Source organism: Diabrotica virgifera, chromosome 4 (genome assembly GCF_917563875.1).
Source record: "Diabrotica virgifera virgifera chromosome 4, PGI_DIABVI_V3a".
Taxonomy (NCBI): domain Eukaryota; kingdom Metazoa; phylum Arthropoda; class Insecta; order Coleoptera; family Chrysomelidae; genus Diabrotica; species Diabrotica virgifera.
Window position 1 is genome coordinate 258,558,865 of NC_065446.1, and position 107,361 is coordinate 258,666,225.

Genomic DNA, 107,361 nt, shown 5'->3' on the forward strand with positions numbered 1-107,361 from the left:
AATCGAATTTAACAATAAGGCATATAGCCCAGTCGGGATACCATTTGACCTTGCATTAGGAGCTGCCCCAAATTTTATTTTTCTAATCTTTAGGGAGGGTCAATAGTAGTACAAATTTAAAATCTCGACTAAATTTGACCGTTGCGTTAGCCACCATTTTGATTTTAAACGAGAACCGTTTTTGCTCAATATCTCCGCCATTTTCAACTTTTCGATAAAAAATATACAGACTGAAATTGTTGAAAATGCGGTTTTCTATAATTTCGTTTACTATAATTTTTTTCGCTTGATCCATATTTTCCGAGTTATGGGGGAAAACAGTGACAGTTAAAGCATAATAATTATTGATTTATTGAATTATCTCGTTTATTATTAGATTTGCAACAAATTTTAACCTATACAAAAATGAAGACAATTAAATTTTGTACATTATTAATCTCTTTCATTTTTTTGAAAAAATCAATATTTAAGGTAGTACGTATGCGGTAAAGGCGCGAGCGTAAGACCCGATTGATTTTAAAGCAAGTGTTTTTGTTCAATATCTTCCCCATTTTCAACTTTTCGACAAAAAGTGTAAGGACTGATATTATTGCAATTACGATTTACTACAATTTTTCGAGAGAACCATTGGCGGATCTAAGAGGGGGGGATGGGAAAATTCCCCCCAACGGGGTCCAAAATTTAAAAAAAATTATTGAAATATTAAAATATGTTAGCTGACATGAAACTTAATTATCGACAGACAAATTCAACCAATAAAACCCACCAGTTAATAAAATTAAGTGAACTTAATGCATATATGAGGGGTGTAAAATCAAAGGCGGCAATCTCCACTTTTTCATGTTTTGGGTTAGGGACGCCATTTGTTGCGTTTTTTTATTATCTGTTAGATAAAACTATTTGTAAAAACCAAAAGCGGTCTTAACTGTATACAAATCGCAGTGAAAAATTCATGTTAGGATCAAAAGCGGCAATATCCATAGCTGAGTGCGTACCAAACACGGCAATCTCCGCTGCGGTCCAATAAGAACCACGTTGCGCTCGCACGTGATCAACTGGGAATGTCGTGAACTCTGTCGAAACCTGTGAATATATACCCGAACTTCGGGATATTTTGGTTTACGTGATATGCATTTAAATTGCTTTTACAATATTGTTGAATATTAAAATATATTTTTCTTCACTAAGTAACCGGCACAATGATGTTTAATTAGTTTCAAAACTGGTAATATCCTTATAGATCATTTTTATATCAGTCAATCTACTAGCGTTGCAAACAAAAGCGGCAATCTCCAAACAAAAATATTTAAAAAAAGGAAAATAAATAATTTGTTAAGCTCCTCGTTCTGGACATCCGATCACAAACCAAATTTTATATGATTCTTATCAGTTTTGTTGCGTTAATTTAATTTTGCTAGTTTCTACAGTTTTTCGCGGTTTCCCAAAATTATGAAGATGGGAGATTGCCGACTTTGATTTTACACCCCTCATATAAGTTATTATTTATGTCTTTTATGTACTTAGTTTGGTTGGTGTTTTATTGGAAGTTTCAAAAATTGTATAAAATATAATTATCTTTATTTTTGTTTATGTACAATTATGTCGTAAAGTTAATAATAAATGAGACAATTCAATAATTATGCTTCCCATCCGCTTCCATTATTTTCCTCCTTAACTCGGAGAATATTGATCGCATAAAAAAATTGTGGAAAAGAAATTATAGGAAATTGCGTTTCCAACAATTTTAGTTCCTACCGTTTTGTCGAAAAGTTGAAGATGGCGGAGATGTTAAGCAACAACGGTTCTCCTTTAAAATCAATAAGGCGGCTAATGCAACCGCGGAATTTAGTCGAGATTTTAAATTTACACTACTATTGATTTCCCCTAAAGGATAGAATTATAAAATTTGGGGCAGCTCAGAAAAGATTAAATTCAGTAATTATGCTCCCCCCACCACTTTTTACCATTTTCCCACTTAACTCGGAAAATATCAACCGCATGAAAAAAATTTTTAAATATATATTTTTTAAAGGTATATTTCTTATTTCTGATTGTACCTATTTTAAATTTAACGTAAAATAAATTTTTAGAACACTAATCTCGAGAGTCCCAAAATACAGGTTGTCCCGAAAAGATTGGTCATAAATTATACCACAGATTCTGTGGTCAAAAATAGGTTGATTGAACCTCACTTACCTAATATATACAATAGTGCACACAAAAAAAGTTACAGCCCTTTGAAGTTACAAAATGAAAATCGTTTTATTTTCATATATCGAAAACTCTTAGAGATTTTTTATTGAAAATGGACATGTGGCATTCTTATAGCAGCAGCATCTTGAAAAAAAAATTAAAGTGAAATTTGTGTACCCCATAAACATTTTATGGGGGTTTTGTTCCCTTAAACCCCCCAAACTTTTGTGTACGTTCCAATTAAATTATTATTGTGGCACCATTAGTTAAACACAATGTTTTTAAAACTTTTTTGCCTCCTAGTACTTTTTCGATAAGCCAGTGTTTATCGAGATATTTTGAATATTTGTCGAATCCACCACATATTTGTATATGGTTAAGTACGAATATAGACACCTGTTAATAATCTAAAAATTTATTTATTAATTTATATTTTTAGGTATATTTTGACAAAGAAGCCAAATCTCGATAAAAGGTGAGTTATCAAAAAAAGACTAATAGGCAAAAAACTTTTAAAAACACTGTGTTTAACTAATGGTACCGCAATAATAGTTTAATTGGAACGTACACAAATATTTGGGGGGTTTAAAGGAACAAAACCCCATAAAATTTTTATGTAAACATATTAAAAAAGAAGCCGCATCTCGATAAAAACTGGCTTATTGAAAAAATACTAAGAGGCAAAAAAGTTTTAAAAACGTTGTGTTTAACTAATGGTACCACAATAATGAAGTAATTTGAATGTACGCAAAAGTTTGAGGGGGTTTAAGGGAACAAAACCCCCATAAAATTTTTATGGGGTGGACAAAGTTCACTATAATTTTGTTTTAAGATGTTCCTGCCATAAGAATGATACATGCCCATTTTCAATAAAATATCGCTAATAGTTTTCGATAAATTGAAAAAAAATCGATTTTCATTTTGTAACTTCAAAGGGCTGTAATTTTTTTTATGAGCATATCTGTACTAAGGTAAGTTATGTTGAATCAAACTATTTTTGACCCCAGAATATGTGGTATAATTTATGACCAATCTTTTCAGGACACCCTGTATATTATAGTATTTTTCTTATTCTCATTGTTGCGGAAAAACCGTTCCTTTTTTTTTTATAATGTTATGATTTGATTGGGCGAATGCATCTCTGTTTTACTGTCTCTATAGGTCACTTTTCGTTCCGGTGAAAGAAAACACCTGTTAGAAAATAGTATTTTCTCCTTCATTCAAAATTAAGTAACCTTAAACCTCATAACGGATTATATTTATCTTATCAATGGCAATGAAAGACCAAAATGTGCCGGATTTATACTCAGCTATTGCTACTGCCGCTGCCGTTGACGGAAATATTGCCCGAAATATTATCTCGACACGAGTGAGGTGTTTACATCAGTCTCATTACCGAACGAGTCACAAGAAAGGAATGTGACAACAACATCGTCTTGCTCCCTTACTCACTTGCCGCTCTGCCGGCGGCGAAGCCGCCTTTGACTTCCCTCCTTTGACTTCCGTCACTAGAACCGACTTTTTGGGTATGTAGGTGCAGTGGCAGTAGCATGACGAGTAAAAGCGCGAGTGAGCTATTTACACATTCACGCTGCCCACTTCCCTGTCCAATTCCCTGCCGAACAGGGCTGAGTATAAATCCGGTATTACGTGGGTTTGGGTTTGGATGACTAAGGTCAATGCCGGATTTGGCCAGAAATAGATGATGTAATTTAAGGAAAGGTGTCGGCAGTTGCTTGGGCCTACTTACGTCATTCACAACGTGTTCGCGAATTGCACGGCGTTGTTGCCACATCTATAATATTGAAATCGATTTGCTAATATATAAAAATCTACATAAAACATAAAAACAACCGCTAAATTGGACAAGAACAACTGTTTAAGAGAAATAACACACACCACTTGGAACACAGTATAAAATAATTTCTTGAACGGTTCCAAATTGCACTTAACTAACTAACAATAAGAGACTAAGGGCTGTTTGATTGGTCAACTTTTCTTATGGGGCTGGTGACTTCCAGGTACATCTTTAGCTGTGGAACAGTTTCTATGGCTGTTATGTAAGTAGATACCGTTTACTAAAGAAAATTTGTATTATGTCTTTTGATCGCATACTATTTTACCAGGGCTCCATCGACCCTTGACTAGTTAAGGATTGATGGTAGCATATATATCAAATTATATACCAAGCACTTTTCATCAGATTGGTCGCTCCCAATGATATAATGTCTCATTTTACATGATATGGACTGTTGAGTTCAATACTAAACAGTTGCTTGGCTTTATTGTATGTGATTGAAACCAAGACAAAGTTGTTTTTCATGTTTTATATATATGTGTACATGTCTCTCGTTTTGTGTTTTTTAGCTTGTAGTTTGTATAGAGAAGACTTTTTGTACTGGGCCTGATGATGAGTCATATATTGTAAGACTCGAAACCGGTTGCCCCATGATTACATAACAACTAATAAAAAATACAAACTATAGATTGCCAGTATTGACTCAATTACCATATCCAATTGTATAATGGACTCGCATTGGCAACCCTTTCATCATTTGCTAATTTCCATTAATAGAAATATTAAAAAATATGACCCCCTCTGTGGCTCAGTGGTAAGAGAGCCTACCTTTGGATTCAGAGGTTGTGAGTTCGAATCTTTTCTACCAGAGGTAGAAAATTTTTCATCTATTGAAAATTAATGAGTGAAAATAGTTTCTGTCCTTGTGGATCGGATACAATTATTGTGAACAATATGACATTGTTCCTCCATATTTGACATCCAAATGAAGTGGTATTATACCGGCATTTATAATTTGTTTAATTTGTTTTGTCCTTTGTCCAGTGTGTGTTAAATGTTATTTTGTTAAATTTGTCATCACTCCAATCAAACAAATGTCACATTCTAATATAATAGCTTCCTGATTTGACGAAACGTCCCTGATGATGCTCTAGGAGCGAAAGTATACTTGGGCAAGATTTCATACACTAGGTGCTCGATATCCGTCTTTTATTTCAATAAATCTCATCTATTCGAGCATTCAACCTTCTCCTATCTAAAGATGATTACTGGAAACGATTTTAAAAGGAAATAGCTCGGTGTTTAGGATCTACAAAAGAAAATATGGCATTTTCATAAATGATACGTGTACCTATTAAAATCTAAACAACCATGTACTAAGGGAAAAGAAATTATGGTATATCGAATGACTTGCTGAGATATTGTGAACCAACAATGACGAAACAATTAACAGCATGACTTTTCACAGTAATATAGATAAAAGATGGAAGTTATTTCGTGAACTTTATCAGATGTTCATAGATTTTAAACAGGCATTTGATAGAGTATGCAGGATTAGACTGTGGACACCGATGCAGGAACTTGGCTTTCCATAAACACGCTTTTCATTCACAGACATTTGTTTCTAGCTTCTGTCATGTGTCATATAATATTAATATATCTACGTCATACGTTATTGGTATATATCAATGATACAAACAGATATATGTAAAGAAAATAGATCTGGCTAGGGATATGCCACTCAATGCATCGGGGTGTAACGCCGATATCAAGTACGGTGGTCTAGCTATCTTTGTCTGCCGTGCGAGTGTGAGCGTATCTACCAAGAGGTGGAAGTAATGGAACGACAGTTACACAGAGGCGGCAGCCATCATATGCCAGTGGAAGAAAGTTAAGCGCCGGTAGAGAGAGATAGATAGACCACCGACCTGAACTGCTCCGCGTTACGCTATTTTTCCGAGTTGGCCAAATATATGTGTATAAGATCTTTGGATACAAACCAAAGACGTATGACGTAGATATATTAATATTATGTGACACATGACAAAAGCTCGAAACAAATGACAATCGATAAAAAGCCCTATTTGATACGGATGTGTATGAAACGATTACGATGTAAGGTAACGCTAAAACACACACATCGATTTTGGACGGTCGATTTTTATCGCCCGATATTTGACTGGTATAGCAGGTGCTTGCAGATACATCGATATTTTTTACCGTTGAAACAATCGGTTGCTTGGTTGTCGTGATACGAGGTTAATGAATAAATTAATCCCAAGCGAGTTGTTGCTGTGTGTTTATTGTATCGCCGTATTAAATCGCAAGACTAGGTGCGTAGGATTAAATGCAAATGGTGGATTTATCCTATCAATCAAAACGAAAAAATGGGGAATGGGGACATTCTATGTTAGATTCCTATCCTTAAATATACCTATCCAAAGTTTTGTCCCACAAAACAGGTCTTGTTACATTGTCCTCACTAACGAAATAAGGACATCATTGTCAAGAAAATCAGTAAAATCACTAATTTTAATAATTTAAATTATATTCAAGCACTATCAAAGCTAAAATTACAACGTATACCTACAATTTCACCGATCTGTTGAACGGAATTTGCCGATAAAAATCGATGTGTGTGTAATGCTGTATTGAGTCATACGCCACTAGGGCCGGCGAATCCCGTGGCAGTGGCCAGCTGCTGAACGATATTTATCGTCACCGATAAGCGGTCGGTGTGTGTGAAATGTTCCGTTCTCGCATGTGGTTCACTATCGGAATTTGGACGGGCGATAAAAATCGCCCGGTAAAAATCGATGTGTGTCCATTTAGCATAAGAGTTGGACAACATACTCGAAGACGTTTGAAATAAACAATGGAGTAAAACATGAAGATGGACTTTCACCGCAACTCTTCAACATAACTCTGGAACATATAAGGCCGCACCTACATTGGATCCGTTTTTCTCCGATCCGAGCAGATCAGATCAGATCCGATCCGATCCGATAGGAGGCACCTACATTGGATCCGTATTTCTCCGATCAGATCAGATCCGATATAGACCGATTTTCCGGCGAGGGTGCCTACATTGGTTCCGTTAACTTCCGACCACCGACCACCGACAATGATGAAGATGTTTTAATGTGTTGGCTGTTGTTGGAAAACAACGTTCTTAAAAGACGTAGAAAAAAACGTAGATGGATGCATAAATGTAATAAAGACAGATCTTCAGAAGAATTTAGTATAAACAAAAATCTACGTAACTATCCTGATAAATTTAAGATTCTATTTCCTATTTTTTCGCCACAATAATGTAAAATAATTCATGAGAAATAAAAAAACACATTGATTTATTACAAACTATTTATGTATGTAGCCTTGTGTTGGCACGTATTAAAAAATATTCTGATATAAAAAGATATAGTAATACATAATAGGTAGTATAATAATTATACTTCCGGTTTTATCTAAGATTATTTCCGGCAATTTCAAAGACACATTATAGTACCCGTTCAATTTTATAACCAAAGTGAAATTGACCATCCCAATAACACTATTTACCTAGAGACACAGAATATGTTTCCTATTATGTGCTAGAGGTATTAAATTTTCTACCTGTGTAAATAAGAGATTTTGTAACCATTATATTCAAGACAACATTATAAAATATCTACCTTGTAGAGTAATACATATTACAAAATTAAATATTAAGATTTGGATGCTTTTTATTGTTGATTTATTTCATGAAATAGTTAAAACAAAAAATTCAATTACTTTATATGAAAAAACCATAATGAAACCAAACACTTCTCGATGAGAATAGGAGAAGCTACTCCCGACGTCGGCCGATATCGGATTTGACCTGATCTGATCAGATCGGAGAAAAACGGATCCAATGTAGGTACCCCCATTTAATACTATGGGTTTATTTTTTATTCCGACGTCGACCGACGTCGGATGTGATCTGATCGGAGGAAAACGGATCCAATGTAGGTGCGGCCTAGTAAGAAGTGCAAGGACTAAACTTACTGTTGGCATTTGCAGACGTTATCAGTCTAATATAGGAAACACCAGATTAAGGTGAAGGGGAATTTCCTCATGTTCGAGAAGGAAACAGAGAAGAATGCTGCTCCTAATCAATGAAAACAAAACTGAATATAAAAATATATGTATATGAGGTGTAATACCTGAAACATAGCTAGAATCGGACAACAGAATAGTAAGGCTGGTAGTTATGGAAAGAAGTCCCAACTAAAAGAAGACCACTGGTACAACCTCGACTCTGATGGCGAGATAATATAGCAGGAGACCTGAAAGCTATGGGCGGGGAGAATCGGATAGAGATTGCTCAAGACGAAGAAGAGTCGAGATATGTTGTCAATCCGGCTAAAACCCACGAAGGGTTGTAGAGTAACTAAGGTGTAAGTCTAATAATAGCGCATAATTAAGAACAAGGACCAAGATTGTGAGGGATATGTATGAGGGAGTAACGACTAGTGTTAGGACAGGCGTGGGAGAGTCTGATAAATTTCATGTGAAATTAGGATTGCACCAAGGCTCTTTGCTTAGTCCGTATTTATTCTCATTAGTTTTGGACCAGATAACAGCGAAACTACAGGGTAACATTCCATGGTGCTTAATGTATGCTGATGATGTCGTGTTAGTAGGAAATCGTGAAAGAGACTTAGAACAAAAACTGGAACAGTGGAGGCAAGCTCTGGAGGAAAAAGGTTTAAAACTTAGTAGGACAAAAACAGAGTATTTGGAATGTTCATTTAAAGATGGAGTTACTACAAATAAAATGGTATCTTTGGATGGTGAACTGATTGTAAAAAGCAATAGTTTCAAGTACCTGGGATCGGTATTACAGAGTAATGGAGAAATAGATGGAGATGCATGCAGTAGAATTAGGGCTGGATGGATGAAGTGGAAAGAAGCGAGTGTGTGTTGTGTGACAGAAAAATTCCAATGAAGATTAAGGGGAAATTCTATAAAACAGCCATAAGACCGGCTATGATGTACGGGACTGAATGTTGGGCAGTTAAGAAGAAAGAGGAACAACGAATGCATGTGGCGGAAATGAGAATGCTTAGATGGATGAGTGGAGTGACAAAGAAGGATAAAATTAGAAATGAGTATATTAGGGGAAGTCTAGGTGTGGCACCAATTGATGCCAAAATGAGAGAGCATAGGTTAAGATGGTTTGGCCATGTTCAACGTCGAGACGTTAATCACCCAATACGAAGATTAGCTGAAGTGCAGATTCCTGGAAGGAGTAGGAGAGGAAGACCAAAGAAGACCTGGGGGAGACGATAAGGCAGGACATGTTGGTAAAGGGGATTGACGTTGATATGACCCAAGATAGAATTGTGTGGAGAAATGCAATTAGGGAAGCCGACCCCGCATAGGGATAAGGCAAAGAGAATGATGATGAATCAAGAACAAGGAGCGACACAACTATTGGAAACGGCAGAGATGAGAATACTGAAAGAAAAGTACAAGAAATATGCTAAGACTCTGAGACCTAAATAAGACGTCAGAAAAAAATGTATCGCACGTGGTACAAACAAGTATCTACAGGTACTAAAGAGAAAAAGAATGGAATAATCTTGTAAATAGAGTGGAGGAAACAAAAAATGTGTCACAAAAAAGAAAAAATTGAGTGATTCTTGCAAAAAAATACATTCAAAACGTTTTTCTATTCCCAGATATTCATAGAATAAATCTGGCAACATAGTCAGCACGCGGTGTAGGTTAGTTTTTAGCCTTCGTGTTGCAAAAGTATTAAGTATTCATTTCATAATTTCGCTTTCAAACGGTCATAATGTACTAAAAAAGCAATTTAAAACCGTACAAAATGCTCACTATATTATCTTTAGATCAATGCATCTTACTTATTTATAACTTAGTTACGTATAATAATTCTTATACAAACAATATTTGTTGATCAAGTTGGGGGAAATAATTCGCAAAAAATTTATCAACACGCGGCAAAAGTGACGATTATTGAAGAGTGAAATTTTTAATTGAAGTAAATTGATCTGGTGTGTTTGGATTCGCAGACAATTGACTGGCAGACAATTATTTATTGTATTTATTGATTAATTTATTTATTGTACATTTCTGCACTGCCAAATACTACGTTTCTTGCAAGAGGTTGTACGTCTTGGTGATGAAAATGGAAGAATTAGTTAAATTCATCGGTAAGTACTTCACTATATTAATTTGTATAATGCTACATTATTAAGCTTATTTGAACAGCAGATGTTGACTTCAAGAGTGATAACAACCACCCATTGTATTTTATTGATACGATTGTTCAAAGATTGTAAAGATCTCTTTCATAAATTGAGAACTTACCTCAACATTTTACCTAGTTTTTGCCGATAACGATTAACGATTGTTTTATAAATAGAGTTAGAGTAGTAGATTTGTTACGTAGAATGTTAAGGTTGCATCATTCTTGAATCAACTCTGCTGATAATGAAAAGATACCATATGTTATCGTTTTAGTTCATTCAAACTACGCATATTAATGTTAATATACCTACAAGATGAAGACAAAGATTTAGTTAGATCATAAATTAATTATTAACATAAGATAGTATTATTTTACTTCAGTTATCTTATACTCCGTTTGAAAATTATTGATAGTATAGTCTTGTCGTCAGATATTTGACCTCTGAAAATGAGAAAAATTGAAAAACGAGCTGAATTTTTCAGAGAATGTTAATTATGTTTAAACTCCAAAAAAGTTGCAAAAAAGGTTGTCATTCGATTCCTAACTCCGGGCTTTACCCTAACCCCACCCCCTAGAGGGAGAAGGGAACGGAAGTCGGAAAATATTGATTTACCATGCAAGAATTTGGATGCAGCACGCAGTAGAAAAAAATGTTTCAAACAAGAAATGTAGCTGAGATAATTTTGATTTTGAACAAAAATGTTTATTAGCACTTTTTGTGTAGAATGAACCGTTCGCTCAGAAACAATACTTGAAGGTACTGGCGATTTTTTTGAATGTCAGTTGCGCGTGACCATAATCAATTAAAAAAAAAAAAAGAATGTGTGTGTACTTTGTACGCACGTAAAAAGTTATACTTCTATTATATGATTCCAACGAAATTAATATGTACTTTAAACAGTTTATTTATATTTTATTTAAATATTAAACTAATTTTAATACTTACTATTTTCCAAAAATTTTTATTAAAACAATACCAAAAATTAAAAAAATTAAAGAATAAAACACACACAAACACATTGAAAAATGCCACAAAGAAATTATTTCTGAACAATAATTGTTGGCAAAAATTTTAACTAAATACGCATTTTCTAAAAAAAAATTATATAACAATATACTTACAATCATAAAATGTATAAAAAAATTTAAAAAATAAAAACTTGCATTGGGATTCGAACCCGCGTTTATTCCGGTGCATAGGATTTGAATTCGAAGCTTCTACTCATTTAACCACTTACACGTACCTACCTGTCATGTGCGAAGATAGGCCAACTGAACGTTTTACTGTTTGACAGTTCTAAATTTAATCAAATTAGTTTGATTTTTGTGGAATTAAAATATTAAGATACAACAAAACATAGAGTAAGAAAACAATATATTAGATGACGATTGGTAAAAATTTTGTTGGTATTCAATTTATGTAAATCAAAGCATTACCACAGAATAAATAACCATACAGAAGCGAAACTCCTGCCGAAAACGGTAACATAATTTTCATGCTCATGTGTCAACGTAACTGGTGCAACCTCACTTTTGCGACTGACGTGACAGTTGTTTATAGTTAAATTTTATATTTTATGTTTTATTTTATATTTTATTTATATTTTATAGTTAAATTTTATATTTCATATTTAATTAATAACAACTTGTCAAAAATATTACCTAATTTGGAATGGTATATTCCTTAGGCCTTAGAACATCAAGTACTATTCTGTAACTGGTGCACAAGGTCAAATATTTCGGTCCCAACAAAATCAATGGAAACGACAGTCAGATTCGCTTCTGTGTGGTTATATATTCTGTGGCATTACCTACTAGATAGGTACATATACATTTTCGAAATAGGTAAGTACCTATGTAATTTTTTATTACAATACTGAAACATTTACAATAATTACGTACCTGTTGCTTTTAAAAACTATTTAAAAAGTCACTACAACTATAAACTTGCTTTTTTCTCTGTCCTCACAACAATAAAAACTAATATACACAACATTTGTTTACCCATAACCGACATATTGAACAATTGTTGACAGGTCATTGTAATTACCCAATTAGAGCCCGTATGCTGCGCTCATAGGTCTGGATCCCGCGTATGAAACAAAAGTTGATTAATAACAAGCTGAAAATTTGTTAACAGCTTAAGGGTGTCTAGTCGGACAAACTTTGATATATGGGAACACTGTAACAGAGGAAGTTTTAATTGTGGAACAGGTTAAAAATTTGGAACGGTCAGACCACGAAAACGGCACATGTATCTTGTCCGATAGAACAGACTTAAACTCTCCGAACAGAGATTAAACTCTCATGCAAAAATCAGACTGCTATTTACCACCAAATGGGCGTTTTAATGAGTGGAACATATAGAATATGTCAAATGACAGGAATTATGACAGGTGATAAATAGCAGTCTGATTTTTGCATGAGAGTTTAATCTCTGTTCGGAGAGTTTAAGTCTGTTCTGTCGGACAAAATAAATGTGCCGTTTTCGTGGTCTGACAGTTCCAAATTTTTAACCTCTTTCACATTTAAAACGTCCCCTGTTCCAGTGTTCCCATATCTCAAAGTTTGTTCAACTAGACACCCTTAAGCTATTAACAAATTTTCAACTTGCTATTAATCAACTTTTTTTTCATACGCGGGATCCATACCTATCAGGACCAGGACGCATTGGTATGCGGTCTACCGCCGCGGTTCTTCTGCTATAGCTTACGTTACGGTCTACCTGTGCGGCTAAACAACATCATATTCTTTTCTCAGAAGGGTTTGCACACAATAATGAAATGTATATAGCAAACCCTTTGTAGGCAAAATGGTTATTGCTAAAAACATTTTCAGGAATATACAATAAACTTATTTCTTTACTATTATAAAAATAAAAATAAAACCATAATCTTCTTGGTTAGGGTGCTGCATGACTTTTTTGGGCTAGAATCATTGACTGCCTTTCTCTCTTAAATTAAGGTGCATGAATTTTTTCTTCAATAATAATTATTAGGCTGTAGCGTTTTGTAAATAATTAGCTAACACAGCGGTTCTCAATCTTTTTGTGTCATGTACCACCAAATACTTTTTATTATTTTTGGTACCACCTAACTGAAATACATATCTAACTAGGTGATCTAAATAACTATAATAGTGGTGCTCATTTTGGCTGTTTTTGCGTTTTGTGTACCACCTCAAAACATGAAATGTACCACCAGTGGTACATGTACCACAGATTGAGAACCGCTGAGCTAACATATTAGTACAGGAACCGAAGATTTTCACCTCGCAATTTTTACATAATGGATCGATTTGCTTGAAAATTTGAGAATAAGTAGTGGATAGTCCAAGGATCAAAATCTATAGTATTTTTACTACAAAAGCGATATTACGTAGGTCAAAATTTTTGACGTAAGAGAACTGTCAAAACATTAGAATGTGACTTTTCATTATTGCCATGTTTATAAAGCCGGACTCAAACGACTCGTGTACTTGGCGAATAATCGTCACTTGCGTATACTGGCAATGCTGTGTGAGTGGGTTACTAGTACAATTATTGTACTATTTGTCAAACACTAATAATAATAATGTTAATACTACTATTAATTGACAAAGAATTGTTCTAGTAACCCTCCCAAAAGACATAGTAGGTAACGCAAGTAACGATTATTCGCCAAGTACACGAGTCGTTTGAGCCCGGCTTTATAAACATGGCAATAATGAAAAGTCACATTCTAATGTTTTGACAGTTCTCTTACGTCAAAAATTTTGACCTACGTAACATAGAAAAAAGTGTTGTGTGATTTGGTAGAATGCGATCTTACCCTTCAAAAAATATGTCACGTATTTCAGCACCTGGAAAATTGGAAGGATACTACAAATCTGGCCTCCACATAAGTGGTCTGTAGCTTCGACATGATAGGTGTGAAATTTTAAACGTTCTTGCTGTTGATTGGATAGGAAGGGTAGCGTTATCTAGCCTCCACGCTAGGTATACCATAGCCTCCATACGGTACTCCCAATATTTAATATGATTTTATTCAAGTGGTCAATAAAGGTAAAACACAAACAACTTTTGTTTCTTAATTATTTATTTATACAATAATGTGACATTTTACATAGAAATATGAGTATTTAATTTCGATTAAATATATGTTTACTTGTTGAATTTATCGGCTGCACACAACAGCTGATCGGCCATTAGACCCAACAACAAAACGCGAAATAAAATGTGTATTTTAAAACTGTTGGATAAACAGAACCTACAATCAGAAAAACTTACCTTTAAAAAGGTACTCGATTATGAAATAACGTGTGTGTGTGTTTATGTTTTATTGGCACTGGTTTAAGCAACCAACTGGCCAGTCAATATTATGAAATAACAAAAATATCAAAAAACACGACTGAATATCAGCTTTTTATGGTGACATAAACTAAACACAAACACCAAACACATCACATAACCGACCATATAAAATAAGTGAACGACAACGAACGAACGAACACGAACACAGATTACAGATTCACAGATAGCGCAGGATTTGTCAAAAGTCATGTTCCACCAATCACAATGCCGACATCAGCGCCTCTGACTAAACGGAAGGAAAATAAATACGATTACATGTTTTTTATTAGAGTTAGCGGGGCATGCTACGTAATATCGCTTTTGTAGTAAAAATACTATATATGATGCCGAAAGGCGCTTTTACCATGGGGGTGGTTGCCACCCCATCTTGGGTGTGGACATTTTTTATTATATTTTGACCGCAAAAGTTGATAAAAACATTCATTTTAATCAAAAAATGTTTTATACATTTTTTGCTAAAATTAATAGTTTTCGGTTTATTCGCTGTCGAAAGTGTTACGTTTTATATCGAAAAAATCAATGTTTTTCGATATTAGGACTCATTTACGATTCAATAAATTTTTGCCGTAGAAAAAATTTTTTCAAACCAAGTTCTTGGGAATTAAATAACCTACAATTTCATATTTAAACATTTTTTCGTATCTCTGATGGTAATCTTTCTATTGTGAAGAAAATGGCATTTTTTACCAGACTACAAAAATTCGTTATTCGCTTTTGACTCCAGTTTTTTTAAAACTAATCATTCTAAGCCAGTCAAACTTCTAGAATCTATTAATAATACATAAATAAAAAAGAATGAATAAGACTAATGACTAAAAACCCCGATAACATACATTATTATGCTTCCAATTAGATTTCTCCTTTTTTTTAATATATTGATTATTTAACCGTAACTTTTCTACTTTTAGCTTAGAGCTTAAGTTTGGCAAAAAGAATTTTGTAGGTTTTTACAAGATCTATATAAGGCTATTAATATTAAATCCTTTTAAAATCCCCAATCGCAAATAGAGGTGACTTTAGGTAAAGTTGGTAAAGGTGGTTTTTGCATGTTATTACAAGTTTTAACTGTCAATAGCTCACTCAATTTTTGCCGTAGAAAAAATTTTTGCAAATCAACTTCTTGAGAATTAAATAAGCTACAATTCCATATTTAAATATTTTTTCCTATCTCTGATGCTAATTTTTTTATTCTGAAGAAAAGAGCATTTTTTAACAAACTACAAAAATTCGTTATTCGCTTTTAACTCCATTTTTTTAAAAACAAATCATTCTAAGCCGGTCAAACTTCTAGAACCTATTAATAATACATAAATAAAGAAGACCAAATAAGGTCAATGACTAATTTAAATTAGGGTGGTGATTAGGGGGTTATGTCGGATCACTTTTTCGCTGAAAAAAAAATAGGGACTGACATTATTTTCATTATAAGTGACTTAAATTTTGAGTTAGAGACTTTTTTTTATTTTTGGAAATAGATATTTTTAAATACTTTAAATTAGTTTGAATAAGTTATCCTCGAGAAATGCATAGTTTTCCCATCTTTTGGCTTTGAAACTACAATATTTAGCATTTGACGAAGAAGAGCTACCATATAATAAAGTATAGGTCGATTAATATTGGTCTTAAAGAAAATTAGAAAAAACGGTTTTGATTATTTTTTCAAAAGGTAAGTACATTTTTGTTAAGCAAAGTTGTTTTGATAAAACGAAAACTTTTTGAGTTATTAGCAGAAAACTGATTAAAAACATTGATTTTTCGATATAAAACTAACATTTTCGATAGCGAATAAATCTAAAACTATTAATTTTATCAAAAAAATGTATTGAAGGTGTTTTGCTTAGAATGAATGTTTTTACCAACTTTTGCGGTCAAAATATAATAAAAAAATTCCACCCGCGAGATGGGGTGGCAACCACCCCCATGGTAAAAGCGCCTTTCGGCATGATATAGATTTTGATCCTTGGACTATCCACTACTTATTCTCAAATTTTCAAGCAAATCTATCCATTATGTAAAAATTGCAAGCTTTTGTCCTATTTTAAGCTTCATTACTTGGAGTATATTTTTTTTTGTAAATACATAGTTGGTGTGTCTTTTCTTTGTAAATTATATTATTAGTCCCCTTTTATTTTACATTTATTTTCCTCCAAATATTTATTACTTTTGAATAAATATTTTTTGCTACAAGAGTTTTCTTGCATTCTATTATTTTCGGTACACCGCACACTATAATAGAGCTTACTATGCACAGGTAGACCGCTTCTATTCCTCGCGTTAAACCGCATACTATAGTAACACCAATCTTTGTATCAACTCGACGGTAAAAATCTTTTTATTAGATCGTCCTATGGACAAAAATTAAAATGGGTTTTAAAGAGTAACTTCTTTAGTATGCATTTTTTGTATTTTGCCGCAAATTAGGTCAGTCTCCACAGAGCGGATAAATAAATAAATCTCATTAAATAAATAAATGTTTAAATATTGTTCCGAAGCTATTTCCTTGTGGTATAATTATGTAATGTACTGTTTTATTTGGGAATACAGCCACAATTTTAGTTTGAAATTCATTTATTGACGTTTCGACTTCCACTTCGGAAGTCGTTATCGAAATGCAAAATATTAATGAGTTGTATTTCGATAACGACTTCCGAAATGGAAGTCGAAAGGTCAATAAATTAATTTCAAACAAAAATTGTGGCTTTATTCCCAAATAAAACAGTGAATGTTTAAATCGCTCATTAAACCGTCTTGAGATTAATAAAATTTATCACTTCCGTTGACCGGTCGTTGTGGAATATCCATTGTTAGAGCCTAGTCTTCAAAATCGATAACATTAAATTTCGATTTTGAGTTTTGACAATGATTATGAGCCATTTGAAATATGCCTAAAAGACGCCGAAAAAGTGTCAAAAATCGCGCAACGTTTATTTATTTAACAACTTTATAGAAACTGACTTTATTGTAGCAAAATACCAAAATTGCATATGAAAGCAGCACTTTTCACCTTTAAACGTATTTTGATTTTTGTCGATAGGACACTCCGATCAAAAGATCTTTGCCGTCGAGTTGATACAAATTTTATTAATAAAATTGATTTCACGCGCGTAACTGACATTCAAAATCATCTGTCGCTTCAAGCGTTGTTTCTGAGAGAACGGTTCATTCTACATAAAAAGTGCTAAGAAACATTTTTGTTCAAAATTATCTCAGCTACATTTTTTATTTGAAACATTTTTTTCTGCGACGTACAGATTCTTGGTAAATCGATGTTTTTCGCCCCCACGCCCTACGAGAGTTTGTTTTCTGAGGAAACCCGGAAGCATATTTACAGAAGCTCCTATACTACGGCACCAGGGTGCTGAAATCTGTTAGCCTTTGATATACACTATACGCTACAAACCCTCATTGATTTCGGTACGTATTAAATTATAAGACATCTATTTAATTATGGTGTCTAAGTTTTTATTGCAACTAATCTTTTCTTTTCTAAAAATTGTCTTTGGCAGAGAGCCAATGAACTAGACTTGTTTGTGATTGATTGCAGACCCATAGTCATAAATTTCTTATTTCATAAGTACTACAATATTATTTTTATAAATACATAGGTACATGTTGTTGCTTTACTTTTTTTTATAGAAATTTAATGTCGAAATTTTTAATAGAAATGCAATAAACCTAGCATACTTAAGAATGTGTTTTTTGACCCTAACCCGAGAAACAAATAAAACAAAAATTATAAAAAACGCCATCGAATAAAAAAGAAATAAATATGTTTTATATACCTACAGATATAATCACTCGTATACAGTGCGTCTATAAAGTATCGCATAAATTCATTATTATATAAATAAACAGCATTATTAGAAATTACCGAAAATTTATGATTTTTTGGGATATATATCACACTAGTGAAGTCATCCGTCTGGACATGATGACGTAATCGATTTTAAAAGAGAATAGGGGTCGTGTCCTAGCTCATTTAAAAGGCAATTCAATTCTCTATTTAATAATATAAACATTAACATAATTATTTATACAGGGTGTCCAAAAATTTTTTGTATTAAATTAATTGACACAAAAAGACGAATGTGCGTAATTTATTTAATTCAAAATACATTTTACTGCTGTCATAAAACAGAAATAAAATTTTTATTTGACAAATAAACATTGCTTTTCGCTTAAATTAAATGTTAAAACTGTCAAGAGGCAGGTGGGTGACAGCAAACATTGAATTTAAGCAAAAAGTAATGTTTATATTTGAAATCAACATTTTATTTGTGTTTTATGACAGCAGTAAAATGTATTTTGGATTAAATAAACTACGCAAAGTCTTCTGTTGTGTCAATTAATTTAATTAAAAAATTGTTTTTGGACACTCTTTATAAATAATTATGTTAATGTTTATACTACTAAAGAGAGAATGTAATTGACTTTCAAATGAGCTATCACACGACCCCTATTCTTTTTGAAAAAAATCATCGATTACGTCATCACGTCCAGGCGGATGACGTCACTAGTATGATATATATGCCAAAAAAACCATAAATTAAAGTCAAAAATCGACATGTTTCAGTAATTTATAATAATGTTGTTTATTTAGCTAATAATGAATTTAGGCGTTACTTTATAGACGCACTGTATACGAGTAATTATACAGGGTGTCCCGAAAAGATTGGTCATAAATTATACCACACATTCTGGGGTCAAAAATAGTTCGATTGAACCTAACTACCTTAGTACAAATGTGCTCGTAAAAAAAGTTACAGCCCTTTGAAGTTACAAAATGAAAATCGATTTTTTTCAAGACATCGAAAACTATTAGAGATTTTTTATTGAGAATAGACATGTATCATTCTTATGGCAGAAACATCTTAAAACAAAATTATAGTGAAATTTGTCCACCCCATAAAAAAATTATGGAGATTTTGTTCCCTTAAACCCCCCCCCCCCCAAACTTTTGTGTACGTTCCAATTAATTCATTATTGTGGTACCATTAGTTAAACACAACGCTGCCTCTTAGTATTTTTTCGCTAAGGCAGTTTTTATCGATATGTGGCTTCTTTTTCAGTATATTTACGTAAAAATTTTATGGGGGTTTTGTTCCTTTAAACCCCCCAAATGTTTGTGTACGTTCCAATTAAACTATTATTGTGGCACCATTAGTTAAACACATTATTTTTAAAACTTTTGCCTCTTAGTCTTTTTTTCATAACTCACCTATTATCGAGATGTAGCTTCTTTTTCAAAATATACCTAAAAATGTAAATTATAAATAAATTTTCAGATTATTAACAGGTGACTATAATCGTACTTAACCATATACAAATATGTGGTGGATTTGACAAATATTCAAAATATCTCGATAAACACTGACTTATCGAAAAAGTACTAAGAGGCAAAAAAGTTTTAAAAACATTGTGTTTAACTAATGGTGCAACAATAATAATTTAATTTGAACGTACACAAAAGTTTGGGGGGGGGGTTTAAGGGAACAAAACCCCCATAAAACTTTTATGGGCTGCACAAATGCCACTTTAATTTTTTTTTAAGATTCTGCTGCCATAAAAATGCCACATGTTTATTTTCAATAAAAAATCTCTGGAAGTTTTCGATATATGAAAAAAAATCGATTTTCATTTTGTAACTTCAAAGGACTGTAACTTTTTTTGTGTGCACTATTGTATATAGGTAAGTGAGGTTCAATCAACCTATTTTTGACCCCAGAATCTGTGGTATAATTTATGACCAATCTTTTCGGGACACCCTGTATAATAAGTACTTATAGATAAATGAAAATAAAAAATATTTAGGTATTCGTTTTTTATTCATTGTCGCTTTTTTTAATTTTTGTTTTATTTGTTTCTCGGGTTAGGGTCAAAAAACACATTCTTAAGTATGCTAGGTTTATTGCAGTTTCGATATTTCTATTTGAATACAATAAATTGAAATACACAATATGTACTTACAATAATATCAATGGCAATAAAAATTTAGGCACCAAAATTTAATAGATATCTTATAATTTAATAGGTGCCTAAATCAATTATAGTCCAGGCGCATCTGTTTTGAGATGAACGTTGAGAGGTAACTCAAAATTTTGAAATTGCTTGAAAATAATTCAAATAATAATATTTGAGTTATCCTCCCACTCAAAATGGTCCGGAACATTGTTCAAATAATCAAAATGTCAAAATATGAAGGAAAAATTCGATTTTTTTTTCGTTTTTTGATTATAACTTTAAAAGTATTCATTTTCGAGAAAAGTTGTACTGACATAAAAGTTGCGTAATTAAATTTCCTATAAGATAGAATTGGTTAAAAATTTAAAAAATACCTTGTTGCAAAATAGCAATAATTGCGAAAAAAACTATACAAAAACAAGTATTCGCATTTTACCTTTTTCAACCATTTATGCTACACTTAGGACCTTCATATTTTACCCAGAAAAACTTTATGATATAGTAAAACAACGCTGTAAATTTCATTAAGACCGATTTAATAGATTTTGCAAAATAAATTTTTCAATTCAGCTTTCGCAAAAAAATTAATTTTTTTAAATATTGCAAGACTGAAAATAAAGCAGATAGCAAGTTGAATTATTTTTATTTATAGAAGTGTACTGTACCTTTCATTTGCAATTTGCAAAATTAAAATAGATCAATTACCACGGCGTCAGGAAATTTTTTAAATAAACATTAATTTTTGGTGCTACGCGCAGGACGCGGTGTTCGATTCACACAAGTTGATTTCCACCAAAATTTCTGCCAATCTTTATCTAATATATTATTTTCTTACTCTATATTTTGTTGTATTTTAATATTTTAATTCCACAAAAATCAAACTAATTTTATTATTGTTTGTGAAATATTGTTTAAACAATTGCATATGTTTAAAAATAATAAACTTTTATTCTCTAAGTTAAAATATATGAACAAAGAAAGGTTTTGCTAAAAAAGTGTTATTTCAAAGGATAGAGTATGTGTTTTTATTTTGCAATAAACAAATTTATTTATTTATATCGAAATGTAATAAAAATTAAAATGTATCAATCATCATCAAGGGTCATTGGAATGCCCAATCAGAGCAAACTATCCGCTGTCCTGCGCTTAGCACCAATAATTAATGTTTATTTAAAAAAATTCCTGACGCCGTGGTAGTTAATCGATTTTAATTTTGCAAATTGCAAATGAAAGGTACAGTATACTTCTATACGCAAAAAAATTTAACTTGCTATCTGCTTTATTTTCAGTCCTGTAACATTTTGAAAAAATGAATTTTTTTGCGAAAGCTGGATTGCAAAATTTATTTTGCAAAATCTATTTAACCGATCTTAATGAAATTTACAGTATTGTTTTACTGTATCATAAAGTTTTTCTGGGTGAAATATGAAGGTTCTAAGTGTAACATAAATGATTGAAAATGCTATTTTTGCTATTTTGCAACAAGGGTGACTATTTTTTAAATTTTTAACCAATTCTATATTGTGGGAAATTTAATTACGAAACTTTTATGTCAGTACAACTTTTCTCGGAAATGAACATTTCCGGCTAACCGATTTCAGCACTCTGGTGCCGTAGTATAGGAGCATCTGTAAATATGCAACCCGAAGGTAAGAGTGACAAACTTTTTGCCACATTTTTTATGGTCCCAAGATTCACATTCTCAGCAAAATTCAGCTTGTCCACATGATTTTTAGAGGTTCAGTGGCATTTTAGTTTCTGACGACTGGACTAAGTATCTTATAATAGGTTTGTCTACTGCAGCGGTTTTCAATCTGTGGTAAAATACATGTATGTACCTCATTATTTCCGATAGTACACAAAACGCAAAAACAGCCAAAATCAGCACCACTATTATAGTTAATTAGATTACCTAGCTAGATAAATAAGTATTTCGGTTAGGTGGTACCAAAATTAATAAAAAGTATTTTGTGGTACACGACTCAAAAAGATTGAATACCACTGGTCTACTGGATTAAAATTTCCAACTGGTAGATTATCGTCATTTGATTATCTCTCATATTCATATTGGAAGTTGGAAGTGGTAAAGGATTTGTTGGTAAAATAACTACGAACTACGCAACTCTACGAAATACTACCATGAAGAAATCATGTTTTTGAAGATTATTTTGGTCAAATATCGTAGTTTTCATATTATTTTTCTAAATTTTTGTACAAAACTGCGACAAGAGGTTGCCAATATTTATCATTTTTCTGTTTTGAAAAGTCCTGTTATTATCTTGTCATACAATTGCGCGTTATTCAAAACACTTTTTGACCTATAAAAAATTAGACTAACCTACGTTATATATCGAAATATGTTTAATATCGAAATATGTGATAACTCAATTAAAACAAAATAAGATCAAAATACATGTTTATGAAAATAACTTTTTAAATCTAGACCTGGGTTAACACTTAAAATATTACAAAAATTTTAGAGCTACCGAGCCGATCTTTTGCAAATGATTTATGATTCAAATATTATCGGGAGTGAAATGTCAAAGGGGCCAGAGGAAACTCAATGGGAAATTCTAAACTGTTGCATTTCTTCTTCTTTAATTATTTTACGTCAAGAGCCATGAGAAACTATTTGTGCTAAATAAAAAAAAGTGACTAAAATTGGCATTAAAAACAAAAAATGTTAAAAATGTTCTACGGATTATTATATGGAAATGTTCTACATATTCTACAAAATCAATAGAATAGAAAAATATACTGCTGACTTAGTACTTAAATAAAAATAGCGGAGCAACACTACAAGAATCTATGGATAACAGTTATCTAAAAGGGTCCGTTGTCCTAGGTGAGCGACGGAAAACGACGCGACGCGATGCGTTGCGATGCGATGCGACCAGTAATTCACGCGACGTGTGGCTTATGTAGCGTCGCATCGCGTCGCTTTCCATTACTCAAACCAGGACAAACGTGACGATGTCAATTATTCATTCCTATTCTTAAGTGTGGGGAAGTATACGGCAGTGTTACTAGAAAATTCATATTTTAAATACTTAGCTAAAAAATTCCATAAACGGAAAAGAAAGACAACAAATGTCATATATTTAGAACGAGTAAATTTGGAGAGTTTAATCATTTATATCCGAAATTAATGAAATAATCCACGTTGGTTTAAAGAGTATTGTGGCTTATTCACTTTCGATTATATCATTGCAACTGTTAAACTCAGTATTAATAACTGAGCTATCAATAACTGTCAATAAGTAATTTTCAAAAACCAAATTCTATTGAGAGGGGCTGTTACTGACTTTAAGGTATGTTAATGAAAAAACACTGGTACTATATAGTTATTATTCGTTTTTATTTATTTAATAAACTATTGCGTAGCATAATTTGAATTGAAAAAAGCAATGGGGCGTCACACTGTGTCGTGTCTCGTCGCGAACAAATCAAGTTCGCACTTCGTCGCGTCTTGTCGTAGACTGATTAACCCGAAAACGTAGGCCATACACAAATACAACCATTACTTGATATTTTCGCGTCGCGTCGTGTCGCGTTGTCGCGTTTGTCGTTCACCTAGGACAACGGGTTATGTAGTGTCGCATCGCGTCGCTTTCCATCACTCAAACCAGGACAAACGTGACGAGGTCAATTATTCATTCCTATTCTTAAGTGTGGGGAAGTATACGGCAGTGTTACTAGAAAATTCATATTTTAAATACTTAGCTAAAAAATTCCATAAACGAAAAAGAAAGACAACAAATGTCATATATTTAGAACGAGCAAATTTGGAGAGTTTAATCATTTATATCCAAAATTAATGAAATAATCTACGTTGGTTTAAAGAGTTTTGTGGCTTATTCACTTTCGATTATATCATTGCAGCTGTTAAACTCAGTATTAATAACTGAGCTATCAATAACTATCAATAAGTAATTTTCAAAAACCAAATTCTATTGAGGAGAGGCTGTTACTGACTTTAAGGTATGTTAATGAAAAAACACTGGTACTATATAGTTATTATTAGTTTTTATTTATTTAATAAACTATTGCGTAGCATAATTTGAATTGAAAAAAGCAATGGGGCGTCACACTGTGTCGTGTCTCGTCGCGAACAAATGAAGTTCGCACTTCGTCGCGTCTTGTCGTAGACTGATTAACCCGAAAACGTAGGCCATACACAAATACAACCATTACTTGATATTTTCGCGTCGCGTCGTGTCGCGTTGTCGCGTTTGTCGTTCACCTAGGACAACGGGTTAGAAGAAGAACTTGATCAAGAAGAAAAAAAACAATGCACAAAAAATTTGAAATAACATAAAAACGGAATGGCTGACTATAAACACTAGGTACATTACATACCGAAAGATAGAAGTGTAGAACTGAAGGTGTTTAAAAGATGGAGCGAAAGCCTGGAATGAAGAAAAATGAAAAGAAAATAATTACTATAAAATAATACTATATAATACTTCTTCTTCTTTTGGCATCATAACCCTGGATGGGTTTTTGCCTGTCTGACTATGTCTTTCCATTCTGATCTCTCTTGTGCCCTTCTTCTCCATTGTCTTATGTTCGTGGTTTTCAGGTCGTCTTCCGCGTCATCCAACCATCTCGTTCTGGGCCTTATACTTTTCTCAGTATTTTTCTCTCGAATGTCCTGACTTCATCTTTTTTGGTCATTACCCAGGTTCACAACCACAAGTTACTACGGGTCTAATCAATGTTCTGTAGATAGTCATTTTGGTTCTTTTGTCTAATAATTTCGATCATCAATTTTTATTAGCATAATACATAGTATTGTGACGAATTACCGATCGCAAATAACAAATTCCGTTTCGACAGCCCGTCACGTAAGGAGACATCTGGAACAATGACTCACCGAACGAGTGAGGAAACGATTTCTCGTGAATGTTCGACAGTCAAGGCCACGGATTACTAGTGATGGGCGGTTCCGTTTTTCTGGAACGTTCAAAAAAATGTCTGGTATAAGGAACGAATTTTGTAAATAGAGTTAGTCTGTAAAATAAATTCGTCTGTACGGTTATATAAATAAAGTCGTATAAATATAAATACGAACCGCTAGTTTCATTGTAATTATAAGTTATTACTAGAAATACGTGCATTGATTTCGCTACTTACGGAATTCTTCTGATTGATATCTGGGCCCAGATAAGTGATAAATCATCCACAACACGTTCAATTCGCGATGAAAAACAAAGTATCTGACCACTGGTGGAATAAATTTAAACTACTATAAGTGGTATAAACAAACCAAAAAATTGTTGATTTGAATGGAATTTGGTCACTATTTAGAAATTTTTAGTAATTTTCAGCATTCTGACTACATTAAAATATTTTAAATCAAATCGGTATTGTTCTATTCCTCAATTGAATATTTGTTTATACCATTTATATCGGCCATTTTCCTGCATTCGACCTGCCCTCTTCATTCCGTTTCAATCGCGAATAGTATAGTTGTCTATTGTGATATAATGTTCATTGTCAGGTTTTCTTTTGACGGTCATGTGCTTCGTTTTTGCTTCGTTTATTTTAAGCCCCCCTTTTCCGTGCTTCAGGTTCAATTTTTTTGAACGCTTCCATTAGTCGTGGCTTGTTCCTACTAATGATAGCTACCAGTGGCGGCCGGTCAGGGTCGACAGTGCCGACCCACACATTTATGGACACATTGTAGATTTTCTAAATATTTAATTTAATCAGAGTTGATGATATTTGTTTCTGTAAAATAAAAAAAAATATCTGCGGGATAATACAGACTAAATTTTATTCATTGTTTTTAAAATAATTCGATCAATCCGATACGTTAAGTGATCCCTGTGCGTAAGAAACTTTTCTAATTAATAACCCCAGCCATGCATCTGATTGCGATTGTGTGAATTATTTTTTGTAAGATCCGCTTCGGGAGGGACGGCAAGCCGTCCTTCGACGATTTACTGGTAAGAAGCGCTGTGGAATATTAGCCGATAGGCAACCAATTATACATTTCACTACAATTTTACCCGTATTTGAATGGCAGAGTCCGGCAGATACCAATCTGCCGATCGGTGATGGGCAGACACCAGTGATATTCAATGTTGTTCAAAATCAGGCACTGACATTATTTATTCCAAAAATAGAATAACAAAGCTGGTAAAAAATCTCAGAGGTAGTAATTTTCAATATATACGCAGTGACGTTTTGGATTCGCTTGATATTTCGGAACACCCCCAAAAAAGACAAAAGTATGACACAGATCTCGAAAAACAAGTATATTTTGAAATTTTTGATACTATTATTACTTATGCAAATAGATACTCATTTTTTCAAATTTAAAAGTTACGCCAAAGATATTTCAAAATATCAATTAGACAAGTGTATTAAAATTATCCATCATTCTTTAATCAAATAAAATAAGTAAATGAATTAAAAGTTTTATATGCTGATCCAAATATTTTCGGAAGATGGGATAAGTTACAAAATATGTATAATTTTATATACTGCAGTTCATTGCAACAAACTGTTCCTGAAATTAATAAATTATTATCATGAATTCTCTCATTGCTACCAACTTTTGCCTTAAGGCAGGCCAGGCCGCACATCAAAGAAACATGAAACGTAAATTACGTTTCATGGAAATAAACCACTGCTAAACAAATATATGTCCGGCCATTTATGAAACTCTCCGAAAATAAAAATGTGTCATGAGCATGAATCACACTCGTTTCATTGGTAGGGGGACTTTGAGATTTGTTTAGCAGGGTTTTCTTTTCATGAAACATGTTTTTCGTTTCATGTTTCATGTTTTTCGTTTCATGTTTCTTTGGTGTGCGGCTTGGCTAAATGAACGGGATTTCTCTTGTCTCAAAAGAGTCAAAACGTATTGTCGAAACTCCATGAAACAAAAGAGAATGTCAATAGAAAAAACTATTAAAATCTCTGCAACACACTAATAAATTTTACGATGATGTTATAACCCATTTTGTTACGTCCAAACAACATAGACTAAAGTTAATTTATAAACATGTTTAGGTTCTAAATATATGTAAAAAAACCAAATAAAAACAAAAAAAAAAACAAAAATCTTCTATGATGATTGAAGCCTTTTAATTAGATGGTATAGGTACCTATCTGAAAAGACAAAAACCTTGCCGACCCTGTCCCTAAAGCCACGAGCCGCCACTGATAGCTACATCGTCTGCATATGCAATAATTTGTACTGTTTTGATGTTTATATGGCCGGTTACACTAGTTTTGATGATGACTGCCTCAAGAACTAGGTTGAATAGTATGGTTGATAGAGTGTCTCCCTGTCTCATACCCATGTTGATGTCAAACTGGGGGGTCAGTTCTCCATCTACAACTCTGGCTGCGGATTTTTAACCCTGCAACGTGATATTTATAAGGCTGATTTATTTCCCTCGAACGTACTTTTAAATTAAAAATATAAAACCATAAAAATAGATAACATTATGTAACTGTTCAATTGTACGGTTATAAATTTTATTTTTTATTAAATCAAGTTTGTGGTTTTGCTTTACGAATCTAAATTTTAATAAATAATTAAATCTAGGTTTTTCTTGATAGTAGAAACCTGTCATAACCCGTATTTTCCAACTTACATAAATTGCTACGAGATAAGAGGCGTATTTAAAAATATTTAGTAATTGTACAGTTGAATATAATATCGTAAATGAATGGAAAATATATCGATTAAGAAAATATATCGAGCAATGTCGGTTACTAATTAGTATTATTAGTAAACTGTAATGGGAAACAACAAAAAATAAAATAAGAAAAAATAACAGTCAACACTTTAATATGAAAGAATTGGCAGAATTATATTCAAGAAAGAAACTTATTAACTATATGTAGTCCAGAAAGCCACTGCGCATCCGCTAGAAAAAATATTCTAATTCGGATTTTTTGCACAGTGTTACTCAAAAAGGACTCCTTTTAACAAATTTGCATGTTGCCAGGACCAAAAGGTGGTCAAAACTTTTTTAAACGTTTTTTTTTTGTTTTTTTCCTAAAATTATTTTTTTTGCATGGAAAACAGTTTTTTTAGGTTTTTTGGATCATTCCAAATAGAAAAGGGTTTAGTGACTTTTCTCTAAAAATGATAGTTTTTGACATATAAGCGATTAAAAATTGAAAAATTGCGAAATCAGCCATTTTTAACCCTCAAAAACTATGTGAAAAACTGAAAATTTGAATGTTGCCAAGGTAGGTAGATATTTTTTAAACATCGATTGATGAAATCCCTAAGAGTTTTTTGCAATACAATATTCAAAACTCCTTTGTTTTTTAATTGCTAATCAAGCGTGCGCGACACTATTTTCCACCGACAGTATGGTGCAAATGAAAGGAATAAATTCGTTATTTCATAAACCGGCGACTTTAAGGAAAAATCCCGAAACAGGTCGATTTTTATTTTTAAGTTATGATATTGTGGCATGTATGGTGTACTAGTGACGTCATCCATCTGGACGTGATGACGTAATCGATGATTTTTTTAAATGAGAATAGGGGTCATGTGCTAGCTCATTTGAAAGGTTCTTCAATCCTCTATTCAGTAATATAAACATTTACATAATTATTTGTACAGGGTGTCCAAAAAAATTTTATTAAATTAAATTATTTGACAAAAAAAGAAGTAGAAGGACACCCTGTATAAATAATTATGTAAATGTTTACATTACTGAATAGAGAATTGAAGAACCTTTCAAATGAGCTACCACACGACCCCTATTCTCATTTAAAAAAATCATTGATTACGTCATCACGCCCAGACGGATGACGTCACTAGTATACCATATATGCCACAATATCATAACTTAAAAATAAAAATCGACCTGTTTCGGTATTTTTCCTTAAAGTCGCCGGTTTACGAAATAACAAATTTATTCCTTTCATTTGCACCATACTGTCGGTGGAAAATAGTGTCGCGCACGCTTGATTAGCAATTAAAAAACAAAGGAGTATTGAATATTGTATTGCAAAAAACTCTTCGGGATTTTATCAATCGATGTTTAAAGAATATCTACTTACCTTGGTAACATTCAAATTTTCAGTTTTTCACATAGTTTTTGAGGGTTAAAAATGGCCGATTTCGCAATTTTTCAATTTTTAATCGCTTATATGTCAAAAACTATCATTTTTAGAGAAAAGTCACTAAAGACCTTTTCTGTTTGGAATGATCCAAAAAACCTAAAAAAACTTTTTTCCATGCAAAAAAAAATAATTTTAGGAAGAAAACAAAAAAAAACGTTTAAAAAATTTTTGACCACCTTTTGGTCCTGGCAACATGCAAATTTGTTAAAAGGTGTCCTTTTTGAATAAGATTGTGCAAAAAATCCGAATTAGAATATTTTTCCTAGCGGATGCGCAGTGGCTTTCTGGACTAATGGTAGGGGAGCCCAAGCGGGGATTTTTGAAGTTACTCGAGCGCGTCAGATTATCATATGGGGAGAAACCTGGTGCCCTGTAAATGTACCTCTACCATATATTGTCTCTTAACACAGGGGAGATCGTTAAGGGGGGCCCGAAAAAAAATCTATCCTTAAAAATACTCGAAATTGTCAGATTAAGATAAGGTAAGTCAAGTATATGCAAAAGAGTGTATATTTCAAAAATCTGACGATTTGAACGGGGCGTCAGGAAATGGGTGAGTTAAAAACTTTCACAAAAAAAGCGAATAATTCGCGAAATGAACATTAGATCGGAAAACTAAAAAATACGTGTTCAATAATATTTTTCAAAAATCTATCGAATTATACCAAACATGACCCCCACCGAGAGGGGTGGGAGGTAAATTTAAAATTTTAAATACAAATCCCGCGATATTTCGCAAAATAAACATTAGATCGAAAAACTGCAAAATACACTTAATCAATATTTTTGAAAAATCTATCCAATGGTGTCAAACACAACCCCCCACGGAGGTGGCGGGGGGTTACTTTAAAATCTTAAATAGGAGCCCCAAATTTTTATTCCAGATTTGGATTCTTTACGTAAAAATAAGCAACTTTTATTCGAAACATTTTTTCGAATTATGGATAGATGGCGCTATAATCGGAAAAAACGATTGTTGGAAATGGAAAATTAAATTAAAAAATGGCAAACGCCCACTAAAATGAACTTTACTTAACTTTTTTTGGTTTTAGGGCCTACTCTTCACAACCCAATAGGTCCCCAAAGCGCTCGAGTGACTGCACATTTAGCATACTTTGCTCCCCTACTAATAGTACTTACGGTATGCGGCAAAATAAACATATCGAAATAAAGATAAACGATACTTATATCGTAACATCAACTCGTGGGAATACATACTGAGCAACTGCTTGTAGGCATACAAGAAATTTAAAAAAAATTCAAAAAAATTGGAAGTACATACCTGTACTAACATTAATATTTTTTTATAGCATTGACATATGCATTAGTTTCTCATTTTTTAAACCTCGCGAATTGATTTAATAGCCATTGTTAGACATAAAGAAATAAAGATATGGTAAACAATATTAAAGTTTGATAAAACTCTACACTTTAACAACAGAGTGTTGTTTTGCTAGGCGTGTACTAGAAAAATCACGCGGTTTTCCTAGCTTGTTTAGAATGAGTAATTCGGAGAATACTAATGGCACCGTGGGTACTATAGATGTTCAGAATTCGGAAACAGTGATAAATGATCACAATTCATTATCAGGGGTTAAAAATGCCCCTGCAACTAATGGAGATTCTGTGGCTATCCAAGTAGGTAATGGTGAATCCACAGCTGAATCAGGTACGATTTATATTAGATAAAATTTCGATGACTTAATTGTTTCTTGGTGTAATCAGACAAGAATTTAACTATTTGAAGTCTAGGAGCGATATATTTTGAGGTACATATTATTGGACAATAGTCAATAATGTCTAGTTTACATTTAATACAGAAAAAATTAAGTTTTTATTATTATATTCTGATCTGTCTATCGGAGAGCAAGTACGGAAAGGGATAAGAGCTTGCGGCGCAGTGATACACTCCATAGATCCCTACCGGAAGGGTGTTGATGCCTAAATACTGGTGTGTATATGTGAGCGGTAATATAGCGGTAATACAGCGGTGAGCACGCTAATAACCGGCAAAATAACGCAAAAGACGCAAAACATATTAAGTTGCGAGATAAAAAAGATGAAATTTCTAGAGGTGGGAAATTTAGCGATATAAACCTATAAATTTTCATTATATGTACCTACTTATTGATTGTTTCTCACCTTTAGACGTATCGGACGAGTTTGGCAACTACCATTGTGACAGTGACAGTTTTATATGACATACTCCTCTGATACGTCTAAAGGTGAGAAACAATCAATATAATGTAAATTTATAGGTTTCTATCGCTAAATTTCCCACCTCTCATAGTTTCATCTCTTTTTATCTTACAACTTCATATGTTTTCCATCTTTTGCGTTATTTTGCCGGTTATTCGGCCATCCATCACTGTATATTATTATATTCATATTCAGTAACAGGCATTAAAAAACCAAAGCTTCAATAGTTGTCTTCCATTTTTTAGGTTTTTCCAATCGTGTGCCCTTAACAATTTCAGATCTTCTTTTACCAACTCCATCCATTTTCTTCGGGATGTCCTCTTTTTCTTTTTGTATCAGCCTCTTCCGTCATCAATCTTAAGGTGTCGTGAATTTCTGTGTAGTCATCCACATTTCTGTGTAGGTACATGTACAGCTAGCAACTTCTCAAGTGAAATGTTATAATATGTATACTCAGTATTAAATTATTCTATTTTTAGCAACATTGGCATTTCATAACTGTTAATTCCTGTCCATTGGCATATATTACGCAACCATGACATCTTCTTAATCCCAGTTGTTATCTAGAGTTCATTTAGTGAGGTTTTTCTCCTAGGCAGCAACATAGTTGGGGGGTTCTGCGTTGTCATGATGTAAATCACCCATATAATTTTAGCGGCTCAACCATGTATAATGTATAACTTTTAAGTAGCATTGATGATGAAATTTTCATTCCTAAAACGTTCTGTGGTGTAGACCGAAAGTTCTGTGATTTTTTAATAATTTTTGTGATTTATGGTATCCAGCCAACTACAGAAAATTTATTTCCTTAATAAAAACTATTACTTTTTACAATCATCTCACCATCAAAAGTTATCATGTGATTGTTCCTCAAAAGCTTGTCTCTAATGTTTCTTGTTTTGTTCTAAATTTCTTTAATTATTTCCTGCTAACATTACATTATCATAGCATCTTCTTCTTTCAGTACCCTGTCCGATTATCGAACGTTGGCGATCATATTGGCAATAATAACTTTGTTTACAGCAGCTCTAAAAAGATTAACGGTGGTATTTTGATACTACTCTCGAAGATTTGGAATCCAGGATGTTCTTCTTCGGCCTGGGCCTCTTCTTATCATGGCATACAAACGTAGAACTATTGAATCAATCAATTATTAGTACCCTTTCAGACTAAGACACCGGTGTCCACCACCGGTGTTCAATTGCAGCAAAGCATTGGTGAGCCACTAAAATCAGCCAGACACTCGTCGTTCATTTAAAACAATGCTTTGCTGCAATAGGGAACTTGCATAAAGTTTTAAATTCGGAAAAAATGGTATAAATCACAACAGAACCTGTATCAAAGATAAAAAAGTTTTGTTTGTCTTTCGTTTGGCCCCTAAAGACGACTAAAAATTCAACTTATACCAGCCACCCCAAAACGCGTCGTGACGTCACGGGGTTGTATGTTTACATTCTACACCAATTGTATATTATATAATTTTAAATTAGACATTATAAACGTCAGTAAAAAATACAGTTATGTGACGTTAAAAGTGTTTTTGATCGTTTGAACTATTCATAGAAAATTTGTATTTGTACTTTTACAAAATGATTTTATTTTCAATAGTTAACCTTCTTTCCTTTCCTTCAAAAACTGTATCAAACTCCAATCTCAACAAACTGGTATGTATTATTACAACGAGATACGATAAATGTCATTAGAATATAAATATTTTTCCTTTATTCCCCGACGACGAGCTGGCCATATACCTAAGTAGGTGGAGGCCGGAGGCCAATAAACTAAAGAAGAAGAAGAAGAATATACGTAGATATAACCATAAACGGAACCACATAGTTAAACTCTAGTGACGTCACGGGTTGTTTGAACTATTTTAATATAAAGAAGACTTTAAATTTGTACTTCTAAGTTATTATGAGTTTTTGAAGCGTGAAATTTTGGAAATCTCATTATTATACAAAACTGAACATTATTATGTAATAAAAAAAAATGTGCAAGTTCCCTATTTGGTGGACACCCGTGTCAGACACCAGTGCCTTAGTCTGACAGGGTACTTAAAAGTCGGAAAATTCAAAATAAAAGTATGACAGTTGTATTTGACGTTGTGTTACAAAACTAAATGATAAATGTGAATTTCATCTGATTTCATCAAGCAAATAATTTATGTTATGGAGATATGCATAATTTTCTAAAACGAATATATTTTTAATTCTGTTCGTAAAGTCTTAAATTCAACCACTTTTTACAATGAAGAAAACTTGGACTCACCACGTGATTACACCTGCAGTTTGTAGTACCTGGTGGATCCATACCAAAGAACAACACTTTTTTCAGCTGGAAAGGTATTTTTGGCAGTTCCTCTGAATAGCTTTGGCTACCAAAGAGCAAAATATGTAATTTATATGAAAATTTGGGATAAACTATCCTTTCATCTTCTAAAAAAAATATTCTTTATTTGTTTTAGGTACCTCGGATAGTATGCGGGTCAAATGTCCTACTTGGGAGGAAACTCAGAGGGTGCTCACGAGGAAGAAAGTGATCAAGGGCGATAGCGATTCTAAGCTGGCAAAAGTTTTGACGACGTTCGATCTGACAGCTCTCGGAGTTGGCAGCACACTTGGTGTTGGAGTGTATGTATTAGCTGGGGACGTTGCAAAAAATACTGCCGGTCCTGCTGTGATAATATCGTTCTTTATAGCCGCTGTGACTTCAGTATTAGCAGGTAAATAATAATAATAATAATATCGTATGGTATTTTTACCGGGCAGGTCCTTTCCAACAGTTTCTGGCGCCATTTACATTTTTAACCCTGTTTCAAGTAGCTAGTGTCGATGCACACTAGCCCAGGGGGACCGACGGCTTAATGTGCCGTTCAAAGCACGGCGAACGGCTCGTATCATTTTAGAATTAATATCCATGCATATTTGAGCTGTCACATTAAAAGCAAATAACATCTCTCTGGTTCCTACTCCATTTCTGAACCCAAATTGACTACCATCTATTCCTTCTTCCAGTTTTTTATGTATTATTAATATTGTTCTACATTCACTGCAATCTTTAGCGTTTCGACACCTAAACTCCAAAACCTCTCAACTGAAAATCTACAATTGTACTTTACGGACAAAAAACTATATATAGCAGTAAATTGACGAAGAAAATCTATATCTTTTTTGTTTTATTAATGTCTTAACTTAATGCAGAAGGCATTAAAAAAGGGCGGCAGGAGTTCTGATACATAAAAAAGACCAAAATATGAAAAACGGACAAAAACAGTTGAGAGGTTTTGAGGTTTAGGTATCGGTTTGTACTTTTAGTAATAGCGCAAAAGATGGAGAGTAACCAATTTTTCTGTGTATGTCCTGTTTTGTATATTATGTTAAGAGTCTACTATAATGTCTAAGATTTCGTCATTTATTCACTACAAATTTATTTAATTTAACATACAAAATATAAACTAAACTTTTTACACCGTTTTGAGAGTGAATTTTGTAAATATTTTAAGTATCACTGATACTGATGAAGTATAGATCCCCCCGTTAGGCGCCAATTTGTAGCGACGAGAATGCCATAGATTATTGAAGCATTGTTTTTTAATAATACATATTTTAATTATCTGTGGCAGTCTCATCGTTACAAGTTCTGATAGGACCGAAAACGTTGTCAAAACTTATTAATTTTTTATTTTAGGTCTTTGTTACGCTGAATTTGGAGCAAGGGTACCAAAAGCGGGCTCAGCCTACGTATATAGTTATGTATGCATCGGCGAATTTTTCGCTTTTATTATAGGATGGAATCTCATTTTGGAATATCTTATAGGTAACTATTTTATGCATCATTTTTATCTGACAGAAGCGTAAACTTTCTAGCTAACGGCTACATGTAACCGAATTATCGGATATTTCATTCATCTGGAGACTTAGAACAACTTTTTCAGGGGAGACAAAAATAGATTTTTTATATCTTAAATTCACCTCATAAGTTTTAAACAGTAACTGCTAAAATTTATAAATTAAAAACGAAGAATATGAATAGGTGAATCTTTCTAATTGTGTAAGAAGCAAAACCAAAAACACTATAATATCTGATTTAACAAAAAAAAAGATCAACATTTTGAGTTATGTCACTTTTTTTTAATTATTGGTCGCTTTTAACATTAACGAAAAATACCTAAGACACTTTTCGAAATAAAATGGTTTTCGTGATAAATATAGATACGTTTACGTCGAACGTCAGAGCATAACTGAAAAGTGTCATTGTTTCGGAATAAAAATATTCATTTTACCGTCAAATGAATAATAATACTATTGCCATCGTATGAAGTTGGAAATAATCGTCTATGTGATACTTTTCCTGGTAAAAGTATAGGATTTTTGGAGTGAATTTAACAAGATAACTGGAATTATGCATTTTTTGAATTGTGTCACTCTTCTTCCGGATGAGCGATTTATTATTCTGTAAGTACTAACAATTTGTAAATTGTTTTAGGATCCGCAGCTAGTACCAAAGCAATATTTTTATACATAGATGAGCTGGCGAATAAGACTATGGTGAATTTTTTCACAGAAAACATACCACTAGGTGGAAATCAAATCTCACATTACGCCGATTTATTTTCATTGGGACTGGCTATTGCATTTTCAAGTGAGTATTTTTTAAAATAAAAGAGATTTTAAATAAAAATGAAATATTTTTTGATAATAGAAACTTTCATTGTACTTTTTTTTAGTTGCTCTTGCCTGTGGAGCCAAAGAATCTTCAATGATAAACAATATCTTCACTTTTGTGAATTTGGTGGTTGTACTGGTGGTAATAATCTCAGGATTGTGGAAAGGTGAGTTTACCTTCATTATTTTTATTAGTTGGCGCTACAGCCCTTTGTGAGCAGCCTTGGTCTGCCTCAAAACATTCTCCCATCCTTCTCTGTCGACTGGCTGTCTTCTCCATTCCCTTAAATCTTCCGGCATATCGTCCAGATATGAGTTATGTCGCCCCTTTCTTCTTGTTTTGACCGGCCTATTGAGCTTAGTTATGTAATTTGTTTCTTCTCTAGCGCGCATTAATGGTAGTGGTAGGTTGTTGGTAAGAGTGCGGGCATACAGAGAAGCAATGACGATCCCATTGTTACATCCCCTTCTCTTTATTAGTATTATTCTTTATTAATGGTATTTGAAATTTTTTTAGTTGATTCTACGAATTGGCACAGAACAAAAGCAGAGGCAATGGGAAAAGGCAATGGTGGTTTTAGCCCTTACGGTCTAAAAGGCATCGTAAAGGGTGCAGCACGATGTTTCTATGGATTTATCGGCTTCGACTGTATTGCCACAGCAGGTAAGACTTACAGATTAAATTCTATACAGTCGGAAAGTATTTGGTCACTTTTTACATTCGTTTCTACATGTATAGAGTCACTGATCCGAAGTGTGGATCCATTGATCTGTATCCATCCGATATTTTTAACGATCCAGATCCGTCTAAGTGATTCATCATAGCGGTATTTTAAAAGGTTTTGTATTTCAGGTGAAGAAACCAAGAATCCTCAAAAGTCTATACCGATAGGAGTTGTGGGATCTCTTATGATAGTATTTTGCGCTTATTTTGGCATGTCTACCGTCATGACCATGATTCTACCGTATTATGAACAGGTAAGATGTAAAAATGTTTACAAAGTTGTGATTTTACAACATTTTAAATTCTTTTTTAAGTGGTGATTTAACTTACTTTTTTCTAGGATGAGAACGCGCCATTAGCTTATATTTACACTAGACTGAACTGGACTGTACTTAAATACGTTGTTAGTATAGGAGCAATATGTGCACTGTTTTCTAGGTAAGTGTGACACAATATTTTTCATTATAAACAGTTGGGACTCAAAGAAATGAAGAAATGAACATAAAATAGAAAAATCTTAAATAGAAAATTTTGAATAGACGTTATAGAACACTCATAAATTGTTTTCTTCTTTTAATATTGTTATGGCTCTCCGTTTTCGTTAAGGGGAGGTCTTAGAGAGTTTCTCTCTCTTGGTGTAAGGAAGAACCCCCCGTTCAAATACATGGAAGTATACCGGTGGAAAAATACACCTAGATAAAGCAAAATACGAAGGAATGCACACCTAACATAGTATAAATTATGCATTAAATAAAACAGTATTCTAAAGAAACAACTACTTTTTTTTCTTCTTTCTCGAAACTTCTTATGTCCCTCAGGGGCGTCGGAGGTCAGCTAAATACAAGAATTGAAAAAGAGTTAAGTTATGGAAAAGAAAGAGAAGATTGTCTGGATAATATAAAATGAATACATACAGAAATGAAACATAAGGTAATGAAAGAACTTTTACTAAAAAAAGAGAGCAAGCATGCGGGATAATCAGAGACATGTTAACAATAGACCAGGCTAGTTATATGCCACTCAATGCATCAGGGTGTAACGCCAATATCAAGTACGGTGGTCTAGCTATCTTTGTCTGTCGTGCGAGTGTGAGCGTATCTACCAAGAGGTGGGAGTAATGGAACGACACAAACACAGAGGCGGCGGCCATCATATGCTAGAGAGAGAAAGCTAAGCACCGGTAGAGAGAGATAGATAGACCACCGACCCGAACTGCTCAGCGTTACGCTATTTTTCGGACGTGGCATAATCTACCTGTTATTATATCTATGGGGATAATACGAACATCTAATGAGGAAAAAACAAAACAAACCAAAACCAACTAGGATGATAATAAAGACAAAGAGATCAAAGAAAAAGAAGACTAACCAAAAAAATGAAGAGGTAGAAAAACGAAATTGGGCAAAAAATGGGAAAAAAAAACAATCGAAGAAATGTGACCAAATAGTACAGACCGGAAAAATGATAAAATAGAACCATTAAAATAAATAATCAATCTGAAGCTGACATACCCGACTTAGCATAGCGTTGTTGCCGATATTATATAGTTCCTACCCATCACATGTGAAAAAAGTTACTCAATACCGTGTTAAATAGTACATATTTACTTCTTCGACTTCTGACAGTGTATAATTCAAAGAGGAACGAATTTATCCAACACGGAATATCTCTACTTCCGTTTCTAAATATATATTATTTTTTAGTTTATTGGGAGCCATGTTTCCACTTCCAAGGATCATTTACGCCATGGCTAAAGATGGTCTCATCTTCAAGCCTTTGGGAAAAGTACATTCCCACTTTCACACGCCGCTGATGGGGACTTTGATTGCTGGTGGTCTAACAGGTAAACTCTATCTTACTTTGTTTAAATAAAATAATCAATACAACCAACAAAAGTAAAATAATAGCATTTATAGATCTCGTAACAGCTTTTGACAAGGTTAAAAAATTATGAAAATTCTAAAGGCACTAGAATGAATCACTGTTGCAATATAATATTGGATTTAAAGCTGGAGAGAGATAGAATGAGAGGAAGGGGCAGTAAAAGAAATGAGGAGAGGGGAAAAAGCTAGTGAGAGAGAAGAAAACTAAACTGGGAGGGAGGGGGTGCCGGGAGAGAGATAGAGTGTGTGTGTGTGTGTGAGAGTGGTGGAAGGAAAAAGACAGAGAGAGACAAAGGTAGGAAGAAAGCGTGAAGGCTAGTGGGGGACAGGGTAAAGGGGCAGACAGAGAGCGTGAGGGATAGAAAAATAGATAGAGAGAGAATGAATTGGCTAATGTGACAGAGGTTAGTGGGACAGGGAAGTGTAGAGAATAGTGAACTCGACAGAGGGAGCGAAGGTGTAACTTTACTACTTTGGGCTAATGTTCGTGGGTCAATGACTATGATTTGTTTTTGAATCAATCGCTATAAAAAAATATTGTCCAGAACATCAAGCGACGAGCTATAGTACGTAGTAGTACTGTAGTACGTGAACTTGTTAAAGTGATTTAAACTTGAACAAAAATTAGAAAAGCAAATGACATGTTTTAAATACGTTTTATTTTTATTTAGGTACTTTGGCGTGCTTATTCGACCTGAACAAATTAACCGAAATGATGTCTATAGGAACACTCTTAGCATATTCTATGGTAGCTGCGTGTATTCTGATTCTCAGGTAAGGTCAATTTCTAAAAGTAACGTATTGTGGATGTACTGATACGTGGTAGAGTGGTAAATATTATTTGATTTTTATATATTGTAGGCATTCAAAAGAGGGCGACTCAATCGAGAAAGAAGAAATTACATTGCAGACATTTTTCGCACAAATGTTTAACAGACACACCAAAGAACCCACAAAGCTCTCTTCTACTGTCGTTGCTTGGGAAATTATAGTTTTCTGTAAGTATAAAGTACATTACATTATATTGCTGGGCTAGTATTAAATTTTGGACATTTTACTGGCAACACCGGTTTAGAAACTTCAAATTTGACATCAGTATCGCTAAATTGATTTAGTTTTGTATAATATGCTCAGGCCATTTTATCAGCTAAACTGCGGATTTTGCCCGTCGCCATGAGACTGAGTTCCCAATCAATTGCCGTCTACAGTCACTGTACTCAATTTTTTCTGACCTCCTCCTATTTTATCTTATATGCCTCCATTTTTTTTGACTCACTCTAATTTTCCCTGACTCTCTCTAATTTTTCTTAATCCCTCTAACTTTTCCTGGCTCCCTGTAATTTTTCTCGACTTCTCGCTATTTTATCGTGTCCCCTTAATTTTTCTTTAATACGTCCTATTGTATTTCTTCTCTTTCTAATTTTTCTGGCCCTCCTATTTTCTTCGCAACGTCCCCGCTTAGGTTCTGCTTCCTGAGCTCATTGAGCTTCATTTTACTGAGCTCTAACTCCCCTTCTTCGAGCAGTCCTAGCTTTCTTTCGTTCTTCATCGGTATTATATTTTTTAGGTCTCGCCGTATTTGCAGCTAAAGTTTTAAAATCAAACTTTCAAAATAATTAAAAATTAATTTTTTTGGCAATTTGTCAGTTGTTAGTTCAGACTTCTTTCCTAGGTGACGCTAGGAGTTATCGTCCCTGACAAACTGTGTTTCCGCTTGATGAGTCGTTCTAGCCTTTTATTAGATTAGTTATGTTTATCCGACAAAATTAAATTTTTGCTTGTATTTCATAACATTTATTTAGCACCCTTCATGAAAGACATTTGACAATTGATATTTGTATTTTTTTAGTTGCATTTTCGTTCATTCTCTCTGGTATAATGACCATGTTTGAAGACTCTCTCTACGCTGGAAAAACGTGGATTATTGTTACGGCTGTGATTTTGCTGACCGTTCTGGCTTTCTTGCTGTTGTTGGTGTCTTTCCAGCCTTCCACAGCTGTGGAGAATGGATTTTCGGTAAGTGTTTTAGAGAATACCCTTAGCGGATCACAACACTTCCCCCCACAGCAAAATATATCTAGGGTGCTCGGTAAAAGAAGTATAAGTCAACTGAGTCAACTTCTCAGTCAAATAATTTTATTTATCGCCAACCGTCACTAAAATCATTCATTATTGTACTCATTTGACGCCATTTAAGGCAGTAAAGTAACACTTTATTGTACTGAAAGAAGAATTTTACTTTACCTGCCGCGATTAATCAAAATAAACAGATTGAATGTAAGTGGTCGATGGCAGTAATCGATTATTTATAATTTGTTTACTTTAATTATTAAAAATATTGTACAAAATTTCCGTTATTATTAATTAAATTTATGTCAGAAAGTGAACTTCTGTAGTATTTTGCAATTATATTCATAAAACATAAATCAAAACTTTACAGATTTAGTAATTAGGTACTTAATCAATATTGATAACAACTATCGATTAAACATTAAAATCGGACATCATGCAAAAGCTTTCTGTCACTGTCATCGTCATTACTGTCATACGAAATTTTTATTTCGTCTAAAATTAATAAAATTCTTAAATCTTTTAAGTTTTGTATTAATGCAAATACAAATTGTATATTATGAAATGGTGTTAATTCGATTATATTATAGGACGGTGACAGATATTAATGATAATTTGTTAGAAAATATATTTATTTAGATTTTTTACTATTCATCAAGGGAAAAGAATCTGCGCTGCGAGAGGTTACACTTCATAAACATAACGTAACTATTAACGGTACATATTTTTAATTTTTGGTATTTTATTTTAAGTATTAAAATTGGTTTAATATTTAAATAAAAATACGATTAACTGTTTAAATATATTTATTTCGTTGAAATCATAATAATAGAAGTATAACGTCTTACGTGCGTACCAAGTACACACACTCTTTTTTCATTAGGATGTAATTAAGGCTATGGCTACATAATTCGCAAATATTTTACGGCTATCCCCACGGTTCTTAGACATTACTACGGTTGCCTAAATCGACTAACCAATGAACATTAAGGGTGAGATTACGTCACGAGAGTTTACTGTCATTTGAATCGTAATATGATTTTTTTCGAATCCTGAGAAAACCAAGTATTTTAGAAAAATTTAAACGCAGGATGCAAGATTACATTATTACCGAGGGCGGAAAGCCCCTTAGAATAAACAAGCAGATTCTATTGAATGAAATATTTGAAATTAAATATCACACTTCTCTTTTATTTTCAGCCCTCTAACTTATTAAAATAAACATTATAGAAGTTTTCAGGGACTTTCAGCCCTCGGTAATAATGTGGTCTTTCATTCTGAGTTTAAATTTTTCAAAAATATTTGTTAGTTTTCTCAGGATTCGAAAAAAATGAATACAATTAAAACACATTGAGAATTTTGACATGCGTCAAAATTTTGCATTAACTCAATGTAAAATTCTGAACTGTTGAATTCCAGCTTCCCTAATAATTATTTTACATCAAAAGACATTAGAAACTATTTGAAGAGGATTGAAATCTGTATTGGAAATAACTGTTAAAATTGGTCTACGTAATTAAACATATTCCAAAATTTTGTAAAAATGTAATACATTTTAGTTTTCAGCCCAAACTTAGGCCACACACAATGCAATAATGTTCACATTTTTGAACTGTCAATATTTTTATTTTATCATCTATTGTTTAAAAACAATACAGTTGATAAGATACCCTCAGTTGCGGAGAAAGGATTAATAATAAAGATTTTTTTATTCAGTCAATGGTGTGAGCACTGTCAGTTAAATAGTAACGTGTGGCCTTACTTTTACACGCATACCTATTGTGGCAAATGTATCATATTTTTCAAAATTTTGGAATGCATTTAAATCGTATAACAATTTTAACTTTTGATTTTAATACAGATTTTAATTCTCTACAAGTGTTCTCTCATGACTTTTGATGTAGAATAATTAGGGAGGCAGTAATTCAACAATTCAGAACTTTACATTGAGTTTCCTTTGGCCCTTTTTACGATTCGCCACCCGGTATAAGATAAAATGTGTACTATTTGTCTTATTATTTCATAATAACACAAATAATACACATATATACACAATAACACACATTCAATGATCGAAAATAATTTAAAAATATGGGAATGTAAACTCTTGTGACGTAAAGTCAAAAATATAAGTCTCCCCACCACCGTCGGACAAGACAACCGTAATAAAGTCTAATAACCGTGGGCTATCCCTACTTTTTCTGTCTTTACACGGCAAATTACATGTAGTATTATAAAATTCTCACTGCTATGGAAACTGCAGATGTAAACATTAGGTTGACAGTGACATTGTCATTAGAAAGGTAGAGATGGCTATTTCGGTTTCGTTCAGTTTTTGAATGTTCTTGGATAACCTTTACTTGTATAAATGATAGGATTATTTTTTCACTAATTATGTATTCAGTGGTTACCATTATTTATATACTATACAAATAGTCGAAAAAGAAAAAAAGTTGTAAAGTTATTTTAATAATGTCCTGTTACCATGGAAAGCTTAGATAAGGTTTGAACATGTGAAGAACTGCGTTGTATAAATGTAGTATTACTCAATTAATTTATAAAGACTTTATTTATTTCTTTATTTGCGCAAATTAAAATATGGGACGTTGTTCAAGAAATGTGTTACTAAAAAGCGAAGAAATAGACGGTTAGCTCAATTGAAAGTAAGTACTTTTTTACATAAATCAAATTAATTACTTTTGTATTTTTCAAATTAATTTTAAATTTGTAGTAAAAATATGATCTATAAAATCTATCGGTAAACCAATAATTTTCGCATTAAATTATTAGAATTGTACATGAGTAAAAATGAGTGACTCAGATCCGAAGCGACAAAAGAGCTATCTTGTTATTTGTTAATCTTAAATTTTATTTGATAAAAGAATGGCCCCAAAAATTAAGAATCTTTTTCTTAGTTTGTAAATTTTTCTATGACACACATTCATAAATGCTGCCATATTGTAACAAAAAAATACCTACGCCGAAGACGTCCACCCACCAACTTCACTTAAACTGAAGCAAAATACTACTAAACAAGCACATACTTCAAAAGCGTAGTATATTCTTATATGTAGGCTGGTAAATAGTAGCAAACACTACGGAGAAAATAAAATGCCTTTTAAGTGTAGTGAAATCTTCAAAAATGTAGTACGTACTTGAAGCATTAGCATTTACTACATTTTATGCCACCATGGGCACTTTACTTTATAGCTAAACTCGTACCTATTTACGGTTATCGGAACAAACTCTTATAAAATAATTTTATTTGAACTTTAATGACTTGAAATACTTGGATTTTCCATAAATAATATATGGGTAAACAATAAATAACTTGTTACTAATTGTACGCCTTAAATCAATTATTATTTTTTAAATACACTATCAATACTATTTAATAAACAACTCTTTGATTGATTTTATTATCATCGTAAAAGCGTTAAAAAGCAGTAGCAGAATGAACTGCTATATCAAAATAGCGGGTCGGACAAATCTCTGCTTGTCACTGTCTTGAGTCTTGTCATAACATTATATTCGAATGAGTGCGTTGTATGACAAAGATAGCGAATGTTCGATTTCTACGGACATGGTGTCCATTTTTTTCGAATCCTGAAAAAACTAATAAATATTTTTAAAAAATTTAAACACAAAATGAAAGACTAAATTATAATCGAGGGCCGAAAGTCCCTTAGAATATATAAGAAGTTTCTTTCGAATGAGATATTTGAAATTAAAAATCACACTACATTTTCTCTTAGATTTTCACCTCTGTAACTTATTAAAATAAACATTATAGAAGTTCTCAGGGACTTTCGGCCCTCGCTAATAACGTAATCTTTCATTCTACGTTTAAATTTTTCAAAAATACTTATTAGTTTTCTCAGGATTCGAAAAAAATGAATCCCCATTTGAATAGCATTGCAGCCGAAAATACGTACCGATCCTCTTAAGTAAGTGTTAATGTTTTCTATGATTGGCAATAAAAACTTGTATGCACTACGTCAGTAAAGACTCTTTATTGAACTCGTCTGTTATTCGCCTCGCTCGCTCTGATCATAATATCAGACTCGTTCGATAAAGATTCACTTTACTGACTTGGTACATAAATAACTATTATTTTACATTACCATATTGACTTGTTCTATTGATATCAAAGTAAAGATATAGTTCTTTAGAGTTTTTTGCAGCAAAAATAATATTTTGGCCATTTTTGACTTTCATTTAACCGAGCACCCTAGATATATTTGCTGGATATTTTACTATTGCAGCGACCTCCTTATTAGAATAGCCTTCGTGCTAATCAAAAGTATTCCTATAACAGGGATATTCTAATAACCGATCATTGATGGCTGGTAGAAACGTTTCGTGACTTCAAGTTTCTATTCCTTAAACCAAGATATTCCTATAACCGGTATTCTAATAAGCGGGTTCGACTGTACTATTTTATGTTGTCAGTCCTGATAACCAATGCTATATAGCAAATCCCATGTCGGGTTCTATATAGCAAATTATATTCTGTATCATAAGTTCTTTTCTTTAATTGTAGGTTCCTTTTATTCCGTGGGTTCCTGGAATAAGCATTTTTACGAATATATATCTAATGACGAATATCCAGAAGGATACGTGGATCAAGTATGGATATTGGATGGCTGTAGGTAAGAAAATGTTTCACCAAACAATTTAGCCACCGTTTAGTTACTCTTGTCTCATCATTAATACACCAAAACTTGCATATGAGAAGATATTTGTGACATTTATAAAGGAAACGTAGAAAATTTTTATTTCGCAGAATTTTTATATTAAAATTATCGATTTATTGCACCGTATCATTAGTCTTTTGTCCATTAGATGTTATTTAACTATAACAGATATCTTTATGCGTCCCACCCTTGTTGCTCCCTTCCATCTGAAGTCTTTCTCTGTCCTCTTTGTATTTTCATGATCGTCAATATTAAAATTCTGAATAAATTCGAATATATAACGTAAGGGGAAGCGAATGAGAGGGAGATCACTACAATTCCCATTCCAAACCACTCAATTTCCACAATATGAAACCAACCAAGTAGATGAATGCGTTGTTCAAGTAAAACTGCAGCTTTTCTTTTGAAAATCAGACTTTTGTCACTACTTGTTTCCACTACTTTTCTCCATTTTTCTCTCTCTTTGATTGTCGTTTCTATATTTCTAATTTCCATACTTCCACTTCTCTTCTCTTCTTCAACTTCTTTCCATCTAAGTTTAAGTCGGCCTCTAATTCTTTTACTTGGTGGTATCCATTCCGTTAAATCTCTTAACGGATTTCTCTTCTCTCTTCTCATTATGTGTCCATACCATCTAATTATCTGTGTTTTTATTGCTCTAACTATGTTCTCTTGACTCATCCACTCTTGTATTTTATGTTTCATCCATTGTCTTGCAACCTCGTAGTTTTCCTTCTGATCCCAATATTTTTCTCATAATCTTTCTCTCAAAAACTTTCAGTTGCTCTTCTTCTCTTGCTGAGCTGAAGCATATACCAACCACATTGGTCTTATGGCCATTTTGCAGATTTTCATTTTTGTTTCAGCTAAAAAAAAACACTGAAGTAATCTATGTATATACATTATAATATCTATATATAGTTAATTTCTGTTTTCTTTTAGGTATAATTATCTACTTTGCTTATGGATTGTGGCACAGTACGGAACGTGATAGAAGCAAGGATGACGAACAGTCAAAGGCCATCAACCGTAGTGACAGTTGTTCATCATAGTCGAATACCAAATATAATAAGAAATTCAGTATTTTCTTGTATTAGAACCAATTTATTTATATTTTTTACACTAAACATGTATTGTTTTCATTAAAGTGAGTAAAATCTGCGATTGGGTTAGTTATTTTAGCATCGAAAGCCTACAGATGACCATGAGTGCGATTTCAATTCTTCGTAAACGTTTTTCGCATAGAGGTATATATTAACATAGAGTGGGCCTATCCTCCACGCTTCCGGACGACAAGATCTCTTGACTGGTTTGCGGTATCTCTTTCTAGCACATTGTATCGAGAAATTAAGATGACATTAAGTGCGAGTGTAGGCACGGCATGATACTACGACAACTGGTTGTCGTAGTATCATAAGGCACGGAAGGGGAGGATTACTGTCGCAGCTTTACTATGCGTAAGAGTGAAATAGCACTGAGCCAAATAAAAAAGATGGTGTCGTCACTTCGCACTGAATGACACTCTGTCTATGATAATAGTTGCGTTCGCGGGTACAGTGGACAAATTGTCACCGACAATTTTTAACCTCACTTAATATAAATAATACCGTTAATAGATAAATATACAAGGTATATTTACTTTTAATTAATATTAATAACTAATTATTAAATTATACTAGGTAAATATACCTCGTATATTTATCTATTAACGATATTATTTATATAAATTTAAAGTGCGCATGCGTTTTGCTGCTAATTTGTCGTCGACAGTATGGTGCAATATACAGTATGGTGCAAATGAAAGGAATAAATTCATTATTTCGTAACATGGCGAGTTTAAAGAAAAATCCCAAAATAGGTCGATTTTTATTTTGAAATTCTGCTAATGATGAATGTTTATGTGGAGAGCTATACATTTTATTGAAATATCAAATTTCTATACCAATCCAGTTCAAGTTAATTTACAATTTCCTTTTAATCTTAATACCTTTTACAATCAAACAATCTAGATGTTTATAAAATTTTATACAACCATGTTAATTGTTTAAAATTGAAGCTCTGATAAAAAAAATAATAAAATTAAATAAAAAGTTACTAAGAAGATCTAAACCTCCGAGGTGTTGAATCGGGTTTAGGTCTTAGCGTAGTAAAAAAATATACATAAAAAAAAGAAAAAAATAAAAAAAAAACAAAAACAAAATAAATAAATAAAAAATATAATACAAAAAAAAACAGAGTAAAAAACTTAATAGTAGTAATAGTTTTAAATTTAGATAATAAGCATATATTTTGTAAAAGAGAGAACTGAAAACACATTGACTGGCCAGTTGGTTGCTTAAACCAGTGCCAATAAAACAAACACACACATGATTTTTTGGCATAATATATCATATTAGTGACGTCATCCGTCTGGACGTGATGACGTAATCGATGATTTTTTTAAATGGGACTAGGGGTCGTGTGACAGCTCATTTGAAAGGGTATTATTAAATTTTCTATTCAGCAATATAAACATTGACATAATTATTTATACAGGGTGGCCGAAAAATATTTTTTTGAATTATAATAATTGACAAAAAAAGAAGAATGTATGTAATTTATTTAATTCAAAATACATTTTACTGCTGTCAGAAATCAGAAAAAATATTTATTTCACAAATAAATATTGCTTTTCGCTTAAATTAAATGTTCAAACTTCCAAGAGGTAGGTGGTTGGCTTGGACATTGAATTTAAGCGAAAACCAATGTTTATTGGCGAAATATACATTTACTTCTGTTTTTTGACAACAGTGAAACGTATTTTGTGTTAAATAAATTACATAATACACATTCTTTTTTGTCAATTAATTTAATTAAAAAAAAATTTTTTTGGCCACCCTGAATAAGTATTTATGTCAATATTTATATTACTGAACAGAGAATTTAATAGCCTTTCAAATGAGCTATCACACGACCCCTATTTTCATTTAAGAAATCATCGATGACATCATCATGATAGATAGACGTCACTCATACGGTATATAGGGTAGGTGGGGGCAAAGGTACGCATTTTCTAAATTTTCATCTCTAGTGAATCTCCTAATGCTTGAATTGGGACAGAGTATAGATGAAAAGTGAAATTGATACATTTTGTAATCATATTGCGCAAATGGAAATTCTTCAATATTATTTTTGTAGTATAACTTTTTGAAAAAAGAAATGTAAATGCATGTGCGTACTTTTGCGGATATGAGACATTTTGCAATTGAGACAAAATTAGCTGATAGAATATCAAGCTCAACTTGATATTCACTTAGATTGACTTGAAACATGCATTTGCCAAGTCTACCTCACTGGGAGCAAAGGTACGCACTGCGAACGTTTGCCCCATTTCAACGTTCGCAGTGCGTACCTTTGCCCCATTTGTGTGAGTACTTTTGCCCCATCCGGCAACCAATAATATATCTAACCTCAATATGAAACTATGCACATATGAACTTCAAACTGTCATGTAGAAGAAGATTTCTAACAATAAACTTTCAACATGCCAAACCAATAGTAATCTAAGTTTGAACATTAATAATTAGAATCAATCAATTTTTAAGAAAAATTAGATCAAAAGGTACAAAAATAATTTTTACCTCATTTTTGTTGTTGTGTTCGCCCTGATTACAAACATATGCCACAAGATGTCGCCAACATATGAGAAGTTACTGAAAAATGTAAGTGCGTACCTTTGCCCCGTGCGTACTTTTGCCCCCACCTTCCCTATGCCAATATATCGTGATTTAAAAATAAAAATCGACCTATTTCGGGATTTTTCCTTAACATCGCCGGTTTACGAAATAACGAATTTATTCCTTTCATTTGCACCATACTGTATGGTTTTTCGGACGTTTACTGTTTCTAACCTCAAAATACAGAAACATTTCTAACTTAACAAACATTTTATGATCTGCTATTACATATACATTGCAATAAATGGCCAACTTATAAACAATATTAGATATGCAGACGATACAGTATTGCTGACTGTAAGAACACAACGTAAACCACATAATAACATAAACGCCCAAATTACAATAAGCAATACAACGTCAGAAAGAGTGGAGAAAATATGCTATTTGGGCTAAAAATATAAAGATACTTGGGATCATTGCTACGAAATAAAAACTCGTATTGGAAAAGCCAGAAGCTCTTTTAACGGTCTTAGGCAGATTTTCTGCAATTTTTTTTATCTATCTAATAAGTATCAATATACGTATAAGAATTCTTATATGTTACGTCGTGAGTGTCCTACTCTACGGAGTAGGAAACTGGAGTCTTACAGAAGATGACATAAAACGATTAGAGGCATTTGAAATGTGGTGCTACCGACGACCTTTGTTAAGGATTTCATATATACACAACATAACTACTATTCTCCAGATGCTAAGAAAAGACAAACAAATTATTAACACTGTAAGGAACAGGAAATTGGCTTACTTCCGACACATTATGCGTAATAGTAAATACTGACTATACTTCTACAAGGCAAGATTGAGGGCAAAGGAGGCCCTGACGTAGACGTATATCCTGGCTTGATCAATCTTAGGAAGTGGACTGGTCTAACGTCAACTGTTCGAGCCATTTTAAATATATTAATTGTTGCTTGTTTTGTGTGCACCCTGTATGCAAAACCGTTAGTTTATTGAGAAGCGTTAAAAGCGCTGAGTAGTGAATATTTTTGTAATATGGGCACAGCAACCTCTTCCACTTATCTGTTTGTTTTCAGATACACTGTTTATTTTTCGCCTTTAATATTTTGCAAGCTGTTAACTCTTTTGATTTAAAGCTGATTATAGAAAGTAAAAGTACAAAGTCTTTTATTTAATTTCGAATCTCGGGGGTTTGTTAAGATCGGGTAGATTTTTAGAGGCCCCCACTTCAAATGACGTATATCGAGATGCTGTGAATATATTAAGATGGGTCAATGTGATCGCCAACATCTCTAGAAGATAGGCACCTTTAGAAGATTACGTATACAAGAAAAAGTGTAGTTATAATAGGTATGTTTTCATAATGTTTGCGTTAGATTTTATTTTCCAGACGGAATTATCGTAACGGGTAGGTAAAAAATAAAACGCAGTCAGTTATTTCGAGAACTAACTATTTAGTTAGGATTAACAAACAAAAAACTTGACAAATTACAGTGACTGTAAGGATAGCGCTTGCGCTGACTAAAAATCCGCTCTCTATCCACGATCCAAATGGACCAGTTTCTAATTGATCATCAGCTAGTTAGAAATGCTCCGCGAACATCAAACTTTTTGTCAAAGTCCCGGATTTTTAACACCGCGTACGCTGAAAACGCAACTGCGCATGCGAATCAGTCAGAAACCAGACATGGATTGTCTCCGCTAACAAAGCTAAGAATAACTAAAGCTTATTATAAAGCTTAATACATATTGAAAGTCAAACAACCATTTTATCATCGTCAACATTTATTTTTTATTATCAAATCTGAAGCAACTTGCGTCTCGTTGTTTCGGCGCAGCCCAGTCGGTTATTCGGAAGTTCCCAACGTAAATGTCTTCTTCTTTTGCCGGCAAGTAAGCAAAATAATTATTTCTAAAGGTTCGAAACGGAAACGGATAGTCGTACATTATAGGAAAGTACTCTCTGGCACTGTGGACTCGTAACTGCTTAATTTTTCGGCGGTACTCGAATATTAGCGAAGAAGTCTGCAACAAGAATCAAATATTTGATACAATTGAGTGTTATGGTACTATAGCAACATAAGGCAGTGTGTTGACTGAAAAGGAGAACAAAAAAATGGATTATCTAGTTCTTCTTTCTACATAAATAATATTACCTAAACTAATAAGGATTTTTTCAACGACTTTATGCTTACCATGTCCCTTAGGAGTTCGAAATGGTTCCAGTTGAATTTATTTGCCATATGTGGGCAGATGGGCATTTTCGGTACTTTAATCTTCTGATAACAAATATTTGTGTGCGCCAAATATTTATTGGTCAATTGATTAAACGCTCCTGAAAGAAATAATGAATATTATAGTGGTTCAATTCACCTATGTATATAAAGATGAAAGAAAAAGAAATAAAATGCGTTATACTTTTTTGTCGTTGTGTCCAACTTTTGCCACATCGCATTTGCATCCACAGCCGGAATATTGGTAGTTGATGAGCATCTGGAAGTTTGGCCAAAGGATACCCATCCATCGCTAAACCTTCTAGCAGTTTCTGAAATGTATAAGTAGAAAAATGGGTCTTGTTTCATGTTAGGTGAATTACGTCATGCATGAAACAAATTATACAAAGAAGTTAGGGAACATCCATAAACTACGTCGTAGAAAAGGGGGAGGGGGATTTTGCTTATTACGACGGTATTCGACACGGGGGAGAGGGCCATGAGTGCACATATTTAAATTTGTAGCTGTCTAAATATAATTCTTTTCTAGCAGAGGGCAACATTATTAAAAGTATCAGATATTAGGTAATAGGTAACAAACGCTTCTATACAGAACAACGTCTGGAAGCAATATACTCCAGGGAAATAAGGCAAAAATATACCATGTTCGGGACACTTGAGCAGCCAGGTTGCAAATGGGTTTTTTGGGTACTATATACCTAATACATTATACATACAAAAATGCCAGTCACAGTTCGGACGAGAAATTTAGTTATTAACAAATAGGTGTCAAAAATGGCAGTTTTTTCGTTTAAATCGCTACGGGTAAAAATAGGGTAATTAAATATCTTATTTATACTGTTATTCTCGTAGTAACTGAGCCAAGGTTTAAAATGGAAGTTTTTGAATTTCGTTTCGATCATTTGTTGCTTCAGAAATTGTAAAATAAGACTAAAATTTAAAAAATAAAAAAATTGCTATAACTTTTGTGAAAATGACCTTAAGACTTTCATATTGCACGAAAAGTTGAGACAAACAGTTCATATAATGCACAAAAAATTTTAAGATGATTCGTCAATCAGTTTAAATTTTATTCAATTTGTTTATCCCAATGAGCTTTTTTTCGCAATATTATTGTTCAGAAAATAGTAATGTAATAGCAATTCTGTGAAAACTACATGAAAGAAGAAAAGTCATGATTTCAAAGTATTTAAAAAAAAATCATTAAAAAGTCATTTTTATCATTCCGAAAACATTTTACTAAAGTAGGGTCATTTTTAGTTCATAAACAATTTGAATAACTTTGTTAATATTGACTGTAGATTAAAACTACTTTGGGATTTGAAAAGCTGGTATTTTTATACGAATTTTCAAAAAAACACTTTTTGCCTAGGTTAATTACAGTCAAAGTTAGCCACTTTTTTTATTTAATTGACAGCTACTTTGTTTATAACAATTAAGCAACCCAACTAGCGCCATTTCGAAGTTAAAGGTATATAATTTTTGTGTAAAAGTTTGAGTAAACTTTAAACTTCAACAGAGTTGTTAATAAAGCTTTAAAAATAACGTTCTAACGAAATCGATTTGTGGTTGGTGGAAATGAATTATTAAATTCCGTGCACTCAAAAAATGAAACTTATTCTTCAAAAATATGCTGCGATTAATATCTCCAGAGCTTGTTGACGGATTTTGATCATAATTTTTTTAAATTGTATGTACTCGTAGTCTTCCCCTAAGTTCCCCTTATCACTCAGGGATATGAAAAATAGAATAAAACCGATTCTAAGATCTACCGAATATACGTATATAATTTCATAAAAATCGGTCAAGAGGTCTCGGAGGAGTATGACAACTAACACTGTGACAGGAGAATTTTATAGATGTAAATATATAGATGGGTATTAACAAATAGGGGTTATGGGTATGAAAAATAGATTAAAACCTATTCTCAGTCTCCTAGGATACACTTGTAAAATTTTATAAAAATCGGCCAAGCCGTTTCGGAGTAGTATGGTAACTAACACTGTTACAGGAGAATCTTATGTATATTGAAGTAACTGTGAATTAAATAATAAAAGTGGCTAAATTTGACCGTAATTAACATAGGCGAAAAGTTTTTTTTTGAAAATTTGTGTAAAAATACCAGCTTTTGAAATTCCAAGGTAAATTTACTCTAGTCAATATTAACAAAGCTATTCAAATTGTTTTCAAGCCCAAAATGACTCTACTTTAGTAAAATGTTTTCGTAGTGACAAAAATTACTTTTTAATGATTTTTTTCAATAATTTGAAAACAAGACTATTGTTCTTTCATGTGGTTTTCACAGAATTTCTATATATTTATTATTTTCTGAACAATAACATTACAAAAAAAAGCTCTTTGGGATAAACAAATTGAATAAAATTTAAACTAATTGACGAATCGTCTTATAATTTTTTGTGCAGTATGCGGACTCTTTGACTCAACTTTTTGTGAAAAATAAAAGTCGTAAGGTTACTTTCGCGAAAGTTATAGCAAATTTTGTATTTTCGAAATTTTAGTTTTATTTTGCAATTTTCGAAGCAACAAATCATCGGACCAAAATTAAAAAACTGCCGTTTTAAACATTGGCTCATCTACTAAAAGAAGAATACTACAAATAAGATATTTAATTATCCTATTTTTACCTGTAGCGATTTAAACGAAAAAACTGCCATTTTTGACCCTTATTTGTTAATGACTAAAATTCTCGTCCGAACTGTGACGGGCATTTTTGTATGTATAATGTACACAGTCGAACCCGCTTATTAGAGTACCGGTTATAGGAATATCCCGGTTTATGGAATATAAATTCGAGGTCCCGAAACGTTTCTATTTATTCCTTAATAAATACATCGGTTTATTGGAATATGTTTTCGTACAATAATACCGCTTAATAGCATAATTATTCATGTCACCGACTAAATTTTTACGTACAGTTTCCTAAAAATTTAAATATTGTCTGGTATTACGGTTTTTCGACAAAGGACTCAAAGGCCTGTCGTGCTATTATATTTTTAGGGTTTGTCAAGTAATAAATATTTATTGCTTGAGTACTTTTATGAGTACGAATTCAATGGTTCGCCGACACAAGTCATAAAATAATTTCATTTGTCTACAAATTTCTATACATATTGCCACCAAGTTGCCTGTATAACAGGCTGTTATAATAAATTTTTAGAAACAGTTAATCTGCCATCTTAACCGCTCGTAATGTTATCAGAGGTATTCTGGAGGGTCAATGCAATGGAAATTTTTGTAATTTTTATAATTTAGGGCAACAAAATGATTAGTAGTTTATGTAACAAAAAAAGTACAATTATGGATTATTTTTTCAAGACAAAATGAGTAACTAATTTATATAATATATTTTAATAAGAAAATATTTACATACATTTTATATTAATTCCTGTATGCATCCACATATATTATAATGTACAGTTTTTAATGAAGAAGTAGCTAATAGTTACACTACTGTTATTATGTATGTATTATTGACATAAAAAGACCTAAAACCATATACATACATATACATATTAATATAGTATGGACTATTATTACGCATATCCGGTACACTTATTTCGGCTAGCCACCATGATCGGTTATTAGAATATCCCGGTTATAAGAATATTTTTGCTTGGCACGAAGGCTATTCCAATAAGCGGGTTCGACTGTAGTACCCAAAAAACCCATTTGCAACCTGGCTACTCAAGTGTCCCGACAAAAACCTTATTTCCCTGGAGTAATAAATATTAAACTGTTAGTTCATTTATTTACTGAATACTGTATGTGAAACAATTCTAAAGAACGAAAAAAATATTGTGTTCTATTTAGTTAGTGCATTGTATTGACTATACTTAATAAAAGAAATGGCATCGAAATCAAAACAAAATAAGTATCAAGATGGCAGTTAAGAAAGCATACGAACTCCGATAAAAGTGGTGTCTTTTGTCAAAATAAAAAAGTATTATTGAAATAATTAGTTGCGCAATGAAATTCGTAAATATAGTTTGAGAGTTAACTTTAAAAAATCCAGAAATAACATGAAATTAAAAAAAATCACTTAGGGGGGGTCATGAGTTGCAATTGCGACGTTGACATGGGAGGGGGGTATTAAAAAGTCCAAAATTTTTACGACGTAATTTATGAATGTTCCCTTAGAAGGAACTTTAGGATTTAATTGTGAAATTATTCCTAGAAGCACGAAGTCTAAAGAAGAAACATTGGTGTTACAACTCAAAAGGTGAGCCTCTAATCTTCATCGTCATTTAGCACTACTCATTGACTTTAAATAGTTCCCAGTGTGTCATATCAATTTTCCTAGCATCCTCATTCACACAATGCTTTCCTCCAGATTTTCTCCTAACTTTACATCTTTTTCTGTTAGTCGTTGACATACGGATTCGTCTGGGAGGATAGTTCAGTTGTGGCCAAGTTAATTGTACCCTATTTCTCCAATTAGACCATTACCCATTGCACACAATTTGCATATTAGGCACCATTCTTACGTTTTATTTGATGTTCACCCACCAGAACCATTCCTGAGCCTTTTGTAAAATCTTCTCAATGCCAAAATGTTCATCTGATGCATCGTCATGTAGCTGACATAATATGTGTACCATTTTATCTTGTGCAACTCTAAATAGTGAATGTGAATCAAAACATCCAATATCTTATATTATTCACCCACAATGTCTGCGTTTTGCTAGACCTCTTCTGCTTTCCATTTCCCTTTAATCCCTCTCTTCAGTCTTGACCCCACCCTTGAGAAGTATAGTGGTCGTCGTAATATCTTCATCACCATAGCCTTTGGTATCTGGTTATTTCTATTACATATTGCATAGGTCTGTTACAACTCCTTATGATCTGGTCAGAGTGCCTGATGAACAAAAGAATTATTCTTTAAGATTGCTTTAATTGGATGACGTGTGTTTCATTCAATCTCAACTGGTATTTTTGTGGTGTAGAAAGCTTCTGTGATGAAGAGGATTAATATTTACAAAGGAGGATTAAAGAAAAATGAAAATAGCCAAAATTTATGAATAAACCATAAAAAAAGTGGAATATTCAAGAGCTAAATATAATTAGAATTAAATATAATTATAGACCAGGAAGGATCTGTTTTTAGGTGGATGTGAGAGGTGGCATTCGGATTTTTGAGGATGTAATATCATTAGGACAATCTATATAGAATAATATGTTTTAAGTTAATTTTAAATAACCTTATAAGATATGTATTAGTGAAGTGACATTGAACTCAGGTGAACCCATAAGACGTGTTGTTTTGAGTTAAGAATAAAATATAAAATAGACGACAAAACACGAGAGAAGGAATTATATTATTGTACGTAGAATTGCGAAATGGTTTGGCTGATATAATGTTATTGTTTATAATACACTTCAAAGACTTGTAAATAAAGTATGTTGTAGCAGATGAAGCAGTAATTATTTAAATAAGGACTATAAGGGTTAATTGTAAACCAACCCTTCAACATTCCTTACATGGCGCTCCTGTAAATTAATTGGGAGAATCTTCTGAAAATGGGCGACAAAAATTGGAAACACCGACGGCGGAAAATGGACCAGACCAGGACCCAGGAACCGAACCCAGTGAAAAAAAGACAAAAGTGTTAAAATGTAAGTAGTCTATCTTTTTATATATACATATTATTATTGAACATTGAATATTTATCTTTGCTGATTTTTGAATAATTTATGAAGTATCGATTTTTTTTTAAGAATATTTATGAATTTTGAAACATGAAGTGATTTTTGAATTGAATATTTTTATCGAAGTTTATTATATATGCTATTATTGAATTTTGAATCTTTATTGAATTTATTTGAAAAATCTCTATCCGATTTCGATTTTTAGTACGGTTATTTTTGAATATTTTATGGAATATCGAATTTTTTCCAAAAATTTCTATCGAAGTTTGAGATATAAACTTATTTTGAATATTTTTATCTAACTTTTGCATATGCTACTTTTTTATTGACGAATATGTATACTATTATTGAATTTTTATTAGCCATTTGTTTTTATTATTGATATTTATTGATTCTATAGATACATTTTAATCGATTTTGTGTTAAATTTTGTATGATATGAACCTGAATTAATAATTTTTGTGTGATATATAAATGATTTTTTTTTAATGAATAATGATTAGTGATGACATACGTTAATATAAGAGCTTAAGACAAACATTGCTATAAGCAAGAGATTTATTTTTAACGAACCGACCTGATGCGTCGAAATAAGGAATTTGGAGAAGAACTATATAGATAAGAAGAAGAACTAACAATAGTATAAGCTAAATATTATGAGACAACTTGAGACAATAAGAAACCCACTGCTCTTGTCAAATTGGGAAGGTACTAAGTGATTTATAGAAGCTTGAAAGCTTATTAGAGACCCACTCTGTGTTTTGAAAGTACCTATTTTATTCATGATTATTCGTGAATAAACAACGGCCTCATAACAAGGGATTGAGGTTGTGGAATTTGTAAAAGAATTTGATCTAGCCAACGATGTTATACCCACTTCTATCAAGGTAGATTGTAGAGGTTTCGTGGTTAGTATATTAGTATTGAGTATTATGATTGAGGTTGTGAAATTTGTAGAAGAGTTTGATCTATGCAACGAAAGTATACCCGCTTTTATTTAGGTAAGACGCAGAGGTTTCGTGGCTAGTATATGGAATGATTATTATGATGAAATGATATAGGAAGATGAATTATGTGCACTGTAGAAGTGTTATATGTGGAGAAAAATGAAAAAATATATAGTGCCGGGGAGGCCAGGACCCAACATGACCTGTAGCGTCACAGGAAAGAGAGAGAGAGAGAGAGAGAGAGAGAGAGAGAGAGAGAGAGAGAGAGAGAGAGAGAGGAAGAGAGAGAGAGATAGAGAGAGAGAAATGTGATTAGATTTTAAATGATATTTAAAAAATTTACCTTTAGAATCTCCATCTGCTTGCGTTTATTACAAGGTATTTTCTCAAGTATAACAAATCGTTTGAAATCACCTTCGCCGAATTCCTTTCCGTCTCCACACTGCGTTTCTGTCTCTTTGAATCGCTCATCATCAAAGCAAGTGCATACGTGATTAGGATTTTCGGTACAATTACATGGATCATCAAAGCATGTGCACTTAAATGAAGGGTTTTCCGTACAAAAACAAGGATCATCGAAGCAAGTGCATTTGTGTGAAGGGTCTTCGGTACAAGTACAGTCTTCCTTTTCTTTGACTGTTTCATCAGACTCACATACGCATGGATCCTATAGAGAAAGTACATAACTTTAAGAATACTTATTCAAAATTTCAGATTGTTCGAAGCAAAATTATTGGAGATACATACAACATGTTGAATATCCCTACTTTTAACTAGCTTTGCAGCAACTTTGCGCCAGCGCGTTTTGTGTAGTGAGAAAAATTCAACGACTGTTCCCCTTTTCTTTTGTAAATTACTCCGCCATTCAAAAACATATTCCGGTGTGCATCACTTTACGATTTGACAGACAAATAAGAAATTGAACATAAAAGTTGTCAAAATGTAAAACGCGTTTTTCTCAAAACTGCTTTTTTCAAATTCGTTGGACATTGTAACTCAAACGCTACTTGACCGATCCAACTGAAATTTTTCATAGATTTTCTCTGCACATTTCGTGAGATAATACAGACGAGCGATATTTATTGTTTTATGCTTATTTTTTGTTTAACAATAATAAATATGTTGATTTTCACCTCCTTTTTACAAAAATTTTCGTTATTTTGACTTCTGAGTGATACCAAAAACTCAAAAATCAGTAAACTAAAAAAACTCGAAAGCGTTATCTCGAAAAAATAAATTTTTTTGGAGGTGTCTGTAAAAAATGTGCCACCGTTGGCTTAGTTTTCAATATTTTCCCTGAAATTTATTTTGAAGTTATACTTCTTTACGATCGAGAGTGAAATTTTATAATACCGGGCACATGCGCACACAGACAGTATGTAGTTCGTTGCTAATCTTTCAAAATATGTATGTATCAGCGCTGTCAGCGCAAATAGGTCATTAAAAGGATAATTAGTGTTTTTAGTAAATGTATTATTTAATATAATTTTTGTGTCTTTGATATTTTATAGATAATGTCTAAGATATTTTATAATAATAGTAAGTATATTTAAAGTATTTTTGTATACTTCACTTGGTCTATTAAATTTGTCAGTATGTATGAGAAATCTTGTAACCTGTCAAAGCGAAGGGAATATAGCTCAGTGGGAGAGCGTGTGACCGGAGATCGAGAGGTCCCGGGTTTAAATCCCGGACGATTCATATTCTTTTTTTTTTTAATTTTTGGTATCGTTTTAATAAAAAAAATTTAAAAGTGGCAGGTAAGAAAGTTTTTTTAATTTTTAAATAAAATAAAAATAACCTGTTAAGTATATTTATTTCTTTGAAATTATATAATAGAAGTATAACTTCTTACGTGCGTACAAAGTACACACATTCTTTTTTGAATATTCTTTGGATTGTACTGAATATGTTTATTAAATTTAAAAATAAAATAATTCTACCATACTTTAAAAAAATAAATATGTGCACATTTTATAAAAGCAACAAACTGAGAACCATGGATATGGGAAACATCATTAATTTTAATTCCGAATTGCATATTCTAACCTTTTTTTGATTTTTTTTATTGCCTAGATGAGCCTGCAAACCAACTGTTCAACTGTTCACACGCGTTTTCTTGTCTTAGAACCCTTATCCCTTGCGCAGGGGTGGCAAACACGCGTCATTTTATAAATAGGACGGTGGCCCTGCTAAGCTAATCAGAAGTATAACAGGAATAAAGCGCCTCACGCTAGCCTGTATTTGATTCGGTTAGGGAACCATGTTGAAGTTCTATTACCCAGGACTCCCAGATGAAGAGCATTTGGCCGATAGTGTGCCCAGGGTGCTATAGGGGGGAAAGGGATGGTCTGGAGCATTGGAGCGGGGTGGTGTAATTCCTGTTTTACACACGAATTTATACACCTCGCTCCAATGAATTGTTACATCCGATTGTCACTTTAAGGGGCGAACAAATCTCTCAGGCTGGGTTAAATCAAACTGCTTGGTTAAATCGAAAAGCTGTTTGCGTCCTCAGGAACTAGGACGAATGAAAGTCGAGTAAAACGAATCTTATAATGGGAGATCAATTTTGTTATACAGGTACCCTAAACGATCACTGGGAACGTTTTTCGAAAGAAATGGAACATGATTTTTATGGTCTCCAAAAGGAAATATGGCGCTTTATAAGAGGTCAAAGAATGGAGGTAAAGGAACTAATAGAACCGAAACACATAGAAAAGGATACATGGATTGACTATCTAAAAAAGCTTTATGCAGAGGAAGAACAAATAATGCTAGAACCGGAAACACCAGAAATTACCACAGATGAAGATGTTAATATAAGTGCACAGGAAGTACGAAAAACACTCGAAAAGCTGAAGAACAGAAAAGCTGAAGAACAGAAAAGCTGCAGGTAAGGATGGAATACCAAACGAACTACTGAAATATTGTGGAGCAGCAATGACAGAACAATTAACAACATTAATTAACAAAATCATAAAACACGGTAAAATACCGGAAGAATGGAGAACGAGCGAACTAATCCTACTATTCAAAAAAGGAGATAAAAAGCAGCCAGAGAACTACAGAGGTATCAACTTGTTAAATACTCCCCTAAAACTTACAACTAAAATCTTACAAGACGTAATGAATCAGAGGTTAAGTTTAGCAGATGAACAACAGGGTTTTCGTACTGGAAGATCGTGTACAGATGCAATATTCGTCATAAAGCAAATTACTGAGAAATCACTAGAGTATAATAGACCAGCATTTCTATGTCTGATTGACTTAAAGAAAGCATTTGACAGAGTAAGACTCAGGGATGTAATCCACCTTCTGTATAATAGAGAAATCCCTCTAGATATCATAAAAACTATTGAGAACATCTACCAAAATAACAAGATGGAAGTCAGAATAGATGGACAACTTACAGAACCTGTAGATATAGGCAGCGGAATAAGACAGGGAGACTCATTGAGTCCTCTGCTTTTCAATTTAATCATGGATGAAATCATCAAAAACGTCAACAAAGGAAGAGGATATAGAATGGGAAACAAAGAAGTAAAAATACTCTGCTACGCAGACGACGCAATATTGATAGCCCAAGATGAAGATAGTCTGCAAAGATTAGTCCACAGATTTAACATAAGAGCAAAAGAATTCAATATGACAATTTCATCTCAAAAAACTAAAACTTTAGTAATCAGTAAAGAACCAATCAGATGCAAAATAGAAATTGATGGTATCAGTATTGAACAAGTAATGGAAGTAAAATACCTTGGAATTACATTGTCAAGTTACGGAGACCTAGACAAAGAAGTGAGAAATCAAGTACAAAAAGCAAATAGATTGGCAGGATGCCTTAATAACACTATATGGCGAAACCGACATATTAACACTGAGATGAAGTCAAGAATTTATAAAGCCAGTGTAAGACCAATAATGACATATGCATCAGAAACAAGACCCGATACAGCCACAACACAAAGACTACTGGAAACGGCAGAGATGAGAGTACTGAGAAGAATTACAGGAAATACACTGAGAGATCGAAAGAGGAACGAAGATATTAGAAGACAATGTAACGTACAGTGTATAAACGAATGGACACTAAATAGAAAAAAAGAATGGAACAACCATATAACCAGAATGGGGGAGACACGTGTGGTCAAAATAGCACGAGATAAATCACCAATCGGCAGAAGAAGTATCGGCCGACCGCGCAAAAGATGGAGCGACAACCTTCCATAGAGGTATCAATCCGCCAATGAACAAGCAGAATTGCTTATAAAGAGGAAGAAGAAGAAGAAGGTACCCTAAAACTGATGAAAATGAGTTGGAGCTAGGATATACGAAGGGGAAACCAATATCAAGCCTTAGTGAAAGCCTAGGTAGTCACTCTGCTGCCTTCCAAGCAGCAAATTTATGCTATAGAAATGTGCCTGCAGAAACTAATAAAAAGGAACTGCAGATATAGATCTATAAAAATTTTATCTGATAGTTAGTTGACATTAAATGCACTGGAATTGAATCTGATTCACTCCAAGTTGGTTTGGAGAAGTGTAATCTGGGTTCCTGGACATACTGGTATTAAAGACAACGAAAAAGCGGACCTATCGGACAAAAAATGGGCAAAAGAAACATTCATAGGCCCAGAACCTGTCGTTGGTGTAGCAAAAAGTACAACCAAAAGAATGATATCGGACTGGGTGGAACGAATGAAACGTAACTATTGATGCCAACAAGTGGGTCTCAAACATTCGTAGGCTTTTACACATAAACCTTCGAAGAAGAGATCTAGGTTAGAATAGAATAGAAATATGCTTTATTGTCATGAAAAATTTAACAATTTTATAGACAAAGCTTACAAGAATCATAAATAAAAACAATAACAAATACAATTTACTAAAATTATACAAATCGTCAATATAAATAAAACATAATAAAGTCAAATAAAAATCAGTAACAATCTATTGCAAAATTAAAAAAAAAATTGCAAATTGCGTAATCTACCTGAAGAAATTTAATAAGTAATTTAATAAGTTATGCTGCTGCATATGAGACTCAAATATAGATTAAGATTCTACTTATACATAACAATACTGTAATTTCTTAGTTATTGGTTAAGAAACTCTGCTATTGAATAATATGGTCTTTCAGATAAATAGGCTTTAGTCATTTTACGGAACTTGGGGAAAGATGTTGCAGATTTAAGTTGTAGAGGGAGATGGTTGTATAGTTTTTTTGCAGAATATAATATAGATTTCTTTACTAACTCACTGGACGGGATCGGTAAATAGATGTCAAAAGTAGAATTTCTGGTGGAATAGTCATGTCTAGGTCTTTCTGGAAAAACATGTAGATGTTTACGAATTAATCAAACAGTTTCTAAAATATATAAAGAAGGTAGTGTTAGAATTCTGTGATCTTTGAAGTAGCTTCTGCAATGTGTTGTTCTTCTGAGGCCAAACAGATATCTGATTGCTCTTTTTTGCAATTTAAAAATAACATCGGATTGGGCAGCTGTACCAAAACCCCAAAAAGGCAGACCATATCGAAGATGGGACTCGAACAATGAAAAGTGTGTTATTTTGGAAGAGGCTAAATCCATTTCCTTAAAGACAGATCTTATTGCAAAGCAAGCTGAGGATAGTTTCTTGCTTAACACATCGATATGAAGGGACCATTTAAGGTTGCTATCTAAAAAAATACCAAGAAACTTTACAGAATCAACGATACTGATCTGGCTGTTATGAAGAGGTAAGGGTTGAAGAGTTCCTTTATAGGATAATGCTACTGTTTTATCTACGTTAAAAGAGAGTAAATTAGAATCTGACCAGGATTTTATTGTGAGTAGATCAGAAGTTATAGTAGCATGAAGAGTTGCGATATTTGAGTTGCTCCAAGTGATACTGGTATCGTCAGCAAAAAGAAAAACTTTTCCATCGATTTTTAAACTAGTGATGTCATTAATAAAGATAAGGAAAAGTAGAGGACCCAATACTGAACCTTGCGGTACCCCACATACAACATTTTTGAGACTAGAGTCTGTATCATTTGCTCTAACCAGTTGTTTCCTATTTTCCAAGTAAGATTGAAACCAGTTCAAAGAAATACCTCGAATTCCATAGAAATCTAGTTTTTTTATCAAAATGTCGTGATTTACACAATCAAAAGCTTTGGCATAATCACAAAAAACAGTGGCAGTGTGGAGATTATTGTTTAATGCTTGATAAACCTCATGTAGTACAGAAAACATGGCATCGGTGGTACATTTATTATTTAAAAATCCAAACTGTTTTTGTGATAAAATCTTGTTATCAACGAGAAAGGACATAAGTCGGGCTTTTAGGAGTCTTTCAATAATTTTGGAGAGTACCGGTAGTAATGCAATAGGTCTATAATTGCAGGCAATAGATTTTTCACCACCCTTATGAAGAGGAATAATGATGGCCGTCTTTAGGCACTCTGGAAATTTACCTTTTTCAAAAGAATCATTTATTAGAGAGATGAGGACTCCCAACACATTGTCTGGGAGATTTGAGAAAATTTTTATGGATAGTCCATCGGTACTACAGGAAGATTTGCTTTTGATACTATTGATTGTTTGGATCAGTTCAGATTTACCAACCGGTCTTATAAAGAATGAATTCGAAACCTTTCCTGAATTAGGAAGATAGGAAATGGGATCTTGTTGTGACACAATAGTTGATGTTATATTTTTACTCACATTAACAAAATATTCATTTAGATTTTCTGGGTCTGGAAGGGAAAATGTTTGAGCTGTGTGAGTTTTATTTCGAAGATCGTTTATTATGGACCAAGTTTCTTTTGCAACACTTTTGGAGCTTCTGAGACGATTTTGATAATACAATTTTTAGGTTAATATTTTTATTCATCTAGCGTACTGTCAAGCATTAAAAAATACAATACAGTCGAACCCGATTATTGGAATAGCCTTCGTGCCAAGCAAAAGTATTCCTATAACAGGGATATTCTAATAACCGATTACTAAGGGCTAGAAGAAACGTTTCGGGATCTCAAATTTCCATTCCTTTAACCGGGATATTCTTTTAACAGGTATTCTAATAAGCGGGTTCGACTGCATAACTAAACTTTTGAGAAAAAATTTTAAATTATACTTACTTCGATCGATATACACATAACTTCTTTAGGGCATTCACATTTATCTCTTATTGTCTCTTCTGAAGATCCAGAATCACATTGATCGATCGTAGAATCCAATGTTACACATTTTCCACATTCAGAACACGTTTTATAATTAGGTGGCTCAAGTGGACATACTTCCTGACTACGATCGCCTTGTTCTTTACATGTATCTTCCTTTCTGCATTCACATTCGTCTTGGATTGTCTCTTCTGAAGATCGACAGTCGCAGTTATCGATTACAGAATCCGATGCCACACATTTTTTACATTCAGAACAAATTTTGTTCTTCGGTGGCTGAACAGGACACACTTCTTTGCTAGGAGGAGAATTGTTTTGTTCTCTACATTTATCTTCTTTTCGGCAATTGCATAGATTTATTGTATAATCTATTTCCACACATTTCCCACATTCGGAACATATTTGATAATTAGGTGAGTCGGTTTTACTATAAGGACATTCTTGTTTTGGTTGTGAGTCATTTACCCTGTAATGATAATTGCGAGTAAAATTTTTAAATAAATTTTTGAACTCTCTTTTTCTACTTTATTTCTGTTTGTATAAAAACGAATAGAGGCTATAAACTTAGGATTATCCGAGAAGTCATAGAGATCAAATGACGCTCGAATTGTCTCAATAAAAAGATGACGTCATCCGGTTGCCAAAATCCAAGGTATAAATAAGCTAAGGTAAAAATTGATGGAGAAATATAATGAGGAAAGCCTTCGAATAGGTATAAAGGCATAGAGAATGTGGAATTCATTATCTCTAAAATTGTATCATCCATTTTTTTAATATTGTTCTGAAGCTATTTCTTTGCGGCATTTATGTAATTTATTATTCTAAATGGGAAATAAGTCACAATTTAACTTAAAAAGCTTGACACCGACGTCCGAAGTGGAAGTCGAAACGTTAAAAAAATCATTTTTTTTTTAAGTTAAATTGTGTTAAATAAATCCATTTTTTTGTAGCAACTGTAGTAGCAAAATAGAAATTTGCTGGAGATACTGTGAGCCCAAATATCCCAAGCTAGAGGAGGATTACTTTCTTAAATCCCAGCTAAGTTTTTATCTTCACTAGGAAAGTATAAAGAAAACCCTTTCATTTCATATACAAATTCAAATTCTAACAAAACCTTTAAGAATGAAGTCACTACTCTAGGAAGAATAAAAAACAGTGCATTTAGCTGATTAAGAAATTAATTATTACCCTTCATCCTCTTGTTCATCACCGGCTAAACCTGGTTCAAAAGTAAGTTCGTATTGAAGGTCTAGGTTTTGCTCTTCGTCTTCGTATGGTTTTTCGGCTTCAAATTCTTGTAGCTCGTTTTGAGTAATATGCATATATTCGTAAAAACTCTTAAAACATAGTAACATATTATTTTTTTTATTAAAAATAAATATTTTGGAGCAAAGTAAGTATTTAAATAAATAAATGTGTGTTTAAATTTGGACGAAATTATTAGAAAAAGCACGTAAAGAACTGAACGGGAGACCATATTGTCCAGCAAACATATTTTCAGAATGGCTAAAGAAGGGTGCGCGTTCGCTGATGGTATAGTCGCAGTAACATACATTGTAGAACGCTTTAAATGCAGTGACGTTTGATCCCTTCTTGTGCTACAACCGACCGGATATCTGTGCGAGATATTTTAGTTGGAGAGAAGTTCGTTAGTTGAGTATAAAATGTTGTTTCTTTTTCTTCAGCCTGTTTGCATCCACTCCTGGACAGAGGCCTCCCCATGAGTTCTCCATTCTTCTCTGTTTTGTGCTATTTGGTGCCAGTTTCTCCCCATTTTTGCTTTGATGTCGTCTAGCCATCGTTTTTGTGGTCTTCTTCTAGTACTAATGTGCTCGAGTGGTCTCCAATGTACAATGTTTGTCGTCGTCGTCCACCTTTCGATGTTTTGTCGTGCCACGTGTCCTACCCACCATAGATAAGGGGGTGGGGTGCTACCCACTTCCATTTAATTTGCGTTGTTGTTTGCTGTAATTTAATTATTTTGAATAGGGATGTGAATCTTGTTTGTGTCCTCCCTGGGATTATTTAAGTCTTGTATTTTAGAGTATCAATGTTCGTGTATTGTAAAGTTGTCTAGCATTAGAAAAAAAGCATGAAGAGACCACGTTGATAGATTAGGTGATAATAAACTCGCAAATCTTACACTATAGACCAGGTAGGATCTGTTTTTAGGTTGATGTGAGAGGTGGCATTCGAATTTTTGCGGATAAAGTTAGGTGATAACTTCGTTAATAATAATTGACTTATGTTCCTTCTCAAATATGCCCGGAACATTAATGAAAAAAATAAAATATTTAAAACTTTCAAAAAATTTCTTTTTTTTTCTACTTTCTTTGCTTATAACTTTAAAACGATTCATTTTGGAACAAAGTTGTGTAGGAATAAAACAAAGATAATTAAATTTTCTATCAGATACAATTAGTTAAAAATGTCTTAATTCAACACCCTTGCTGCAAAATAGCAATAAATATAAAATAAGGGGGCAAAACAAGCCTGTCTTTATTCAATGTTTTTCCATCACTTAGGTTACACTTGGAACCTTCCTAATTTGCTAACTTCCTAAATTGTTGTAATGTGCTAAAACTGTCTACCAAATTTCATTAAAATTGACTTACTAGATTTTCCATAATAATTTTGCAATCTAAACTTTTTTAAAAAATTAAAATTTTTAAAAATCTTGCACAACAAAAACTAGAACATACAAAGATTTGTCAATTTTTTTACATATAAAGAAGCACCCCACCTATCTAATGCACTTTACAGAATTGAAATATAATTATTTAAGCAGCCTCAGCAATGTCTTAAAGTTATAAACAGTTTTTTGGCTTATAAACAAATTAGTGCTGTGTCCAGGAAAGGGTGCTACGGGCTCTTTTATTTAGATGGACTTACCCAAGTTTTTTTATGTATATTGACCCGTAGAACACGAATTTTTTGGGTAACAGTTGATCCGGATGTCGACAAGATTGTTATAAACAAAGAACTTCAGGAATTACATATTTTTCGCAAAATAAAACATTTTTTTGTATTTCTTGGGTAATTCTAAGCAAAAAATGTTAAGACATTTTTGACTAGTCGTATATCATACAAAATTCAATTATCTTTATTTTATTTCTCTACGACTTTGTTCCAAAACGAATCGTTTTAAAGTTATAAGCAAAGAAAGCAGAAAAAAATCGATGTTTTTCGAAATTTTTAAATATTTTAATTTTTTTATTAATGTTCCGGGCATATTTGAGAAGGAGCATAAGTCAATTATTATTACTGAAGGTGTCACCTAACTTTATTTGCAAAAATCCGAATGCCACCTCTCACATCCAAAAATACACGTATTTTAACAGCTTAGTCCTAGTCTACTAGAACTTTAAAAAATAAGACATTGTCTTAAAATAAGAAGAAGAACATTTTCGCGTTCTGTACTCTTTTTTGTTAGAAAGAAACTACCACAACTTCTTTAATTTCTTTGATAGTCTTACAAGACTTGTCTGACCAAAAACTCTCTGAAAAACTAAAATGCTTACACTTACCTCCAAACACCACATATGCTCCTTTTTGTAGGTTCTATACATCTCTAGGCAAGAACAAGGTTTTGAATGTACAGCATGACTTATTGCAAAATAGTTTTTGTCTTCTTTAGCTGATACGCCTGCTATAGCGTACTGAATTCGGCCTACAATTAAGAAATGAACAATTGATAAAAACAAAATAAATTCTGAAGCCCCTGTAACAGGAGTCGGAATAATAACCTGGCATAGATGGTAAGCTTCTGAAATCGGGAATTTAAATTGTAATAAATTTATTATACAGGGTGTCACACATTCTGGAGCCAAAAATAATTCGATTGAACCTAACTTACCTTAGTATAAATGTGCTCATAAAAAAAGTTATAGCCCTTTGAAGTTACAAAATGAAAATCGATTTTTTTCTACTATTAAAGATTTTTTATTGAAAATGGACATCTATCATTCTTATGGGAGGATCATCTTAAAACAAAATTATAGTGAGATTTGTCCACCCCATAAAAATTTTATGGGGGTTTTGATCCCTCAAACACCCCCAAACTTGTGTGCACGTTTCAATTTATTCATTATTGTGGTACCATTAGTTAAACACAGTGTTTTTAAAACTTTTTTGTCTCTTAGTCTTTTTGAAGTTATACTTCTTTACCGGCGATAGAGGGTGATTTTTTTATATGTTAAAACCTATCAGCCCGGCGCATGCGCATTATACCTTTGTTCTGATTGGATGTTCAAATGACATGTCAAAAATTATCCGATATGGCAGCTGTGGTTTGGAGGTAAAGGTAAAGGTAAACAAATGTATAATATATTAGTTTTATTGTTGTGAGGACAGAAACAAAAAAGTTTATAATATTGTAGTGACTTTTAAATAGTTTTTAAAAGCAACAGGTACGTAATAATTGTTAATGTATCATGGGTATAAACCTACCTATTTGATCTGCCAAAATACATAGTATGTAATACTTTTATTTATATAATTTGATTACCATCAAAATTTCTATCAATATTCACCTAATATATTGTTTTTTTACTCTATGTTTTGTTGTATTTTTTCAATTCTAAATCATTTCAATTCAAAATTAAAATAATTTGATCAATTTTCAAAATATCAAAATATCACAAGTTTAATCCGTTTAGTTAGTCGATCTTCGTAAATAATGACACATAGTGTCCGTGGCTAAGCGGAGAAGGCGAATGAATTCCAATACCAACCGCTCTTATCAGCGCTGGTTCGAGTCCCAATAGAAACTTTCTTTTTTGTTTTTTTTTTTTAATACATTTTATGATTGTAAGTATATTTATTATATAATTGTATTTTCAGAAAATACGTATTTAGTTAAAAAAAATTTCGACAATTAATGTTCAGACATCATTTGTGGCTTGTTTAATGTGTTTGTGTGTGTTTTATTCTTTTATTATTTTAATTTTTGGCACTGTTCTAATAAAAATGTTTGAGAAGTAGTAAGTATAAATTAGTTTAATATTTAAACAAAATATAAATAAAAAGTATATTAATTTCGTTTAAATCATATAATAGAAGTATAACTTCTTACGTGCGTACAAAGTGCACACACATTCTTTTTTTTTGATAAGTCACCTTTTATCGAGATGTGGCTTCTTTTTCAAAATATACCTAAAAATGTAAATTATAAAAATACATTTTCAGATTGTTAACAGGTCTCTATAATCGTACTTAACCATATACAAATATGTGGTGGATTCGACAAATATTCAGAATATGTCGATAAACACTGGCTTATCGAAAAAGTACTAAGGGGCAAAAAAGTTTTAAAAACAGTGTGTTTAACTAATGGTGTCACAATAATAATTAAATTGGAACGTACACAAAAGTTTGGGGGGGTTTAAGGGAACAAAACCCCCATAAAATTTTTATGGGGTAAACAAATTTTACTTTAATTTTTATTTAAGATGCTGCTGCCATAGGAATGCCACATGTCCAGTTTCAATGAAAAATCTCTAAGAGTTTTCGATATATGAAAAAAATCGATTTTCATTTTGTAACTTCAAAGGGCTGTAACTTTTTTTGTGTGCACTATTGTATATAGGTAAGTGAGGTTAAATCAACCTATTTTTGACCCAAGAATCTGTGGTATAATTTATGACCAATCTTTTCGGGACACCCTGTATAAATTATGTTTTAGTGTAAATAGTGTTAGTGAAAATGATCAGCAAAGGAACTTCTAGCTGAGCCTTGAATCGCTGCAGGAGCTGGTTGAACTTATGTGTGTAATGAAACACTAATCCCCAAATATACATGTTTATTTAACACCAAACTACAAGCCGGAAGACACCCAATTGATGTTAACAGTTACAAAGTATGAAGCTAATAATCATAATGGAACTACATCTTGTCTCTATGAAGTGATTCGAATGAATGATAATAATGGATGTTCTTTCTAATGGCAATATGCTTTTTGGGTCAGGATCCACACGCATTATTTTATTACAAATATTATAGAACAAAGGATTTTTATTAAATCGTCAGCAATAATGTGCAATGTCCAAATTATATTGTTTACGTTTCGTAATAATTAACTATGGGCCATTCCACGAACATACGCCTGTTTTGGATAACTTCGACAACGAATATTTTACTGTGCAAAATAAGAAGAACGAAAGTAAATTGCAAATTACATTGTTATTTATTGGAATAATTATTAGCGCCATTTACTTTCGTACTTTTTATGTTGCACAGTAAAATATTCGTTGTCGAAGTAATCCAAAACACGCGTATGTTCGTGGAATGGCCCATAAATTACCGGGACGCAGATGTTTGTATACGATAACAACTTGCGTTAATATGATATACAGAGTGATAAAAATATTGTTTAATCTTCGTATATGACATATGAATATTTGAGATTAAACAGTTAGTATAAATAAATTAAAAATAAGTGTAACTACATTAAATTAAAAACTAAATAAAAAAAGAATGTGTGTGTACTTTGTACGCACGTAAGAAGATATTCTTCTATTATATAATAGGTAATTTAAACGAAGTAAATATACTTAAAAGGTTATTTGTACTTATTTTATTTAAAAATCAAACTAACATTCTTATCTACCACTTTCAAAAAAGAAGAATATCTTCAAAAATTATATAATAATATACTTACAATCATAAAATCTATAAAAAAAAAATAAAAAAATAATAACTTGCTTGGGGCTTGAACCCACTTCACGTCTACCGCGCCGTACGAAAGTTGACGCCATTTCAAACTGCACCAAACTCTCGTATACGTCATGTGGGAATATACACAAACTAAACGTTTACACCATAAAATATGAATTTAATAAAATTATTAGTTTGATTTTTGTCGAAATAAAATACAACAAAATATAGAGTAAGAAAACGATATATGAGATGAAGATTTGTAGAAAGTTTGTTCGTAATCAGATTATGTAAATTAAAGCATTGCCTACTAATAGGTAACTACATTATTTTGTTTACATTTTCCAAATAGATAGGTATTGAAACTATTAGGTATTTCCAACTGAAACATTTAGAATTACGTACCTGCGGCTTTTCAAAACTATTTAAAAAGTCACTATAATTATAAATTTGATTTTATTTCTGTCCACACATCAATAAAAACTAATATTATACAATATTTTTGTTTACCGATAACCTCCATATTGAACAATTATTGACAGATCATTTCAAAATTTCAACACCCAATCAGAGCCCGTATAACAACTAATACCATACTGTCGGTGTGCGCATGCACGCGGATCAATCAAATTTTACCCTCAATCGATTCGCCGCTAAAGAAGAATATCTTCAATAAATGTTAAAATTCATTAATAAATTTGAAGATTAAATCACAGTAATAACAATTTTTTTGGACTGTACCTGTGTCAGGTTTCTCGGGCATTCGCCTTTTAGCGTCCTCTTCTTCTTTCTGATGATCCTGAAGACAAGTGCACGAAATTTCTTTTTGGACACCTTGGTTGTGGTAAACTGGACCATATTTAGTTGTTGCAACACCTCCGATGCAATATTTATCATCCTGGTATTTCATTTTGAGTCTGGTTTTGACTCTTTGTCTGTACTCCTAGAAATATAGTATTTAATACTCAGGTTTGTGCCAAAAAGTATTCAAACAATATCAAATTAACAAAAAGGAAAAATAAAATATAGTATTACATGACTGAATTATATACAATATAATTCAGAAACAGAATTATCCAAATCTAGGTACTAGGACTGGGTACTTCACAACTCTCGATAAGAGATATAAAAAATGCGAAGAATTTAAATACCTAGGGACAGTCATAGCGAAAGAAGGAACATCGAAACGGGACATCCAGCAGAAAATACCTACAACAAAGCCGAAATGTGGTACAAACACTAAACTCGTTACTTTGGTCTCCTAAAATTAGTTTACAAACCAAAATGACAATCTACAAGTCGGTTATGGTTATAGAACCAATTTTGACGTACGGATCTGAATATTGGCAAATGACGATGAACGGGAAGAAAAAACTGGAAGTAGTAGAAATGGACTATCTAAGAAGAGCATGTCGAATATTCAGACTTAATCACATTCCAAATGAAGAAATAAGAAGAACAGAAAGGGTTTACAATGGCTAGAATAGGCCTTGAACTATGTTCCATGGAATAGAAAAAGGAGAGGAAGAACATCATTTGCAGAGAAAGCAGATTGGAGAGAAGGAATCAGAGGAATAATGAGAGATAGAGCCATAAATGAGGAGGAATACGTAGACCGACCGAAAAAGGTGGAGATCGAAATTCGGGATGAGACAGAGGCTGTAGGACCCCCGTAGACATATATTATTTTGATACGTAAAGGAAATAGAGTCCCGAAAATATTGGTCATAAATTATACCGCACATTCTGGGGTCAAAAATAGTTCGATTGAACCTAACTCAACTTAGTACAAATGTGCTCGTAAAAAAAGTTACAGCCCTTTAAAGTTACAAAATGAAAATCGATTTTTTTCAATATATCGAAAACTATTAGAGATTTTTTATTGAAAACGTACATGTATGATTCTTATGTCAGAAACATCTTGAAACAAAATTATAGTGAAATTTGTCCACCCCATAAAAATTTTATGGGGGTTTTGTTCCCTTAAACCCCCCAAACTTTTGTGTACGTCCCAATTAATTCATTATTGTGGTACCATTAGTTAAACACAACGTTTTTAAAACTTTTTGTCTCTTAGTATTTTTTCGATAAGCCAGTTTTTATCGAGATGTGGCTCCTTTTTTAATATATTTACATAAACATTTTCTGTGGGTTTTGCTCCTTTAAACCCCCCAAATGTTTGTGTACGTTCCAATTAAACTATTATTGTGGTACCATTAGTTAAACACAGTGTTTTTAAAACTTGTTTGTCTCTTAGTCTTTCTTTGATAAGTCACCTTTTATCGAGATGTGGCTTCTTTTTCAAAATATACGTAAAAATGTAAATTATAAATAAATTTTCCGATTATTAACAGGTCTCTATGATCGTACTTACCCATATACAAATATGTGGTGGATTCGACAAATATTCAAAATATCTCGATAAACACTAGCTTATCGAAAAAGTACTAAGAGGCAAAAAAAGTTTTAAAAACGTTGTTTTTAACTAATGGTAATACAATATTAATTTAATTCGAACGTACACAAAAGTTTGGGCGGGTTTAAGGGAACAAAACCCCCATAAAATTTTTATGGGGTGCACAAATTTCACTTTAATTTTTTTTAAGATGTTGCTGCCATAAGAATGCCACATGTCCATTTTAATAAAAAATCTTTAAAAGTTTTTGATATATGAAAAAAATCGATTTTCATTTGTAACTTCAAAGGGCTGTAACTTTTTTTGTGTGCACCATTGTATATAGGTAAGTGAGGTTCAATCAACCTATTTTTGACCCCAGAATCTCTGGTATAATTTATGACCAATCTTTTCGGGACACCCTGTATATTATTACCTCCATCTTCTTAATTTTTTCCATATAGTTATGAAAACAATCGCATTGTTTTTGTTGAACGCCTCCAATATTTACGACGTTTTCCACGACTCCACCTTGATCTGTATTGGATACACCTGATACGACATACACCGCTTCTTTGCGCCTTTTATCTTCTAAACATTGTGGACAGTTACACTGCTTCGCACAAAAATCTTCAAAGGCTTTCTTACACTTACAATCCGCTTCTTCCCAAGGCATACTCTTGTCTGTTTCTTCAGGTTCTTCCTTCATTTCTTCTGGCTCATCTATTTTCTCTAATTCTATAAAATATACGATTTTTAATATCTTTGTTTGAGTTGTTATAAAGAGACAAATATTACTGCCCAACAATGTAATTATCTCTGGCTCTACACAGATAATTCCTACATATTTTTGATTGCTAAAACTATAGTAGAGTATCAAAATTGTAGACACTAGATTCTGAGAAATGATAACACTCTGTATAATTATATAATTATAATGGTAAGATCAATCAACAACAGATGCAATTTTCATTATAAGGTAGTTGATGGAAAAGTACAGGAATAAAGAAACAAACGCTAATGTGGTATTCATTGATCTTGAGATAAGAATTCCTCGAGAGATTCTGTGGTGGGCTGTGAGCACTCAATAATAAAGGAGTCCCTGGTGAATATGTAAAGATTGTGGGAGATATGTATGAGGGAGTAACGACTAGTGTTAGGACAAGTGTGGAAGAGACTGATAAATTTCATGTGAAAGTAGGATTGCACCAAGGCTCGATGCTTGGTCCGTATTTATTCTCATTCGTGTTGGGCCAGATAACAGCGAAACTACAGAGTAACATTCTATGGTGCTTAATGTATGCTGATGATGTAGTGTTAGTAGGAAATAGTGAAATAGACTTAGAACAAAAACTGGAACAGTGAAGACAAGCTCTGGAGGAAAATGGTTTAAAACTTAGTAGGACAAAAACAGAGTATTGGGAATGTTCATTTAAAGATGGAGTTACTACAAATAAAGTGGTATCTTTGGATGGTGAAATTATTGCGAAAAGCAATAGTTTTAAGTACCTAGGATCGGTATTACAGAGTAATGGAGAAATAGATGGAGATGCATGCAGTAGAATTAGGGCTGGATGGATGAAATAGAAGGAAGCGAGTGGTGTGTTGTGTGACAGAAAAATTCCAATGAAGCTGAAGGGAAATTTTATAAAACAGTCATAAGACCGGTTATGATTTACGGAACTACATGTTAAGCAGTGGTCATCAAGTAACGGACGCATCCATCATTTATTAAATACTTACTTTCTTGACAGGCATTTTCTTGACATATTATTGGCATTTCTTTAGAATCGTCCACGCAGCAGTCGTCTGGACATGCTTTTGTTTCTTCTGGCTCTCCGCAAGTACATACATCTTCCGTAGACTCGTCCTTCTCCATTTTAGATTCTAGTTCTTTCTTGTTAAGAAGAGAGTTTATTATAAACGAAGGCCCCTGTGAAGTGATAGCAACGCCCCCTATAGAATACATCTCAGGTTTGCAAGACAACCTATTACCTGAAATTAAAATACTATAGTAGATCAATAAATAACGAAAGTGCTTTCGAATATGTATACCTGCTGCTATCGCTGATAGTTGGTCCTTAAACCGAGTCAAACACTTGCATTCCCTGTCTTTAAAAACCCCTTGGATAAGCGGTAACATATCTCCATTATACCTCACTAAGCCTCCCACCATGTTGTTGGTGCTTCTCTTTAAGATTGCTAGGCATCTTTTACATAAGGCTTTCAAAAATAAGTTTGTGTTTTCCTTGCAAACGCATTTGGTGTTGGGGTCTTTGTTACATGGGCAAGTGTAGAAGTCTGTACAACCTAAAACAAGTTTAGAGTTTGATTTATTTACATACACTGTAGACAATGCTGCTTAAAATTAGATAGAGAGAGACCTCAATAGTTTAGTCATTAGAGATTTGACCTGTAAAAATCATACGAACAAGCTAAATTTTGCTCAATATTTATTTTGTTTTTTGTCCTTTTCCATTCTATCTATTTCTTTGGCAATTCTTTCACTTTTTGTTTGGATTCTCTGTTTTCCTGTTTCTGCTTTTTATTTTGTTCTCTGAGTTCATTCATAAAACTCTCTTTGCCCTTCTCTTCTAGTTCCCTTATTTCTATTGTTAACATATTTAACCTTTGTATCTATACCCAGGTACCTGGGTATCATTGGTAATTGTTTTATCTAAATCATTGGCGATAGTATAAATATTTTTATTCCAGCTTCTAGTTATTCCTAAAATTATTCAGAATGAAGAGATTTATAATCAAATCCAAAGAAAAAAAAGCATATAATATATTAAAAATACCGTCAAAATTTTTACACCATTACGTCCACACCCGTGGCACCAGGGTAACCCTAATGTTTAGTAAATCGTGAAGCTGTGTCTAGTTTTTTTATATAATAAAAGTGATATAGAAACATAAATAAAAGTTACATTTCAAACATATTGTCCGCACTTACTTATATTTACTGATTGTTCGTTACATAGTGGACGATTACAAACATTACATGATTTTCGTGTCTTTCTTAGCCGCTTTTTCGCTAAAGACATGCAAATGTAGCAAATTTCCAACAATTTTGAGACGTCCAGTGGAATCTAGGAGAGGTAATGACTGCTGTATTACTTGAATGTATAGGTAGAGTTTTCCTAAGATACACTAAATTCCTGACCTTGATGAAAAATTTCGATATACATTAATTTGGTACTTTATATCTAGCAGAAATTGCAGGCATCACTAGTTGTTTCCCTAAGGCCGTCCGCACATGGGTCGATCGGAGACACGTCTCGAAGTTCGCGCGTCTTGCTCGTCTTGTACGAACCCTGCGGCACAAGCGATTGCTCTCCGCACACTTGCCGATCCAGTGCGGTCAGTCTAAGACCGTCCTCACATGGGGCGACGCTCGAACTACTCGACTCGATTCAAGTCGCGTAAGTCCCTCCCCGCCAGTCAAGTTCCTTCGTTGTGGCATTGAGCTCCGTACACGGAGCGTTTAGGATTGCAAATCTCCTCGTCTTATACGACTCTCGTCGCTTGCAATACGTAGCGCACGAGAAAGTTCGAGTGAGACGCACGTTTCCAGTCATATAGGTAGTTTATTTTATTTGTTTCCTTCGTTTTTTGTTGTTTTTTGCGTTAAATTAAGTTTTAGTTTTTTTTAAAGATCGGTGAATGTTATGTTCGTCGATTGCAGTACTAATAGCTTTGTGTAAATACATTGTTTGTAATATAAAATTCTGAAAACACTGGACTTCTGTTTCTAGTTATTTATTATAAAATTCGTTGGGGAAGTAAAAAATACATTGTATACAGGCTCATTGTATACAAATTATACTTAAAATATAACAATTCCGTACTTTTTACAGATCGAAATAGTTCTTTTGGTTGATATATAAAAAATGTGTTCTTCTTGGTTGGAATAAGTGAGCAAACTGAATCGACCAGTGTGCGGAGAGCAATCGCTTGTGCCGCAGGGTTCGTACAAGACGAGCAAGACGCGCGAACTTCGAGACGTGTCTCCGATCGACCCATGTGCGGACGGCCTAAGTCTTGCAGAAAATTCTACGCTTACTAGTTTCAGTAGAACTCTGTGGATTTGTATTATAAGTTGCTATAAACAACGGTATAAACAAGATGCCGAGAAGATCGGAGTCGGCAACTGGAAAATGCAAGCAAGGGACAGAACAGAATGACGTAGAAAGCTTGAGAAGGTTGAGGCTCTATGTCTATAAGGTCTGTAGTACCAAGATGATGATGATGATGATGATAAGCAAAGGTTTATAGCGTATTATAGGTTGCTATTAGGCAAGCTACGTCTAGGATGTTGTAAAAAGAGGCTACTGGTCAACGCAAAGTTCTGCGTTTAGTGGAATAACGAGAAACCATTTGGGGTCCATGTTGTCTACGCCTCCTTTAGTTTTATTATAGTACTGAATTATTTCAGGTTTATTTTTTGAGCCACTTAAATTATCGTTATCATGCAATGTTGACAGCAAAATAACGCTTTTTCTTTTTTGGCACATAATGAACAAATACACTTGCGATCATAAAAAGCGGGTCACTCGATGAATTATTCAAGTTAGATGTCTCGAATTTTCTAAACCTGTTGTTCGATTTGAGTAATTTTTTTAATATGTTATAGCCTTATTCTTTAACAATATCGCCATAATAATATTGTTGCTAGACAGGTAAATTGTCATTGTATACCGGGTATAACAATCTTACTGTGTTTATTCCTCAAAGTTCGAAACACCCCGTGGAATGTTTAAGCATAGATAAAATATTGAAATTAAAACTCGATTGTAGCCTTAGGCTTTCTTAACATTTTCTTTTTTGATTTATTTGTTTATGCTGGATAATAAAAAAGTTAGGCACCTTAACAACTAACCATGTTCTTCATCAATACAGGGTGTTTCTAAATAAGTGCGACAAACTTTAAGGGGCAATTCTAAATGAAAAAATAATGACCGTTTGCTTTATAAACGTATGACCGCAAATTCTTCGGTTTCTAGATAGGGGATGTTGAATTTTTTCTTACAAACTGACGATTTATTTATTGCTATAAGACCGGTTGAGATATGAAAATGAAATTTGGTAGATGTTAAGAGGTAGTTATGGTGCATTTTTTGACATACAATTAAGAATTTTATATTCACCATTGGCGTGCATACGGGATGTATCTAAAATGTTTATACCCGTATGCACGCCAATGGTGAATATAGAATTATTAGTTGTATGTCAAAAAATCCACAATAACTGCCTCTTAAAACGTATCAAATTTCATTTGCATATCTCTATTGGTTTTAGAGCAATAAATAAATCGTCAGTTTGTAAGAAAAATTTCAACATCCCGTATCTCGGAAACAAAGCATTTGCGGACATATGTTTATAAAGCAAACTGTTATTATTTTTTATACAGAATAACCCTTTAAAGTTTGTCGCACTTATTTAGAAACACACTGTATTGATGAAGAACATGGCTAGTTATTAACGTTTATTATCCAATATAAACAAATAAATAAAAAAACAAAATGATAAGAGAGCCTAGGGCTACAATTGAGTTTTATTTTTAATATTCTATCTATGCTAAAACATTCCACAGGGTGTTCCGAACTTTTAGGAATAAACACAGTATGATTGTTACACCCGGTATACAATGACAATTTACCGATTTAGCAACAATATTATTATATCGATATTGCTAAAGAATAAGGCTATAACATACTAAAAAATCACTCAAATCGGACCACAGGTTTAGAAAATTCGAGACATCTAACTTGAATAACTCATCGAGTGACCCGCTTTTTATGATCGCGAGTGTAGTAACAATAGTAACATGACCTGCGATGAATCCGTATAATGACGATTCAGGCTCATGCTCTGGCGAAGGCAGCATTTCTTGTGGAATATATGGTTTGTTTCTTTTCAAAGTACCAACTAATGATAACTTCCAAGACAACAGGAGACGGGCTAGTGGAAGAGTTGTGAAAAAATTATCCATTGTTATGCTTCGTCCAGAATTTTTTTATCTGTAACACAAATCTTTTACTACGCGTTCACCTTGATTAGTTTCACGTCCAGTTGAATTTTTTCCAGTATATATTTGTCTAGTAAGTGGATACTGTTATTTCTCTATGGTGGATACGAATTATCGTCAAGCGAATTATCGTCGAACCTACAAGCTAAGTGTACAGAAACATTGCCGGGTACCTGGGTAGTACAGACTACCGTATCAGGTACTTGGGTATAGACATAACGGTTAAACTCTTCAGTATTTTTCCAGTTTCCTATCATTTCTGGGTGATTTATGTATTTTTTGTAATTCTGCTACATTCCTCATCTTCCGAATCACCTCTTATGTTCCTTGTCTTATATTCCGACTTATCTTATTCATCACACAGTCAAATTTGTCCACTGTCGGACATAGGCCTCCTCAAGATGTCTCCACCCTTCTCTGTCCTGGGCAGCTGCAATCCAGTTTGTCGCTATTCTCTTGATATCGTCGGTCCATCTGGTAGGAGGTCATCCACGACTTCGTTTGTCCGCCCTTGGCCTCCACTCTAAGATCTTCCTTGTCCATCTGTTGTCTCTTTGTCTTGCGACGTGTCCTGACTCATCTTATTAGTTATCATGATTTGTAATTGTTTATTTTCTCTTTTAATTTTGCCTCTAGATCTTCTACATTGTTTGCGCTTTATTTCTTCGTTATTTTGAGTTCATCAAACTTTTCGAATGTTGGAAGTCTTTCTTCATCTTCGTCTTCGTCGGTCTTTCCAATAGCTTCGTCAATTTTGCTGGAAATAATCTCGAAATTGTCTCATCATTACTTCGTCCGCTGACTAAGTTGATGATGAACACTCCCTTTAATCATTCTGGGGGACCTTGTTTGAACCACAGAAATCTTCATCTCGTTCCTCTAACTGTCTTCATCTCGTTCAATTAGGGAGTTCTTCGATTTCAATAGGGTTCGGGATAATCCTTAGTTTATAACTTATAAGTACGGATGGGAGCTATGGTTCTGTAATGTTTAAAGGCTACTAGTCCATTCTTTTACGGTTTTTGCTCTAAATTTTAAAGAACCGCTTGGATTGACATGAAATTTGGCATACACATAGCTTACATGTCAAAGAAAAAAGTGATGTTGTGCCGATGTGTGCTTTTGCCCTGGGGGTGTGTTTCACCTCCTCTTGGGGGTGAAAACATATATGTCCAAAATAAGTCCGAAAATGGGTAAACTGACTAATTTTAAGTAACTTTTGTTCTCTAGAGCTTTTTCGCCAAGTCAACACTTTTCGAGTTATTTGCGAGTGAATATGTTCATTTTTCAACTAAATAACCACATTTTTAGACAGTTTTTCGCAAATAACTCAAAAAGTAAGTATTTTGCCGAAAAAAACGTTCTTAGCAAAAATATAGCCTATAAAAAAGTAAAAAAAAATGGTGTACGCGTTAGGTCTCTGGATCTCGTAGAACCAGAGTTATAGCCAATGAAAAATAGATTCATATTCACCAAATTTCAAATAGCATATTTCGACAAGAAATATCCAAAAAATTAAGCACTTTTTGGGGAAAACCTATTATAACTTTTTTAAAGTGTTTAAAAAAAGCTTTATTTCTGTTTTTCCAAAAAGTTTCTAGCATTAAATTTAAACAAGTTACGCTCAAAATAAAAATGGACCCTTTTATTTTTGCAAAAAATAAATCGGGAAGACCACCCCCTAATTAGAAACTTAAATGAAATTAATCGTTACCGCTCCACAAATTATTTTACTTATGTTGTGTTTATATGATCTGTAAGTTTCATCGATTTATAGTGCTTATTTTTGAAAAAATTTGGTTTCAAAGTAAAATTTTTAAAAATTTAAATTTTGAAAAATATGCTTTTTTTAAAAATAACTTAAAAAATGTTAGAGATACCAAAAATCTCGAAAAACAAAAAAAGTCAGATTTGCTTTTCTGAATATCATGTAGTTTTTTGTTTTCCTGTTAGACAAAAATTGATTAAGATTTGATGTTTCTAAATTTGCATACATTCGTGATCAGTGACTCGTTCAACCCCTTTTAACTACAGCCTTTCAATAATAAGGACTTTGAACCAATGAAACTTACAGATCATATAAACAATATATACACGAGTTAAGAAACTTGTGAAGTCGTAACGATTAAGGTTATTTATGATACAAATTAGGGGGTGATTTTCTCGATTTTTTTACCAAAACCAAAAGGGACTAACTTTATTTTGAGCGTAACTTGTTTAATTTTGATGCTAGAAATTTTTTTTATAAAACAAAAATGAAGCTTTTTTTAAACACTTTAAATAAGTTGTAATGAGTTTTCCCCGAAATGTGCTTCATTTTTGGTTATTTCACGTTAAAGTATTCCATTTGGAATTTGACGAATGTGAACCTATTTTTCATTAGCTATAACTCTGCTTCTACTAGGTGTAGAGACGTGATGTATACACCATTTTTTTAAATTTTTTACAGGCTATATTTTTGCTAAGAGTGTTTTTTCGACAAAATACTTACTATTTGAGTTATTTGCAAAAAACCGTCTAAAAGCGTGGTTATTTTGTTGAAAAAATGAACATATTCACTGCCAAGTAACTCGAAAAGTATTGACTTAGTGAAAAAACTCTATAGAACAAAAGTTACTTAAAATTAGCCAGTTTATCTATTTCCTGACTTTTTTTGGACGAATATTTTTTCACCCCCAAGAGGGGGTGAAAACCACCCCCAGGACAAAAGCACATATCGGCACAATATCACTTTTTTTTTGACTTGTTAGCTATGTGTTTACCAAATTTCAGATCAATCAGTCCGTAAAGAACGGACTATACATCTTTAAAGAAATAGAAAGAATGCAACAAGCATAAATCTTATAAGAACAGGAATTCAAAGACCATAAAAGAGGAAAACTGATAGTCTAAGAATCTGCGTCCAGAAAATGAATACTTTTATGTGTTGCTTACAGTCTCCACCGCCTGGCTTTTCCTCTTCGTCGCAGGTACATGGAGGCAACGTATCTTCTAGTGGAAACAGCGATGGCAACTTAACGGGTCTACATTGTAGGGATCTATTTACAAAATCCATACATTCTAATTTTATAGTTGGAGATACCAAACCTTTCCATGCCCCGTTCTCTTGAAGGTCGTTATACTTCCTCTCGGCCGCTTGGTGCTCTCGTAAAATCTCTTGTTCTAAAAGGATAAAACAACTACATGATACTGTACAATCTAGTACAAATATAGAAGAAAAATGGAAATGTCTGAAAAAAAGCATACTATTAACAGCAGCCGAATTATGTGGCAAGATAAAACTACCAAATATAAACATGAGAAGAACCGAATGGTGGACGAATGAAACAGTACAAGCAAAATAAAGAGGAATAAAGAAAAATTGAAGTGATATTTAATCACAAAAAGGAAATCAAAACGGAAACGGAAGTCAAAATAGCAGTCAAAAGAGTCAAAGAGAGGTCATGGGGGAAATTTGGGCAGAGAATAACAAGAAACTACAGGGGAAGTTAAAAACTCTTCTATGATACTCTAATAACTCTAATGCAACTAAGACAACATAAGCTAATACATATAACGACGAATATAAAAGATAAAGACAAAAATAAATATAATAACAGGACAAAACAAATTATGGAGACAGAGCCTTGATGGGCAAGGATAACATAACCCATGAAATGATAAGATACATAGGAGGAGATCAAACAAATATATTATCTACAGAAATTAATGACCTCCTAATGAACAAAGCAAAAATACCACAAGATTGAAAAATAGACTTATACTACCAATACATAAGAAGGGAGATAAGAGAAACTGTATTAACTATCGAGGCATAACGATATCAACTATACCAGGAAAACTAATTGCAAGAATAATAGAGAAAATAATAAGGGCTAAAATCGATCGAACATTGGAAGACACAACACAATTATAATAGAAATTATAAAGGACATGTAAAGAGAAACGAAGAAAGTTTGAATAAGAAAACTGGTATTGAATGCATTCCTTAGTCTTTTCTGCACGCGACTGCAGTTTGCCGAACGACGCGAAGCGGGAGTTCGGCAAGCAGTCGAGTGCGGAAAAGAGACTTTCTGTAAGAGTTAGGAACAATATTTTTTCTAAGAGTCTTTAAAAAATTACCAAATCTTAGGGCCGGTTGTTCGAACGCTAATCAACGTTGATCACTATCAAATATTTAATTACTGTCACAACTGTCAATGTCAACTTTGGTTGGGTTGCTGGAAACATAGTTAATTATAATTATGAGATTAGTTATTAGTCAATTAACATAACAATTATTAACATAATTGATTAACTAATTTCATAATTGTCATTAATAATTATGTTTTCGGCAACCCAACCAAAGTTGACATTGACAGTTGTCACAGTAATTAAGTATTTGATAGTGATCAATGTTGATTAGCGTTCGAACAACCGGCCCTTAATCAATTAATTTAATTAATATGAAAATTCCACACCTGTAATTTTGAACCAATCAAAATACGTTATTTTGACAGATCACCATGGCAACGGAGGTATTTTATCGGAAATTTTTTGCTCGTGGGGTACCCAACAGCGAATTATAGTGGAAATTTTTTGACGTTTACAATAACAGAACATTTTTGACAGACTGGTTTTTATTTGTTTACATAATTTAGTTTTGATTCATTTTCTATCACTTGTAGTTACTCAAAACTTATGTAAAATTGAAGAATATACTATTTTCTATCTTGAAATGGTATTCCCATGCAACTACAATGAGTAGAAATTACGAATTTGAAAGCCTAAATAATTGCTGACAAAGCTATGGCGCGCTATTAATCTGTTCATGCAGCTTTGGATTTTCAAATGCAAATTTGGTGTGGAATTTTCTTACCGAATACCACGCGAAGTCAAATTAATATCCGGAAATTTTTTTTTGATCATGAATATTTTTAGAAAATTTCCCTCGTCTGCGACTCGGGAAATTTTCAAAATATTCATGATCTCAAAAAAATTTCCGGAAATAATTTGACCTCTAGTGGTATTACTAGTGAAAATACATACACAAATTAATTCTTTGACAAGGTTTTCAAAACCAAACTTTCAATATAATTAGTTAGCATGAGGACGATCTTGGTTTCCATGACGATGATTCAAAACGACTGTTATTTATTGTCTACCGATTTGACTTTCGAATATTATGTCAAAATAATTTTATTTCATCGAATTGTCGCGTTAATTTCATTAAAACAGGAACACAATAAGATATATTTGAAATAAATTAGTAAATAATATCTGAATATTAGTTTATTGCATGTATTATAATTACTTTAAGGCCATATTAACATATCTAAATTAACACGCGTGCGGAAAAGTAAAAACCGCGTGCGGAAAAGTAACACGCGTGCGGAAAAGTGAAACTTTCTAAACTAAAATGCGTGCGCGAAAGTAGACATATTTGCATGCTCGTAGAAAAATGATGTTTTATTGTAAATAGTGTTAGTATTCAAAATCGGTGTAAATAAATTATAATATAAACTAAATAAACTAACTGTTCATTAATAAATTAGAAGTGTCAAATTCATTGTAAATATAAGTAAAAAATAAGTAACCAACCTTGATCATCTACTCTACATACATCAATATCTAACACACTCTCCGCATTTTTTATTTCTTCCCTCTGCAAATAAAAAAATTGTTACTTGAAAGTATTATAGCAGCCGTGGTGTAAAGTATATTTATGCGTTTTTGATGTCGTTATGAAACTGTTTTCCCATACCATTTATGTGTTATCTACTGTATTTAGATAACGAAACAACGCAAGCTCAAAAAATTCTCAGAGGTGTAAGACAGGGATCCGTTTTCTCCCGACTACTGTTTAATTTATATTCAGAAAGTATCTTCCAGGAACCTCTTGAGGAATACGAAAGCGGTATCAAAGTAAATGGTACCTGGGTCAATAATATACGATGCTGATGACTCAGTCTTAATAGCGGACAATATAGAAGACCTTCAAAACCGTCTTAATAAAATTGGAGAACATAGCAAGAACATGGGACTTAGCATCAACATAAAAAAGACGAAGTTCCGTATAATCAGCCGTCAATTATGTCAACATCAAAATCCAAGACTAGGATATAACAATCAAGATGTAGAGCACGTAAGAAAATTTAGGTACCTGGGAACCTGGATATGTGAAGACTGAATGTCGAATATGAAAATTAAATGTCAGATAGAAAGGGTTAGAAGCGCAGTCATAAAATTCAGAAATGTCTTTACAAGCTCTGACTTTGGCCTGAACAAGATTCACGAAATGCTATATATGGTCGGTGCTCCTATATGGCATGGGAAGTCTTTAAAAATAAACATAATGAATAAACTATTTTGATTGGGAAATAAGCCACAATTAAATTAAAAAACTAATTTTATTAACGTTTCGACGTCCCAATCGGATGTCGTTGTCAAAATACAAAATATTACTAAATTAAACAAAAATGTTGTTGCTTAGTAAAACATTCTTCTAATAATTGATGGATTCGATCGTTACTTGATGGAAGTTCATTTTATCTAACAATAAAACACTGAAAACGTTTGTTTTCTATACTTCCACAAAATTTATTACAACTATGTTACTACAGCTGTTTCGGCAGAGTGCCTTTCTCAAATGATTTAGATTACTATGGGTTTGTCTTTTTAAAGTCTTTAACTGAAGAGGTTGAGGAGTGGGAGCTGTTTGTCTCGAGTTGATCATTCAGAATTATATCTGTATTTATTAATTTATTCATTTACATAGATTCTAATAAAGATAGCTTAAGGCCTTTATTTTGAATATGCAGAATTTGAAACTGTTCATTAAAAGAATGATTATGATCTAGAAGGCTATACGCACTTCACCTTTTAGATCATAATCATTCTCTTAATTAACAGTTTCAAATTCTACATATTCAAAATAAAGGCCTTAAGCTATCTTTATTAGAATATATGGAAATTAATAAATTGAAAAATACAGATATAATTCTGAATGATCAACTCGAGACAAACAGCTCTCCACTCCTCAACCTCTTCAGTTAAAGACTTTAAAAAGGCAAATCCATAGTAATCTAAATCACTTGAGAAAGGCACTCTGCCGAAACAGCTGTAGTAACATAGTTGTAATAAATTTTGTGGAAGTATAGAAAACAAACGTTTTCAGTGTTTTATTGTTAGAATTGTTCTAATAATTTATTTAACCTGACTCGTTAATATCGGTAATTTAGACATATATTATAGTCAAGTATATTCAAATGGGAAATAAGCCACAATTTTACCTAAAAATGATTTTATTAACGTTTCGACGCCCAAGTCGGGTGTCGTTGTCAAAATACAAAATAATACTAAATAAGCAAAAATGTTGTTGCTTAGTAAAAAATTCTTCTAATAATTTATTTAATCTGACTCATTTATATCGGCAATTCAGACACATAATATACATTTTAAAGTAGGTGACTTTAAAATGATATTGCCAATATTGATGAGTTGCGTTCCTGGGACGACTTTACTAAAAGATAGTTCATTCGATTACATGAAATCAATCCCAACTCAAGAATATCCGCCACAAAAAATCATAGCATGTGATCTGTCTTTAAAAAGACAACCAAATGCAACGGTGGCCCTGAAATTCTCGCGTTAGAGATTCCATAGTAAATCACGAGGGAAAACCAGGAAAAACCTCGTGATACTATCCCGACATCGTAAGTATTTGGGTTTACATTTAGTTTACTCTCAAAACTAATACCAAATTCTGACTTGATATTTTAAATTTTAAATAATAATATTTTTAATAATAATTTTAAATAGTAAAAAGAGAAAAATCAAAGAAGCGGCTCTAATTATGCTAAATGAAACCAATTGTGTCGCAAATTCCTCGGTAGAATGCAGTAGGATGTGGTTACCCATATTAAAGGAGGAAGTCAATAGAAAGAAAATACCACAATTAGTAAATCAGTAACATATAGAGTTAGTACATATTTAGTATTTTAGTATTATTTAAAATTTAAAATATCAAGTCAGAATTTGGTATTAGTTTTGAGAGTAAACTAAATGTAAACCCAAATACTTACGATGTCGGGATAGTATCACGAGGTTTTTCCTTGTTTTCCCTCGTGATTTACTATGGAATCTCTAACGCGAGAATTTCAGTGCCACCGTTGCATTTGGTTGTCTTTTTAAAGACAGATCACATGCTATGATTTTTTGTGGCAGATATTCTTGAGTTGGGATTGATTTCATGTAATCGAATGAACTATCTTTTAGTAAAGTCGTCCCAGGAACGCAACTCATCAATACTGGCAATATAATTTTAAAGTCGTCTACTTTAAAATGTATATTATGTGTCTGAATTGCCGATATAAATGAGTCAGATTAAATAAATTATTAGAAGAATTTTTTACTAAGCAACAACATTTTTGCTTATTTAGTATTATTTTGTATTTTGACAAAGACACCCGACTTGGGCGTCGAAACGTTAATAAAATCATTTTTAGGTAAAATTGTGGCTTATTTCCCATTTGACTATACTTGATTATAAAAATGCCACAAGAAAATAGCTTCAGAACAACATATATTATAGTCTTTTACTTTAAAATGATATTGCCAATATTTATGAGTTGCGTTCCTGGGACGACTTTACTGAAAGATAGTTCATTCCATTACATGAAATCAACCCCAACTCAAGAATATCCGTCAACTTGAGTTGGGGTTGATTTCATGCAATCGAATAAACTATATTTTAGTAAAGTCGTCCCAGGAACGCAACTCATAAATATTGGCAATATCATTTTAAAGGTTCTACTTTAAAATGTATAATATATGTCTGAATTACCGATATTAATCGGTAATTCAGACCAACATAATAGCTTCAGAACAACACAAACATAATGAATAAACTAGAGGCATTTGAGATGTGGATTTATCGACGAATCCTTAAAGTTCTCTGGACTGCACGAATAACAAATGAAGAAATCCTGAGAAGAATTGGTATAGAACGACAACTGCTATGCACAATTAAACAGAAAAAAATGGCATACCTGGGGCACATAATTTAAACGAAAGATACCAATTTCTGCAAACATTAATTGAAGGAAAGATTAAAGGAAAAATTAGAGTGGGCAGGAAAAAAATGTCATGGCTCCGTAGTGTCAAACAATGGACAGGGATAAGGAACATAGGAGACCTAATACACGCTGCAAGGGATAGAGAAAAATGGCCAAACGTGATCGCGAACATCTATTAGTGGAAAATGAATAACTATTTTCAACTGCGTTGCAACACGAAACTACAGCCGCATCATTATTCCAGTTCAATCAAAGAGTGCATCAAGCACCTCTACCGGTTTCGAAACTTATTAGTCTCTCATCAGGAGGCACATATGCTGCTCTCTTTGATCCAACCAAAACAAACCCCGGCGTGCAGTCACGGATTGCAACGAAACGAAATGGCATAGATGCCCTAGCGGCAACTGCTAGCAAAAGACTAAGATTTCAATTTAATACAGTGTTGCCAATCGGCGGATAATTATCCGATTTGCGTACCTTTTTGAGAGTTGTTGTATCTTCTTCGTACCTTTAAATAAATCGGATATTTGCGTATATTTTTCAGTGTATCTACCATCTACTAAATCTTTCTCATCCATATATTGCCAACACCAACAACACATTAATTTTCTTTGGTTCCACCCAAACTTTTATACTGGATGAATGTTAGTGACATCCAACATCCGATACTTTTCATCTTTTAACAAAAGGGACATGTGCCAATTCTTTTGTTTAGAATTTAAATGCATAAGTGCCTCCACTTAAGGCATACTAATCCAATTCAAATTTCAGAAACCGTCTTCCTCCGATGTTATTTATGAGTTTTTAGTTTTTAGTCTTTAAACTTATGAAAGCTAATTCACGCACGATTTAGTTTTATTTTCATTTTATGTAGTGCAGTGCTTAAGTAAACGTCTGTTTGAAATAATCTTTAAACGTATTCATTTTTTTCGAATCCTGAGAAAACTAATAAATATTTTTGAAAAATTTGAACGCAGAATGAAAGATTACATTATTACCGAGGGCCGAAAGTCCCTTAGAATAAACAAAATGTTTCTTTTGAATGAGATATTTGAAATTAAAATCACACTCAATATTCTCTTTTTCTTTCACCCCTGTAACTTATTATAATAAAAATTATCTTCAGGGATTTTCGGCCCTCGGTAATAATGTAATATTTCATTCTGCGTTTAAATTTTTAAATACTACTTATTAGCTTTCTCAGGACTCGAAAAAAATAATGCATTTTAAAAGCATTGGCCAGAAATTTTGCGCCTATGCTATTAATGTAGCTGTAGTTTTTTTGTATTGATTTATTTATTATTTATTTTTCTAGTACCTAGTTTTAGGTAGTTATTACGTTTTAATAAAATAATATTTAAAAGTGTTTTTTTTATTGAAATAATTATAATAAATATAACGATCCAAATACCTAATGAAATATTTAGATTTATTTATTTATTTAGAATTTAACACTTACGATAATACAAAATACGAATAATATAATAATAGTAAGTAAATAGTATTTACATACATGAATTAGGTAGGTAATCAGCTAGGATACGAGATTTTCATCTATAAACGAAATTTTTTAAACTGTGAAACAGAGAATCCATCAGATTAAAGGGCCGGTTGTTTGAACGCTAATCAGAAATGGAATCAACTGATCATTATGAAATATTTAATTACTGTCAATGTCAACTTTGATTGGGTTGCTGAAAACATAATTGATTACAATTACGAGATTAATTGATTAATTAATCAATTATGTTAATAATTGTTACGTTAATTGATAATTCATAATTAATTAATTAATTAATTAATTATGTTAATTATCATAATGATAATTGATTACAATCAACTGATTGGCGTACGAACAACGGATTTTGTTATTTGATGGTTGTTAAGGGGACTAAAAGAATAACATTGGCAACATTGATTTTAATAACAGAATAATTTTGGACCTAGCGTACCTTTTCGTGACAAATCGGATATTTTTCGAGCGATCATCGGATAAACTAAAGAAATGCGATTGGCAACACTGATTTAATAGCACATAAAACAACATCCAAAAATGATATTCTACAACCTACCAGACTGAAAACAATGGGAACCTTCTCTGGTAACACCTCCGAGGCTTGTACAATTTGCAAGCCATAATGCAACCTGCATGATGGGAGTGAATTATAAATTATTGTAAAATTCCCTCACCTTCCTTAGTCTCAGCATCCGATATGGCTTGCAAATTGTAGAAGCCTCGGAGGTGTTACCAGAGAAGGTTCCCATTGTTTTCAGTCTGGTAGGTTGTAGAATAACATTTTTGGATGTTGTTTTATGTGCTATTAGATTGAAAACTTAATTTTTTTAATCTATTAGTGGATTGCATAAGAAGAAGGAGAAGAAGATTTTCAAATTTTACTAAAAATATCTGACCATTTACTCACCAACGCATCCAAATAAGAAAAATACGGACTTTCCGGATACTGTATATGCTTGTTCTCGTATCTTGGCGGATTTTGGAACTTTGGCGGATCTGGCTTGAAAGTGTACGGTTCCAAATAAGGGGAGTCATAATGTATCTTCGGTGGAACAGAATAGATACAGTCTCCTTGTTTTGTTTTCCTCCCTTTGCATGGCATACAAACGGGAGTGCAAGGTTTGCGGGGTGGGGACGGTAGCCTGACGTGGCATTCTCGTAGGGTTTCAATGATGGTTAAGTGAACTACTGCCGATAGAAGAAGTCTGAAAGCATACATCAAATTAAAATAACCTGTTCAGTAAAGAACTCCGAAGTTCCCCGAAGAAGAGGGAAAAAAGATGAAGTGTTTATGGCGATCGAAACGAAAATGATAGTACTTTGATAAGAAACTCTTTTTTTTTTATATGGCTATCCATGACGAATGTTCGCGATCATCATGGTAATCTTAATCTTGTCTGCAGAAGCGCGGAAAAGCTGCACAAATGTTGTGTTGAACCAGGTTTTTGCTGGACCTCACTTTCCAAATATTTTTCCTTGCAGGATGTCTTGAAGGTGGGCATATCTGGATTAATTCCCCATAATGTGTCCGAAGTATTTTAACTTTCGAGATTTGATAGTGGTCACCACCTCTTCATTCTTCTGTGCATCTTATTTGTAATTCGGTCAGCCCACGGAATCTTAAGTATTCTCCCATAGAGACATTCCTGCTTCTTTTATAATTTGCATCATCTTAACGTACTGTACTCGATCACTTGCTTTCTCGTAGTCAACAAGACATGCGCATACGTAGCAATTGACGTCTCTGCATCTCTGGAATAAGACTTGTATTGAGAACAAATTCTAGTAGTACATTATTTCACGGTTTTTGCTGTATATTTTAAAGAACCGCTTGGATTGACATGAAATTTGGCATACGCATGTCAAAGAAAAAAAGTGATATTGTGCCGATGTGTGCTTTTGCCATGGGGGTAACTTTCACCCCCTCTTGGGGGGTGAAAATATATATATGTCCAAAATAAGACCGGAAATTAATAAACTGACTAATTTTAAGTAACTTTTGTTATACAGGGTGTCCCAGACTAATTTAGCAACGCTATATCTCTTAAACGAATAGAGATTTTCGAATAGGACAAAAAGTAATATATTCTACTTGTAATACACTTTAATATGGCGTACAAAAAATCATCCCCTAAATATTCATCCCTTAGTTACAACCCCTAACTTTAATTTTTTTAATAGCACCCTGTATATTTTTTTATAGTTTTGGATATGGTCTTTTATCGTCTATTCAACACATTTTTTGAAAATAAAATCGGTTCGTTAATAACCAAGAAACTATCAGTTTATTGTTGTTAATTGTGTGTCCCAGACTAATTTATCCAGGCTATATTTCTTAAACGAATAGAGATTTTCGAATGAGACAAAAACTAATCTATTCCATTTGTCATACACTTTTATATGGCGTAGAAAAAATTTATCCCCTAAATATTCATCCCTAACCAGGGTGCTATTAAAAAAAATAAAGTTAGGGGTTTGTAACTAAGGGATGAATATTTAGGGGATAATTTTTTTTCTACGCCATATTAAAGTGTATTACAAATGTAATAGATAAGTTTTTGTCCCATTCGAAAATCTCTATTCGTTTAAGAAATATAGCCTGGAAAAATTAGTCTGCGACACATAATTAACAAAACTAAACTGATATTTTCTCGGTTATTTACGAACCGATTTTATTTGCAAAAAATGTGTTGAATAGACGATAGAAGACCACATCCAAAACTATAAAAAAATATACAGGGTGCTATTAAAAAAATTAAAGTTAGGGGTTGTAACTAAGGGATGAATATTTAGGGGATGATTTTTTTTCTACGCCATATTAGTGTATTACAAGTAGAATAGACCACGTTTTGTCCCATTCGAAAATCTCTATTCGTTTAAGAGATATAGCGTGGCTAAATTAGTCTGGGACACCCTGTATAAAGCCTTTTCGCTAAGTCAACACTTTTCGAGTTATTTGCATGTGAATATGTTCATTTTTCAACAAAATAACAACGTTTTTAGACGGTTTTTCGCAAAACCCTCAAAAAATAAGTATTATGTCGAAAAAGATATTCTTAGCAAAAATATAGCTTGTAAAAAAGTAAAAAAAATGGTGTACGCTTGAGGTCTCTGAACCCGGTAGAACCAGATTTATAGCCAATGAAAAGTAGGTTAATATTCGTCAAATTTCAAATGGAATATTTCAACGTGAAATATTTAAAAAATGAAGCACTTTTTGGGAAAAACCCATTATAGCTTTTTTAAAGTGTTTAAAATGAGCTTTAATCCTGTTTTTATAACAAGTTTCTAGCAACAAATGTAAGCAAGTTACGCTCAAAATAAAGTTGGTTCCTTTTGTTTTGGCAAAAAAAATCAGGAAGATCTCCCATCTTCCAATGGAATATCTTTTCCATTAAATAAAATTAATCATTACCGCTTCACAAATTATTTTACTTATGTTGTGTTTATATGATCTGTAAGTTGCATCGGTTTAAATTGCTTATTTTTGAAAAAAATTGGTTTTAAAGTAAAATTTTTTAAACTGTTAATTTAATTTTTAATTTTTAACTTAAACATTGTTAGAGATACCAAAAATCTAAAAAATAAAAAAATCAGCATTGCTTTTCTGAATATCTTGTATTTTCTATTTTTATGTAAGACAAAAATTGAGTAAGATTTGGTGTTTCTAAATTTGCATACACTCGTGATCAGTGACTCGTTCAAGCCCTTTTAACTACAGCCCTTTCAAAGATAAGGACTTTGAACCGATGAAACTTACAGATCATATAGACAATACATACACAAGTAAAGAAACTTGTGAAGTGGTAACGATTAAGTTCATTTGAGATGCTAATTACGAGGTGATTTTCCCGATTTTTTTTACCAAAATAAGGGATTAACTTTATTTTGAGCATAACTTGTTTACTTTTGATGCTAGAAATGTTTTTTATAAAACAAAAATGAAGCTTTTTTAAACAGTTTATATAAGTTGTAATACGTTTTTCCCAAAAATTGCTTTATATTTTGGTTATTTCACGTTAAAGTATTCCATTTGGAATTTGACGAATATGAACCTATTTTTCATTAGCTATAACTTTGCTTCTACTAGGTATAAAGACCTAATATATAAACCGTTTTTTTCAATTTTTTACAGGCTATATTTTTGCTAAGAATGTTTTTTTGAGGCAAAATACTTACTTTTTGAGTTATTTGCGAAAAACCGTTTAAAACGTGTCTAACCAGGGCAAAAGCACACCTCGGCACAATATCACTTTTTTCTTTGACTTGTTAGCTATGTGTATACCAAATTTCATGTCAATCTAAATGGTTCTTTAAAATTTAGAGATTTTGCAATATTTTACCGTTAAAGAACGTACTAAATAGTACCTAAAGTATCTGCAACAAACTCAGACTAGCCATGCTGTTAATATTTCTCCAGAGTTGTATATGTTAGTGAGTACTTATCTTTGAGATTATTGCTGGTTCCTGATTCGTAGTCCATTGGTTCTGCTTGTGTATTTCTGGAGTAGTTCTACTTGTATATTATTGGGGCCTGCTACTTTACCATCCTTTAGCCATGTTATTGCAGAGTAAACTTCTTCCGACATTTATCTTCCTCTTCTAGCTCACAAGTGTCAACTCTTTGGTATTCAAACTCTTGGTATCTCTGAGTATTCTTTCCTCGTGCTTATTTTACTCCGTTTGTCCAAGATGATGTGCTTATTTTACTCTGTTTGTCCAAGATGATATCTCCGCCAGAATCGGTTAGATTTCTCTTCTGTATCGGTCTTAGTCCTCATGAGAGTTCTTTAACTTTCCTATGTAGATTGTGACTATAGCACTTTAACTGTAGAGTCTCAATTTCTTAACAACTTTCCATTGCTTCTTTTATATTATAAGAAATAGTGAGATATACAGTGAGCACGTAAAGGTTGGAATAAATTCATTTTCTCGAGAATGGACGATTTTGGAAAAAAATCCCGAAACAGGTCAATTTTTATTTTTAAATTGCGACTTTTTGACATATGTGCCATGCTAGTGACGTCACCCATCTGGGCGTGATGACGTCATCTATAATTTTTTTAAATGAGAATAGGGATCGTGTGATAGCTTATTTGAAAGGTAATTTAATTCTCTATTCAGTAATATAAACATTAACATAACTATTTATACAGCGTGTCAAAAAAAAATTATTTAAATTAAATTTATTGACATAAAAAGAAGAATGTGTGTAATTTATTTATCTCAAAATACATTTTACTGCTATCAGAAAACAGGAATAGTACATTGTTTACCGGGTAGGAAAAGCTTAACATTCCTGGACGACTGTGAAGATTGCTAAGTCGAGGCGCAAGCCGAGACTTAGCAACACAGAGTCCAGGAATGTGGCTTTTCCTACGAGGTAAACATACTATTTTTCCGCAAATCGTTTAAAATTCGACAGATATTGATTGATTTAAAAAAAACGCGATAATTTTATTCCCAAATAAATGGTGCTTTGAAATTCCTAATAAAATTACTTGGGTTACTATGGAAACGTATTGAGGTTGAATTGTCAAACTTGACAATGTTTTCTATCATTTATGTAGAACACTAACAACTGTACGGAAATATCATTTCCTTACACTAAGGAAATGACATTTCCTTACAGTAAGGAAGTCCTGACTTTTTCTTCAAGAAATTTTGACAGGAATGTCAAAATTTCCTGGCGATTTGCGGAAAATAAAGTTTATTTAACAAATAAATATCGTTTTAGCATTTTAGCCGCCCACTCACCTTCCTCTTTTTGAACATTTAATTTTTTTACATTTGAACATTTGATTTAAGGGAAAAGCAATGATTATTTTTCTGTGTTCTAATAACCTTAAAATGTATTTTGGAATAAATAAAAATTACATGCATTCTTCTTTTTATGTCAATAAAATTAATTTAAAAAAATTTTTTTAGACACCCTGTGTAAATAGTTATGTAAATATTTATATTACTGAATAGAGAATTAAATTACCTTTCAAATGAACTATCACACGACCCCTATTCCTATTTAAAAAAATCATGGATTGTGTCATCACGCCCAGATGGGTGACGTCACTAGTATGACATATATGCCAAAAAGTCGTAATTTAAAAATAAAATTTGACCTGTTTCGGGATTTTTTTCCCAAATCGTCCATTCTCTAGAAAATGAATTTATTCCAACCTTTACGTGCTCACTGTATAACTCGAAACCAAATATAATGCAAGGAAAAATAGAAGGAAAGCAGAATCCATGCCGTAGAAGAATGTCATGGTTGCGGAATTTGAGAGAGTGGTTTGGCTGCACCACTAATGGGCTTTTTAGGTCAGCTGTAAACAAGGTCAGGGTAGCCTTGATGATTTCAAATCTCCGATAGGAGTGGCACAAGAAGAAGAATAAAGTAAAGATAGCCTTTACGATCGCCAATTATTACCTGTCATTGATGGAATAACATCTTCTCTTAGGATTCATAACTTGATACAAAATCAGCAAAAACTCGTAATCGACGCCACAACAGAACTCCAGCGCCATCTTCAACATTTTCTCGTTCGGTCGAAAGTACAGACCAAATGCCGCCATGTTTGCTTTAACGTTCTCGATAGAATTTCCCTTCAAATCTTTGTGTATGCATTCCTGCAGATTGTCGATTGTTTTCAATTGAGCGGGGGATAGTTCTTGGAACCATGGTGGTCCAGCCATTGAGGTCAGAAGATCGTGCATCTGGTTAACTGAAATTTTAACGTTAGTTATAAGCATTTCATGCTGCGTACCTGGCAGATAAACCTAATTTGAGGACCTAATTTGTTTTTGTTAATTTCTTTTTATTAAGGCTCAAGGCTCGAATGTTCCAGGTTCTCGAAAGTTACAGAAAAATCTTCACCCATTGACCAGATTTTTCAGAAAATACAGTATATACAGATTTTTTGGTACCTATATTTTGGCTTTCTGAAAATTTTCAGAAAAGTGTATGAATCTAAAAATGTTTTTGTGTATGAGTCTACAAATTAGCCGAAAAAGCGCACTAACTTTTAAACACCGTTATCACTCTTATATTCAGCTTTCTTGAATTAGGTTTACCCACCAGGTCGTCTGCAGATCGTGTGTGTGCCCTAAATAAACTAGGAGACCGTAGCAAGGTTACGGTAGCCTGGGTACCGGGGCACGAGGGTCCTAAGGGCAATGAAAAAGCAAATGAAATGGCCAAACAAGGCTCATTAATGTCATTCGTTGGACCGGAACCCTTCTGCGGCGTTGCAAAGGCAGTTACAAGAACGGCTACAAGAAGGTGAGTAGCTCACAAATCTTTAGAACGGTGGAAGAATTCATCAGGACAATGATAGGCGAAACAGTTCATCACAAAACATTCGCCAAAGTTTAGGGCAGACCTGATAAGCAAAGACAGGAAAACAGTCAAAGCCATTGTAGGTTTGCTAACATTGTAAGCTGAATAGGCACTTGAAGCTGATGGGATTTGCAGATGCTATGACCTGTGCAGATGCTGTCACCTGGGAAAAGAAACAGCAGAATATGTTCTACGTCAGAGTGACAGTCTGGCAAATATGCGGTTCTTTGCATTAGGAGAAGAAAATTCTTTACCTTACAGTATAGGGAACATAGACAATGCAGTCCTTATGAGAGTTTTTAGCGCGGTGATGCCGATTTTATCAAAAAGAATTTGTAATCTAACATTAGAGAGATTAAATTTTAAAACTATTTTAGAAAGACAATCTACAAGGGATTCGTATGCGTTTAAGTTTATTTGATATACTATAGTTATTACGCATATGAATCCATAAAACTATGGCTTTCTTTTCTAATACAGTTTTATAATTGAATCTCTCTAATGATCGATTACAAATTCTTTTTGATAAAATCGGCATCACCGCGCTTAAAACTCTCATAAGGACTGCATTGTCTATGTTATCTATAATGTAAAGTCAAGGTGGGACGGACTATAGTAGACCTTTTGAAAAGGGTCAGGCTAGAGAATGTAATCTAGGATTAGATGCTAGAGAATAGGATATAAATAATAGAATAGGATAGAGATTAGATCTAAAAAGGTCGCAGTGGAATAGGCCAGAAGGTCCGCAGCTTGAACCAAAAAAGACAATAAAGAACAAAAGAAAAAAGCATTTACTATGATAGAAAAAGTCTACTTACAACTAACTGCCTTATTCTCATGAGTTTTTCTCAAAAATTCTTTGAAGTGTGCCCTGTTTCCTGTTTGTTGCTTCTCGATTTTCTCTTTCCTGATTTCGTCCAGAAATTTCCAAACCGGGGGACATCCGTTGAAGTACAGTCCCTTCACTTTCTTCGGGGCAAAATATCCTGGAGGAGCAGGTACATACGTACCTGTTATATGGGAAGCCCGAACTTTGGTGTCGCCGATTTGCCATCTAAAATATAGGGTCTTTAGGAGAGGTTAAAAGCAAATAGTTATTGAAAGCAGTGTTAAACAAGGTTGTATCTAATGTCCTACTTTATTCCTTGTCTTGGTAGACTGGTCTGAGATATCTCATTGCTCTATTTTGCAATTTAAAAATAACATCAAATTGGGCAGCTGTACTAGAACCCCAAAAAGGAAGACCATATCGAAGATGAGGCTCGAACAACGAATGTTATTTTAGAAAATGCTAAATTGAGTTCCCTTGAGACAGATCTTATTGCATAGCAAGCTGATGCGAGTTTCTTACTTAACGATTCGATATGAAGGGACCATTTGAGGTTGCTGTTTAAAAGAATACCAAGAAATTTTACAGAATCAACGGTACTGATCTGGCTGTTATTAAGAGGCAAAGGTTGAAAGCTCCTTGTAATAAACGTCTTCCTCTGGAGTATTGTGGTAATTTATCATATAATTGGCTTAAGGGGGGGGGGGTATGGTTTGAAATCAACATATCAAGCACATTTTTGTGATTTTTTTTCGAAGCTATGGTAGAATTATTTTATTTTTAAATTAAATAAACATATTAAGTATAATTCAAAGAATTTTTAAGAAAAAATTCAATCCAAAATATTGAAAAATAAGCCATTGGCGACAAATTTTGGCAGGCAGCTCAAAAAAAAATGGATTTTGCGGTGGACATCAGAACTCATCACTGGATTATACGAAACAAAAAATTCAAAAAGATTTAATTAGGTTATGAGTTTCACGAGGTAACAACGTCGAGTTTTTTTATTTTTAATAATTTTTGAATTTTTGGTATCACTCAGAAATCAAAAATACGAAATTTTTGATAAAAATTTTGTGAAAACCTACAGGTTTAATATTGTTTAAGAAAAAATAAGCACAAAACGAAAAATATCTCGACGTTGTTACCTCACGAAATGTCTAAAGAAAATCTATGCAAAATTTCAGGTAGATCGGTCAAGTAGTTTTTCAGTTACAATGTCCACCGCATTTGAAAAAGCAGTTTTGAGAAAAATGCGTTTAAAGTTTTGACAACTGCATCTTCATCTTCTGATTTGTCTGCCAAATCGTAAAGTGATGAACATTGGAATATGTTTTTTGAATTGCGTAGTAATCTACAAAAGAGAAGGCGAACAGTTGTTTAACATTTCTCACTACGCTCAAGCACGCGAGTCGAAGGTAGGGATATTCAACACCCTGTATCTCTGGTAATTTTACTCCAATTATTTTGAAATTTTCAGAGAGTATTCTTGAAAGTATGCACTTTTATTTGAAATAATAAAAAAATTATATATTTCAAACCATACCCCCCCCCTTAAACTCATTACTCGGGGGGTTTTTGGGGTCGCTGAAAATGAATATGAGGTCGGCGAGAGTGTGCAAACTACCTGGTGCCTGCAGCAGGTGTAATAAACGTCTTCCTCTGGACTATTATGGTAATTTGTTAAATAATTGGCCCAAACTTAACTAATAAGTATAAACTAATACTTAAGTAAGTATAAACTAATTTATACTTACTACTTCTCAAACATTTTTTATTAAAACAGTGCCAAAAATTAAAATAATAAAAGAATAAAACAAACACAAACACATTAAAAATGCCACAAATGATTTCTGAACATTAATTGTCGGAAAATTTTTTAACTAAATACGTATTTTCTGAAAATAAAATTATGTAATAAATATACTTACAATCATAAAATGTATAAAAAAAAATAAAAAAATAAAGGTTTCTATTGGAACTCGAACCAACTTATCAGCGCGGTTGGTATTGGTGTTGTATTGGAGTTCATTCGCATTAAACGCTTCGCCACGGAGACAACGTGTCATTATGTGCGAAGATCGACTAACTAAACGGATTAAACTTTTGACATTTTTGAATTACATAAATCAAATTATTTTGATTTTGAATTGAAATGATTTAGAATTGAAAAAATACAACAAAACATAGAGTAAGAAAACAATATATTAGGTGAATATTGATAGAAATTTTGATGGTAATCAAATTATGTAAATAAAAGTATTACATACTATGTATTTTGGTAGGTTCAAATAGGTAGATACCTATGATACATTTATAATTATTACGTACCTGTTGCTTTAAAAACTATTTAAAAGTCACTACAATTATAAACTTTTTTGTTTCTGTCCTCACAACAATAAAACTAATATATTATACATTTGTTTACCTTCATATTGAACAATTATTTATTATTGACAGATCATTTCAACACCCAATCAGAGCCCGTATAACGACTAATACCATACTGTCGTTGTGCGCATGCGCGCAGATCAATATAAATTCACCCTCAGTCTTAATCGCGCCTAAAGAAGTATAACTTCAAAAACATGATTATTTTGTTCAGGATCTCCATTTTTTTTAATTTAGCGCTTAAAATTATGTTGGCAGTATTGATACATTCTTGACTTAATTTCATGTAGGATTTATTGCCTTTCTCTCTCACACGTTACTATACACTAATATAACGGTTACACTGTAAGCAAAACAGAACACGTTTTTTTTTTCTTATTTTGTTTTCCTGTTATTTAAATAATTTATTATAAAGAAGTGTAAAAAATATTTTTTTTATTTAAATTAAATTTTATACAAATGCAATTTTAGATTTCTTATTCATTACATTAGTTCACAAAATTTCCTGACATTCTCATGAATCCAACGCACCAATCCGCATTAATATCCGTCTTACTGCAAAAAAATCGACACTTCAATCCTTCAATGCCTCGACTACATGTAGTACAGAAAACATGGCATCAGTGGTACATTGATTAGTTAAAAAGCCGAACTGATTTTGTGATAAAATGTTGTTATCAACGATAAAGGACATAAGTCGAGTTTTAATGAGTCTCTAAATAATTTTGGAGAGTACCGGTAGTAAGGCAATAGGTCTATAGCTGAAGGCATTAGATTTTTCACCACCCTTATGAAGAGGAATAATAATGGCTGTCTTTAGGCACTGTGGAAATTTACCTTTTTCGAAGGAATCATTAATTAGTGAGACGAGGATTTCCAACACATGTTCTGTGAGATTTGAGAAAATTTTTATAGATAGTCCATCAGTACTACAGGATGATTTGCTTTTGATACTATTGATTGTTTGTTATCGACTGGTCTCAAAAAGAATGAATTCGAGACCTTTCTTGAATTAGGGAGATAGGAAATGGGATCTTATTGCGGCAAAATAGTTGATGTTATATTTTTACTCACATTAACGAAGTAATCGTTTAGACTTTCAGGATTTGGAAGCGAAAATGATTGAGCTGTGTGAGTTTTATTTCGAAGATCGTTTATTTTAGACCAAGTTTCTTTTGCAACACTTTTAGAGCTTCCCAGACGATTTTGATAATAGACTTTTTTAGCTGATTTGATAAAGCAGTCGAGTGGAAAATTAACCATAGAACTCTTGTAAACCGCTACAGACAGTAAAATGGGCCATGATGATGGCCAATGTCCTTAAAGGATACGGCACATGAAGATCGTTATTAAAATACTAGTGAAGCATAAAATCTATGTACCTGAGATAAGTTTCCGACAGTTCATAGTCCAAACAAGTATTTTTCTTCGGCCGAAAACTCTCTAAAGTGACTGGTGGTCTGTCTGCGTTTGTTGGAAAAATTTTTGCAACACATATAGGACTATAATCGTCTAGAAGATCATCTCGAGCTTTGCTTCTGGATCTATTTGGATCAGGACTTATTTTTATAGTTTTATTTGATGCCGTAACTGGAATTTTTTTCCCCATTTTCAAAATTTTAACTTGAAATTTGACAATCGTTGACAATGTTTGACAATATGTCAAAGATAATTTTAATCATAAACAATAAACTTTCAAAATAGACAGATTTGAGTGATGAGAGTTTTGTATCCTCCTGTACATCATAGAAATAATAGAAAAGTTAACAATTGTCTCAAAATTGGGCCAGTACCAAATGGCAACAAATCAAACAAAAGCAAACATATTTTGTATTTTGAGAACGATTTCGGAAGTGGAAATCGAACGTCAAAATAAATTTATTTTAAAGTAAAATTGTGGGTTATTCCCAATAAGAATAATAAATTACATTCATTCCTTTTGTGAAATATAAACTTTATTTCCAATTTTGCTTGTTTGTAAACCTAAAAATATCTAACATGTTGTAGTATAATTTAGTATTCTTTTGTCATTGTTTATTTTAATGTTGTTCTGAAGCTATTTCCTTGTGGCATTTTTATGATTAATTATTTATATGGGAAATAAGCCACAATTAAAACGAAAAAATAATTTTATTAACGTTTATAAATAAGGAATTGTCAAGATTGGATCGAATGGAACAGAACAACTTAGAACGGGATCCTACAACATTCACCAGAAATAATACGAGGAAAATATCAATACCATATATAAAAGGACTATCCGAGAAACTTAAAACAATAGGAAATAAATTCAACATTTCAACAACATTCAAAACAACAAACACATTGAGATCTATTCTATCTAAAACTAAACCTAACAATGATCAAGAAAGAACAAAGAATTGCATTTATAAAATACCTTGTGAATGCGAACAATTTTATTTAGGTGAGACATCAAGACCATTAGACGTTAGAATAAGTGAACATCAATCTTATATTAAAAATAGAGAATTTGAGAGATCTCAAATATGTCAACACGCATGGGATAATGAACATAGAGTTCAGTGGAGAGATTCAAGTATAGTCCTGAAAGAATCAGATAGTAAAAAGAGAAAAATCAAAGAAGCGGCTCTAATTATGCTAAATGAAACCGATTGTGTCGCAAATTCCTCGGTAGAATGCAGTAGGATGTGGTTACCCATACTGAAAGAGGAAGTCAATAGAAAGAAAATACCAAGATTAGCAAGTCAATAATATCGAGCTAGTACATATTTTATATTTTAGTATTACTTATATATCTAGTATTATTAATATTATTTATAATTTAAACATGTTACAAGTCAGAATTTGGTATTATTTTTTGAGAGTAAATTAATGTAAGACCAAATACTTACGATGTCGGGATAGTATCACAAGGTTTTTCCTGGTTTTCCCTTGTGATTTACTATGAAGTCTCTAACGCGAGAATTTTACTGTCGTTGCATTTGGTTGTCTTTTTAAAGACAGATCACATGCTATAATTTTTTATGACGGATATTCTTGAGTTGGGGTTGATTTCATGTAATCGAATGAACTATCTTTCAGTAAGTCGTCCCAGGAACGCAACTCATAAATATTGGCAATATCATTTTAAAGTCTTCTACTTTAAAATGTATAATATATGTCTGAATTGCCAATATAAATGAGTAAGATTAAATAAATTATTAGAAGAATTTTTTTGCTTAGCAACAACACTTTTATTTATTCTTCTTCTTCTTCTTGTAGTTTCATGGCCTCCACCTCTTAGGTACTTGGCCAGTCCTCGTATTTAGACTAACTGGAAGGGAATCCTCTTTTCAAAGGGTCTGGATTTTTCCATATTCCCTTCTTTAAATTCATTGTGATATGATTTTCAAATAACTATTTTTATTTTATATTTTAATTTGAAATATTGTTAAAAATTGATTGATCTTTCTTAAGGTTTGGTCATTAATATTATGTAAGAGATTTTGTATTGAAATAGGGGTTGGACTTCCTATATTAACTAGTTCCTGATACAGGTCAAATTGATTTGTTTTGTTAATTGGGCATTCAAGTAACATATGAGTTATACTTCCTATCTGTCCACATTCACAAAAAGGAGTATCACTACAATTAATTTTAAACAAATGGTCTGGTGTGTGACAATGGCCCGTTCGCATTCTAATAATAGATGTTAAGTGCCTTCGATCCACAAATGTGAATTTGTGGAACCAAGGGTTTATAGAAAAATCACTTTGGCATTGTTGATACCATTTCCCTTTAGTTTTAAACTGCTTTGTCCATTCAACTTTAAACTCGTTTACAATTTTTTGTTTAATAAAAGGCAAAAAGTCAAATTTATCTATTTTAATGTCTGCAGGAACATTTAAAGTCTTGCCTATATTTGCCAATTTATCAGCCTCTGTATTCCCCTTTACTCCAGTATGGCCTGGAATCCAAGCTAAGATTATATTAAATCCTGCTTCCATTGACTCAATAATAAGTCTTTTAGTTAGGTTTACAATATGGTTGTTTGTCCCCCAGGTGGTGTTATGTAATTTTTGGATAGCGCTTTTAGCATCTGAAAAAATTATTGCTTCTTTAATATTTTTTTCAATACAAACAGATACTGCCTTGTTAATTGCAATAATTTCTGCAGTGCATATTTGAGTGTGCTCATGTAATCTGGATGCATAATTATAATTGATTGAAGGTATGTGTACCCCAAAACCTACTGTCCTCGACTCGGGATCTAAAGAACCGTCTGTAAATACCCATGTATAATTTCCATATGAAGCTGAAAATTCATTAAGAAATTCCTGATGAGTATAGATTTCCATTTTTTTGTGGGTTGAGAAAATTGTCTGAAATGTTCCCGTAAGATAATTCAGTTCGATCTGAAAGCAGGATTTAATATTCTCTTTATATAGATTAATGAGGTATTTGTCAAAATTATTTTTGATTTCAATCAAATATGGTGGCTCTTGTGATTTCCAAAATCCTATTTTATAATTTACTTTGGTTCCCAACTCTGACAGGATTTCGTTCAGTGGATTTTTCAGATCAGCTAGGATTTTCAGATAGAACTTAGCGCACAGTATTTTCCTTCTTGCATCTAATGAAATTTCTCCACTTTCTGCTAGCAAAGCATTAGTGGGGGTAGATCTCATACAGCCCGTGATGATTCGTAAAGCTTTAAACTGAATTTTATCTAATATTAAGAGTGGGGACTTACTACAGGGTTTTAATATTGCACATGAATAATCCAAATGGGGTCTTACGATTCCTTTATAAATTAATGAGACTGTATGGGGGTTTGCTCCCCACCAGGTTCCACATATTGCCCTCATTATATTCAAACCTTTTTGAGCTTGTGTTTCGATACGTTTAATATTTTCAATCCAGTTAAGTCGATTATTGAATATTGTCCCTAAATATTTAATTGATTCTCTAATAGGAATTATCTCTCCCTCTATTTTTAACGGAATATTATTGATGATGTTTTTCTTTTTGTTAAAGATTACTGCAGAGGATTTACCATGGGACAAGGGTAGTTTATTTTCTGTTAACCATTGAGTTATGTGAGTAAGACATATATTAGTTAATCTTATAAGATTATTTATATCTTCACCAACTGTTATGAGGGCTAGATCATCTGCATATTGAATTAGCCTGAAATTAGATGGAATAATGTCATGTAGCGCTTTGGTATATATGTTGAATAGTAGTGGGCTCAGGGGCGATCCCTGAGCCAGCCCTTTATCAGTGATGTTGGGTCCAATTATTTGGTATTCCCTATCTCGGATATAAATATTTCTGTTATTTAAGAATTCAAAAATTAGGTTATTATATGTATATGGTATTTTTAAATCCGCCATTTTTCTATATAAAAGGTAGATATCTATATTATCATAAGCAGCTTTTAGATCAAGGAAGACCGTTAAAACCGCTTTTCTCTCAGTAAAAGCATTAAGTACTATGTGGGAAAGCGCTACATGCGCATTACTACATCCACTGTCTTTGCGAAAGCCCAGCTGATAGCTGGGCAAAATACTATTATGCTCTACGAACCATTCTATTCTATTTTTAATTA

The 107,361-nt window shown here is 32.9% G+C and overlaps 2 protein-coding genes across 3 annotated transcripts; one reads left to right on the top strand and one right to left on the bottom strand.

Annotated features, from left to right (window-relative positions):
- The first annotated feature begins 9,770 nt into the window (after window positions 1–9,770).
- LOC126883393 (cationic amino acid transporter 2-like) lies at window positions 9,771–47,047 on the top strand. 2 transcript variants are annotated; one of them, XM_050648925.1, is made up of 14 exons: window positions 9,771–10,194; window positions 34,313–34,570; window positions 35,536–35,664; window positions 36,334–36,489; window positions 36,575–36,679; window positions 37,030–37,176; window positions 37,366–37,490; window positions 37,577–37,674; window positions 38,940–39,079; window positions 39,791–39,893; window positions 39,981–40,117; window positions 40,969–41,135; window positions 45,733–45,841; window positions 46,829–47,047. In XM_050648925.1, the coding sequence occupies exons 1-14, from the start codon at window positions 10,164–10,166 to the stop codon at window positions 46,936–46,938; spliced, it is 1,815 nt and encodes a 604-aa protein (XP_050504882.1). In that variant the 5' UTR covers window positions 9,771–10,163; the 3' UTR covers window positions 46,939–47,047. The 2 variants fall into 2 exon arrangements, with proteins under 2 accessions (XP_050504882.1, XP_050504881.1); XM_050648924.1 differs by lacking the exon at window positions 9,771–10,194 and adding an exon at window positions 31,047–31,318.
- A 4,283-nt stretch (window positions 47,048–51,330) lies between these two features.
- LOC126883848 (uncharacterized) lies at window positions 51,331–103,424 on the bottom strand. The gene is made up of 17 exons (XM_050649524.1): window positions 103,172–103,424; window positions 99,388–99,623; window positions 97,661–97,955; window positions 92,141–92,438; window positions 86,242–86,305; window positions 83,596–83,823; window positions 76,686–76,940; window positions 76,374–76,625; window positions 75,067–75,368; window positions 72,977–73,178; window positions 69,109–69,251; window positions 66,770–66,918; window positions 65,540–66,047; window positions 58,755–59,078; window positions 51,982–52,108; window positions 51,759–51,898; window positions 51,331–51,588 (listed from the first exon to the last, which is right to left on the bottom strand). The coding sequence occupies exons 1-17, from the start codon at window positions 103,396–103,398 to the stop codon at window positions 51,349–51,351; spliced, it is 3,990 nt and encodes a 1,329-aa protein (XP_050505481.1). The 5' UTR covers window positions 103,399–103,424; the 3' UTR covers window positions 51,331–51,348.
- Window positions 103,425–107,361: the final 3,937 nt, after the last annotated feature.

Bases quoted from the DNA above. Each gene is read 5' to 3' on its own strand.
- LOC126883848 (XM_050649524.1), bottom strand. From the start codon at position 103,398: ATGGGGAAAAAAATTCCAGTTACGGCATCAAATAAAACTATAAAAATA. The intron at 76,941-83,595 runs GTAAGCAACACA...AACTTGTTTTAG, and splicing joins AAAGCCAGGCGGTGGAGACT to GTTGTACAGACTTCTACACT. The intron at 76,626-76,685 runs GTATACATATTC...TTTTAATTTCAG, and splicing joins ACTATCAGCGATAGCAGCAG to GTAATAGGTTGTCTTGCAAA.
- LOC126883393 (XM_050648924.1), top strand. From the start codon at position 31,150: ATGAGTAATTCGGAGAATACTAATGGCACCGTGGGTACTATAGATGTT. The intron at 35,665-36,333 runs GTAACTATTTTA...AAATTGTTTTAG, and splicing joins CATTTTGGAATATCTTATAG to GATCCGCAGCTAGTACCAAA. The intron at 39,894-39,980 runs GTAAGGTCAATT...TATATATTGTAG, and splicing joins GCGTGTATTCTGATTCTCAG to GCATTCAAAAGAGGGCGACT.